Here is a 144,179-nt window from a genome sequence, read left to right as displayed (position 1 = left end):
CTGTATATTCTACATGTAAAAAAAAAAACTAAACGTGACATCCTGTTCACTCGGTTCCATCAGCCTTGTACAAAGCCACAAACACTTAAGAAGCAACAGGGATTCTAACTCCTTCCAGAAGTGCACAGAAAACGCCAAAGATGTCAACCAGCTGCAAAGACATACCATTAATGCTGTCTTAATAAAAGCCATTTTTCTGCTTACTGTATGTAACAAAGTACCTAATGAACCTCAAGCAAATGATGCATTCATGTTGCTCTTGCACAGAGCAACAATACTTACCGAGAGCATCAGCACAGCTAGAGTAACTGTGGCAAGCCACAGTGACCACTCAAAGCCAATCGGTGCTCACAGAGGCCACAGAAAAGGCACACACTGCACACAAAACCAAGACACGTTGTGTATCCCCATATTAATTCCTCACCTTTCCAGTACAGCCAATTCTCCACTGAACAAGCATACACCCATGGTCAAGCACCTACAGATCATGGTCTCGAACAAAAAGAAGCACTAGCAGGTTCATGCGACCCCTTATTGAGACCATACTAAAGACGTGTCAGTCATGTAGTGTGGCGGCCCATTTTGCAGCAACCTTCTTGGCATGGAGTTACTCTATTATGACTTTCTGTACTGTAGTCATTTTGGAAACCTTCACTGCTATGCACAGCCCACCTTGCAGCAATACTACTGTCACACCTACTTTGCACGCCCACCGAGTAAGGCAAGCGAATAAGCGGAAACGTGACATCAAGCCAGGCAATTAAACTCTCAACATGTACTCCGCAGAAAGCTGCCTGCTTCCTCACAACACTAATCCATACTTGTCATTTACAAAATTAAATCCCTTTTAACTGACCCATAGACTTTTCACAGCTACCATATATAGAGGGCCTACCTGTGCTCTGCAACGTTTCAGGTCTGTAGCTTTTTATCTTGCTCTTGTATTGATCATTTACAAGTCAATGAAGCTTGTTATGCACTCCTAGCGAATGCGATATACGAACTGTTTGCTTTGCAGCATGCCACCCTTTTTACGACTCTCCCCAGTACCTTCTCGATCCTGTGCAATTTCCACCTCGATATCCCCTTTTCTTTCATAGCAATCATTTACAGCCATCGTACCACCTTGGACCAGAGTAACAGAAATGCCCGAGAGGAACAGCTGACATGGTACAAAACCAATTTCATAGCTGGTAGAAGAGAAACTATTTCAGCATGAATCCTGAATCCTAATTGGAGTCACCATGGTAAGTCCAGCTGGGTCCCCAGTCTTGGTGCTGAGTCCATTCATCTGGATCCCTTGCTGTGCTTTTTGTGGACCAGCCACATTGATTACAGTGTACACCGTAGTACACTCATTGGAGTGTCCAGCTCTTCTAGGTGTGGAGAAGGGAGGTGCAAGATTTTGAGCGACTTAAAAAGTGTGGACAAGAAGCGCTCCGACGGTATTATACAGTAAGTATAGAGCGCATTGGGGTATTTGCCACATCCTGGGCATAATATTTTACCCGGCCTGTTCTCAGCGTGGCATTGGATGGCATCGTTAATAATGCAAGTGTTTGTGCCTGGCACATATGGGCAGCATCCTCTCTGGTGTTTGATAGGGATGGCAAAAAGAATTACTGGATTCCTTAACCAATTAAGGCATTGTTTTATGTGTTTTGCTCTGGCAACTCTAGAAGAGCTTGAATTAATGAAGGTAGCAAGGCGTTTCAGATATTGCACACCCAAATGGAGCTTTGCACACCCGAAGTGCCATGCCGTGCTTGCTTTATTTTGCACCTTTCTTACTTTCCTTTGCACACCTTTCCATTTCTTTTGTGAACATGGTGGTCTGCATCCCAAAACTATGGGTGTGCAAAATCTAACACTTCCTAGTTTAAAAGCACTATGCCAACCAAGAAATACTTGCCTGTGTCTGGGCATTCTGTGATCCTCACAACTCCTGATGAAGTATTTGATCAAAAATCGCAAAGAAACTTTAGCAGGAACATTGCTTCTTTAAGAACATTGCTATTGAGCTATACTATGACAGAGTTGCACTGGATGCAGCCAACAAAAAACAAGAAAAAAAAATGAAAGAAAACCTGCGGTCCTGGCACAAGCGCACAGCTAGCAAAGTGTAGTACATTGTTCATACAATCAAATACCGGCTCGGCTGCATTACCAAAGTGCAATTCTTCTATTGTACCATGGTCCGTAGACTTTTTGGTCGTGGGTGTAGCAAGTGAACTTTGAACAGCAATCTAACAAGCAACACGAGCATGAGGTAACACTTTGGTTGATGAATGCACAGCACATGTGCATGGAGATGTAAAAAAAGAACGTCAATGACAAGTGTACAGCTTTTGGAAAACCTCGTTTGTTTCGCAATGCAAATCCGTCACGACTTCACACTCTGTCAAAAGCGTTGTCAACTTTTGTACAGGTTAAGCAAAACACTTATGTATGAAAACTTCGAACGAAAAAGAATGGAAAGTTGTATTTACAATTGGTGCTATGTACAAATACGCTCTATGTGCACTGCTTCCATGCAAGCAGGATCACTACAATGTTCAGAGCTTAAGCTCGTGCAACAGGTGCATTCACTTTTCAAAAGAATTTTTTTTTTTTTTTCGAGGACATACCTGCTGCTTAATGACGGCCGAGATTACCAAAAGGCAAAACAAAACTCGAGTATACTGCTTATTTGGTGCGACACTCTAAAATGTGTGCAAGACGACCTCATGATGGGTCACAATACCAATTGGCACTGAAAGTGGCAAGAGTACATGGCGATATTTAGAAAGAATTGGTGGCAAGAAAGAAGGGCTGCTATACCCACCTGTGGCATGCGAGAAAACTGGAAGCTTCTTGCACTGGTTCAAGAACTGAATGAGCACAGCAGAAGTGGCCGCTTTAACAACTTTTCGAGAATTTTGCCTCTCCCGCAACACCAAACTAAAGCGCTACATAATATCTGCACCAGTGCGATGGTACAATGCTGCAGCTTGTCTATCATGCCGAATCACTAAGCGATAAATTTAGTTCTCTAAGGTATTTAACCATTCTCACCATTTTCACGCGACATAATTTGTGTAGGAAACTGCTACTGTTGCACATAGAGGCAGTCAGCTTTTGTAAACACTGCCCAGTGACTGCCCATAATATGTCCACTACACAAGGCAGGAGCAGAAAGCATGATTGACTTGTGTGCAGTTCAAGGCCAGTGTCCAAACGAAACGTTCGAGGTGGCTGTGAGAACGGCCATGCCTGATGACATGTTCCACACCATGCTGCAGCAAGGGGCAGGAAGACCGCACACACGCACACCGGGAAGGCATCGGTTCCACTTTAGACCGTAGGCTTCAGTGAGAAGGAGAGCTTGGGTCGCACGCGTCCCTTGTTCAGGATGACCTGCTGGTCCAGGCGCATTTTCTTTTCCTGCTCCAGCTCCAACTGCCTGCGGGCCTCATCAATTTGCCGGCGCTCATCGACCATTGCCAGCCGCTCTTCCGCCTGCACATGCACACACACATCAGTCACCTAGTACCATAAACAGTTCACGATCACTACAGTGATCAATTTCATCACCAGTTTATGTCTGCTGTAGGATGAACACCTTTCCCCTAGCAACCACATCTTGCATAGGTCAACTCTAGACTATAGTTATCCCTGTTATTCTACTGACCACCAGTTACCTACTCTGCACAATATGCAAACTGCCGAACTCCGCTTACTCCTCCTAATCTCGACCACTACATCAGCTACAGTAAAATGTTATTAAAAGGGCCCTCAAGCACTATCGAAGTTGAGAAATGCACTTGAATTTAAAATATACTATTTCAGAAATACTTTGCAGCAAGAAGTATTGCAAACACATTCAGCAGAAGCAGAGTTATTGACAAAGGTCGCCTGTGATCCTCTTCGCAGTACTCAGGCTCCTTCTTCAACGCCTTGCACTGCAAAGGCTACAGGGGAGCAGGGCATGCCCACAACGCTCCACTTACTCAATGTCACCATGGCATGCAGTTCAAATTTGATTTCGTATGTTCATGTAGGCACCACTACTGGGGCTTTTGGCCCCTACAACAGGCCAAACTCAAAGGCTATCCCACAACATTTGGTTGTGTTCATGGTGTGTCCTGACGTGTCTGATCCCATTAGCCCAGAGAACGTACTACAGGGGCGCTGCGAGCGCTGCGAGCATGACGTCAGGGCAACGACTCGAGCCTGTTGTCTGCTACAGTTCGGGCATTGTCCGGGCGCTTTCTGCAGTGTTTTCGTTTGTTCGCCATCGTTCTCTCTGCTTGTATACTTATGGTGGTCGTCTCAAATATATTTTTACGACGTCTTCCTTTGCGAACATTTATTCAAAGAGCTAATTTCTTAGACAACAATGTAGCTCTCAAAGAAAACGCTTCAGTATCAGCCGAAGGAGCGCAGACCAGCTCATTGCGGGTTTTTCATGCGCGGATGGACAACCGCAAAAACATAGCATATAGGAATCCAGTTATGATACCATACCTGCAGCGGTGCAACAAGTATGTCACAAACGCTGGCTATATACGAATTCTACAACAGTTACGTTGATTTTAATCCGCTAAAACAGGTTTGCTCACGATGAGTAGTTCATGGTATAATATCGAATTTTTGCATTTCTACACAGAAACGCTCGGCAGTAACACGGGTGATGTGGACAAAGGACCGTCGTTGCTTTCCTCATAGTGCCCCCTTTCACTTGTGCTCGGCACGATGTCGGCAATGTAGTCTTTGTTTGTAGTCTTAACTAATATGTAGTCTTAACTAATACAGGAGTTTAAATTCTACAAGCACCCCTTGCTTCTTTAACTGCTTGTCAACATTAGGCGGTGCTTCACGTGTTTATTTTAAGCGGCGGAAATTTGAAGTAAAGTTAATGAAGGCTTACAGCTATTTACACAATACAAATATATATTGCCTTTTCCATGCTACACGTTCAGCTAGCTTGAGAAATTTACTGGTGCTTGTTGCTTGAGGAATATACATGACGAATCTGTTTGGTGAACAGACACAGGCTGCTCGGCCCAATTTTTTTTAGTGAGGTATGCCTGTTGGACCCCATGGCTACATCCACAAAGAAGTCGAAGCGTCAATCATTAGTAGTTTGAGACATATTGAAGATATCGAAATTCCCCGGTGGAGGGTCAGAAATCAAGTGAAAGTATATGCAAGGCTTGTGGTGCTTTCTTTATGAATGTTTGCAATTGGATTGGAGCAAACTGTATTTAGCCTACTGTTGGGTAACGTTCTCTTTTATGTACTGACGAAGCGAATAGCTATCCGTTTGTATAATTAAAGAACGCTGGATCGAGACATGGCGAGACAAAAGGCGCTTGAATTTTCCTTTTCTAGGCAATCTAAGCTGCGCTGTAGTAGCTCGAGAATACTTTAGCCATTCCAGTTGGCGCTGTAAAAAATGCTTTATGGTTTCAATTCGAAGTTGTAGGGCACTGATGGGTTTCGCGAACATAGCGTGCCTCGCCATACAGACAGCCGATTGCTACCGTTACGTGATCAGGGGTGTGCCATATTGTCGATAAAGGCTACTGAGGGCCACTATGAAACATTTCATCACTTTTTTTTTTTTTAATGCGAGGATAAATGCCTCAGGGCATACAAGGGTATGGGATGGGGGTGAATAAGGATGATTAAATGAATGAAAAATGATTTGCTGACTTAATGAAGTCCAAGAGGGGTCGATAATGCGGTCCCTGCGTCCAAGCAGTGTAATGGCTCAGATTATGCGACAAGAGTCCCACTGCTGCGAGGTGCCGGAGCCTCGTCGGTTTCAGTGCAGGACAAACCCACAGCAGGTGGTGGATGTCGGCTTCAACATTTCGCGACTTGCAGAGTGGACACTCAGGACGAGGATATAGCGGGCGAAAGTGCGGCCACTTCCTAGTCACGGTAGGGGTGAGGGCTACCCCGACCCGAATCCTCCGAAGCGCAACCTCTGCACGGGTAAGACCGCGGGGGAGGTTTACCGCACACGGAGGTATGAGAGCACGTGTGCGGCGCCGGAGGTGCTCCTTTCGTGTTAAAAGGAGGGTGGCATCATCTAGGTGAAAGAGTTGAGGCAGTGATGATAGCGAGGTCGCTAGAGGGGTCGCAGAATCCGCACGGCTTTGGAAGCTTAGAAGGTCGCGTGGGATCCACTCGACAGATATTGGCTGCGGGATGCGTGCCGCCAGAAGATGGATCTGTTGGCATATGTCAGGGCTGCGACTGACGCGTCGCAGAAGCCGCGTCGCCTGGAGGGCATCAGTGCGAATGACGATGTGGGCCGTGGGGACCATGGGAAAGGCGGCCACAGAGCACAACGCTTCTCGGACAGCAAGGAGCTCAGCACAAAAGGAGGAAGGAGGTTCTTAGACTTGAAACCGGGTCATCTTATTAAGGGCAGGTGCGCATGGGCAATAAATTGCAGTGGTTGTTTCACAGCCCTTAACTCTTTCAGTACAGCGCCATAGGCCATTGGACACAGAGTTCCGATGACTTTGAATCTCCCGCAAAATTTTAAACCGCCGTGCTACAGACAACTAGCTCCACCTGGCGGATTCATTTAGAACTCCTCTTTCAGTTTTTTTTTGTTTTTTTTGTTGTTGTTGTTGTTGTTGCCTGAGGGCAGAGGCGCCGCCGCAAGTGAAATTTGAACCGAAGGTGGATTCGAGTTCCGCGAGAATGGCATCCCGGCGACAACTGACTCCTGTTCCAAGCACTTTCCACTCATCTGCTGCTGATTTTTGTGATTCAAGCAGCAGTGATAGCTCAAGCAACGATGCGGGATCGTCAGATTTTAGCAGTGATGAAGACGCTCCAGCTCAAGTGCCCCGAACATCAACAGGTGCTCGCAGGTAGGTTTCGTTTCTGACTTCGCGCTGTAATTATACAAAAACGTGGTTCAGATTTGACGAATGCAGTTTTATTTTTGTGTTTAGGGTTTCAACAACCTACGGCGGGGATATTTTGCTAAGTACACCGTGCCGTATCGAGTTTCAACCCACGAGACAGCCCGGTGCCCATGTCGGAGCAGTGCGGCGGAGCGATGCGCGTCGCTTCTCAAGACCGCTGGATTTTTTCCTCTTGTTTTTTACTACTGAGGTCATCAAGACTTTGTGTGAGAACACAAATAAATATGCCTGGATGCATATTTTGGACCGACCGACATACGCTCGACGTGACGGCTCTTGGGAGGAAGTCACTCCACTGGAGATGCTCAGACTTATTGGGATAATCATCTATACGGGAGTTGTTGAAGTGCCACGACTGCACTTATACTGGCGCTCAACAGGAATATTCAGCAATCTTCTCCCGCGAAATATTATGCCAAGGGACCGTTTTTTTTTCGCGTTGCTGTCATTCCTAAGTGTAGGGGACCCGGAGGACTTGGCAGCTGCAGCATCTGTTGGAAAGACTTGGAGGGTGTCCTGGCTTCTGGATCACATCAATCAAGAATCTGCAAATTTGTTTCAACCACAGCGCGACCTCGCCGTTGACGAACGCATGGTGAAATCGAAGGCTCGATCAGGTATAAGGCAATACATTCGAGACAAGGTGACCAAATTTGGATACAAACTGTGGGTGCTGGCAGATTCAAGAACTAAATACACCCTTCAATTTTCGGTGTATAGTGGCAAGCGTGAGGCACCAGGACCGCATGGCTTAGCCTTTGATGTCGTGAGCAAGCTTTGTACAAAGTACCTTGATCAAGGCTACAGAGTTTATATGGACAACTTCTACACTTCAAACAAACTTTTTTAACACCTCCTCGAGCAGAAAACTCTTGCATGCGGAACAACACGCAAAGATCGTCACTGTTTTCCAGTTGAATTGAAAGACTCATCATGGGAAAAAAGCGCAGAGCGTGGAGATGTCCGATGGATTCGTGACGGCAACATCCTTTACATGCAGTGGAAAGACCGGCGTGCTGTAAACTTGATGAGCACGATACACACAGCAAATGAGCATGTGCCTGCCAAGAGAAGAGAGAAAAGGGGGCGCCAATGGGCTCTGAGAGTCATCCGAAAGCCACTCCTTGCCCACGACTACAATGCCGGGATGTTAGGCGTGGACAAATCAGACCCGATAATTGCCACATACAACGTTCTCAGAAAATGCGTACGTTGGTGGAAGACGCTGTTTTTTCACTGTGTGGATATTGCGTGCGTGAACAGTTTCATACTGTTCCAGCAGCACCGAAAAGACAACCCAACAGTTGGAGAACTTTCTCTAAGCACCTACTTTGACCAGCTTGCATTTAGGGAAGAACTGATTCAGCAAATATTTGACTATGATGAAGTCGCAGAAGGTCATGCTCCTTTCTCACCTCCCTTCTCGCCCTTGGACCCATTCGGCACCAACCAAAAAGAATGAAGAGGAGAAATTGCAAAATCTGCTATCAAAAAACAAAGACACAGAACACAACAAACGTCATGTGCTCCACTTGTGAAATATACCTTTGCTTCTTGCCCTAACGGGACTGCTTTGCCGAGTGGCACAGCCGTCAAGGCCGCTAGATTGATGGGCCCCGATAAATGCAATACGTGGTGTACAGGATTGATATATATTGAAAGCATAGCTAAGGGGCCTAGTAACAGTTTGTATATTTCAGCATTCTCAAAATAATTTTCTGGCTAAGCACAGTCACTGATTCCTCTTTGTTTATACTTTTATGTGCACATTCTTTAGTTTATTTGACAAATAAAATGTGAGCAATTCTAAATCTCACAGCACAGTCCTTGTTATATAAAAATCCACACCAATAAGCTACGATTTGCTGCATAGCAATGTTAAATGCGTTTCGTTGTTCAAGAGAAAAATTTTTTTTTCTGGAAGCACTCTAAATTAGCCACTTTTCTGCCGTAACGAAAGAGTTAATGCTTGCATCAACGTAAAGGACGATGGAGCCAAGCGGCAGGTGGGCATCTTGAGCTACAATTCGGTCACGAAGCGACGCCGCCGCGTGAGTTGATGTCGGGCGATGTATATCAGTTGGCTTGCTATCACTCAGATGTACAAAACTCCAGGGAGGAAGAACTGGCGATGGTGGTGGTAGAAGCGAGTTTGAGAAAGCGTAAGCCCTGAGAGCACACGGTGCGTGTGAGAGGCTGGTCTTAAGCTTGCGAGCATCACGTCGCTGCTGCACCACCTCATCTAGTGTGTTGAGCTGTGCATTTTCTTGGTCATCACTTTCGATTGACTGGCTCTCGATCTTAACAACAAAACTTTTCTCTCAGGTGATTGCAACTATGGTGTTTGTAAATTAACTATGTAAATACTCTACATAACGCGCCTTCGTGTTAGCAGCCATGAGCAATTCGTTTTTTGGAGGCCTGTTTCAGAGGGGGATGAAAGTAGCAGCAAACTTTCTCATGAGAAATGCGCGCCTAACTATTTTTTTACGCATTAATGAATGGCCATATTTGAATAGAACAACACACCAGAGTAATATGAATCATGATGAAGGCTTCGCTGGGCAATGTCTTTCTAACATCATATAACATGCTGACAGCAATGACCAAGATTTTTCTTCCATGTAAAATGCCATGTCTTTCATAGCTAAATACTAAGGGAATGTTAAGTGTTTAGCGAGGCATCATACACAACTTCACGTGTTGAATTTGCATAGATTATTTTTACGCAAAATTTACCGATAGACACGGCGCATATATGCATTGCAAAACCAGTAGACCCCTTCAACGCTACATAGCTTGCGATATCCAAGCTGCAAGGTTCCTCGACTCAAGCACTTTTTAAGAAGAAACTGTGGTGAAGGCATGGCAGCTGAAAGAAGCCCAACGTATCCTTCAATACGTACGGCTCGACCAACCCACACCCCAAGCATACACGAAGGGAACGAGCGCGCGCGGCAGCAGAGCAAGCCGGAGTGACGAGCGAGCCGGAGTGACGTGCGAGCCGGAGTGACGTCACGTCCTGGCTGTGACGTCACTCGCGAGAGGGCACCACTCCTAATTCTCGCCGCTAATAGCTGTGCTATTGTGTACTGATAGCTCAAGGTTCTTACAGAACATATGATACAATATCCAAGGCCAATTCAAGGATTTCAAGGAGGGGAAAACAAACCTTACTCGTATACTTACTATGAAAAATAGTAACATCTACTTCTCAGCTGCAATTTCTGCTCTTTATGAAGCTTTTCAAGGTTGCCTTTTTCATTCTTATGATGTCATCGCCATCCAGCACGATGATTAGTAGTGTCCAGCTTCAGCCAATGATGCTGAATGCGTTAAAATCATATGGCTGAAACTCATTTTCTGCCAGGACTTTCTAGAAAGCTAGGGTTCGAAAATGTAGCCATGATGGCTGTCGTGTGAACTAACTAACAAAACAAAAACAGTGCTACAGCTTGGTCGATTCACCTGGCTTCATCCAGCTCCACCATGGCTATTGCAATTTAAACGAGCCTGCCATTGGACATGAACACGCCACATTGCATAGCTTAGCAACACCAAAAAGACATATCTAGGATCGTTTCCAGATAGGTAGTGTCCATGGCGCAGCCTTGATGCCGATGTGGTCACATTAAAGGTTCAAAAACCACCCACCACCCTAGTCTTCAAGCAATTCATGAAACACATCTTCTTTCAAAAAGATTTAAGGACCCTTGGGTCTCTCCAAATTCAAGAGTGTTCCGGGAATTCAAGGAGGAGTACAAACCCTGCAGCTACACGCAGCTGTGTTTCTTCGCACAAGTGGCACAAGTAGCACATTTTCTTATTCACATATATTATCTCTACAGCGATTGCAGAATTTCCGAGGGTCAAACGAAACATTGTCTCCATGTTCACTTGTGCAAAGTTGTCAAAGTGCGCAAAATGACTTCATCAACATCAACAGATGTAGTCCAGCGTGAAGCTGACGTGCGAGGCACGCTGCACCTCTGAAAATTCAACCCTTTACAGCCTAGTGCCCGGTGTAGGTGTGACCAACAGCACTCGGCGCACTTCGGCACGGGAATACTATGTGTCCAATCTCACACCAGAGCAGCTAGACCAGAGTATATTATGAACTAGCTCGGCTGGCAGGCAGCATGTTAGCTTACAGTTCGGGTGCAGTGAAATGAGTGTGCCGAGCTTTTCCCTTTACCAAACATAAAAGTGCTCGCCCGTTGTGCACATGTGTGCTTGCGTTGTAGCTGGTCACTGCTCTGCCACATACAATGCACCGAACTACAGTCGAACCCCACTATATCGAACCCGTTTACATCGAATTATTCTATATATCGAACAATTTCTGGACGCAGTATACTTACAATGAGTATATATAGCAAAAATTACGCTTACATCAAACAAAAATAACAGCGACTCCCGATATACCAAACGTCAAGCGGCGGAAAAGTGCCCCCAGAATTTGGCTTGCCCTTGCACGGCGAGAAAACCTGGCGGCGCGGCTCTATCCAACCACTCTCCCTACTGTGACCGTGCTGCCTCGGACGACCCTTCGACATCCCACAGCAAAAAATTATCCTGGCCCGCCCGCAGTGCTTGCTCAGACAGCCAATCAGAGGCTCTTGTGCGCTCGTCATGCAAGATGGCAAAAGTACCAGTTGTCTAGCTGCACTTCTGGTTCATTCTGTGCGTGCCTTGTGAGCCTTCTCCCGCAGTGTTGCTGTGATGAAGTGGCAGAATTTGCCTTTCGTCGTGAAGCTCAAAATCATAAATCTGGGCAAGCGCGGTGAGAAGTCGGATGTCTCCGCAGCATGCAAGATTCCGAGGAGCACTCTCAGCACGATGTTGAATAATAAGGGGGAGATTAGGGCTAAAGCGGCCATACTCGCGAACTGGTGCCCGTGGCGCCCGACGCGTACGTACGCGCATGGCCGTGTACGAGTGGTTAATCTGAAATTGCTTCAGCCGTGCGGGCTTCCGCCTGCTCGGTGACGACTGTAAATTCTGATGAATGTGACGCAGCCATTGCCGGTGTTGCCGAAGTTTGGAGCGAGCTGTCAGAATTTCCGGAAGCTGTTGACGAATCACCGGTGGATGAGTTTGTGAGTGCAAATGATGGTGTCGCGACCACAAGAGAGCCCGAAAACGAAGACTACATTGTCGACATCGTACCGAGCGCAAGTGAAAGGGGGTACAATGAGGAAAGCAACGACGGTCCTTTGTCCACATCCTCCGAAGTGATTGGTGCGCTTGCACTGGTCCGGTGCTTCTGCACAAATGCGGAAGGTTGCGGCCTCAGCTGCTCGACTCTCCGACTCCTTAGACAATGTGGGGAAGTGCGTGCGTCGCAAGCAGCGAAATTGCCCAAGCAGAGGAAAATGCTGGAATATTTCCTGCAAAACTAAGCTAGTTTCATCAATAAAGTGATTTTATAAATGGTAAGTGCTTTTATGACATGTAATTATTTAGCAAGCTTATATTGAATTATGTTCTATAGTGAACTGATAGGCATTTTCTTGCGAGTTCGATATAGCCAGGTTCGACTGTATACAGGGGGCAAACTTTAGGCAATCCTAGTGTCGCCGGTGAGATGAATCAGACTTCGCCAGCTGCTGCCTCGTACGCTGGAAACCACAACTATATCCACAACTTCAGCAACAGATGCCAGCCTCCAAACTCACGCTGAAAGGATTCCGAAGGTTACACAAGCTTCGGCCATGTTGACAACACACCTCAAAGGTGTTCCGAGAAGCAGGCGACCGGTTCCATCAGATGATAGTGCTTGGACCCGCTCACCACATGCCTGAAGTGATGTCGCCCACAGAGACTAATCAGAACCCACGGTTGTCCTCAGCAAGCCCCAGCAAGCATACACTCCGCAGCGGCCGCAGTATCTGCGCTACGTAGTAGATGCAGCTACAGGCCAACCGCAGTGCCTATGACAAGGCTGTAGTGTGCCTTCGCACTTATCTGCTCCAGTCTGGCTGTGCTAAATCATGAAAACCAGCTTTACCCTGCACCAGCTTGATGGATGGATAGTAGCCACAACCAAACTGCGCATTTTGAAGTGCTACGAATAGCTCACTCCAAAGTGATGTTTGCCAAGCCGTCTAGCCAGGAGCGAGCACATGCTGGCAAGCGTGCGTACGGGTGGTTTGACCTTCAGTTTGACGAGGTTAGAGGCAGTTGAGTGTTCGAAACTAATAGAAATTAGTGAGACACAACGGCTACTCTACCAATAAGCACTGTGGCTAAAGTTTAAATAATTCCTACATGGGCGGGCGTGGCTGAGTAGGTGAGTCAGTGTCTTCCCAAAGTATGCCAATTCTTGCTGAAATCTGAAACCCAGATTTACACTTACTTCACAGTATGCAGTCTGTTTAGTAAACTGCGCAAATACACACACTAACCAACTACAGTTACACCGCGACATAACGAACTTCAATATAACAAAATGCTCAATATAGCGAAGTATTAACCTATTCATAACCTCTTGTCCATAGGACATTATGCATTTAGAAAACCTCAATATAATGAAGCGTGTTTGTATGAGATTTCAATATAACGAAATTTAACTGCTGCAGCAAAGGAATGCAGAAACAGTGAATATAAGCTTCTTCCGATGCAGATAGTCAGATTATTTAGTTAAAAGAAGCGTGTTTGTATGAGATTTCAATATAACGAAATTTAACTGCTGCAGCAAAGGAATGCAGAAACAGTGAATATAAGCTTCTTCCGATGCAGATAGTCAGATTATTTAGTTAAAAGCGGCTGCTTGCAAACGCACCTCTCAAATTGCATGCCGCGCAAGAGGAGCGATGGCTGAAGTAACGCTGCTTCGTGTTCCATATAAAGTCCAACTGCAATAAGGTCATATCGTGGCCCCCGCACGGTGTGCCTTAGGTGCGAGTGAAAGGGTACAATGGGTGAGATGAAAAATACGGTGGCTTCACAACTTCCGCACGAGCAGAGGGAAAGAGCGGGCAGAGTGGGGTCAAGTTGGTGCGCATCTCGATTTTTGGCGCACATCTTGGCAGTGACTGCGCAGGGCTGTAGGCATGGCAGAGCATGTACGCAGCTGTGCACCCTGCTTTAGAGGCAATCTGCCACGTGTGCAAAGAGTGGGCATGCCGAGACAGCGTGGCACAATGTACACTGTCTTTAGTACTAGAGGTTGTGTAATCTCGAGTTTCAGTAAACCATTGGAGTGAGGCAGACGAAGCATTCACTCCGTGCTGCCGGCGCTTTCCTGATAGCATCGTCCTAGTGCGGGCCACACTATCAGCAACGAGGGCAGAGTGAATGCGAAAGCATGGCTGGCTTTGCATAATTTGTACCGCCGAGATGTCGACAACGTGGCATGAAACCATATCATTTGTCGCTGACTCCCAAATTTATCAAAATGAATCGTTTTCCAATTGAAATTTGCTTTTCTTGATTGCTCGATAATTTGGAAAATTTTGCGGCCCCTTTCTGTATGAGAAAAATCGATCGGTGACTTTACTTATTTGCATAAACAAAGCAAATTGTCGATTTTACCGACTTCATTATATCAAGGTTTAACTGTATTTACTTTCCACATGCAAACTGAATAGCCGAAGAACGACAACGCACGCATGTTCGATGGGGAGGGTCCACTGCTGACAAGCAGCCAGAGTAGAGGCAAAGGCTTCTCTGTTACCTAGGTTGTTGCCCCCTGTGTGTCTGAGGAGCTCATGTCGCATGACACACAGCATGCTTTTTATTCATTGTACATTGGCGTTTCCTCCTCCTCTGCATTGCCCTCATCAGTCTCTCTTCGATCAGTGCACCTCATTGAGCAGCTTGCTAGCAGCCTCTTTTGTCCGAGGGATTTCCCGGCCCCAGCTGCCTTTTAATAGATATTTCATCTTGCAAGGCTATACTATAACAGGGTGTCTACCAAGTTGACATTTCCAAATTCCCTGAGTTTTCCAGGTTTTCCCTGAGCACCTTTGCGAAATTCCCTGAATGAGCCAGAACTTTGTTTTATGTCAAGACAGGCTGACACCACGTTGCCCGATGCTGTCACTCTCTAGTAAGCATGCTGAAACAAAAAAAAAAAGACTTAATTCAGTTTAAATAGTAGGGAGTAATATAAATTTTATTTAAAAAGAAAACAGAAGGAAGGTGTTAGTAAAATGCACAGAGAAAGAAATGGTAAAGCCCATTCCAAATTGAGTCGAACATTTTCAAATACGAATGAAAAGGAGATGCATACATAAGTAAATATTTTTTTAATGTCAGCTATTTCCATCAAGTGATAGCAAGCTCATCTGTATGAGGTCCTGAACTTTGTCACAACTAAGGTTCTCTCTCAGCAGCTGGGAAGTCAACCTCAACTGTTCTGACATACTCTCAGCCCGTACACAACATCTCAGTGTTGGATTTCACTGCTTAAACAATTTATTTTGGTTTGGATGAGGGACACCTGTGTCTCAGCGTCAGCCAACACTTTGTTTTTTTAGCTCAAGCTCCTTCAAAAAGGCGCCGGCAATTCCTTTCCCGTTAATTCCTCAGTGCGTCGGTCCTTTCTGTTCTCATCCTCCTTTTACCACGCTTTCACCACATGGATCATCTGAAGCATCCTCTTGGTCAGTTGTACAGTCAACATTTGATTTTTCGGATTTCCGAGGGGCCGCAAAAAAAAAGAAACGAAAAAAAAAACGGGCAGTCTGAAAAAAATTAATGCATGTCTTTAACTGCCTTTAAGGGCTAAAATTACCACAGGCAAGTCTGAAAAAGCTCTGAAGGCCTGACAGTAAGCTTATTAGGCATATCAGGGCTTGTACTGTGACAGGAGACGTGGTGCACGCATGTGTAATTAAGGAATACATACTATGTCCCGTGACAATTGCCCCCTTCCCACGCTTGTTATGCTTCACCGCCTAACACTAGTGCACTGAGGCGAAGCTAACTTTCGGAGACTGGCATTACGCAACGCGCTGTGCTCTGCGAGTTTCAAAGCCAATCGCGAGGATTACAAAGGCGGAGTCGGTGCCATTGGTGATAGCGCCGAATTCTTTCAATGAAAAACACGGCACCGCATGGCAAGAAGCTTAATAGCGAACATAGAAGCAGCTAGGCCTAACGTTGCCGCGGTGGTGGTTACGGCTGCCAGCGGATCTGCCTGCGAGAGTGCCGGTTCGAGGCGGCGAGATAATCAAAATAGCGGCGGTGGCGGCTTTGATTAATGCCATTTCAGACCTGCAGTCAGGGCAATATACATTGACTATATGGAGTACGTGTGGTGCCGCAAAACCGTGCAAATTATCGGGCATGTCCGAAAAATCGGGCGTCTAGAAAATCGGTCGTTAACTACTCTGGCAATACATCGTGCCGATGACACGGCGTCAATGACGATTCGTTGCGATTCCTCTGTTACTGGAGCCAGCATTAACACGACTTTCGTTCCCTTTCAATAAAGTTACAGCTAATTTTCCCTGATGGAAGCACAAATTCCCTGAGTTTTCCCTGAGTTTTTCCAGACTGTTCAAATTCCCTGAGAATTCCCGGTTTTCCCGGTTGGTAGACACCCTGTATAAGTGTTACACATATACACCGAGTTCCATGGCAGGGTAAACGGGAGTTAGAAAAACCATTATATCCAGTCATGCACTATAAGTGGTTTACGTTATAACTGGTCTGAACTGTACATCAGTTAGCTGGCACTGTATAAAAGAAGCAATAATCCCATGTTTGTATGTTCACACTGCTCTCTTGTCATGCCCATTGTAACCGAAAGTATTTCAATCCCGTAAGACGTGTTCTGAAAAACTGCCTTAAGGCTTCTTGATGTTTGCCCAGATGCACTGAACATTTGTTGTAACAAAAACTAGTCTCACTAGCAAACACCATCAGCTACTGTGGTTGTAACCTGCTTGAGCGTTTGCTGATTATTATCAAATGGCTTTTTACTAGGCATGTGCAGATACCAAATAGTGGACTTCAAATCGAATATCGTACTGTTGAAAAAGAAAGTTGAAAATTGAATCTAATATCGCATCACAAGATTTATCACAACAGTTAATGCTTACAAATTTTGGAAAGAAAACAATTCAAACAAGAATGTAGGCGGCTATCAGTAACCTAGTACGTAGAAATTAAGATACACAGTATAGTCTACTTTTATTAAAGCAAACACCAAATTGGTATGCCAGCACTCATTACAGTTTAGTTCCAGTGTATAAAGGTGGGGAAAATATTTTCTTTTTTTTTATCAATAGGATGTCTGTTAAATAGAATGAAGTGGTTCTTTCCCTCTAAAGCTGAAGAAATAATAGTATGTTTGTAGTAATGAATACCAATGAGCTTCTCAGTCAATTAGTGCACCCAAGTTTACTTGCACTCGTTCACTGCATAGAAAGTTTTGCTTTCCAGTTCATCTCCAAACTACAGTACAGCTTTCCCATATTTACAGCAGATGGGCTATTGTAAGGTCAATCTACGCAACAGACGAAATCACAAACTGCACATCATGTGGCTCGATCACCACTCCACATTTAGCCATCGCTGGTGCTGTGCGGTAAAGAGCAGGCACCTTTTCATTTTCAGGTTCGAAGCAATTTGTCACCTGTCGGACTCTGAAATCAAGAAGGTTGCGCCATGTTCGCCCGGTGCTCTCGTACAGCTGCCGAACACTGGTCACGCAAGGCCACACATAGAGGCTATGTTCGCGGCCGTTCATTGAAGAAGCGTTAAGTTCGTCGCCGCATATCCAGCACAATCTGCGTCCCAGCAGCTAATCTGCCCGGTCTATGCACTTGTGTTCGCACTTCTCGAAATACCCACTGCTTTTCTTGCCAGTCCCTCTGTCCGCATTGCATTATTGCTTCAATCAGACCTGTTGACCTGGATGAACCTTGTATTGGCAGAGGCGGCCCTGGCCGATACGGTGCCATTCTGCTAATTGCGACGTTTGGGCACTGCGTGCAATATCTGCATCGGGCCGACGTTGGGGAGCGCATGTAATAGGGCAGAAACGCTCATAGAGACAAGGTCCACAACCACAAAAGCCAGGGGTGGCTCATCCTCAGCACGCTTGGTGCACCTTTTGCACCAAAAACAACGAAATGTCACCCGCATGGCATCAAACACGAGGGGCTCCATATCGAATATTTGAAAAAATCTAATTGTAGACATTCGAACGGTCACTATTCGATTCAGTGATATTTGAGTATTCCCACAGCCCTACTTTTAACAGTACTACTGCAATAAGAATCATTCATGGCCAATGATACTACTGGTGAATTTTGTAAAAGTACACGTACCAAGCTTCGCTGCGCTTCCTCCAACTGCTTGCTTTTTTCTGCGAGAGTTTGCTCAAGTTCTTGAAGTCGTCTTCTCTCCTCCTCCTACAGAAACCACAAGTAAATACGATTAATGACAGTACTTAAACCAACCAATATGCTCATAGAACTGCAGTCACTCATAAAAGTTCTATGTAACCTAATGTTCTGAAGCTTACTTACAACAAAAGGATATTTACATAAGTTATAATTACACTTGGGTCAATTCCATCAATGCCAGCACTGCATAGCAATCACACAACTTGCACACAAGCAGTTCTTTACAAAAGCCTTCATGCAATAATAGCGATTAAGGGAAGTTCAAATGCGACCAGCAATGGTCACATAAACATAACTATCAATTGCTAGTATACAAATCAATCAAGGGCTCCTTCACTGAACTCTGCAAACCTGCTCTGGAAGTGCTACCGCTCATTTTTCTTTGCTATATGTCTCCTAAACTGAGAGCAGTATAGGAGAGTGACAGAAGCATGATTGCTATGCGGGCTGACGCAGCCCCAATGCTGAATGGTACCGCTTCATGCTAAGAGTAGTAAAAGAAAGCTTAACATATAAGATTAGACTAAAATAGAAAGGCTCGCCCAACCCTTATGCTAAGCCAAATTATGCGACAGCGTTAACACTCCCAAGAAGTTTTAAGTCTAGAAAAGCATAACCCTACAACTCACCCAAGGACTACCACCTGAGGGGAAAGCAGCCCAGGTAATTCGCCTCTGCTCTCGGTCCCCGCAAGCACACCGCCGAACGTACTCTTGCACCACAAGGCTTTATGAAGCCTCGTGGGGCAGACAAGAGAAACGCACAGTTGACCACAGCTTCCTTAGCATTTGTTGTTTTGTCAGGCTTAACGTCAGTGAAAAAAAAAAAAAAAGCTTCCCTAGGCCCTCTATTTCATCTCCCAAAAAGTTTGCCGAAGCCCTCCCTCCCTCCCCCACCACTGCGAGAAGTGCCAAGTGAAAGACGCATTCATTCTCTTGCCTGTGGTTGAGTCAGCTTCCCTGCATGACAAACTGATTCCAGACACTCACGCTTGGTTTCCGGTGAGACGGCTGTGCCTAGAGAGAACTTGGAAGAGGCACTTGGCGTGCGAGGGGGAAACAAGTCTCGAATTAAACATAACACTCCACCTTGCTGCTTGTGCAGTGGCGTCCCCAAATGCTGGACCATGTACAATCTCCAAACGCACTCCAGACCATATTTTTTTCTTTGTCCCTATCTTTCCAAAAGCACACCTTCTTTCACGGAGTGCACTTTTGAGCAAGCAACAGCTCGGTGCCACCACTGTCCACGCTGCAATTACAAGTGGCACAGCATGTGATTTTCTGCACACGAAAGGCTTTGAAGACAAGAAAAAAACTTATCCAATTGTTTCCTTAATCCTTTCACATCTTTATACATGCCTTCGACTTAATGATTTTACAGCCTCTACATTTTGCTGGCAATGTCTGCATAACCTTTTCCTTTCAATACGAGACCACTTACACAAACCTGCATCGAAAGGAACACAAGATGACTCCTATACACTGCTATAAAAATTCAGTGCTCATACCAAAAATTTTTATGTTACTGTGTCAAGTTTCTCGTACAAACTACCAACCGAAGCACCAGCGCTGTAAAACACCAATATCCTATTTATTAAGATTCACTCTTCAACGTCTACACACATTAGTATACCTCTCTGCTGCGACCTCAAATCTTCCTTTCATAATTTTGATCAACCTTTGAGTAGCAATGACAGCAATAACAGAGGCTGTAAAACCATTACTGTCATAACTTCACTTAGGAATTTGCAGATACCTATGTAATGTGTCTGGCTTTAAAATATAAAACTTTTGGAACAGCTGCACGAACACTAAAGTTTGGCGACATAAAAATTTCATAAATAAAAGCTCAACCTATAAGTTATATTCACTACGGTTGTGGTAAAACCAAAAAAAAACTACCAAATCTGCATGCACCTAGTTGATTACAAATGACAAATCTTTTAGTGACGAAATGAGTGCTATATAAATCTAATGCTTGAAATGGATTACCAAACAAGCTAAAATTGCCACCTTAGTGAAAACAAAACTAAGCTCACTGCTTCATCTGGATAATCCCATTCTGCCTTTACATATCACTCAGTACGGAACTGTAGTGTACAACACCACTGATGCACTCCCTGTAATATATTCCTAGCTACAATGTTTCATTTACAGGGTTGCATAACAAATTCCATTAACTCGTGTGCACTGTATTCCTACTAGCAGTTACAATGTTTCGTGCCATTCCCAATTGTATGCTTCACTTTGGACAAGACAGCGACGTAGTCTGCACTCCTGTACAAGTGCCGTCACATGCAAGCTTATTCTCATCAGATCAGGGGCGCAGGAAGGTTATCAGCGGGAACATTCGTACCAGTCAGATAAAGGCACACATGCCACCATGTGTCCAGAGAAATGTCGCTGCCAAAGACCAATCGGAGCATGCAGCAGCGGAAGCTTCAGAGAGGGCAAACTGGTTTGTCCCTCCACCGGCTTGGCTAGGCTTGACCATCGGATAACAGCAAAATGCAGATTGCATCTGCTGCTTTTGGCACTCTGCTGTCTAGACAAGCAAGAGACAGTTTTTGCCGATAGTAATTACAGCTCACCGGAAATGCAAAACATTATAAATATAACTTCAGTGAAGGCAGTATTGCACAGAAAAATTTCATACTGTAGCAGGAAAATATTGAGAAATGTGGCCTGGTGACACTGGATCTGGTGCAAGGGAGTGTACAGTGGCATACGAGATGGCGTGGAAATGTTTGATGTGCTCGCTCATGGGACACAGCAGCCACATAGGCCTGCAGGAGCAAGCTCATACACACCAGCAAGCATAAAAGGAATGCGTGCCTTAATTTTATGGTGTGCCCAAATAAAAAATGTTAACTAATGAAGCATTATTGTATTCGTGGCTGACCGGCTTTGTACGAGAGTGCAAGTGCTATTGCCATCCGCAAGAAGGTATTGCAGTTATTGAGAGCAATATTCCGAAGTATGTAAACATTAGTTATGACAACACAGATTACCCCCGAGATGACATTTTGACAACATTAATCCAGTTTCCTACAGCTTAATGCCAACCTCGAATAAACAAGCCATATTTAAGTTACAACTACACTGCCTTTCTTCTTGTCGGTGTTGACCTGGGCATGAGTTTTCTTGGTCTCTGCATTCTTTTTTCTTGCAATCCTATGAGACGTATCAGCAGGCTTCTACTGTACCGCACATGGTAACCTACCCAAGAACGAAACCTCACCGCGGTGCAGAATAAACTATACCCTTAACATACTTCTTCAATGACAGCACATCTTTGGTTCCACGTTTAAATGTCTGCAAACATGATGTAAAGTGGCACAAAAAATTAGGAAAAAAAAAAGAAGGGCTTAAGGACAGAGGATTGTCTCTTCAACCCTTCTTTTTACACCCTTCTTCCTAATTTATTGTGCTATTTTCCATCATGGCTACACTCGAACTAGTCTAGCAAAGCATCTTACTCATCTGCTAGACATCCTCAATATGATGCACTAAAATGCATGTTCATCCATAACCTGGAGCTACCACTGGAAAAAATGACAATGCACAACTATGAAACAATAATAGTGACAGCGTTTTACATACATTAAAGGTCACCACATAATTAAAACTTGTTTGTGTCCAATTACCACAAGACATGTGCACAATGATTATATAAATCTGCATAACAATAGGAAAATTCTAATGCACGATTGTCCACTAGAAACAGTGAAGCAATGATGAAACACTATACATGGAAAGCAAACACAAGCCAGATGAATTATCAGAGCCTAGTATGCAAATCAGTAAGAGAAACTAAAATAAGCTATCCACAGAGAAACTGCTCTCACAGATGACATCACTAGGCATGCTTGTTGAATGAAACGCACTATTTTACAGTCTTCATAAAAAGGAAAAAAACTACCATAGAGAGCTTGAAATCTTGAAAAACTGATGCCTCTCTCTGATGACCATGAATGAAATATGCGATTAATCAATTGCACTAGAAAAGCACCAAATTAGCACAAAGGATTTATCTTTGCCTCCTTACATAATCAGACTTCTAAATTACATTCCAAGTAACCCAAGAAAGGAAACTGCCTGAAAAGCATCCAAAACCCAGCCGCCTATCAAAGCAACATAATGCAAGGCATAAACAAGAAAATTTATATCACCAGGAAGACCATAGTTAGCTTGTGATGCACATACCGTACATACAAAAAAGCTTATTTTCCAATGTTACTTAGAACAATGTACTTAATCATCAGCCAAAAGCAGCAGTCCAATACGCAAATGAGTACCTCAGATAGAACACACCTACCAAAATACGGAAATGCTAGCTGTACCAATCACTAGCTTGCCAGTCTAAGCAATGAAGCACCACAATTTCCAAAGCCAAGCTTGTAGCGAGCAACAAAATGCACTAGACTCACTGCAACAGATGAAGCCCAAAACACTGCCCCCACAACCACCACTTTCATATGGAAAACTGACGAGTATAACATAGTCCAGCAGATTGCGTTCAAAGCATGAAGGCCATGACATGTCCCCGACACCTGGAGTGGATTCGCAAAAGCAATACTTTTGAGGTTAGGTCCCATTACTCTGAGGGAACTCAATAGCGCTGAAGCATGCAACGTGTACATTGACTATACGGAGAAGCTGGCCGGTATATATATTTCAATGCAGAGGAAAAAAAAACATTGCAGTGCGCAGCACAATATGGAAAAGCTTTAAAGCATGCAGCATCAAGGGGCAAAAAGCACTGAAGAGCTCTGGCTCTCGATTGAGCAAGCGGCCAAGAGCACATCGTCTGGAAGTTAACAGTTTGTCAGAATGGCTACTGCAAGTGTGCGCCACGATCTATTGGCTACTGCCCATGGACAACAGGGCCAGCAGCAGAGTCACAAAGCAAGGAGAAGAGGGTGGTGTGCAAGAGACAGAAGGATGGGGGGCCGGCGGTGGCCTACCTCCCGCTTCTGCTGGTCGGCGACCATCTGAGCTCGGCGTTGCTCCACCTCTTGGAGCAGCTGCTTCTCCATGTTGTGTCGGGCCTCTTCGACACGACGTCGCACCTCCGTCTCCATGGCCTCTCGGCGCCGCTCCATTTCTTCAGCCACGCGAACGGTCACTGCCTCTTCGATCCGGCGTTGCATTTCTTCCTCAGATCTCTTGGAATGGTCTGCATCACGCTGTCGCCTGCGCAAAAGATCCCGTAATGATTGATTATGTATGGTAGCAAACAAAAAGATAGCATGTTTCGATTTTTCAGACATACTAACTGAACCACTCAGAAAGTTGGTACTGTGTCAATCCCAGATCTCTAACTTCGGACCATATGTTATTGAACCACCACTACTTCACTATTCGCTCAACATAGCCTATCCCCTGTCAGCAAAGCTTGCATAGTCCCAAGGTCTCCCAACAAAACCATTGACTGACCAGTACGTCATAAAATTAAAGAAAAAAAGGTTATGACAACTGAAGAGGTTGACCTAGTTACGCTTCCATGCTGCTCCAAGTCCTCCTGCCCTTCTCTGACTTATGGCTCCCTTCCATCCCTTTTTTTTTTCTTTCTCACTGGCCTTCTTGCCCTATATACATGGTACGCCACCTTCCTCTTGCCTTGCATTGTTGTCAATAAGGCTGCTGTAAATCTGTCAAAGCACCCCGAAAGAATCAATCACTGCCACCCCTGTCCTTTTCGGTTTGATGTATGTGAGAACAGCCAGGCTCGCAGTCTGCCGTCTTCACTATCAGTGCCGAAGCGTCTTTCTTTTTGTAAGCCCTGATGAAGAACAGTCTACTAGTCAAAACAGTTATAATTAAATACTTGTTCTGTTTACCGTGCAGCATCGCTCAAATTCCATATACATATATAGACAACGGTTAGGCCACAGATCTTCATTTTATTTCAGCGAGCGAGCCACCCACTATTACAGCCCCAAGTGGTGAGGATGAGTATGTACAGAAGAGGAAGATGAAGTGCACACGCAGCACGCGCACTAATTTACCCCATGCACTGATGCGGGCAGCCTGGCCACAACTTATACCCCTGTCACACTGGGTGTTTTAATGTCATTCGAACCGAATGGCATTAGCATCGAATGACATTATTCGGTTGCTACACAGTGATATTTAATGTCATTAGCACCGAATGACTTCCGCAATCGAATGAGTTCGAGAAACTCATTCGGCTTCGCACGCGGAGCGAATGTGTACTCTCAACCCCAGAAACAAAGCAAAGCAGGACACAGTAATTGCAAATTGAAAACCATACTCGTACAGAAATAGTAACGTTTGCGTGTTTTAATGGTTTTGCTACTTTAAAGAGACAAAATATGTACGGTAGGCTGTCGAAAAATGTTGTTACTCTCCAGCTCAGCAGCGTCTGGCCGCCACCCATGCCGCCGCCACTCTGCTCGTCGGCCATAGAACGTCTAATCGCTTCCTCCGATTATTACGCCTTGCTCGTAATGCAAAGTACGCAGCAACTAATCGCTTCACCTGCTGCAACTTAGCGTCGTCATGTCAGCCATTTTGTTTGTTTTCAATTTATCGGCTACTCAGGTGGCTAAGCCTTGTTTTGGCTTATAGCGGCCACATAGTCTGAAATAGAATAACTTTTTTTATAGGCATTACTAAAATATTTTTTTTTTTCAGTGAAGTGACGTCCCACAAATATGTTTAAATATACGGATTGCTTATGCAAGCACTTTATACCTACCATGTTCTACTTTAGTTGCTACATTTTTTTTCGGAATGATCGCCATTGATATCGCCACCGAATGACATTAATTTTTCGAGTGTAGAACCTCCGCGGGCAAATGACATTCGTTGCACCGAATGCCATTCGATTCGAATGACATTAAAACTCCCAGTGTGACAGGGGTATTAGACTGGCAAGAAATGCTGAACGAATGGTTCGAGACGTGAAATGTGAACACACTCTGAACCACAGCAACGACAGTCAGAAGGCACTTAAATGGAAGTGACACAGCAGTTCTCAGGGGAGGTTTGTTCTGCAATGATCTGCATACTAGAAAACGCGAGAGGAACTTCTCACACCAGCCCGGGGTACGAAAGGTGTCCAGAGCAACACCTCATCTCCGGGACGCAAGGAAAGGTCACAGTGACAACTCTCGTAATGCTGCTTGAGGTCTTGTTAGCTGGCTTCCGTATCGAGTCAAGCACGTTGTCGACATTTATCAAGTCTGGAGATGAAATGTTAGTACACAGAGGCCAAGGAGCTAGTAGGGACATTAAAGAAAGAGGCACCGAGCATAAATGTAGGTAGAAAAGGGAGTACTCAGTAGTTCATTGAACAGCAGCGTTATGAGCAAATGTTACAGATTTATGAATTGTGTCCCAGTCGTCGTCTGGTCCGATATACATGGACATCATATCAGCTAATGTACGGTGAAATTGCTCTGTCAAGCCATTTATTTGTGGGTGGTAAGCTGACATCCTCTTATGAACTGTACGACAGGTTTCGAGTACTTCGAGGATAGTCGACAAAAACGTTTTGGCTCACTCAACAGGACACGAGGTGCTCCATGGCTTAACATGATGGCTTCCAGAAAGAAGGTGATGACGTCTGACGCAGAGCCAGAGCATAGAGGAGTGTCTCTGCGTAGCACGTAAGGTGATCAAAAGCAGTCACAATCCATCAATGTACTGTCGGCGCGATAGGAAGAGGTCCGAAAAGGTCTATTTCCGCGATGTCAAATGGTGTCTCTGGACACGTAATGGGTTGCAGCAGGCCAGTAGGAGGCGTTGTTGGTCAGTTCCACAGTTGGAAAAGTGCACAAGAAGCAACATATTTAGCCACAAATGTAGAAAGGCAAGGCAAGATGAAACAGCTCTTGATCCGGTTTAAGTTTTGTGAAAACCTAAGTGGCCAGCAGGGGGGTCATTGTGAAAGGCTTCGAAAACCTGTGTACGCATCGAACAAGAAAAAGCCGGAACCCAACGGTGTCCATCTGAAGGGTAAATGTAACAGTGCAGCACATGGTTCTCGAGCTTAAACAGTTTCAGTTGGTGGACACACACAGACACACAGATGTGCCTTTCTGTTGTCCTTGTTCAGCTTGCGCTACAACCAAATAAGATATGCCATACCAACAAGCCCCTATAGCTACCATCATCGACTTCAGTTGGTGGCAAAACCTGGCATTAGGCGGATGTGAAGTTCCGCATAGACATTATATAACTCAGCAGCAGTATGGATCAGCACGTTGATAAGAGGCGAACTCAATGTAGCGGTTGGAGGGCAGCGTGCTGATAGGCATTAGTAGTGACAACACCAGTGAAGATGTAGTCTTATGGCCCCGTGAAGTGTAATGCAGACATGCTCACGGATGATAGGAGCAGGGGGCAGTGAGAGAGAGCCTCGGCATCTTGATGTTTCTTGCCGGGCTTGTAGGTCACATCAAAATCAAATTCTTGCAACTGCAGAAGCCAGTGCCCAAGGTGACCAGACAAATTTTTCAGCGACGACAACCAGCATAGCATACGATGGTTAACTATGGTGAAGTGGCATCTATAAATGTATAGCCGGAATTTTTGTAAGGCCCAAACTACAGCAAGATATTTCTGCTCTGTTATCAAGCAGTTCTGTTCTACAGCAATTAGTGCGCAACTGGCATATGGAACAACTCTCCCTCGTGAAGAGTTGTCACACTGAAGGAGGGCAGCACCGATACCGTGACCACTAGCATCAATGAGTAAAAGGGTAAGCATGCTGTCATCAAAATGGCAGAGAACTGGGGTGCTATTTTGTAGGAATGCCTTTCTTTATGCCAATGCCTTCTCGCCCGGCGTCACCGATTTTGGAAATGGTGGCCGCGTATGCACGACGCTTTTTGGATAGTCAAACAGGATTGGATGTTAAGGCATGCTTCAGGGCTTGGAAAGCAGACTCAGTTATCAGTACAAGTGAAAGGAGTGCCCAAGGCCAACAGCTAGTGCAGTGGCAACACTGTGCTTGCAAAGTGCCAAATAAAGCGCCAGAAATAGGACGCAAGGCGAAGAAAACTCTGTGGTTCTGACGTTCTTGGCGAGGAAACCAAAGCACAGCAGCAATCTCATCTGGGTCTGGTCGGATGCCATCCTTGCCGACCAAGTGGCCCAGTACTTTGATTTCTTGCTGGCAAATCGGCACTCTTTAGTGCTCGGCTGAAGACCAGCGTTAGAAATGCAGGTCAAAGCATCGTCCAAATGCTGATGGTGCTGGCGAGAAGTGGAAAAAAAATTATGCGGATCCCACGCACAGTGGGAATCAATGTAAGCGAAGCTTTATGTGCTGGTTGCTTTGATTGAGGATAATTAGCGGTGATGTTGACCGCGAAAGCTTTATTTCTTCAATGTTTAGTGTGACACGAGAGCGGTGAGTTGACGTTAAATGTTACCTTGCGTGCGCCACTGCTGTTTGCCTGCACAGTACACAGAACACACAGGGAGGGATGTTTCTTGAGGCGTTGTTGTGCGTCATATTTCATAATCTCCGAGAGGTTTGAACATTATCATTGCCTCACATGGCACATCACCTCGTGGCAGGAGTGTTACACTTGAATTTGGTCAGGGGGCTGTATGTGCCAAACACTATCAAATTATGAGGCATGCCGTAGTGCCAGACTCCGGATATATTTTGATGCCTTGAAGCTTTTTAACATGCACCTAAGTATACTAGCGTGTTATCTATTCTGTTCCTCAATATGTGGATGCCGCAATTAGGATTGAACCCGCAACCTTGAGCAATGCCATAGTCACAAAGCTACCGCAGCAGGTACAAAAGTGTTGATATGACGTGGGACCACTTCCGTAGTGTCGCCTGGACGCTGCACTGCGGTTAAATTACTGTGGCTCTGCTTCTGCATGCCCTGCGTAAGTTGTCCGCTTCACATATTTGCATGGTGCCCGTTTTTTAGAAATAGTGGACACGTACTGTACCGTACCTTGAGCTTAAGCTTATCCAAGTTTCCCTGCAACTGCTGTTGTATAGCAGTAGGGTTTCCTAGCCTTCTCACGTCACCTTCCTCCCCGTCCCCATCTCCTGTATGGGAACTGCCTCTTCTCCCTTCTCTCTACAGTTCTACGTACCTTCTAGACTCGCACGTTAGTAGAAAGGTAAGTGCTGCAATTTCTTCAATGCTTTTGACGGGGGTCACAGATAATGACAGCTGTCAAAAGGCTAATGGGCGACGCCCAGGGAGCTCCAGAGGGCAATGTGCACTTTCGACGCGGTGGGGTCCAAACAGGTTTCTCACGTTGCCTTTCCTCTCTGCCTCGCTCCTGTCATGTGGACACATGCTCTGAACCCCCTGACACAGTGTGCCAGACAACAGCGCAAACAGCACCAGTAGCAGCAGTGGGAAAGTCAGAGGCAAAAAAATCTTCGATTTAAAATAATGACATTGTCATGATGAGACCAATAGGTTTTTCCCTTCAGGCCATGCAGAACTGTGTCTATCACACCTTCAAAGGTTGCAGGAGCATTACACAACCCAAAGTCATGACGTTGAATTCGTACAGTCCGTCTGGTACAGCAAAGGTGGTTTTCTTGTATGCTTCATGCATAGGTATTTGCAAATAACCCGATAGGAGATCGAGACTTAAGAAATAGAGGGAGTCAAGCGCATCGTCGATGCTTGGCATCGGGTACCCGTCTTTACGTGTGATCTTATCAAGTGCTCTAAATCAACACAAAATCATACAGAACTGTCCGTCTTCTGGACTAGCACAATAGGCGACAACTGATAGCTTGATGACAGCCAGATAATGTCGCATTAAAGCATGTCGGTGACGTTTCCCTCCATTATTATCTGTCCCGTGGACGAAACGCGGTATGGGCGGTGGTCTACAATGAAGCTGCCATCAGTTTCGATGCTATGCACTACAACGGAAGTGCAGCAGAGAAGCTTTGAGTGGACGTCAAATAAAGATCTGGGTTTTTTAAGCAGCACTAAAGGTCTTTCTGTGCAACAGTAAAATCAACATTTTATCATGGCTGTTAAAGCAGCAGTAGCATCATCAGGAGGTGAACGCAAAGGTCATCGTGTTGCCATATGAAGGGGAATAAGTGCAATAGGTTCGGTGTTTATTTAGCAAGTATGAGCGGTGCCTTGGAGCATCGCGATTGGCGAAAAGTTGGATTAAATCGCATGACTATCGCACTTCTGTTGTGAAATCTCGCCAGGCTAGGAGCGATGGTGAGCACACTAGAGATGTGGTGACCAAGTGGTACAGGGAACAGATCACCATTAATGATAACAGATGTCTATGCTAGAATATCTTCATGGCCAGGGAGTCAGACAATCGGCAGCTGTGACTAAATGCAGGGTGTGTGCATCAAGTTCAGATGAACATTCAGTGCTTGCTGTAGAAACTCCCGCACCTCCACCACTTTTGAAACGATGGTTGGGCTGCAAGTCTCCCTTTTATTTCAGCAAGTGAGCCACCCACTATTATGGCCTCGAGTGGTGATGATGAGTATGTACAGATGAGGAAGATGAAATGAACACGCAGCACTCGCAATTTATTGTAATGTTCCTAACAGCGCAACACAAGACATGGACAAACGGAAGGAAAAAAAACAACACGGCACTACGATCGGCTTAAACTTGTGTTGCGCTGTTACAAACCTTACAATGAATCCTAACCAACTGGTCCAACTTACAGTCTTGATGCTCACAATCTATACACGGTGTTTTAGCTAACGTTTTCAAAAATTTCTAGAAATTGTCAGTGGCAGATAGCACAGTTCTAGTCCATGGGCTGGTCTACTCGAAGAGGCGGACATTAATTGAACAAGAAATTGAAATGCATAATCGACTAAATAATGAAAATTCACTCATTAAGTTTTTGCTGATTGCCTTATGGCACATATTGAAATTTACAAATTCTAGCGGTTGAGACTGCAAGGCACATCCACTTGAAAACAATTGTGTGGATGACACCATTTTACAAGATATGTGCCGTCAAACTGGCGGTAAAAATGCAATGTTGTTCCAGTTACTTCCTTAACAAAACATCGTTTTATACATTTGAGCACAAAGGTAACAGGAATGCCAAGGTATTTCTCTGCAAAGTTCTGGAGTAAATATCTCAAAACTGGTGTCATCCTGACCATTCATTCCAAGTGGACCTGCCTTGCAAACCCCCCAGCTACAACTTGTAAATTGCTATATGTGCCATAAGGTAATGAGTTTTATTTATTTATTTAAAATACCTTACAGGCCCTACGGCAGCATTGTGTAAGGAGGGTTACAAAATCAAGGCATAAAATTGAAAAAAGAACTTAATTAGTAATTTTTTTTTTATCAATTATACATTTCAATTTTTTGTGCAAGCAATGTCCACCTCTTCAAGTAGGACAGCTGATGGACTAGAATTGTGCTATCTGCTACAGGCAATTTTGAAAAAATTCAAAAGTGTTCGCTGAAACACCCAGTATATATAGTTATATCATAAGAAGCCAACAAACAAGGTCACTAAGGACAATATATGGGAAATTACTTGTTCTTACAAACGGAATTAGAGAAATGACGAATCGATGGAAATCAAAATGGATAAAAGAAATACAATTGGCCACAGGATCCCACGTCATCCCATTACATTTGTGATACTTATGTTCTCTCTACCACATAGAACCTAATAAGAGGACGAAATTCTGTAGTATTGCCACAAAATTATGTAAGCAGCACCAGATTTGTCCTTCAGCCAGTACTGAGCAGTATCAATATGTATATCTCCAGATACCATCTTCGAAAATACTCTTTGAGCATGTCGTATCTGTATCGTAACACATTCGGCAAGACAGGTACCAGTAACTGTACTTTCAACACATCTCGCTGCAAACTGTCGTGTATCTTAAGATACTTAAGGTACAAGACACTCGCAGCAAAATCCACAAAGACAGCTAGAGTCACTTAAGAAAGCAATTGACAGAAGCTAAAGCTTATTCTATGAGACAACACAACACTTCAATGCTAACTATACTTTTTACATAACCAAGCATGAATGAGGAGGTCGGATGCTGAGTGGCACTAGCATAAACAATCAAATAAATACAACTTGTTAATGGCAGGTGTTGCTGGTAGTATCTAATGTTCCGGTAACTTTACTTGCAACTCATCTGAGCTAGCGCTTCAAAACTCCTTTGACGTGTTGGCTACCTCGCAGTGCCCCGAACAGACCACACAGCTGAGTCAGCAGTTTCACATGCACACTACCACTGCTGCCCCTTGTCGCACTCTGATAATGCAGCCAGCTCTTGATTAGGAGCTGGTTGCACCAGATTTGTCCTGGAGCCGGGGCTGGGCAGTATCAAAGATGCATGTACTTCCAGATACCATCTTAAGATACTCTTTGGGTGTCTTGTATCTGTATCATGGTACATTCGGCAGGACAGATGCCAGTATCTGTATTTTCAATGTCTTACAAACTATTGTGTATCTTATGATATATAAGATACAAGATACAGTTATCCAGGTAAAACACAGGGAAGGTGGGGAGTGGAAATTCAAGACGATCAGCAAAACGAAAACAAGGTAAAAGCGGGAGCCAACGTTTCGACAAGTGGACTTGTCTTTTTCAAGGCAACAGTCACAGTGATAGCACTTATAGTCATTATAACACTTATAGTTGTTAGGTAGAATGTTGCAACTGCAGAAGGGAAGTCAAGCCAGTGCTCATACCATACCCTTTCGCCAGAAAGTTCGCGCTTCATACCATATTCAAGAAATACGCTTTGAACATGTGTCATGAAATGCAATGTCTGTTCCAACAGTTCCACACACATTTTGCAGAGTGCAGAAACATCCTAATCTAGAACTGCAATGCACATAACTTCAGATTTAGAACACTTTACACTTTAGAAGTGTTGACCCACTCGCTACTATGTATACCTGCACAGATGTTCCATAATGGAATTCAAAGCTGCAAAAGTGTGCACCAAGCAAGAAAGCAACGTTTTGGTGTACTTATTCTGCTAGCCACTGTCCCATATCTGCCTTTGTGCTGGCTTGCTGTTCGAAGTCAGTTGACCTAAAAAACACTATGTGCCAGTTTATTCTACAACAGCTCGACAAAACTTGGTTAGCAGTTGTTCATCAGGAATGAATTGGATAACAAGACAGAACAATGTCGCTGCTATCACAATTAGCAAGCAGCATGAGAAGGTGTTTACAAAGGAACTCGGACCCTATCATTTTGCTCTACTGTATTAGTCCAGCTGTTTTGCACCACTTCAAATGCAGGTTCATTTACTCTTTTCCATCTGTCTTTCAAACTCGCAGCCTTCAACAGGGTAACTACCTCCTTATTAACTTCTATATGTGTACTTTCACAGAATAAAACATTCTGAATAGTCTGCGCGATATTTCCGCAAGCAGCAGACAAATAGTCCTTGGCAAATTCTTCCTTATAATGCTGCGTTCAAATGCCATTAAATGGGTTCCGACAGTATTGCTCAGGGCTTTGAAGTGTCCCGACTTCTCTCTTTTTGATTTCATTCTATGCTGTTCGTTATAGTCCCGCAGCTGGTTTCCCCTCCATCACCCCTATCTATTATGCTTTTCCCCAACCTCGGTTTAACACCCTTCCCTTTGCTGCTGTCCACACGTCCGTGAGCTTAATGTTTACTGGTTAGTCCTGCGATGCATTTTCACATTTTCTGCTCTGCAAGTTTCTCAAAATTTGTGAACATTATCACAATGCCCTCTCACGAGAATGCGAAAGACAGGTTTGTTGTACCATGCAACTGACTTCCGACACGTACCGCATCGTTCGCAAGCATATTTTCTGGAAGTTTCTACCAAAGAATTGATTGCGGCTAATGACAGTTTGCATGCTCTCTGAAATGGAACATTATCTGCTGTTACATGATCTACCACTTCACATAATGGTTACAAAATGAAATCAAGGTGCGCATTTTGCCAGGCCACCCACAGCAGCGCGTACGTGCTCAAGTCGAGCCTTAACATTCACTTAAAGTTACACGCACTTAATCACTGGTACAAACTCACCATGTGTCATGATGACAAAATAATGATGATATGGGCACTTCATCTGACATGGGATTGTCCATTCCTTTTTATTTTCTGGTGTTTCTATGTCTCAAGTACCTAGACACCTTACGATACATTTGCTGTTTACTCTCACATAGAAACGAAACATACATGGCATGGCATATTGTTTATATGTACGCAGAATGTGCGTAACCAAGATTACACACTGAAGCTTAGTGCAGGAGAATTAAGGACATGTACAAATGCACATGTAGCAAAATAACACTAACTTTATGATTGGAACACAAAGCAGCACGTCATACTGAGTGTAAAGACAAAATAGAAAAATCGCTGAGTGCACAGCATATCAGTGATGATTTCATGCAAGTTTGGCCAGCCCCATGAACTTTTGCAAAATATCAATACATGTACTTGATTAGAATGCTTTAAAAAATTCTTGCATGTTACTAGTGGAAATTTGAAATCAATGAGGTCTGCAGGCAGAAGATATGAAATTTGCAAGCAAACACCTGAAAACTTGCAACGGCTCCTTAGTGGAGCTATAATCAGGAATTAACTAATGTATCGAAGTGTCTCAAGGTACAAATGGCAAATACCATATCGGGTACAATTAAACTACTAGTATCTGTATCATTATATACTTGCAAAGTATCTTTGCCTAGCCCTGCCAATATAGAACCATGGCCTGTGTGTATTTAAATGTACACTGGCTGCAGGCTATAGCTATCCGACAAGCTGGTAACCAATCTCAATTACAGCTCAAGTCAAGAAATCAACATACAGTAAAACCTCGTTAAACCGTACCCGCTTAAGCAGTAGTTTCGTTTTAAACGTAGTAAAGTCAAATCCCCGACTCAGCGGCCATTGAACATAATGTGTTTTGTATCCGCATAAACCGTACCAGCTTATTGCGTACGCATCGGTTAAAACGTAGCGTTTCAACTTTTCGTCGCACAAACACCGCGGTGAGCCGTCTCCATCGGGCAGCCCGGCAGAACAACAAGCCTCAGAGATCGGAACGGCCTCCAAGCGCCCTGTGCGTTTGTGCAAAGCCACATCAACATCATTTTGACGCCGTGCTTTTTCTATGGCCGTGCCAGAGAGCGTTATGGTGTCACGCAAGCAAGGACTCGTGTCGTTTTGAAGCTTGGATAAAAAAGACGCCGAGTGCTCAGCATAGAAGAAAAATTTGACATCGCCCGTGCTGTCAAACGTGACACAAAGAAGTCTGCGCTGGCACGCAACAGGGATCTGCTGCTGGCTACAGTGTGTGGCATTTGGAATGCTAAGAAGTTGCGGCAGCGCTGCTGCGACCGCGAAGACATGCCGGCTACGAGGTTCGACTTTTCGCCATCGTTGCCTGTGTTGTTGCCGAAGTGTCGACTAGCAACAGTGATGAGGACGACACGGAAAGCGGCAGCACGGGCGATTCAAGCCCGACAGTGGCACAAGTTGCGCGTTACGTCAGCCTCATGAATGCAATCGTTGCGACGAGAACAGGGGCGCGATAACATAATTCTATTCCAAATGAAAAGTATTCTAAACTACGGCATCCAGCAATGAAAAAGGCGCCCCCAGGACTTCTGCAGCACTACTGCACACATGGAATATGTTAACGCCAACGAGGAATCTGCCATGCGAGTGTTTGCCGAGAAGAGGGGGCTGGCTGAAAAGTTGGCAAGCAGCTTCAGTAAGTTTGAGGCCGCTGTCGTCGTCGTGCTAGGCCGCCGCAGCATCAAACGAAAATAACACTTTTGTCGCGCGAAGTGAAGAAATACTGCATGTTGTTTTCCCCTTTCATCGCACTCTCTCCGAGTTACGAATTCGACAGGTAAGTGGGTGACCTCATGCTATTCGGTTAAACAGTACTACCATTTAGTACGTACTTTTTCCGAGCTCTGGCAAACTACGGTTTAACGAGGTTTCACTGTACAGGATTAACACACAGGAAGGTGCACAATGACACGCTGCTAAAGTGAATGAAATCATGCCTACATAGAGCTAATGCATGTGTACAACGAAGCACGGGACTATTTTCTTGAATTCATATTTGTTATTTCTCAGAGTACTCTTGCTTTCTTGGTTAAATTGGTTACCAAATACAATGTGGTGCTGTTACGCTCTATTATTCTTCTAACTACCTAGTGCCTACCACTCTTTCTTGCATAAAATTTAAGTATTTCAGCTGAAAACATGTCAAAAGGTTTGTTTTTTTACTCTGTGTTGTTTCAAATCCATGCACAGCATAATCAACAGATGCAGACAGTCCCCTTGACCAAACGTTGGGGCCCAGGTTGAGCTGAGGCTTCCCTTGTTAGTCCACTGCCTAAAAACCTTTTGTCTTGTTCGGAAGTACGGAGAAAATTGTCACTGCGCTTGTACCATAGTACAAGCACACACGCAGCAATTTCTTTTCTTCTCTATGTGTTCATTGCAAATAACCTCAAGCAGCACGCGACTTTCAGCAAGATTTAAATGCAGTTGCTGCTGACTATTGAAACTGTCTTCCCCCCCCCCCCCCCTCTTTTCTTTTTTTTTTTCAGGGAAGCAGTTGGAGCAACTATAGAAACACCCAGAAACATTATAGGCATGTTTTGACAGTGTCCTGCAAAACTACATTTACCTAACTAATATTACGACGAAATGGGAGTGAGGGACTTTAGGGGTAATGTGCAGGCAAGCTTTGAAATGTGTGGGTTAATCAGGAGCTAAATGAACTTGTTAAACCCCCACTTTCTGCCTGTTTTGGGCATTTCATGAAATACAAAGCTTCCCCAATGAGGGTTGTTGTTGCCACCCATGAAAGATAGTAGCAATTTAATATTTAGAGCGTACGGGGGCCACATTGTGGGCAACCCTTTGCAAAAAAATTCCTTAAAGGTCCCCTGGCATCAGGCCCCGTTGCAAATTTCGGTTATAAGCTGGAACTTGTAAAAAGCCGCATGAGGTGTGTCCAACTGAAATAATTCTTTCAATCGCTTCATTATTGGAGAGAGAGAACAAATTAACTGTCCTGTTACCATGCTGCCAGGAGGCAAGCTCACTGCCAATATAGACACTCCATTTACCTTGACTAGCATCTGCAAGTGGCACCCCTTGCTTGCCTTCTCCCATATTGGAGCTGAGGGTATGGTCAAGTGTCGAGCACCACCTCTTTTCTTTGTCTCCTTTTTTTTTCTCCTTTCTTTCTTCCTGCGCGGTTCATTTACAGAGGCAGTGTTGCGCCTTACGCATTGGATTATTAACTAAAGCCATTTGACATAGTGAGCGATTTAGCTAGCCCCACGTTTTACATGGCCGTTTTATTTGTGCATATTACCTTGACTCGCTGGCAGGGAGCAGAGCTTCTTCGAGAGGGCGGGTGCACACAGTTTGGTTTGAATTTCAGCTATTCTCGCAACGCACCAGCACTGTAATACTTTGCAGATACAAGTGCAAATTACTGTTACTGTCCAATGTTTCCCACAGTCCTACGAGCAGCGATGTGTGGGGAAGTTAAATGTCCCTGGAATAATTATGAGCTTTGGAAACAATTATTGAACACTTGTTTTTTTGCTTATTTTTGCGCATTACACAAGGTTCTTAGCAGGTTTTCAGTTCAAATGAAGTACCTTGTTTGTATTAGGTGAAAATAAGGGGCAGGTTACAGGTGATGTGTAAGTGAATTGTGTGGCGACTTTTGTACTACAATGCGTATGCAAGCACTCTGGAGCGTTAAGCGGGTGCTTTCAGAATGACACAGAATCTAGCCCTCTGTATGGTCAAGAACTGTAGCTGCTACCAAGATTAAATTGAGCAAAAATGGGCCAAACATAAGGCTAATATGCGTACGAAGATAAATCCGTGTGGATAAATTGCAGCCTTTCTAAAAAATTCCATCAGAAAGTGCTAAAATGTATTATATGATCCCTGTCCTCTATTTTTCCAGTGGCCCGAGAGGACTCTGCATGACACAGATCAAATATGAAACGAATAGTGCCAGAAGCCAATTGAATTAAATATTGAATGCTCCTCAAATAATAAACACCCATTTTCATCATTATTGAAAACAATGTTGACATCCCAGAATTCTTAACGTTAGGAAGCATGTGTCATTACATTGCATGTTATGAAGTGTTACTTATTAACAACCCTATGGAGCACTATGAATGAATAAGCACTTTGTTCGCATAGGCAGAACTCTCCACAATTGCGGGCGATTGCTGTATAACTGGTTAAAACTGGCTCCCTAAGCGACATAGCCTACTCCACTTCGTAAGTTTTCAGGTTTTAGGCCTGTATTGTCCACACAGGGATTAAATTTATTATACTTTTGCTACAGGTTTATATTTTATTGTGCATAGTTGATGCTTTTAAACATAAAAGAATATCCATATCTATGAATAGTGGTTATTCAGTTCGAATACCAATTTGAATAGGACTTTATTCAATTTGTTATTTCAAATATTTGTAGACCCCAAATAATTGCCAAGCCCTCACAATCTGACAATTTTCATGCTTTACACAAATTTTGGAATAGGCTCCCTAGCATCCTCAGGAAACTAAACGAGTGCATTGTTTATATTTGGTGAAAGTAAAGGAGCAGGGTCTGGGTGATATGTTGAGAAAGTTTAAAATAGGTGGTGTTAGACACAGACCATTCACTAGCGTTGATCAAGGTCTCTGAATGTAGCCACTTGGTGTCACATTTTAATTGTGGTGCGCAAGTGTGCGTCGACCATGCTATCGGACCTATCAGACAGGTTGACTATCCCGGCCTCTTGCGCCACACGTGGAGCTTTTGACTCCCCCCTGCACGACGCTTCCCGAAAGTGCAACTGGAATCCGGAACGGTTTGAGGTAGTTTACCCTAGTGCCGGGAAATGCTGCTTGCAGCACTGGAATGTAATTCAAGATGACCAGTCCCCTCTAGCAGAGCGCCTTCTAGGCGAGGAGGCAACGCCACAAAGAGGCAGCCATCAGAGAAAAGAGCTCATGGAGCCAAACATGATGCCACTTGCATGTTTCCTATGACTGGATGAACGTGACACCTGTATGGGCTCGACGATTGGTGGAAATGATACCTGCACGAGCTAAACAAATGGCTGAAAATGATGCGACTCTGTCGGACTGAAGGGGTTATAAGCCAGAGAACCAGCAGGAAGAGAGAGATGTTGTTCCTGCCACGGGCCGCAGTGTGGATTTGCTGCCAGCCGTCAAGGACGTTTTGCTGTCATTTTGCTTTGTTCCATTCTTGTACATATTGTAATTAAAACTTCATTTCTCGAAGTCCCCCTTTACGTCAGCCAACTCCCGAACTCAACAGCAAGATCAAATAGCGGGTAAATTACGATCATTGCAGTAATGCATAAACAAGATTTCTGGAAAATTATGCGCAATTGTTACGAACAGCACAGAATTCAGCCCGCTGTCCTGGGAGGATACTGCCACCGCAATCACACTTAGTGAGATCTTTAAAAATATTATAGTTACACATTAAAAAAAATGTTCTTTCCATAAGCACTTGAAAGCACTACCAATGTCCTGAGAGAACTCTATGCAACACCAAGTTAACATTTGGTGAAAATTGGCGGAATGTCAAAGGGACACTAAAGGCAAATATTAAGTCAAGCTAGTGTGATATACGAGTGCTCGGAAATCTCTAAGGCATTAATATTATCACAAACAGAACCTTAGTAATCGAGAAATTGAGGTAAATGCAGGACATGACAAGATATTCTTCGGGAACATTCAAAAACTTGCCAGATTCAAGAACTTGTCCAACGAAGGCACTCATCTAAATTTTCACTAGTACTCAACCACTAGTTATAAAAACATCATTGTATTACATTATAGGCCGAAAGATGCCACTTGACGAGTTCTATTTCATTTTTAGAAAAAAGAAATCATTGTCCTTGCCCTTGACAATGACGCGGGCGCTCAACCGGTTTCGTTTTTGTTCGACTCTGCAATGCCCACACTTTCAAACTTCAGTAATTTTGTTATCATGTAGTGATGCACTAGTTTTGCTGGCTCGTGAAACTCGCACTAACTGCAAGTAGCAGAGAACTCCCCTTCCATGTGATGTCGCGGGATGCCCAAACGGTCCACAACACTTGACCAAAAGCAGCTAATGCATGTGTACATAGAGCTAATGCATGTGTACAACGAAGCACGGGACTATTTTCTTGAATTCATATTTGTTATTTCTCAGAGTACTCTTGCTTTCTTGGTTAAATTGGTTACCAAATACAATGTGGTGCTGTTACGCTCTATTATTCTTCTAACTACCTAGTGCCTACCACTCTTTCTTGCATAAAATTTAAGTATTTCAGCTGAAAACATGTCAAAAGGTTTGTTTTTTTACTCTGTGTTGTTTCAAATCCATGCACAGCATAATCAACAGATGCAGACAGTCCCCTTGACCAAACGTTGGGGCCCAGGTTGAGCTGAGGCTTCCCTTGTTAGTCCACTGCCTAAAAACCTTTTGTCTTGTTCGGAAGTACGGAGAAAATTGTCACTGCGCTTGTACCATAGTACAAGCACACACGCAGCAATTTCTTTTCTTCTCTATGTGTTCATTGCAAATAACCTCAAGCAGCACGCGACTTTCAGCAAGATTTAAATGCAGTTGCTGCTGACTATTGAAACTGTCTTCCCCCCCCCCTTCTTTTCTTTTTTTTTTTCAGGGAAGCAGTTGGAGCAACTATAGAAACACCCAGAAACATTATAGGCATGTTTTGACAGTGTCCTGCAAAACTACATTTACCTAACTAATATTACGACGAAATGGGAGTGTCCTTGCCCTTGACTCATTGTCCTTGCCCTTGACAATGACGCGGGCGCTCAACCGGTTTCGTTTTTGTTCGACTCTGCAATGCCCACACTTTCAAACTTCAGTAATTTTGTCATCATGTAGTGATGCACTAGTTTTGCTGGCTCGTGAAACTCGCACTAACTGCAAGTAGCAGAGAACTCCCCTTCCATGTGATGTCGCGGGATGCCCAAACGGTCCACAACACTTGACCAAAAATTGGAGGACGCTTAAGCTTCGCCTTCAAGAGTGGGACGCGACAGCGTTCCCGTCGACCCGCCAAGGGGTGTAAGACAATGCGCTACGGCGCAGGGATCACTTACGAGGCGCCCCGCATCGGACTTAGCGCCCACCTATCACGCGGTGAGCGTCGAGCAACGCAGCGTTCGCCGCGGCAACGAAACGTGCGCCTGAGCGAAAGAAACGAACCAAAGAGCTCGGTGTCTCGGAGGGGAAACGATCTACGCCATCAAACGTCGTGATCCGCACGGGCAGAGAGATAGATAGTAATCTAAACCGGGAGCACGCGAAGCGTCGTCAGGGGAGAGGGAGTCCCGCGACGCGCCTGGCAGCGGTCCCAATGCGCGCGCGGCGCGCCTCCTGTCGGGGCAGCACCGTACATTGAGAGGAGGGGGTCTTCTGTGTTTGCCGCAAGATGGCTCTGCGTGTGCGGAAAGCGCAGAAGAAATGCAGCGGAAACGCACTTCGCAACTCGTGTAATTGTGACTTCTGTACGTTACATGTTCATAATTACCGATATACACCGCAGTATAACTTTCCACGGCTCGTTTCGAAGGCAACACCGCATTCACTAGAGGCGCGTTTGCACCGCTTGGAAGCATCGAACTCGTGGCGGAGTGGTAGCGTCTCCGTCTCACACTCCGGAGACCTGGGTTCGATTCCCACCGGGCCAATCTTGGAAGTTGCTTTTTATTTATGAAGTGCCTGCCGTGATTTATCGCTCACGGTCAACGCCGCGGACGCCGACACCCGACGCCGACGACACCGGCTTTTCTGCGACACGAGCTCCTTAACGCTATCGCGTTAAAAGCAGCTGCAGCAGCGGATGCACCACTTTGTCTCAGATCTATTTCTCTATGGCTGCATGTTTGAGTTTTGTGAAAAAAACATATTTATATAGTTGTCTGTCATGCACCGTTTTACTCCCCAACGGCAGTGAATGGCGGTGATGGCATATGCAACCAGATGGGCAGCGGGAGAACTGAATTGCGGTACTCTTCAGATGCAATTTTCGCGTAAGCTAAGTATTTCCTTGGCACGAAACAAGCATTGCGAGGTTTCTGCAATGGTATTTAAGCAGTCCACGTTGACCTAGTATTTTGCTTTAGTTCCCTTTAAGTACAATGTTTAGCTTAATTTAATGTATGTGGCCTAATTATGAGCTTTACAAATAATTACTGAACCCTAATTTTATCCCTACTTTCATGTGTCATACAGAAGCCAGCAGTGTCCTGGGTGAACTAAAGTCATCTTGTTTACATTTCGTTGAAATAGAGTGCAAGTTATCAATGACATGTAGGCAGAGTTCAAAGTATGTGGGTTAATCACGGCCTTCACAGTAAACTGTTCATGTTCTGCAGAGCATTATAGGCGTTTTTTAAGAAACGGCGTAGAAATTAACTAGGTGTACTGGAGGAACTATGTGGAGCTACGGAGATACAATTTGGTAACAATGGTGAAACATTACGAGTGATTTAGCAGAATGCGTTGTTGGGCAAGTTGGTTCACTGTAATTGGAAAGATTGGATGCGCTTTTTAGGCGATCACAAGGAAGAAGACAGGACAGGCGCAAGACAGGGGTTGCGCCTGTCCTGTCTTCTTCCTTGTGATCGTCTACAAAGTGCATCCAATCTTTCCAAATTACAAATGATGTGCACATGAAGTTAAAAGATGTGCGTGGGTAAAGTACAGCCTTTGCTAAAGATTTCTTAAGTTCTTGAAATCATTATATACCGGCAACATTTTAAAGTGTGTGGCTTAGTTACAGGCAACTGAAATTGTTAATGCAACTGTTTGAAAGAAATAGCTTCACTGGAAATTGGGCTGCAAATCTCCAAAGTCGCACAAGCTTGTTCGACTCTTTTTTTTACTTTTTCTAGAAAGGATTACTTGCCAAAGAAGTATGACACTCTGCTGGTTGCCGTGTCCCTAAAGGAACACCCACTAAGGAGAAATATTACATTAAGTTCAAATTGAATATTTTTTAAACATTAAGCTTTCCGATGTTTAATCTACTTAAACCTGTGATTTCTCAATTTTCCTCGATTCTGCTCTCCAGTCTGGATCTGCTGAGTACTGCCCCTCAAGCCCTCGTTTGGCATTGGCAGACCCACATTTTTATACAAATATTGTATCTATTAATTATCATTATTACTATTATTATTACATACATGTACACTCTGGAAAAAGCACCATCCACATGCTCTGCTGATACAAAAATTGCACCATACAAGTGCCACCTGAAGTGCCACAATCTGCTGCAGGACAGGGTGCTGCTCATGAAGGGATAATACCCACTCAGGGACGTTTGTAGGCACTTATCCTACTCTGAATACCAAAACCTTGTATGCCACTGACAAATTCACTTAACAATAATAAACTTAACAGCAACTGAAGTGGCAAAACTATTTCCGTTGGCGAGAAGTCGCTACTGACAAAGGCACTTAAAAATAATAAGCATAACAGCAACTGAAGTGGCGAAACTATTTCCGTTGGTGAGAAGTCGGGCACTGCCAGGCCCTACAGCATGTGCTGGAAGCAGCACTACAACTGCTCTTCGTACGCGAGTACTGCTTTTGTTAGTGCTCCCAGCTGGTGCTCTTTGGAGTGCAAGCCACATATTTGCATGTTTCTTTCAGCAGCAGATTACTCTGTACCTTCATCCATAATATGGCTTCCAAATTTTTCTCTCACTGTGAAAGGGCCTATCGCAGCAGTCATAAGCTCTCATTTGTAGCTGTCATTGTGTGTTCATTACACTAGGTACAAGTTGAGAAACCAGTAGCAAATGGAATGAAATGGCAAGGAATGTAAAAAAATATAGTGACAAGAGGCTTTCTGCCAAGGAAATGCCCGTTCCCTTTGAGAGCACAGGGATTCACGTGTGCAAGTACTACTGATCACTGCATGTTTGTCCACTTGCAGCATACGCATAAGTCTTCACATTTGTCACAGTCCAGCCTTTTTTCCATTACTTCTTCCTTTATTTTGTCCTTGTTACGCTTTCTTCTACAGTTTTCTCTGTTACTGCTACTGGTTTAAGCACGTTGTAATCAGAACAAAATATGTAGCAGGCTGTTTATAACAATGGAGGGGGCAGATAAAGTGCATGGCAATGGGTCAGGCTCAGCGGGCTGTATGGGTGAAGATGGAGAGCTGTCTATAGACTGCAGGTCACATCTAGCCTAGGTCTGGTCTGGTGATCCAACAGTGCATTTTTGTGTAGAATTAAGTGGGCAACTGCTTTCTCACGTCCTTTTGCTTTTCCATAACATACAAGCACAAAGGGGACTTTGACATGAAGCAACACTGTAAGGCTTGCTTCTTTCCAGAGAGAATAAGCAAATGTTTGCTTAACAAAGATGTAAGTTAGTAAAATTTTTATTTGTCTAATTTGGTTATTCCTCTCTACTGACTACTGCATCTATATATGTCTCGTACTGTGCCATTATTACCATATTTGTGGTTAAATTTCTTTATTTCTGTGAGCTGATCATAGTTTTATCTATATACACATGTTCAATAGTGTGGAGTTCCCAAGCGCTTCTTTTAGGGGCTGCATGACTCATCAATCCATCCTGAGGCAGCTTTCTGGAGCCCTGCAGATTTCCTGCAGTCCTAATGCTCCTCAATGTTTCGTCACTGCCTTACGAGGGTTATGGGCAGTCAAGCCGTTAAATCGACTTTTAGCTCATATTCCTATATAGGAAATTTTCTGGAAATAAACTTGAATTGCACTGAATTAAACTTTTTTTTTCTCTCTCCTGACTTGATACTTCAGACAGTGTTCAAAATGCAATAAGTTTAGCAACCTGGCAACTCAGCTTCATGGCAAAGCCAGCCTCTGGAGGGAATAAAGTATGCGATTCTGTAAATTGGGAGAAAGCTGCTCCAGATAGCAAGGAGTGGCTCAATGGCACAGAGGTGCAACTACAGTGAGAAATTACATCTAGGAACTTCACATACTATATGCCGATCTTTTACAGTGATACATTCCATACCTGCCTGCCTGTGAAATTTCAAGTTAGTAATATTGCATGAACACCCCACCACAGGGAACACGCAAAAATTTTTAAAAGCTTGCTTTGAGCACATGTGTTTTCAGGGATACAGATGCACTTCATTAATGATGATTTACCTTTAGGTGCAGCATATGAGTAGGCACAAACTTAGCTCAGCAAATAACGACAAGTAACACGTCGTTTTTAGATCACAGTGACTTTTTCAGCGACTCTACTGTTGCTGATTTCTCCCGTTTCAGGAATATGTATGAACTCGCACGAAGCAGATGCTTGTCTCGCGTTCTTTCATCATGAGACGGGAAGGTCCGGAGGCCGACGAGGTGGCTTTATTTGCGAACCGCATTTATTTTTCGTAAAACTTCATGCAAGGTTCGTAAATTGTAAATGGAGCCTGATTTCGTATAAACTTTAAAAAAAACACTCAGGACAGTTGACAGGTATGCACTGACGTGCAGCCCAACTACACAAACACAGTTGCAGCGACACGCGCACATTTTGAATATGAATACAGATTGCCACGCACTTGTTTGAACGTTTTAACAGACAGCAGCAGGTGATCCTCTGTACACACACAAATGTGTGTAGTCCCACACAGGTGCATATTGAGGCAATGGATTAAACACTGAGGTACACTCGAGGTTGCTTATCTACTAAGCCCATGGATAGGGCTGCATTATTTTCAATAAGTTTAAGCTTCAAGATTCCATTCCATTTTTGTTCAGCACAGTGGTTTTAACTTTGTCACTTGATTTTAAGTGGAGGGAACCAAATTCCTGTTCGCACTGTGGCAGTCAAAACAAATAAAACTGAATGCTACACAAAACATTAGGCTGTTGCCATAAAATTGTAAGTCTTATTCTAAGTCTACAGACATGGTTGCACCATTTCGTTACGTTGAATTATAATCAAAACAACATGTCACTTCTCGCACTTTCAGAGCCATGCAAAATCCTTGTCCCATTAAACTTGCATCACGTTAGACTCACTTATTTACATTTTAAGATACACTGCATATTATTTTGAACTAACATTATGTTTCTTAGACCTCTCTGAAACAGCTGCAATGTAGCTTTTTTGGGAGAGGAGAAAAAGAAAGTTATCTTGTACATTCAAACTTTTCTGACAGTGACTCTTGAATGACGTAGTAGTTCTTGTCTGTGACGTAGTGTTCTTGTGTGTGTCCCGGACCAGGACGAATTTTTCTTCAACTCTGAGGCTTTTCTTTCGAGGAACCCGTAAGGGTTACCTTTTGTTGCAATTGCTACGATCGGGTGGATGTCTGACTTTCCCTTTATCACTCTTGAGTGCAAAGCTGGCATGGAGAAACTTGTAGGGTCTGTTCTGAAAGTAGTAGGACTGTTTTTTTCCTGGGCTAACGGGTGGACGAGAGGCGGTTTGCGCGCGCAGGATTGGTGAAGAGGGATATTGGGAACGCTGAAAAAAATCGGCAGCCAGCTCTCGGCTGTTGAAGAGAGCAGGTCGTTTGTACTGTGAACCCCTGTCGGAGTGCCTCGCCACGGAGAATCATGGAGCGTTGACTGGATCAGCGATACGCGATCAAATTTTGTGAAAAGCATGCTAAAATGGGCAAAGAGACTCACGACATGATTAAGGAGGCCTACGGTGATGCTGCCATGGGTAGATCAGGTGTTATTAAGTGGCACAAGCTGTTCCGAGAAGATAGGGAAAAAGTAGAAGACAATGACCGCTCCGGACACTCTTCGACCAGTAAGACCAACAAAAATGTGTCGCGAGTGAAAAATTTACTGAACAGTGATCGTAGGAATGAGTATCAGAATGATTGCTGATGACTTGAGCATTCCTCAAACCCAAGTTTTTGAGATCGTGAAATAAACTTAGCCACGAGGAAAGCGTGCACAAAGTTCGTGCCGCGAATGTTGTCAGAGGAGCAAAAGGCAAACTGGAAAGTGGTCTGCCAGGATCTTCATCATGTGAATGAGGACTTTCAACATTTTGGACAATGTAATGACCGGTGACGAGACGTGGGTGTTTGATTACGGCCCAGAGAGCGAGCGGCAGAGGTCAGAATGGCACACCCCTTCTCCAAGTCCCAAGAAAGCACGAATGAGCAAATCTAAGCAAAAGTCCATGCCCATTTGCTTTTTTTATCAATATGGAGTCATCCACGAAGAGTTCGTACCACTCGGACAAACAGATAATGCAGTTTTTTATGTGGAAGTCCTCAAAACACTGCAAAACGCATTGTTCGTGTCCACCCAGCCATCGCCAACAACTGGAGGCTGCACCATGACAACACACCGAGCCCCACAGCGTTCCGCGTAGTGGAGTATCTTGCCCAGCACAAGGTGGAAATGCTGCCTCAGCCCCTCTACAGCTTCGACTTGGCCCCGCCAGGCTTTTTTTCTATTCCCAAGAATAAAACAGGCGCTCAAGGGGAAGCATCGGGGATCGGTAGAGGTGGTTCAACAGGCCGTGACAAGGGAGCTAAAACAGCATTCCGGTCCAGGCATTCCTGGAGGCGTACGAAAACAGGAAAACTCGTTGGCAGCTGCGTGTAGATGCGGAAGGGTGCTACTTTAAAACATTGTAATCGTTAGTACTATTCTCATGAATAAAAAAATTGTTTTTAAAAAATGAGACCTACTACTTTCAGAACAGACCTGTCTACAGAACATGCTACATATTTTTAAGCATACAAAGAAAGAGTTATCGTAACAAAAGTCCAACCAAATCCAAAAATGCATGCTGTCAAACTATCCCACAGTGCTGTTGAAAATTGTCTTTGATGATTGCCTGCAAACACTGCAACAGCGTACCAGCTCTAGGGAATCTCAATTTTGTAACTGAACACACGCAATGAAGTTTCCACAGAGATCTGCAGAAAGACAAGGCATATAAGGGCACACATAAATAACATTACAAATTCACTGTGCAAGCGCTTTATAAATGGGCAGGATGTTTTCATTTCATGACATAAAAAGCCCTTTTATGCCAAGCCCCTGTAACCAAACTACCTTGACTAAATATCACTTTTAATATTAGGACAGCTTTTTGCTATTTTCAACAGCTTTGTCAGCTAATTGTCAAATTATCCTGTTCGGGCCAGTGATTGCAATCTTCTTCTGAAAAAAATGCAACTGTAAAATGGATGGATAGATACAACTTTCTTGTATGTCCGGCAAGGTTTAACGCAACCCGTGCTCAGGTCTAGGTTGAAATTTTATCACTCTAAGTACGAGGACTCATAAGGAAATGCACAAAGGGTCATTCGACCACCTTGACTTTCCACACGGTCTGGAACACCTTCATATAAGCCTTTGCTGGCAGTGAATTATCATCTGTGACTGCAGGGGTTAGCACTGCATATATTGAAGATTCTGCACCAAATTTCAAAGCTCAGTTAACACAGGTGCACCCACTAAGGCACTGACCAAGAATTATTGGAGCTACTGCACGACACCTACGTTTATTTAACCTCCTCTTAACTGCATTCATTCATGCATCTAAGTGGACATTCAAAGGAAGTTCTACTTTCATTCCCCAATGTTGTGAGTACAGTCAAGCTCGTTACTTCTGAAGCTGCCAGGACCATGGTACACTTCCTATAAACGAGAAACAAACTTCCTTTCTAGTCCTTCCCTTTTCTTCTATTCGTGTTGAACTGACCTGTAATCAGTCTCGATATGCTAGTTTGGTGTTTTCCTTAATAGTGTCCATTCTATACACCAGTCACCTGCCATTTCACAAGAGAAATGGCAAATTGACTGAGCACGGCGACGCGACGTGAGAGAACGAGTGTGGTTTCACTTCAGTTACCGGCAGGCTAAGGATTCAAATGTGTTGGTCAAGACCAGCGGTCACTTACCTTTGGCGCTCGAAGTCTGATGATGCCCTGTCGCCTTCCGACGACCTTTTCACTTTGCGCCTTGCAGAGTCCAAAAGGCCGTCGATGTCGTCGCTGCTGCTGCTGGAGATCGACGATGACCGCTTCCTTCGCCGCATGAACAGAGGGGAGACATGCCGTCAGAACGGTTGCACCGTGCAGACGCGTTAAGAAGTGAACAGTGTCGAGCTCCTACTCACAGAAAACCGTGCTGGCTTCTTACGTCCGTATGGGATACGCAACCTCTGGGCGCTTACGTTGCCATTAGCAGTTGCTCGTGTCAAATAGGAGAAAACTCGCACATTTCGACCGCGAACAATTATTATGACAACAAACGAAAGGCAAAGATGATTAGATAGCCAACATGTCCGGCGACCTTTCACTAGGCAGTCTCGCGGGTGAATCGCCCGCCGAGATAAAAAGAAAAAAAACTAATTATCCGCATTCCCAAACTAAGAAACCGCGTCAATAGGTGAAGGGCACGAAAAAGTAGTAGCAGACATAAAGAAAGGTTCTACCTTGGTTTGCGGTCGTTGAATTTAGGCACTGCTTTGCTGACGCTGTCGCGGCTCCGTCCTCTAGAGTGCGAGCGCCTTCGCGGGCGCTTGTTTTTATGCCTCGCGAGCTTTGGAGAACGACTCCTGCTTCTGCTGCGTGATCTTCCCATCATGTAAGGCACCGAACTTGCACCGCGCGATATGCGCGACAGGACTAAGGAGACTGAACAGTTACGACGTTTTCCGACGATTACCGACAACCATCCGCCTACGGGCGACGTTAAACAAATTGACAAAATGGAGAATGCCCATGGTTGGTAGCCTAGCGAACTAGCGAACGAACTAGCCGCGTGACAAAGCAGACTCAGCAGGTTGTCTTAGGATCAATATGTCATCACTGAACGCTCGTATAAGGCAATATTAGTTATATATTTTTAAAATAGTGCAGGTTTAAAAAATCTTTTAAATTTATTCACATTGCACTCAAGCCGCGAGGCGCAGCAAAAAGGCACTTAGCAAAAATGTGGCGCCAAATTTGAACAACCAATTCAGTTGCATAGTGTTGTTATGCCCTCCAAATGACACAAAGATAACATGTAAACTAAGTACAGTACAATACAAAGTACACAGTATTAAAATACTTCCATCCTCTAGTCATATGCAGGGTGGGTAGGCTCTAGTCACAGTAGAAGTAAGAATTAAAAGAGGAAGTCGGGGAAGCCGCGGTTGCTTGCATCATGTCGCCTTCGCTGATTGCTCAAGTATTAATATCTTTTGAAAACTGCAAAATTATACTTATATAAAGAGTCTAAACGATCACTAATTCATAGAGGGTAATTTCATTGATTTAGACCGTAATATCTGTGCATGCACTCTGTTCTTTGGCATCCAGGGCTCCAGGGCAGCCTCTAAATTTCGGGTGTTCACGGTGTTGCTAGTGATGGGCGATTTTAGCGAGAAGCGCCATCGGTTCCTGAAAAAAATGGGTATGCAGTGAACGGTGATTCGACCAAGAGGTAAAAAGCACACTGGTGCACAGTGCAAAAATCAATAAACGCGGTAATACTTACTGTTAATCTTCTAAAGCTCGCTTCGCTGTGTCAGGGTTAACCACTGAATCGCACGCGATCAGCAGATGGTCCGTCAGGAGATTAAATGTCTGGCTTCTTTATTTCGCAGCTTTACGTGTATGATGACATTCACTCGTTGTTAAGCGGCCCAGTTTCCAGAAAGAATGGGTGAAGGCCGAAGGCCTTCATCAAAGCTGTGTTCCGGGATTTCTATAAGGGTTAGGCGGAGCTCAGGCTGCCGAAGTTCGCGATCACCACGTTTTCCAGAAAGAACAAACAAAAAAACAAGAAATAGATCCAGCTGCGCTTTTTAATGAAACGTAATTAGATGCTTTTTGTGTCTCACTGGGTCCAAGTGAACATTGAGGAAAAATATTTCGAATTGGGCACTGTTATTCCGACTTAACATCACTGTGGGCGCAATTGATGTTAAAAGGCTCCTCACCAGGCCCCATAGCAAGTTTTGGTTATACGCTGGAAGTTATTGCGAGTCCTCTAGAGAGCGTTCTGCCACAAAAAAAAAACAACAAATCGGCTCATTAATAGCCGAGATAGAAATATTTCAGGGCCGCGATCCCATTATTTCAGCAGGCGGGCTCCACTTGAAGTAGTAAATGCAAGGCGCAGAAGACCAGGACTCAAGAAGAAGAACACAAACGGCAGGACCGGTGCGTTTGTGTTCTTCTTCTTGAGTCCTCGTCTTCTGTGCCTTGCCTTTACTACTTCAAGCATGAACCAACTAGCCCAAGCAAGAGTTTTACTTGGACTCCACTGCAAAGCGAGACACTCTCTCCACTCGCACCGTCTAGCTTCCGCAAGCGAAATTCCTTCCCTGCATTCGCCCACACCGGACCTCGAGGATCGCGTGACGCATACGTCACGGGCCCCGCCTCCATTTTTTTCTCCTCGCTTTCTTTCTTTTCGAGAATTATTCAAGGCAATATCTATTATTTGTCTAATATGCGGCTTAAATAGACGAATTAAAGCTTAGAGAAATAATGAAGCATACAAACCGAATGTCTGCATGCTTTTGCTTTACTTCGCGCCGCAGCAAGAGAGATGTACTTCCGCTTCGTCCGCTTTTTTTAATTTAATTAATTATGGGGTTTTACGTGCCAAAACCATTTTCTGATTATGAGGCACGCCGTAGTGGAGGACTCCGGAAATTTCGACCACCTGGGGTTCTTTAACGTGCACCTAAATCTAAGTACACGGGTGTTTTCGCATTTCGCCCCCATCGAAATGCGGCCGCCGTGGCCGGGATTCGATCCCGCGACCTCGTGCTCAGCAGCCCAACACCATAGCCACTGAGCAACCACGGCGGGTTCGTCCGCTTTTTCCCACGTCGTGCAGTCGCGCGCGCTGACATCGAAACTATGTCACCTTCTACCGTGTTCCAGCGCGGGATCATGCTCTGTGGCCCGCTTGTGTCTGCCTCAGTATTCGCGTAGCACAGACTTATACCGCTAGTCAGATGTCCTCGTGCACAGCGCGCAAAAGCATGTGCTGCGCGAAACGAGACGATCGCAGCAGCTCGCCCGCGATGCCGTCAGCGGAAGTGCGCCACGCCGCAAAAAAGCGAGGAGCAAAAAAAAATTGGCTGAAGGCTTAGCTTGGTTGAGCCTGGAAGATTGCGAAAGCAATACCCGTGCCTGCGTCTTGGTTCGGCTGATGGTGTGGACATGGTTGCCCTTTGTTAAACTTATGGCTATACATCATCCGACATAGCGCAAGGCAGCGCGCCGACCACTGCGCGGAGCCGAGCTGTAGCCCCATTTATCCTCCTAGTGTGACGTCACACCAGCGAGCGCCCTATCTCGGTAGCGCCGCAGCAGCGGCGCGCAAGGCTTCACCTCCACCTTCGATGCCGCGAGGGGCCCCGTCTCTCGGTCTGGCGTGACGTCACCTGGTCACGTGACGCGCAGCTGTGTAAGGAGGCGCCACGACCACCGATGGGCCGAAAGTGCGAGCAGTATTGCTTTCGCAATAAAAAATGAAGGCGGCGCCCGAGACGTATGCGTCACGCGATCCTCTAGGTCCGGTATGGGAGAACGCAAGGAAATAATTTCGCTTGCGGAGGCTAGACGGGCCGAGTGGAGAGAGTGTCTAGCTTGGCAATGGAGCTCGTCTCCTGAAGTCATGGGTTCGCGGCACTGAAATATTTCTATCTCGGCTATTAATGAACCGATTTGAAATTTTTTTTCAGCGGAACGCTCCATAGAGGACGCGTAACAACATCCAGCATATAACCAAAATTTGCTGTGGGACCTGGTGAGCGTCCCTTTAAGGCAGTTGCGATTGGGCCTCGTTGCCTATCTGATATGGCAGACAGTCGCAATTTGTGCCTTGTTGGAACATATTTGAGGGGTCATGTTGCTCAAGTTGTTATTCGGCAGTTTCCAGAGGCACCAGTGGGAATCTGCAATTATCAGCAGGTCTCAATGGTACCCTAAATGCCAGACGGTTTTAATGGTACTTGATATCAGCCAGAAGTCTACCTTTAAAAGATATCCCTCGGACTCGTCCTCAAGCTATCAGCCGAGTATGGCGCAGTAAGTGCGAGTAAGAGAAAGAGGATCTAGGCATGCAGGTTAACAATGGGTAGTTCCCGTTGACTATTCCCTGCACGGGGAAAGGGCTACAAAGGGATAAAAAAACAGGGCGTACAGGGAGAGAAAGAGAAACTAGCACAAGCTAAGTAAACTGCGTACGCCATACAGCAATATACGTCATTTTTTCAAAGGCTATCACGTGAGACTAGCAAGTGAGATGATTGCTAATAAATCCGGGTTTATCGACTATTTATCTTTAAAGCCTTCTTTGCGCCATGTTTTCGCCTCGATGAACCCACAGAGTTTCCTACAAAAGAATTTTAGTATAGGTAACGCCTCTTTTTACTAACCTATATATGCCTGTGGCGTCCTTTCTTTGTGCACTACGGAGTGGAGGAGCATCGTCAGTACCCTATTCTTACCGTCGCTCGCGCCAGGCCATTTTCAGACAGCGAAGGTGTTCGCGTGAAACAACACCTATTCACCACCGTGCCTGACACGCGAGTTTTCTATATAATCTTGCGCCAGATCTGGTTCTTTTGTTGTGCTCTTTTTCTCCCCTTCTTTTATAACCCCACATACAAGCGCGACGTCCCTAGCACACTTTTACCACAAACGCGATTCGCACAACAATTCAAGCATGCAGCTGTTTTCTCCGTAGATTCTCCCTGGCCGCCCGTCGCGCCTGTCATTTACGCGTGCGTTTGAGAACCCGACACGCCGCAAGCATCGCTTGAAGGGCGTGCAGATTTTCCGAAGGGCTGTCAAGCTCCTGAATGTAGTTCGTACAACGCATGTCCATAAAGAGCCGTATATAACTGTGTGTGGGTAAGAAATTATTTCAGCGTCGGTTCCGCGCGAGAAGAATTAGCGTAAACTGGCGCAGTCACGAGAAAACAGTTTTGCGTCAGGCCACAGCGAGCCGTCAACATCGAGACAACAATTCTTGTCCAAAACCTTCGACAAAGGAAAGAAAAGAGCATTCAGTGCGTGGGTATACATACGAAGCGCCATGCAGTTGATGCACACAATTCCTTGCACGGGCGAAAGCTGGAAAGCCAGACCTATTCAAAAATGTTTTGCTGCTTAAGTTCTGCACACAGAATGGCCGCGACCACTATCGAATGTTCGAGGCAGCAGTAAGAAACGTTACACAAGGCGGCAGTTTATTGGAATATATATATCCGCATGGCAGGGTCAAAATTTGGTGGAAATGTTGCGGCCAAGGGCAACATTTTTTTGGTTAATTCCATACTTTGCAGACTATTTCTGAATTTCTACCTCTTTCCATCTGTTATACGGAGCGCGTAGCATGCTTCGCGTGTCCTCGGTGAAGTGTATGCGACATCAGTTGTGCGTTTGACGACAATACGAGTCACGTTATGGGTGATCTGCAAGTGTAAAGTACGTGCGCCAATAACGATACTTGCTGCAAGTTGGTTATGTAAGCGCTCGAAAGCGCTATATGTGCTTTACGAAATACTTAGAATGGTCATCCGCTGCGCTAGAACTTACAGTAACCTGGCACCGCGTTCACATTTGGTAGATATTATAGCTGTGCGAAGAGCGATTTTCTGAAACCGAATCGAATGCGAACCGAATAGCGCCAGATGGGAATATAATCCAATGTTTAATGTTTTCCGAATATCTTTAAAGCGAAGCTTTATATGGCTAGGCGAAAGCAAAATGCGTCTTTCCGCGCCTGTGTACAGAAAACTATCATCATCATCAGCATGGGCTCGAGCGTCGTCGTCTTCTTCCACAGCTAGCTCGTTGGCTGCTCCTCGGCGCTATCGCTCAAATGCGCTCGTGCCACTGCTCCCGCGCAAGTCGTCGACGTCTTCTTCCCCAGCTGGCTGCATGCGTTGCCGATCGTCATTCCAGCGTCGAATTTACCTTCGGTCGTCGTAACGGGGAGCCCGCGTTTACGGGTGTATGGGCAATCGCTTAAGGGGATATGAGCCATTCATTATCTTAGGTGAAGGAGAGATTTCATTTTGAAGCAGTATAATTTTGAAGAATCGCAAGCGGCAGTGGCCGGCGGATGCTGCTAACCACGCCACCGAGCAAACTCGGGACATCGAACGCAAGCGACAAAGGCGGACTGCGGGCACACCGTCACTGACGTCGCTCTCTCTATACGTCGCAGCCGAACGTGCGTGTAACCCCATTAAGAAACACAAATACGTAAACAATAATTGAGAAAGACTTTAATGCACCGTCGGGATTCACCCAGTGATAAACGTCGGGGCCGCACGTTTCAGCTTCGCTGGTTAACCATCTGTACGGAGTGCATGGATGGTGATTTTTCCAATGATGAACAGCCACGTTACCACAAATAATATAGAACATTGTTCACGTCCCAGTATTCTTAAGGGTAGCAAGTTTGTAAGTCAGCGTCATTAAGTTTGGTCTGCTTGCAGACGTTCAATGATCCCTTTCTAACGTGCCTTCTTGGTGAAATTTCTGGAATAGAAGTTCTGGAAGGTGCCTTGTCGTCGTGACCTCGGGGGAAACTCCATCAACAGACCGATCTCCATTCATTCACAAAACTTTATTAGTGTCCTGAAGCCCGGTCTTTTCCGACCGAGGCGGGCCGCGTCCACGTCGGCACCGCCAGGCCGAGCCTTATGGCGTCATCGTGGACCCTCTGGACAGCCTGTAGCTGATCTTGATATGAAGATCTTGTTATCAACTTGTGCCAGTAAAGCCATTTTTCTTCGGGGTCGGCGAGAGTCGCGGGACAGCCCGTCAGCATGTGTCTGATGTCAATGATGCCATCGCACACGTTACATTCTTTCCTAATTTCTCTTTCTGGGTGAATTTTATTTATGAAATACGGAGTGGGGTACGTCCCGGTTTGCAGTAAACGTAGCGTCACTGCCTGAGCCCTGTTCAATTTTACGTGTGGCAGAGGGAATTGCCTACACCCCAAGTAGTAATATTTAGTGATGTCGTTGTAAGTTAGTAACTGATCTTTCTGTTCCCCGGAATGGTAGTGGGCGTCAGTTCAGTTCTGACCGGCACGGCAAGCAAGTCCTCGTGCCAGGTCGTTCGTCACCTCGTTGAGGTTGGGCCGAGTCTCGTCCACTCATCGGGAGATGTTACGCCACCAATGCCGCGGTGCACACTGGTAGCATGTGCATGTGGTAGCATGTGCGCCAAAGTACTGCGACTACTTTGGCGCACGGAGAGCAGTACGGCGCGCGACATGCACAGAACCGTTTTGATCGTTCGCAAAGTGTTTTTATTCGTGCATCCTGACGGTATAAACAGCTGGCCGCAGGAATGCATGGTTGAAGACGGTGCATCGACCGTATATGGAAATGCAGGCAAGTAATTGTAGTTTTCTAGGTTTGCATGACTTTTTGAAACACTGCTGAAGCTCTTCCGGAATATTTTTTTTATATCTTGAAGCAATAGTATGCATAAATAATTAACAAAACTGGTACATGAAGCACGGAACACATTGTTCTCTGTGAATCACATATATCCCGCGCTAGCACATTCGAATAGAATTTATCTTGAAACTGTAAAATTGCACAAAGACGAGAACGAAGACAGTGAACAGGACGAGGCGCTTCGTTCTCTTCGCTGTCGTCTTTGTGCGCTTGTTCAGTTTCAAGATGCAAGTAAACCAACCAGCCCAGTTAGCCATTCTGTGCGAATATAATGTGACATAATGTACACTAGAGAAGTACACAGTGCTTTTTCCTACGCTCATTGCAGAGAACGGTTACATTTTCCTACTTTGGTTGATGTTATATCAGATCTCATTGGCAATGCTAGCATATAAATCATTAAATATTTTTCTTGAATATAATGCTTTCTGGACGTCTGCACAACATGGATTTCGTAAAACACACTCATGTGAAACTGAACTCTTGTAATTCACTCAGACTGCACCATATTCTTGATGAATCATCCTGCGCCGACTGCATATTGGACTTCTCGAAAGCCTTCGACAAAGTTACCTGTCACCAGCTGCTGCTTCACAAGCTGAGTTTTCTTAACCTTGACCCTAACCTTTTTAAGTGCACTGAATCCTTCCTTCTTCACCGACTACAGTTTGTTCATGCTAATGGTTATAACTCATCCTTTACTAACGTACATTCCGGCGTTCCACTACTGTGAGTTTGCTCCGCTACTTCGAAGATGTATATTTTACAATATGGCATTGAAAATGCGGTAGTCTAGTTACATCATGTCATGTACCAAGAAATTGTCGGGTGGCATCTCGTCTAGGGTCCGTCCTTGGACCCCTTCTATTCATATTTTTTTAATCACTGCCTTGGAACTTGTTCAAGATAACTCGGCTCGCTTCATTGCCTCTAACTACAATCGCACTGCTTGCATAACAGCAATGAAAGTCAGCCTTTCTCTCAGTCCGTCTCTAGCAGCGCGTCGAAAGCTACCATGCCGTTTCTCACGACAAACTTATTCTATCACCGCAGTATGCGTTCCATCGCATTGATCATCGCCATAAGGCATACGTATTCCATTTTACAAAACGAGAACATTTTCTCAATCTGTCTTTTTCTGCCACGCACAGCAATCGAGTGGAACCACCTTCCTGCTGACATCGCATCCATAATTCATAACAAACGTTCTCGCGAGGTACTAACCACCATTGCTCAAGTGCATGCCTGTTTCTTGCTGTTCTCTTTATGATTGTAGCTCTTTCCCACACCCCTCTGTAATGTTTTTGGCCTTGACGGTAAATAAATAAAGATAAATACATAATACGTAAAAAAATTTCATGGAAGTCGATTGGCTTCGGGTCGTCGGGCTCTCGAAGAATCCCCCGCAACGCAGCGGCGCGTGGCGCCACCTACACGCTCGCGATGTCTTCGCTGGCATCGGGCGACGCCTGCGGGCTGAGCCGCACACTGCGCTCGGTCAGGATCTCGTCCACGATGGCGTGCACGTCCGGGTGGCGCGCCAGCACCTCGTTGAAGTCGGCGCGCGTCAACGAGAAGAAGTGGCAGTAGCGATCGGCGATCACCGTCCGCAGCCGCAGCGTGTCGTGCAGGAGGCACACCTCTGCGCGGGAGATGCACGCGTGCATGCACACACACACACCGTCCACGCGTCGACGTCATCGCCAAAGCCGGAAAGAGTTTTTACCAAGGCTTTTACCAATCATGCTGAGTGGAACTTATACAGGCAGCAGGTGACAGGTCGAGGGAGCAGACGCAGAGGTTTACATACATGGTGGGCTCCAATTCTAGCCAGCAATGAAGAGAGTTTTACGTTGACTGCTATAAGAACACACACACACACACACACACACATACACTCACACACACACACACACACACACACACACACACACACACACACACACACACACACACACACACACACGCACACACACACACACACACGCACACACACACACTGTGAAACGACGACGACGATACAGCTAGTGTTATACCACAATCAAATATAGCAATATAACATGGGATGAAGTGCTCATCTAGGCCTTCTTGCTCGTTTTAACGCTCGGACTAAGCAATAACAAGTTTAACGCACCAAGAAGCTAAAATCGCAGTGCGTGAACTTCGCAATTAATTTATTTAAGTAATGTCCCAAATGCGGAATTTAGGCCAAGCGGTAATGACTATAATGAAGTAATGTGCTTATTAGTTAATGTTCCAGTTAGTAATATTAAGCACTGCAGAAGATGGAACGTTGATTTGTATATTTCTTTATATTAATTACTCAGATAACCCCTTGTCTTGCAATTAATGTCTGGTATAACAGAATCGCGATATCTGCCACAGGACATATATAATAAGCCTGTTCCCACAAACGTAGGAACGTTCATTGTGCGTTACTTTGCAGGAATACGCTAATGATATCAGGAAATTAAGAGAGAGAAGAATGTAAGACAAAACTAGAGAGTAGGCTCGTGAAGAACTCGAGCTCTGTCTCCCAAACAATTAACTTTACACAGCTGGCAGCGACACACGCGGGCTCTCAGTTCAGTTTTGAACATTGCCTCACGCCCCGCTTTTTAAATTGTAGCGAGCTATGCACGGAGTGCAGTAAGAGTGCAGTACGTGTTGCCCACGTAAACATTCTCCGTCTACCTTCTGTAGCTCCGACCTCCAAACCACCGTTCCAGACATGGAGGAGGGGAACAATTCCACGGGAGGTAGCATTACGTAACAAAAACTGAAGCCAAGAAAAGTCAGCACAAGACGTGATCGTGTCGCGGTAAGCTTTATAGTGCCTCTTCCCCCCCCCCCTCCCCTACAGCCACGCTCAGCGCACGCCCTTCCGAAAAAAAGACAGCAGGCGCGACAGCAACGAGCTGCTACAGCACTCGTTCGTTACAGCGATCATAAATGAATGCGTCGCAAACAAGCGACTAAGGTTGCGCAAGCATGTCGGGATAAAATCTGCACCCAGCAGTTGACAAAGCACAAGTGCACGTCGATTAAAATCTACAGGGAACAATGGCATTCAGGGCTGAGTCCGCAGAGCGCAGGGTCACATGTTGGGTCCACCTATGGGAGGTTAATGAGGAAGGGGTGGGCGTCACGGAAAGACGAGGGTGGCTGCCTGACATAAGTATCCCTCCTAGTTTACTTATTTCGTCTATGGTCCCCGAGATACGTCGATATATGGAAAGGAGTTAATGTCCGCCGTGACGTCAGAAAAATGAACGAATGTTACTGGCTGGCGCATGAATACATATTCGCTTTTAGTTGGACAGCGGTGCACCGCATGTCCCAGCTAACGCTATAGCCAAGTTGTTCAAAGAAAAAAAGATACAAAAACGTTGTGCAAGATACGATTTTAAGACCTACGATAATCGGCGGTCTGGCCTCTGACGACCGAGCACCGAAGGATTCGAAATTTCATCTTGCATCGTGCTTTCTAAATCATTTAGTTTTGCTTACAGAGCTCGGTTAACGTTAGCTGGGGCACCCTGTATACGTGTCACTGCATTCTCTCTCCTACAGCGTTAGCAAACGAATTCACACACAATTGTGTCTGAAGTTGTTTCCAGAACCACAATGGACTGGCTCGTAAAGTGAGATAGTTGCTGAATGGTTATGTCAAACAAACGCTCCTTTCCAGAACACTCATACCGGTGGACAACGCATGGCCTGGAGTGGAGAAAGTAGTGAAACTCCCATCTCCTTCGTGGCATATTGTACGAATATCGTCACTGGTTCTCGTAGATCTTGGGCAAGGAGAAAACGATCACGCTTGCAATGGAGTTAACTCCAGGAAACCGAAGAGTTCCACCGTGAATTATGTTTGCATGGAACTAAAGTTTACCGCTACGGTGTATTCAGTTTTAAGGCGTATAGAGCACTTTTTCGCTAGTAGCGAGCTGTTGCAAGCAGCGAAAATAAAGCACGGTATTTTACCCATTCATCTGCTCATGAGAGCGGCTTGTTCGGCTAGTTGGTACATGGTTACACTGTGCGAATGTCAGCATACTTGAAAAAGGAAAAAAAAGTTGAAAGGCAGACATAGACGAAGCGGCAGGAAGCTGACTGGAGGAGAATGCCATCAAAACTGAAAAAGGAAAAAAAAATTGACAGGCAGACACAGACAAAGGGGCAGGAAGGTGGCAGCAAACTTCAAGGGGAAAAAGAATCGAGAGGCAAACATAGACAAAGAACCCGCTCAAGCCACCTTCCTGTCACTTTGTCTATTTCTGCCCCTCGACTTCTTTTTTTTTAACTTTGCTGGCATTCTCCTAGTACCACAGTAAGTGCACAAGACACATAAGTCGCGACTCTCACTTTAGAAAACGTACTGATTACGCTATATGCATGGAAAGTAACAAACGGCTGAACACACAACCTCAAATTCAACCAGCCCGTTGTCTTAATTACTCAAGAGGTACTGAAATCGCTAATTAATCCCTCAGGTGTTTCGTCCATATAGTAGCTGAAAAGGAAATACCATTCGGTATTCCCGGCAGGCGGTGCAGGTGCACGAGAACAAGTTTGCACGACGGACAGTGCCTGGCTTGGCGAACACGTTGAACACGTTAGTTCTCGTGATGCGTCTTCGGCGAAGTATACGCCCAAACATTAAAACGGGGCTCTCCGGCTGCGCTATAAGCCCGCGGTTCAAACTGTTAAAAGTATCCGTCTAAATTTTATTTCTTCGCGATATTAAAGTAATGATTCAACCCGAGCGCGCGCACAAAGCAATAGATGCAGAAGTGATTGCTGCGGTGTAAAATAAGAAGTTCGAGGGTTTTGTTGTGCACGGTACTTGTCATTTCCTCAATAAGCAGTTGCTCACGCCAGTCTGAATGGGTAGGGCAATTTTTTCTTTCAATAATATCAAGCGTCATTTGCCCTCCTGTTCACCTTCAACATTAAACCTATACTATACTTGAGGCAGGTCAGGTGTCATATATGACCTGTAATACGTAATAACTAGGACCAACACACCGCATTATTTTTCTTGCTTTATGTACTAGAAATGGTCTGCCATCTTACATACTTTAAATGTCATTCACCACTTAATACACTAAAAACGTTGTCTTCCTGCTTAAGGATTTTTTTTATTTTTCCACGTTTCTCTCTTTAGCATATTTTCATGGCTTCTGGTTCTTGTACTTTTTGACTATTTCTGCGTTAATTCTTTGTTGTAATATATGTAAGTTTACGGCCGCTTCATTGCTGTTTAACAAACACTCTATAAGCAACCTTTGACAGGAAGTCAGATTTCTTATAGCCTTGTGCTCTCGTACCTCCTTCTGTATATCGATTTGTATGCTGTTTTCTGCTGTAACATAACAAACTTGATACTGACTCTGAAAGCATGCGGTGTACTCTGGCCTACGCTGCACTGGGAAACCCTTTGTATTTTGCTATCATTCATTTTCATGAATGCCAAGGATCGAAGCGTTCGCTATGCTTCACTAGACGATTGAAGTGCACGAGTCACATTAACCTGGCGCCATATTTAAATAAATATGTCGTATTTTAAATTTTTTTTATTTCTTTCGTCCTTTGGCATGACAAACGAATAGGCTCAAAGGTAAAAAAAGAAGAAATCTCGTATTATACGGTCTCTGATGCCACAGACAAGAATAACCGGGAAATTATTCTGACCGCGGAGGTACACGACGTGCCCTTTTCACGAATACTGTGGGGCGTCACCACTGGCCTTGAAGTACTGTTTCCTCATTTTCTTCCCCCCGATTGCTGGGTGGTTGACCTAATTTTTTCTCCCCCAGGCATTAGCAGACCACTGAATCTTTTCGCGCACGTAATTGACACGCCGAAAGCAACTTTCCATACGAGGACACTTTCTTCCCTTTTTCTCTCGCCTAGCCTTACTATCGCGAGACGACGCACAGTCCCCTCGTATACGTACCGCCGAACCGGTCGCCGGGCATGACCGCGGCCACGGTGATGCCCGCCGAGTCGACGACGTGCGCGCTGCCGGACTGCAGCAGGTAGAGCCGGTCGCCCATGGTCCCCGCGGCGGCCACCACTTCGTTGGGGATGAAGAACTCGATCTTCATGCTCGCCACCAGGTCGCGCAGGAAGTCCGGCTCGGCCCGCGCGAAGAACGGCACGTTGCGCAGGATCCGCCGGCAGTTGTGCCACATCACGCGCTGAACACGTGCGGGAGGACGAGGGCGCTTTTGACCGACCGACCGACCGACCGACCGACCGACCGACCGACCGACCGACCGACCGACCGACCGACCGACCGACCGACCGACCGACCGACCGACCGACCGACCGACCGACCGACCGGCCGACCGACCGGCCGACCGACCGACCGACCGACCGACCGACCGACCGACCGACCGACCGACCGACCGACCGATCATTTTTCTTGAACGTTCAAGGGAAAGCGAGGACTAAAGCCGCGCATGGCCTAACAAAGGTCCCCGCTCACGCACGCAGTTCGGACAACGGTTATCATGTAATACTAACTATAAATACGTGTATACAAAATACGAGCGGAAATGCATTTGGAAATAGAGTGCGAAGTGTTGAATGCCCGGAGCACCTCCTCTTACAGCATGAATACAATCAACAACGCACGCTTAGCAGGAGACGTTTAAGACAACGCAATGAGTACGTGTGGGTATATTGGAAGTTAATAAGTAACTAGATAAACAGATTGACTAACCAAACACAAAAGGGTCACTAGTATGGAGTATGGCTTTGTGAAAGGGCAGTAGACAGAAGCTGCCTTACTTACTCAAAAAGAAATATTTAATCGTTTCAACATCAATTATCTTCTCTGGCTAACTTTGTCGATTATTCAAATGTGTTCGAATGCATAAATCTAGCTACACTCCTCAACAAAGAAAATTACAGTTTTCGTGGCGCCTTTGATGAATTTAATACAGTCATATCTTCATCACCGTAGGCAACGAGTAATTATGGACAGATACATGACAAACTTAAAGCCTGTTCACGTTGAAGTGCCACAAGGATGCAACCTGGAAGCCCCTGCTTTCTTATGTTTATATTAACGACAATATTACGTTGATAATAACGGAAAATTTGTTACAGCGAAGCTGTCAGCCTCTTGTTGGTCAGAATTTTTCGCGGCATCGTCCTCACGAAAGAAAAAAAATACCTTGAAAGACTGAAGCGAGAAGCACGTACATTTTCTGGAATCACGCCTACAACATATAGCGCAGCATTCGTTTCAACAAAGAACAAACACAAAACAGGCATCTAAACCACGTAATTTATGATAAGGCGCTCCTGATAACAATGTGAAACCGGTGGCGTTCCTCGCATACGTTTCCCGGTAAATCTTACAGCTTGCGACGTGGGGAGTGACGTCACTTGCCTTTCATATATAAAATACCAGTCTAGCAACTGTTTTTCTTGTTATAGCAGCACCGTTATGGGCAAGCAACGAATAGTTAGGACTCCCGAGGAGCAGCATGAATACGAGGAGCGGCAAAGTAAAAAAAAAAAAACGGCAATACGACCAGCGGCGACGTGTTGCCGCTCGTCGCATTTCCGTGGAATTCCAGCCCAGGGGAGCCACACGTCCACATTCTCTGGTGGCTGAATAATGTGCAGGAGGAGGAATCGAGCGATACAGTATTGCACACCCCACTCAGAACTTGTGGTAGTGGTTTTCAACAGCTTCGCTGGACATCCACTCTCTCAGGGCCGGGATGGCGAGTCAACTTTTTTTTTTTATGAACGCGGACGACACAGCTATTCTGGTTACTGCATCGAGTTTCACTGAGGCAATCGGCATCGCAAATGAGGCACTAATAAAACCATCATCTTGGCCTACAGCAAGTTCACCTGGTATATATATACTAAGAAAACGACAGACGTTCTCCTCGCACCGAAAAATCGTAATGTCACTACCGACTTAACATTATAACTTAATAATTCTATTATTCCGATTGTGCCTGCCGTTAAATATATTGGGGTTGCAGTCGAACAACATATGTCGTGGAACACGTATGTGAATTTAGTAGCCGCTAGAATATCCTGTGTGAGTGGAATTTCGAGCAGGTTAAGATGTTTTTCTATCTAAAAGCATCAAGCCATCTTGTTAAGGGTACTACGACTCCTACTAATATCGCCACACTAAACAGAATACAAAAAAACATAGTCCGTAGTGTTCTGGATGCCCACCACGACACCTATACGAGCCCTCTCTATGAGAACTGAATTTACTTTTATGGCTGATATTTACGACAAAACACTTATTCACCGGTATAATACAGGTATTAACCGAAATAATAATACCTTAAATACTATCTTGAACTGGAGACGCAGAGATAGCAAGCTAAATATGCTTTGTAGCGAACCCTGGGAGATGCCACGGGCAAGGACTAATAACACCTACCAAATGTTGCGCTTCAGGTTATCGTCTTGTCTAAACAAAATCTAAATTGTCTAACATTCGTTCTTGTGCTTTTTAATTTCTTCTGTTTGTGTCCGCAAAAAGGGGAAAATTTGCGCTTCTTGCTACTGTGTATTGGCTGAATTGTGCATTGCAGTATGTTTCGGGTGGCACATTTGTTGATTTCACTTATGTATAATGTACATTTGTAATAGCATTCTTTCTTTTTTCTTTCTGCTTATACATACGTGCTGTTTACATGTGCTATATATGCATTCTGTTTCACTTGTGTTCATTCTGTATATGTGCATTATGTTTGTCACTCATCATGTTGGTACTAAGAAGACTCCTACTGAATATGTAACACGTCATCTTATGCTCTGCCACGGCCTTTTAAAAAGGCTCCGGACCTCGTCAAGTCATAAAAAGGGGTTTTGTTCGCGACCATCAGCATTTCGGTGTTAAAATAAAGTGAACTGAACTGAAAAAAAGATAGCTAAGGATTACACGAGAAGGAGCAAAAGTAATTTCTCTCGTTCATTTGACGCTTAGAAGAACTTAACAACAGTGAAAGTTTTGTAACATGAAGGCCATAAAATAAAGCAAGGATACAGATGCAACGCAATGCCGTCATAACAAGCGTTATATGCTAATAATAATTCACAAACACCAACTGCATAAAACAATGAAGCAGAGTCACACATTACTTAAAAAAACTGCAGTGTAAGTCGTCAGCAATAAAAAAAAAGGAAAGAAAGAATCTGTTCGTTTTTTATCAGTCTTCTCCTAAAATGACTTGGCGTTTGCTTTTGTGCCTTCCCTTACAAGTGCATTTGTGCGACCAGTCTTGGAAGTTCAAATGTGATTTATGTAAATGGCGTAGTCTCGTTTCATGTGATTTTCATTCCCGCGGTCTATTTCATTTCAAAGTCGCCTTGTTGGCTTAGTTTTAGGACGCATCCCGATTCTATGTTTAAAGAAAGGAGTAGCCTACACAGCTTCTTTACCTGCAAACGAGCTCCATATATGATACATTAAAATACTAAAACCATGGGGTTTAACGTCCTGCAGCCACACAGTTAAATGGGAGGGCGGGGGGGGGGGGGGGTCGCCGCAGCGCAGTGCGGGGCCCCGGATGAACGTGGATCGGGGATCAAACACGCGACGTCGTATGTGTTGAAAGGCTCCGAGACCCACTGAGTTCGCCAGCGGCGATTCGGCGTGCAACCGCCGCCAACGAGACACCTTCAGATCGCCTGTGTAGGGCCGGTATATAAGAGCGAGATGCCCAGAAGACGTCCCGTACCTCGCGAAGGGGATCCGACAGCGACTGGATGATCTGGCCTTCGTCGAAGACGCGCCCCTTGAAGCGGTTCTCGGCGTAGTCACGAATACGGCGCCGCAGGTTCAGCGGCAGCATCTTGTACTGCATGTAGTCGTCCAGGTCGCGTATCTGCAAAAAAAGAAAAGAAAAGCACGAAACATGTAACGCCCATTTCCTTTCTTGAGTCGTGTACTGTGCAAGCAGTTAACCATATGAAGGTACGTACATCATTGTTTTCTCTCGTTTCATTCAGACACAGGCAAAGAAACGTCCAACGAGCCCGCACGTATGAAGAGACAGAATAATCTTTTTTTGTTGTTTTTCGTGACGCGATTTCTATCTTAATCCTTATACTCTTCCGATTCTCCTGCCACCCCCCCTCCCATCTCTCCCCACGCCTCAGCTTCCTTTCTGTAATTTTTTCTTTCTTTCTTCAGGATATCTTTGCAGTGAGTAAAATTTCGGCAAATATTGTAAGCGCTGGAAAAATATCCTAACCTTTCTTAGTAATAACGAATGAAAGTAGAAATAGCCATAGAAAAGTGTGCATACAGAGAAGTGTCTGTAAATGTTTTGTCACAATATGTACATTCTACGAGGTGATCATTTTTAGGCCTTACCGAATTTTTTAAAAATCGCCTGTTGCAGATAACATCATTCTAGTCCTTGGGCAGGATTATCCAGACAGGTGGACTTTGTTTTCGCGAAAAATCGAAATACGTATTCAGCCAATTACCAAAAAATATCTAATTAAATTCTTAAATAATTTTTCGACACACATGACAACAGTTGGTGAGATTGCAAGGCGTATCCTCTTGAAATAAATTTCTAGAATGACGCTGGTCTGGAGACATGCGCCATCAAGCTCGCCGTAAAAGCGCACTGTTCCACTTAACTTTTTAACGAAACGCTCTTTAATGCATTGAAGCACAAACGTAACCAGAACGCCCATATATTTAGTCTCGCACTTTTGGAAATAATATTCGAAACTGCAAACCTGGCAATTCCAGTGAGGGCACTTTGGTTCTGTAATCGAATACGCTGACATCTCTCTTATATTCTGTGAGCACTGCCACCACTATACAGGGTGTTTCCGCGAACACTTTCAAAAAGCTTTAAAAGGTGCCTGGAGAAATGCATTGGTGTTCCTGTTAATTTGTTAACAAAACGTCGTTTCATGCACTGGAGCAGACCATGCAGTAACTGGAACGCCCGTGCATTTCTCCGCAAAGTTCGGGAATTTATATATCGAAACTGGTGTCGTCCTGAGAATTTGTTTTAAGTGTATCCGCCTTGCGAAGTCCACTGCTGGGATTTACAAATTGCAATATGGGTCATAAGATAATTAGCTAAAAGTTAATTAGTGAATTCTTGTTAATTTGTCGATTTTGCATTTGAATTTTTTGTGCTTGGATAGTGTCCTCCGCTTCGAGTAGACCAGCTCACGAACTAGAATTGTGATATATGCCACAGGCAACTTTTAAAGATTTTTGAAAGTGTTCACTGAAACACCCTGTATACGCTTAGACGTCTCGGACAGGCAGACATGGATTGCGGACCAGCAGAATCAATAACAGACGTTCGAGTAATCACTAAAATGCGAGATTTCCTTAAGAACACATTTTAGAGAGCATTTATGTTTGAGTTGTCTCTGTGCTGGTCACGGGGGCCGAGGCTGCAACCCCACCTCATTCTGCAACATCTTCGTTCACAAGTACACTTATCGCCAAAGTTACCAAAGTAACTAGTCACGTTATGCCGTACTGCATACGTTTTCTCCCAGGCCTTTTCTGCTATAGCTCTGCTCTTCAACTCGCAAGTCGGATGAATATTGCGCTCAGAGTATAAGAAAGGTGCCAGCATATTCGATTACAGAACCAAAGTATACCTCATCATGCAGAGCTCCCATCACCCTCATCCCTTACAGGGAACCAGGCTCAACGAGAGGAGGTCCCGAAAGGAACCGTGAATACGCGCCCTGTGATGTCCTTAGCAGTTAAGTGAAGAGACACGAACCGGAAAGGAAATGGCTGGAGTCAGTAAATGGCTCCCGAGTAAAGAAAGCCAGAGTACGAGCATGTTGCGATGATGAGATGTGGAGGCCGCGCAGCACTGCACACAGGTGTATAGTTCAGCTTTTATTATAGTTCACCGGCAAGCACGGGCGAGCGCGACTTGCAAGTCGCAATCCCGGATATTATCGTTCTCAGCGAGAACTATAGGGATCTATATACGCAGTTCACGCGCACTTCGTTGCTTTCGCGTAGTCATGGATTTTGTTGTTGCCTCAAAACATGGCTCGTTTCGAGCGAAGAACATCAGCACACGTCACTGTGCTGATGTGCTCTGCCGTGCATGGTGTCAGCTGCGGCAGCACGGAAGCCTCCGAAGAAAAAGCGACGCTCTAACGGGCGTGCTGCCCTTCGCGATAAGTGGCCGGCCACGCAAGCCGTCTCCAGTCGAACTCCGCGCGCACGACAAGGAGTGAGATCGAGAGTAAGTTGTAATTTCGAATTCGCGTTGTGTGGGAATCGGTGGACAATTTCTGTTTTCTTTTGCTGCTCTTTAGCTTCCTGCGAATGCTACCGCGTACACTGTAAAATAACTTACACCCTTAAGAGTGAAAAAGGGTCTAAATTTGTCTATAACTCGCACCCTTAGGGTGTCAGATAAACCACACCCTGAGGGTGTTAGTTATAGACACATGTACACCCCCTTTCACTTTTAAGGGTGTAAATTATTTTACAGTGTACGTTCGACACACGACACAGGAGGACGCCGGATGGAAACACATGCTAACATAACTGCCGGCGCGCCGCTGATTGGTTTAGCAGTTTTGCGACCACGGTCGCACGGCTGAAAAATCGAGCAGCGAGCGACTGGCCCAGAATAGTAGCTTTTCGAGAAAAGCGACCACTCGCGAGTAGTCGCTTTGCGATCATCTTGGTCGCGCGACCACTGTCAGTCGCCGGTGTGAATGAGCCTTTAAGTCGCGAAAACAGCGGGCGACTAGACTCTGTCCGCGTCGCAGAAGGCTTTCAAGACACAGCGGCCCTTGCGGGCGCGCGCGTCCGCCCGGAGTAGAACCACAGAACACCCACATGTAGAACGCTCCCCAATCCCCGTCAATGCTTTCCCCCCGGATCGTTAATTCCGCGCGACGGAAGACGGCGCCCTTACTCCCCGCTTCCCTGGCTTGCGTGCGCGAGATTGAGCCGCGTTTGCCGGCTCACCTTCGCACAATTTCACTCGCACATGCAGTACATGGCGAACGGCGACAATTTTATCGCCCTTGGAGTTTTATACGGACCCTCACGGTGACGGCAGAAATGCGCCTTGACTGTCCGTATAATTGCTATCGCAATAAAACTGAGGAGGGGTTGTTTCTGAGGCCTCCGTGGCGCCGGAAGCTAACTTTAATCTGCCATTTTGTAGAGGCAGATTCTCGTCTCCAACATTTCTTGCCTCCGGCGTGCAACCAGGCCGGCTGCGTGCGCGCCGTAGCAATCTGATCAACTGATCCAATCGCGATGTACCATCGCAATACCGTTGCAAAGTCATGTCGTGTGAGTATTGTGATATATAGTGTTGAAAGAAGTTCATAGTGAACTCCGCAAATTAGACAATGAGGCAGGTCCCCTTTACTTTTGTCGGCTTTTAGGAAAACAAATCTGCGCATTCTCACTGTGCTGCAAGAATACACATGACGATGGCTGTCATCACAGTTTACGTACATCACGACACGTACATCGACTTATGGCTAGCCCATCTGCAGTTTACCAGAACAAACACGTATGCCAGTCGTAGTTTGAGGCATCGTTTTGCTTTTGTGAACAGTTTCAGGCGGCCGCGCACCGCCGTGGTGTGAAGAGACACAGCGAGCGACAGACGGCAATACACCCAGAGACGGCAACAATTCTCCCATAGCATCATTTGACCATGGTGATGTACGTGCTGTACAGCGTTTTGTGCGTGCTCGTTTCATCCTTTTGCTTCGAGTTTCACCTGGCCACAACGTCAACCGGGAGAATGCGGTCTAGCTGACACGGCGGCACAAAGCACGGATACTAATGCAAACCTGCACATACGATGCCTTTACCACGATACGAGACCTGCGGAGCAACACACACATGAGCACACACCACCATAACATAGCCTCCATTGTATACCGGCAACATGACCGCAACACTGAAAAATACAATGTGACTTCCTCCACACTTTTCTCATATAGTGGGCGGACTGGGGTGCTCTCCACAGTTTTTTCCGTCCTTCCTCCATGGCTGGCGGCTTGGTGTATGGTGTGAGGTTACGTGATTCAGTCCGCAATGCCCGCGCGGCCAAGCTAATACACGGCCGGCGCGCAGTGCTTGTAGGTCACGTGATCTGCTGCGGGTGCCAGGACGAGAGGCGAGTATGCAAGGGAGTGTATAGAAGGCTGATGGCTTCGTGCGCGCCTTCTTCCCGCGCGCCCAGTGTTGGAGGTCACGAGATCTGCTGAGTTTTGGAAATGCAGCGCAGCTCAAATTTCGAAGGCAGCGGCGGCAGGAAACATGCGCTTTGGGGCCCATATACCTGAACGCGTGCTCTCCGCTGCGCCCCTCATCAAGCCAAAGTTGTGGCGGCGAGTGCTCACGGTCACCGAGTGAACTCTAGCCATGAGTGTCTTTGGGCGTGGGACACCACGATTGTTTAAAACGAATGTTTACTGCAATTTATATTACTCATGAAACTACAAACCTAACTTTGAGTAAAATTATGCAGATCCCACGCGCTTTGGGAACTGATGTAGGCGAGGCTTTCTGTGCAGGTTTCTTTGATTGACGATAATTAGCGGTGATGATGACGGCACGCTTAGTGTCTAACAGGAAAAGGGTGAGTTGATGTCAAACGTTACCTTACGTGCACCACTGCTGTTTGTCTGCGTACTAGACAGAACATACAGGGAGAGGTGTTTACTTGAGGCGCTCTTGTGCGCCATATTTCATAACCACTGAGAGGGTTGAGCATCGTCACTGTCTCACATGGCACATCGCATCGTGGCAGAAGTATTAAACTTGAATTGGATTATGGGGCTGTACGTTCCTAAACCACAATCAGATTATGAAGCGCGCCGTAGTGGCGAACTTCGTATTAATTTTGACACCGTGGTATTCTTTAACGTGTCCCAAGATCTAAGTGCGCGTGCGTTTTCTATTTTGTCCCCGTCTAAATGCGGCTGCCGCGGTAGGGATCAAATCTGCGACCTCTAACAATGCCATAGCCGCAAAGCTACCGCAGCTGCCTCAGAAATGTTGATTTGACGATCGACCACTTCCGTTGTGTCGTCTGGACCCTGCGATGCGCTTTAATTAATGCGGCTCTGTTTCTGGACGCCCTGCGTAATTTGTCCGCTTGGCATATTAGCATGCTGTTTATTTTCCCGAAACAGCAGAAGCGCACTGTACCGTACCTTGAACTTAAGTTCATCCAGTTTCCTAGTAACCGCTGTCGCATAACAGTAGGGTTTTAATGCCTTTTCACATCACCTACCCCACCCCCCACCCCCTTTTATGGGAACTGCCACTTCTCCTCCCTCCTCTCTACAGTTAGAGCTACGTCTCCTCTGGACTCGCGCGTTAGTAGAAAGGGAACTGCTGCAGTGTCTGCAATGCCTTTCAAGGGGGTCACGGATAATTACAGCTGTCAAGAGGCTGATATGGAGACGCCCAGGGAGCTCCAGAGGAGATTGTGCACATTCGACGTGGTGGAGTCCAAACTAGTTTCTTGCGTTGACTTTCCTCTCTGACTCGCTCCTGTCATGTATACATACGCTCTGAACTACCTCCCGACGCGGTGTGCTAGATAGCAGCAGCCACAGCAGCAGCATCGGGAGTGGGAAAGTCGAAGGAAGAGGTAAAGAAAGCTTCGCTTTATTAACCTGGTAATTTGTTGTCGTTATCTATTCTTTGCATTTCAGAAGATAGTGAGAGATTTTTTTTTACTTGCCAGCATCCTCATCAAGTGTGTAAGAAGCCAACGCGTCTTAGTGCAAAAAGCCAACAAATCCTTGGATTTGCTTTGGCATTGCAGCGCGCATGCGTGTGCTATGTGGGCGTGTGCATGCGTCATTGGGAGCGGATGGCATTGGAAGGTAAACCTTGTGCGATCTCAAGTGCTTGTAAAGAAACGACAACAAGCGGCAGTGGAGACACGCAAAAAAAAGGCCTTTGTTGCTCCTTTTACACAACGATGCCAGCTAAGCGAACCAAACAAGAAATGGAACAAGCTGAGGAATCGAGAGGGTTTGATTCACCACGAAAAGATACGACGCCGAAGTCGGTCACGGGCACAGTCTCGCGAACGGCTCACTCGAGTGATCGGGAAGCCTTCCTGGGTTTCGGTCCCGGGAGAGGAGCCGATGAGCGCGCGGTTAGTCTGTGCGCAGCACCGTCCACCAGCCGAATACAAGGAAGATACTTCGTGTTTTGCACATATATCCACGCCGTCAGATGGCGCTAGCATCAGAACACTAGCACCATCTCTCGTACTACTGTGTGACTAGACTGACTTCCTCCACAGCGTCTGTACTATGCGGGGAAGCCGGACTCATAGAGACGAGAAAGCCATGCAGTGAAAACAACTTCAGGGGGTGCAAGTGAGGCGAGCGTTCCCACATCCTACAGTGCCTAAATACGGGAGATAGGCCATATTGCACCGTACACGAGCTTTTTGACAAAAAGTTACGCCAACGCATTAAAACATCTGCTTTTGAATTAAAAAATGCAGCTCATAAAATTGGGTATTTAGTTTTTCACGCGAAACTAGAATAAAATAGCAATGCGAAGCACCTTTTGCCTGTTCCTGAGACCTGTGAAGTTCATGGAGGTGATCATGTCAATGCACGCGCCGACCAGCAGGGCCTGCAGGGCGTGGCCCGTCGCCATGCAGCCGCAGCGCAGCCATGAGTCCATGGTGATGTCCGCCTCGATGGCGCCCATGCCGACGCCCAGCATCATGGAACTCGAGCCGTACACCGACCACGAGTAGAGGACCGGCCACGACGCATTCTGCGAGCATCCGGACGAACAATTCGGCATCCGAACATGAGCCAGAAAGCTCATGGAAACAGTTTATTGGAACCGCTCGCGCCTACGGAAGCGAGAGCAAGGAGCGAGGTTTAGTGCTGCTTGCACCATGGCGCGCACTGGCATCAGGACTGGTTACTGAAGTTTCGCACTGCTTACCCTTAGCCAGATAGCCGTTGTGTGCGGTGTTCTTATGACATATAGCACAAGGTGCACTACAGACGAGCCCATCAGTTAATGAGCCAATCAGCCCCGCTATTGTCAAAGTTGGGGTTGCTCTGCAGCGCTGGGCTAAACCAAGACTTTCTTTAAGCATGTTCTTTAAACTCGAACGTGAAATCATCGAGGCGTTTTTCATTGAAGACAACAAAAACACGTGTGTGAGTCAACCTCCTGTGTCGTTGCGTCATAGTAAGATGGATTCATAGGCGTATCTACCGGGGGGAGGGCAGTAGATTATTTGCCCCCCCCCCCCCAACACACACACATTATTGAAAACGGGGAATATGGCGCCTGGAGTCCCAACTAAGATCCCTCGAGGCTACAGAAAGGCGCTTGAAGCCCTGATAATGGGGCTCTGGCCTCTCCACCAGCTGCACACGGATTCGAGTGAGATTACACACGCACGCACGCACGCGCGCACACACACACAAACACGCACACACGCGCACACGCGCACACGCACACACACACACACAATCCCTTGCATCACCATGTGTTTGTTGGGGCCATCCAACCTAACCATCTTTGAAACCACAAAATGAGATTTGCTTTTTACAGTGTACCGATATTATTCAGTGTTGAGATTCAAGAGTTTTCCCTTGGTTTAGTGATTTCTTTTTGTCTGTTTACTGCAAAGTTTTTGTATTTATCAATCAGCAACTCTCTTTAGTTATTTGAATGAACAATTGGCGATATTTCAACAATTTGTAAGTTAGAAAGATTCCTTGAAAAATGACATTCTAGAACACAGTTTAATATTCAAAAGGTAAATGTAAGCGGCCGAAACTCGGTCTACGATGCATAGGCTTCGTGACCATGATACGCCAACGGTTGCCTTCACATTGTGATTGTGCTTCGGAGCGCAGTGGCCATCATAGCCATCACAGTGTTCACAAAAATACAAAAACAATTCGAGTGTATTTAAACAATGCGCGTTCAGTGGTGTCACCAAATCCATTCAATTGGTAGACGCCTGCGCAAGAGTGTCAGAGAGCTAACTTACCAAAACAAAATGGAATAAATCTTATGTTCAGATTTAGAACGAAGCAGGTGAATAAGGCATATCGACCACGTAAAAAAAGTCGTAAATATCGAAACGACTGGGCTCATTCACGTGTGTCTGAACAAATCGCTTCCGAACTGTCACGGCTTTCGCATCAATCAGTAATCCACGGCGGCTTTCAAGTAGATCAAGGGTGAAAATGTCGTATTTAACCTCTACAAAGCTCGGGTAATTGTCATCGCCGTGTTAAAAACACGCGGCGAAGCGCGTTCCGCAGGACCTAGTTCTGCTACCACGAGCGTAGCTCAATTGGTAGAGCATCGCACGCGTAATGCGAAGACGTGGGATCGTTCCCCACCTGCGGCAAGTTTTTCATCCACTTTAAACACAATTACTCTATAATTTCTTTATTTGAATGTTTCTCCGGATAATCCATTTCCTTTAAAAGCACACAAAATGAATGAAAGAACATACGAAACGCCCGGGTCCCGTTTCGTCATTAAAATCTCATTAAATCAAAGAGAGAGAGAGAGAGATTACTTGCGCCCCTCCCCCCACCCTTCACTCGAAAAATGGTTGGTACGCCACTGGATAAATTTCCTGATACCTGGTCTGAGCAGTGGCAGATAAATTGGAAAGGTAATCTCAGCTTCATCCCTGCCGTTGAGAAGCTAGTCTTTTGGCATGCGCACGCAATGTGGTTTATATACATATACGTATATATGTCTCCATAAAAATAATTTTAGTGGTTAGTAAGCGCTCATCCTGTGTTGTTCTTTCCTCTCTGTCCCTTCTTACTTTCCTAATGTTGAATGAAAAGGCAGATTTGTTACGCTTTAGCGCAAGACTGAAAAAAAAATATTTTCACTACTGGACCTCCAGTATTGCAGGTTATCCTCTGTATACGGGAGACCTGATTATGTGAAGCACCTTACTGCTGTCTCTGCGAACGCAGTGTCGTCTACACGGCGCTAGCTTGCGTGAAGCGTTTATTTCTGACTTCGGATATGACAACATCTTGACGGGTCATACTAATGAGAGGGGGAAGGAGGTAGGGTGTAAGTATTTTTACTATGAGAGTTTGTAAGGCAGATACGTCATGCACATGCAGGAGCAAGCACCCCAAATTTTTCTGGATGTTCGTTGCAATAACCCACGTGTCGCACTGTAGCTTTTTCGTCCGAGTAAACACCCACGAGAAAACTCACGCACGAAAAAACTACTATGTAATTGATCAAAACCATGAAAAGAATTGTTCCCCTCCAATGACTTTCTTGGACCGCTCGCTTATTCTTTTAGCCTAAAAGGGACAGCACATCATAATAATAATCTAGATTGGCATTTCGCCCTGGCTTCATGGAATTGCGAACCGAACAGTGTTAAGGCTAACAGAGGCTTATTAGTTAACCACCGAAAAAAAAAAGGGGGCATAACTAAATTCCGGTGGCGACGGCGCTTCGGTGATGCCGCACCAGTTGCTCGTGATGTCATAGAATGTACAATTACAAATAAAAAAAATGCACCAACGAGTACGACACTCCGCAATGTGAAATTTGAGCACAGCTCTATGTGTGTTTTCATGTCGCGATATATTTGCTGGCGCAGATAATCTGCCTCGTGCGGCATGTTGCAGAAAGAGCGAAGTCGAAGTGTGGTGCGACTGCCTCGCTAATGGGGAGAGCGCGAGAGGCAGCGCGTGGGTGACGCGTGGGCGCGATTCACAGGAGCCGCCGTACACAGACCTCCGCTCATCCATCACTTTGTTTCCATATACGGTAACGGTGGCGTCATCGGTGAACAGACGACGCGCGCTGCTCTGGCGCCATCTCGTAGCCATCGTCGCCGCAGAGCCCGTTAGGCTGGCTTTTTTTCTCTCATGCTTTCCCCATACCCTCCTCCTCCGCTTTCAGCCTCATGGCTTCACTGCGCCCTCCTCCTCCACTTTCCTCCTCACACTCCCTTCGCTATCGCCGTCTTTCATTCCCCGCTGCACTCCGGCTTCGCTCTCTGATCTTTCGCTGTGCTGGTTCGCTCGGTTACGCCGAGGACGCCGCAGGAACGGGCCCCTACGATCTGCACTCTAAAGCATACCAGTCAAATGTAAGCAAGGATTCATCATTGCGAATTTCATGGTATCTATACCCGCACAGAAAGGAAGGTGGTTAAGAGGAAGCTTTAGCTCGAGTGCTCCTATCTAAATACATGTAAAAAGAGAATTCGTGTTTCTCGGCAACCGCTGCACTGATTTTGACAAGCTTTGCTGCATTTAAAAGAAAAGCGTAAAATCTAGTGACTGTTGGTTTCGAGTTTTTGAGTTAGGTCGTCAATTTTTTATTAAAAATCGGCAAAAATCTAAAATTTTCAAAAAACGACACTATCAAGTTTACAACTCTGTAACTCAACAACGAAAAAGGATAATACAATTCTTGCGTCTAGTAGTACATCTAAAGCGAACAAAATTGATATGTCACACATGAATATAAAAAAATAGTGTTATAGAAATACAGATTTTGCAGAACCCTTGTAACCAACATAACCGATTGACGTAAGATGTAAAGTGACATATCGAATTTGTCCGCTTTGAATGATCTAATGGATGCCGTTTACAGAACCGCGATATCTGTTCTTGATGCAGAGCTATGTAATTGTAAATTTCGCGCTTCCATTTTTTTCAAACGGTGAAACATTTTGAAATCTTTTTAACAAAATTCAGGCCCTAAATCAAAATTCCGCTTCCAACAGTCACTATAATTTTACTTTCTGTCTCAAATGCAACAAATTTCTTTACAATCGGTCTAGGGGTTATCTCAGAAAACGTTTCTGCGTTTTACATGTATTTGAATAGGCCGTGTCGGAGTTGGGCCAGAGCTAAAGCAAGCCAAACCCGATGTGAGAGATTCTGTGCACGAAAGAGACGAGCGAAGACTTCAAGCGACGAAAGGGGCCCGTCGTGCAAACAGATCAGTCGATCGTTCTCCTCGCTCGATTGCTCGGTTCTGTAAATAACATTTGACGCTCGTCGCCCGGAAGTGCTATGAGCGACTACCAATAGCGTACCATGCGTACATGTACATGTAGGGTACATGTACGAAAGGTTGTCGCACAGGACGAGCATACGACCGGATTTTTATACGTCCAAGGATAACAAAAAAACGCTGCAAGATCTTCGGAAATTATTTACGCTGCTCTGTATCGCAAAACAAATCAACTTACTTTATTAGCTAGAGCATGCGTCACGCCAGTTTTGGTGCGTGTTTGCTGCCCTCATACCGGCCACACCGAGAAGACCTTGAAGTCGTCGCGCGCGTGGGGTCTCTCTTAAATGCAATCAATTTCATTTAAATCTGTTCGGCGGTTATCTAATGAGAGCAATTCTAGGCAGTGTAAATCTAATTTAATGACTGCGTAGCGAATGGGAAATGGTTTCCTCGAAAATTGGAGTTGACCCCGAAGTAAAGGCGTCATCTCACGGGACCCTCGGACACCCGTCATATTTGGGCATTGAAAATGAGCAAGCACGGTGCCCCGACCATGCGATGATGATCCTGTGTGCAAAGCATGAAACCGCTACATGGCGCGAAAACAGCCGAAATTTCTCACCAAAGCCTGTGCGAGCTCCCTCTGGAGGCCGCCTCGATCCCTGCCGAAGGATCAAGATTATTCGCACAAAAATCGCTACATCAGACGCACTGCCTGTAACATCGTCAACTATATGGCACGTGAATTTGATAAACTATAAAATACAGAACGTGCCGAGCCGCCGCTGGAAGTGCGCCGTGTAGCAAGAAAGAAAAATGGAAAAGAAAAAAAATGAGTCGGGTCTCATGACGTAGACCTGACGTGGTCCCTCGGCTTTACTATTGGAGAATTAAGGCAGGGAAGGAACGTCGCTTGCTGACGTTAGCCGAAGCAAAAGGAGTGGGTGTCCATGCAGGGTGCGAAGCTTGGGACTCTAGCGAAGCTCGCCTCCTTCCAGCACGGCGACGTGACATTTCAATGTCTTTCATCTCCTCTAATGAGCAACGAAAAAAAATTCTTACAGTAAAATGCTACCTAGATAGATCTTCACAACTTCCTGTTATAACCAAGATTTCTGATAGGGCCTGGTGAGGAGACTTTTAAGGGAGCATTTCATGTGCGTTACACTCGGCGTTTATTCAAAGTCACCTTACGATGAATGAGTTATCTTGTTTAGCGTAAAGTCGGTTGAAAAGAGAATTGTCCGTGTCCTTCCGTACGGACAAAGCATATTCCAAATGTGGCCGGATATTGCTGGCGTAAACTGTTTCTTTTTCTTCGATGCTACAGTAGCATCGCAAAAAAATTCTGCGGATGTAGCCAAAACGACGATAACTTTTTGCAATGGCTGAATGAACATGTGACTTATATGTTAAATCAGAGATGGTATGGACAGGTATGCGATTATATTGTTGCGGGAAGAAAGCAGGCCCACGAGTGTAAAATAACTTATATTTACAAATGATGGATATGGCGTTCAGGCAACCGCCAGACTTCGTCTTTCTCTAGTCCAACTCAACGTCTTCCTTCACTTCACCGTAACATCACCCTCCCGGTGGGGGAGCTCCGTCCCGGTGCAAGTTAAACAGCCTCACTTATTGGGGGGACATAGGGCTTGAGCCTGGTGACGTGAACAACATCACTGGTTAAGTTGGGAGGCACGGAAGGCTGACCGAGTGGGGCGATCTCGTAGGTCACGTCGGACAGTTGGCGTAAGATCTGGTACGGACCAGAAAAACGGGACAGTAATTTTTCCGACAAGCCGACACGACGTGAAGGCGTCCAGAGAAGGACAAGGGAACCAGGTGAAAAATGATGGTCTCGGTGCCGAAGGTCGTAGCGTCGCTTTTGAGAAGCTTGCGAGACTGTGAGGCGATGACGGGCGACATCTCGGGCCTGGGCGGCTAAGTCAATAGCCTCGCGAGCGTAAGCAGTGCTGGGTGACTGTACTGCGGAAGGTAGCAACGTGTCAAAAGGCAAGGTGGGGTCGCGGCCGTACAAAAGGAAAAATGGTGAAAATCCGGCAGTGTCGTGACGGGACGAGTTGTATGCGAAAGTGACGTATGGTAAAGCGACGTCCCAGTCGCGGTGATCGTTGGAGACGTACATGGCGAGCATTTCAGTGAGTGTGCGGTTGAGTCGCTCGGTGAGGCCGTTCGTTTGAGGGTGGTACGCGGTAGCAATCCGATGTTCTGTAGAACAGGAGCGGAGCAGATCATCAACGACCTTCGATAGAAAGTAGCGGCCGCGATCCGTCAGCAACTGGCGAGGGGCGCCGTGGTGCAGGATGACGTCTTTTAGTAAGAAGTCGGCGACATCTGTAGCGCAGCTGGTTGGCAGGGCTCGTGCGATGGCATATCTAGTGGCATAATCGGTTGCTACAGCAATCCATTTGTTTCCTTTGATGGAAATTGGAAACGGACCAAGGAGGTCGAGGCCCACACGGAAGAAGGGCTCTGTAGGTATATCAATGGGTTGAAGCAAACCAGCGGGAGGCATAGCAGGCGTCTTCCGGCGCTGACACAGGTCGCAAGAAGCGACATAACGGCGCACAGAGCGATAAATGCCAGGCCAGAAGAAGCGGCGCCGCAGGTGGTCGTAAGTACGAGTGACGCCCAGATGTCCAGCAGTAGGAGCGTCATGAAGTTGCTGGAGCACGGTGAGTCGAAGGTGCTTGGGGACGACTAGGAGGAGCTCCGGGCCGTCAGGACGAACGCTACGACGGTATAAAGTTCCATCGCGCAAGGTGAACATCCGAAGGGACGGGTCATTGGGCGAGGAGCTTAGGCGGTCCATAAGTGTTCGAAGAACAGGATCCGTGCGCTGCTCGTCGCCAATGTGGAGGAAGCCGGAGAGGGACAGAATACTGATGTCCGAGTCTGCATCGGTATCGTCCGGTTGATCCACGGGATTGCGGGACAGGCAGTCAGCGTCTTTATGCAGGCGTCCTGACTTATATATAATAGAAAATGTATATTCTTGTAGGCGCAATGCCCAACGTGCAAGTCGTCCAGTTGGGTCCTTCAAAGAGGAGAGCCAGCAGAGGGCGTGATGGTCGGTGACAACGCAGAAGCTCCGACCGAAAAGGTACGGGCGAAATTTCGCGACCGCCCATACGAGCGCGAGACATTCTCTCTCAGTAATGGAGTAATTTCGCTCGGGCGTGGAAAGGCGGCGGCTAGCGTAAGCGATGACACGGTCTTGGCCCTGTTGACGCTGAGCGAGGACAGCGCCGATGCCATGACCACTCGCGTCAGTTCGTACTTCAGTGGGCGCAGAAGGATCAAAGTGGGAGAGAATCGGGGAAGTGGTAAGCCGCTCAATCAGGGTAGAGAAGGCTTTCTCCTGTAGCGGTCCCCAAGAGAAAGAGGCGTCTTTCTTAAGAAGGTCAGTGAGAGGGTGAGCGATGTCCGCAAAATTTTTCACAAATCGCCGAAAATAAGAGCATAAGCCCAGAAAACTACGGACATCGTTCGTTGAACAAGGTACAGGAAAATTTCGCACGGCGTGAACTTTCTGTGGATCAGGTTGGATTCCGGCGGCGTTGACGAGATGACCAAGCATGTTAATTTCACGGCGACCGAAATGGCACTTGGAGGAGTTTAGCTGAAGGCCAGCCCTGCGAAACACGGAGAGTATGGTTGTGAGGCGCCGCAGGTGGCTCTCAAAGTTCGGCGAAAACACAATCACATCGTCGAGGTAACACAGGCATGTAGACCACTTCAAGCCGCGCAAGAGAGAATCCATCATGCGCTCGAATGTAGCTGGCGCATTGCATAATCCAAAGGGCATGACTTTAAATTGGTACAGACCGTCCGGTGTGACAAAGGCGGTTTTCTCGCGGTCCATCTCATCGACGCTAATCTGCCAATAGCCGGAGCGGAGGTCAATTGATGAAAAGTATTGGGATCCGTGAAGGCAGTCAAGAGCGTCATCAATGCGAGGCAAGGGATAAACATCCTTCTTTGTTATCCGGTTGAGGTGACGGTAGTCAACGCAGAAGCGCCACGAGTTATCTTTTTTCTTTACTAAGACAACCGGTGATGCCCACGGGCTACTGGAGGGTTCAATGATGTCCTTGTCCATCATCCTGTCTACTTCTTTCTGTATGATGGCCCTTTCTGTTGCCGAGACACGATATGGCCGCCTATGAATGGGGCTGGCGTCACCGGTGTTGATGCGATGCGTGACAACAGATGTCTGGCCAAGTGGACGGTCGTCCAAATCAAAGATGTCCCGATAAGATGACAGGAGGTGACGAAGAGCTGCTGTTTGCTCGGAAGGAAGGTCGGGGGCGATCATCTTAGAAACATCGTCCGCAGGCGTCGAGTACGAAGGAGTGGATGACAAAGGTCCGTTCGTACTGAGGAAGGATTCAGAGGTCAAAAAAGAAATCTGAAATTCTTCCAAAGGAGTGATATGCGCTATGGCGATACCGTGTGGCAAAACATGTGACGAGAACCCAAAATTGAGGATGGGCACGCGAGCGCAGTTTTCGCGGATCCGAATTAAGGTGCTCGGTAGGGCAATATTACGCGACAAAACCACGTCAGTAAGCGGCGACAGGACGTACTCGCCATCAGGTACGGGAGGACAGGGCGTCAGCAGGACATTTGTAGCAGCCTGTGGAGACAGCCTTGCAAATTCAGCAGCACATAAGCGGTGTGGAGCACAAGTGGTTGCGTCGGCAGGAAGCGGCAGGTCCAACTGTACAACACCTGCGGAGCAGTCAATTTGGGCAGAGTGTTTCGAAAGGAAGTCGAGGCCGAGAATTAGGTCGTGTGGGCAGTGTTCAAGGACGATAAATAGAACAACGGTATAATGGCCCCCAATGGTCACACGTGCTGTGCACATTCCAAGGACAGGTGACGTACTCCCATCGGCGACTCGCACGGTGCACGGTACGGCGGGGGTCAGAACCTTTTTGAGCCGGCGGCGGAGAGCAGCGCTCATAACTGAAAGCTGCGCTCCTGTATCAACGAGAGATCTAACAGGAACGCCATCGACTTCAATGTCCAGTAGGTTTCCACATGTAGGCAGGGTCAATAGAGGATTTGTGGGCCGGGTCGGAGTTGCAGCTTCACCTCCGGGAGCTGCACCGCCTAGTTTCCCGAAGCGAAGCGACCGGTTGCAGAAGGGGACGAAGAGCGGTGAACGAGAGGCGAACGGGACCTACGACCTTGCGGAGACGGGGATCGGCTGGATCTTGGTGGAGCACTGTCGGCGTTGATGTTCCTAGTCGGCGTATAGGGCGAGAAAGTGCGATTGTCGGGTACTTGGCTGTAGTGACTCGGAGACGACCACCGAGGAGGCGACGACCAGTGGTTGCGGCAATGACGGGCGATGTGTCCAATACCGGAACAATTAAAACAGATGGGTTTATCATCCGCTGTGCGCCATTCAGCCGGGTTGCGACGGAGTGGTGGAAAGCTTTGCGTCCGGGAGCGAGCGGTCGGAGAAATTTGGTAGGTGTTGGTATGGCGGACTGAGCAGAGAGATGGAATGCCCAAACTTGCTATTTCCTCCCGAACGACCGCTTGTATAAGGGAGATAGCGGGTACGCTTTCCCGACAGTCTGAACGAACGAGAGCCGGGGCCATGGCCTCAAGCTCACGGCGAACGATGCGCGTTATTTCTTCCGGTCCTGCGGGCTGAACGAACCGCGGCGGGTCTTCGCAAGAAGATGTCGCGGCGGTATTGGGCAACCGGTCGAAAGTTTGAGTGACGCGGCGGCCCTTCGCTTGTTCGAAGCGCCGGCACTCCTTAATAATTGCATCCACAGTGGCACAATCCTTACACATCAAGAGATTGAAGGCATCGTCTGCAATACCTTTTAATATATGGCCAATCTTGTCTGCCTCGGTCATGTTGTCATCAGCCTTGCGACAGAGGGCCAGCACATCCTGTATGTACACGACATAGGATTCTGTGGACGTCTGAGCGCGGCACGCAAGTTCTTTTTTAGCTGCCAGCTGACGACCGACAGGTCTGCCGAACAGGTCTCGCATTTTTTCTTTGCAAACATCCCAGCTCGTTAGGTCAGCTTCATGTGTGTCATACCATTGCTTCGCAGTTCCCTTCAGATAAAATATTACGTTTGCAAGCATCATTGTAGGATCCCACCTGTTGTTGTCGCACACTCGCTCGTACATCGTAAGCCAGTCCTCGACGTCGACGTTGTCCGTGCCACAAAATGTTCCCGGGTCCCGTGGGTGAGTGAGGATGACCGTGGGCACGGGCTGCCGAGGCGTTGTCGCTTGTGTCGGTTGATTTGCCATTGTGGCAGCAGGTAGATGACGTCCGCTGCGAAGTTCCGTGGTGGTACCCCGCACCTTCCACCAAAATGTTGCGGGAAGAAAGCAGGCCCACGAGTGTAAAATAACTTATATTTACAAATGATGGATATGGCGTTCAGGCAACCGCCAGACTTCGTCTTTCTCTAGTCCAACTCAACGTCTTCCTGCACTTCACCGTAACAATATAAAGACTCCCGTCAAGCACCGTGTTATCAATTCTCCCGTCACTTGTAAGCGCGCGACGGGAGACTAGCATCGATTTACGCTTGGGCGCACTTAGCCCCGTTTGTCACCTCCGACACCAATTAAAAATGTAATCGAGATCAATCTGGAGCCCTGGCGAATCAAAAGGGGCGCCCTGGGAACCCGAGCTCTGAATCATCAAAGTGAGTTAAAACCTATTCATATGGCGAGGATCGGCAACATCATCAACGAAACTGTCGGCAGCCGTTACTTTTCCCGAACAGACCCATGCAGGGACTTTTGGGCCATCCCCTAAGTGAAAAAACGAGGAAATACACAACTTCTTTTGACTTGGTTGAATATAACCGCCTATCACTCTGTTAAAAAAAAAAGACTGCCTTGTTTGGCTTTAGAAGATTACACCTGACATCTTGAGAACACACTTGGGCATATTTCGCAGCCTGTAGACATCGTCTATTCAAAGACAAAGAAGTAGCACCACAGCCACCTTTCAAACGTTCCTCACGCTTTCTGCCTTGCGCAACTCGTACTAAGATTATTATTAAGACTATCACCTCTCATTACGATTATGTTTCTTATGTAACAGTTCTTGTAAAGAATTCTGCATTACAAAAGTGTCGCGGGTCCTCTTTAAGCCTGCCTCGATATACGCACTCACCACGAGCTCGAGTCGCGCAACCCAGGAGTTAGTGGGGAACCCCTCCAGGCGGTCCACGTAGTACTGCAGGCAACCGTGCCAGTGGATGAGCAGGAAGACCAGGCCCAAGTGGAACAGCAGGCGCACGTAGACCCCCTTGGAGTACACGAACTGCGCGAACAATTCGCGAAGTCCAGAGCACCGCACAAAGGCGCTGGAGCGCACACTCCGCAGCCGCACACAATAACACCACATTTGGCAACAGAGTTAGATGTGCGTTCGTTTTCTTTGAGCGTGCCAATAATGACTGGAATTGCATGACGCATTCCTTTGATCAACTCAGTGAGTCTCCTTCTTATTGTTCATCCATGTGCGAATTTAATGCGCATCTACCCTGTTTGAGCCTACACAATGTTCGCAGCAGCCTATATATTGATTACACAAAAAATATATTTACACCTTCGATGCTCTAGTGGCTCCTGTCGAGCTCCTTCACAGACGTTATCCCTGACGTACAGCTGGAGTTCACAAACAAAAGAAAAGAAGAGACGCCTGTCAAAAAGATATCAAGCCGAGTTCCAATTGATGTGCCGTTACAACGGTGCCTAATAACTAGATTCCGCTAACCGTTCTTTGAGTGAGTGAGTGAGTGAGTGAGTGAGTGAGTGAGTGAGTGAGTGAGTGAGTGAGTGAGTGAGTGAGTGAGTGAGTGAGTGAGTGAGTGAGTGAGTGAGTGAGTGAGTGAGTGAGTGAGGGAGGGAGGGAGGGAGGGAGGGAGGGAGGGAGGGAGCGAACGAGTCACGGTGCTCACGAAGTTTTCCTCAACGTCGGCTATGTTCCTGATTATGGTGGTCAGCCGCCCGATCTTGGGCAGTGCCAGCAGCTTGTTGATACGCAGGATGCTGGGGTACGCTGACGTAGTGGACGGGTCGTTGGCCGCGTCGCCCGTGCGCAGCACAACCATGGCGGTGTAGTCCAGCGGCAGGCAGCAGAACGAGTCCACATAGAACCAGCCCCGCCGGTACTGTACTGCGACGTATTCCGGATCCATGTTGATGCGGCCGTGATCTTCCTTCATGTGCACGCCTGCGCATTCAATGCAGTTAGGAGTAAAGCATTGACACAGCAGATGTGCATCAAACTTCGCAAGGTTCTACAAGTGATGTATGTCTGTGTGCGCATGCTTGAGTGTGTGTCTGCGTAAAACGCGTGTGCGTGTACGCGTGTGTGCGTGTATGCTTGTGTGCGCGTATGAGGTGGGTGCTTGTGTGCGTGCGTGTGTGTCAAGCATCTCAAGACTCAAATGGCATATTAAAGAAGGTGCGTAGAATAAGGTACATGTGCCTATATCACGATTAGTTCATCTCATTGAATTTATTCAAATTTTGACGCGTTCATGCTTTTGCGTACGTTATTGAGGGTTCAAATAGTTTCAAGGCGCGAACAGCCATGAATAAAAAAAGCGTACACTGGTGTGTGCTTTCTGAAGCCACAGCAAACAAAGCCAGCGACATGTCGAGCCAGATGTGTGCTGCTATAGGCTAGGCGTCCTTACCTCGATATCTAGAGCAAATCTCAACAAGACCACCGAGGCAACGTCCGAGCTTTGCTGCTGAGTTGAGATGCAAGGTAGCGAAAGTCTACAACACCATTCCTTTAACGTGAAGGGGCCAAACAAGTCACAAATGCCTATCCGTTTGGCCTGAAACGGGCAAGCAGGGCGCCGCCGTGTTATATCACGACGTAGTTTCCGTTCTATTCTGATGCCGGAACCTTACGTGGAACTTTGATATAAATTGTTTCTGCGGTAAAATTTGGCAGGAATCATCGGTGAATGATTATCTAAGTCGAACAACCACCTGCGTAGTGCAAGTCCGCTGATATATCCAATCATGTACGCAGGGTACGCCATAAATATTATCACAAGGCTTATGTCTAATATTTTGCTTGAGAATAAAGAAACCTTAGGCAATCTTTTGTAGGGCATTTACCCGATATTTTAGAAATGCAACATAATACATTTCATTCCATGCATCCGCTCTTGGCCTTGATTGCAACCTTTAAACGTTCTGGGTACGCTTCCATTATGGTCCCCATTGTATTCCCAGGAAAATGTTTCTCCATGCTCGCTGCAGCGATGCTTTCAGGACTACCATGCTAGTGTACTGAAGGGCAGAGCCCTCCTTTTTAAGAATAGCCCACACACAGAAGTCAATAGGGTCTATTTCGAGGTAGCTCGCCACCCATTTTTCAGCTGGAATGAAGTCGGGCATGAGAGCGCGACACTAATGCTGGGGTGGTGATATGCTCTTCGATTGTTTTTGCTAAGGCGCCGTCCTGCATGTTGCAAAGCCCAACACTACTTGCCGAACTGGGACAGGGATAAGAGCAGCAAGTGAAGCTTTAGAATATCTTTGAGGTATGAGTAAGAGTCGATCTTTGCCCCTGTTGTCAAAAAAAGAAAAAAAACAAGATAAATGCGGCCAGTGGTGGTTACCCCAGCTCAACCATGACAGACATCGCATGGGCGTTTCGAAAAACTGTCCAATTGGCTTTGTTAGCGAACTCTGACGTTGAAACAAGCACACGAGAGTTGCGACTGCTGTGGCGGGTTTCCAGCCTGAAAATTTTCTCATCGCTGAAGACATTTGCCAAGTGTTCCTCATTCGCGGTCCGTACCAACAGCAGCCGGCATTTTTCCCATCTTCATTTACCCTACACCTCCATCAGCCCTCTGGAACGTGTAAGGAAACACCTTAAGGTCCCTTCGAACGGCTCTTCTCGTTGTTGTCAACACATTCAGCTTCGAGACCGCATTTATGATACTGCTCCGTGGCTGTCATTAGATTGTCTTTCTCAGAATGTTATTAAGGTGTTATTAAGGACGACTATTGCGGGTTGCGTCCTTAAGAGTGCCACGTTTGAGAACCCGGTGGGCAATCTAGCGCTGAATTTTTAGAATTTTGGCGACCTCGGAAGGAAAGTGTCCGGCCTCGATCAATGACGAGGTTGCGGGTCGATGTTATCCAGGATGAATCATTTTCCGAAAAAACAAGCAAACCAGCATCAAATACAGTAGAATTACAGAAGCAAGATTTAAGAAATGTTTGATGAAAGTATGTGGCAAACTGTTAAAAAAAATGAGAGGCACAATTTCTGATAAAAGTGTGTGACATTATTTACGGCGCTCCTTGTAATGCGAGTATGCATGAAGGAGACGACGACTGTATATGGCGGGAACCACAGCATGACGGCGTTGTGATCACGGCGCGAAAACGACGGCGGTATGATTTAGTTTACTTAATTCTCTCATTTCTTCACGCCTCAATTCCCGGTGCTGCCATACCGCTTTAAGATCTAAGATTGGGATAGTTGGTTCTGCACAATTCAAAGTATAACATCGCCACTTTTTCAACGAGGGCAGAACCGAAGAACAGAGACCGACAAGCGCTGACTCTCGACTAGAATCTTTATTGCAAACATGCGATAAAGTGCTGTAATTCTAGCTTATTTCTTCATTGTTTCTTTGCATTCCGCAACATCTGTATATATTTCGTTCGCAATAAAGGTTCTCGGTTGAAAATCGGCGCTTGTCTTTCTTGGTTGTTCTTCGGTTTTGCCTCGTTTAAGAAGTGGCGGCGCTGCTGTACTTTGCATTGCTTCGAAAATCTGCAGACTTCAGGAGTTCCTCCAGCTATAAACTCATTTAATACGGCAGCAGCAGGTTCTCATTTTTTTGCGCTGTCACCTTCTCAAGAACACTTTTTTTTTGTTTTCGATGTGCAATGCGTTGTCTCTGTCCGCTATGTATGTATGTTAATTCGATTCGCCATGCAGTTCAGGGACTTAGTTACTGCCAACTCAGTGCCATTCTTGTTTGTGCACAACCGGCGTAGCACAACCTGCGCGAGCCCTGCTTTATAGCTCTCCGATAAATGCAGAGAATGCTCTCAACTCGTCCTGCACGGAGCCTGCACTGTGTAAAATGTATGGCGACGTCCACATGCCGCCATGTTGAACTGGCATGTGGACTACTACTACTACTAATACTACTACTAGTGCAGGAACTGCAGCAGTTCCTGCACTAGTAGTTCGGAAAGTGCAGGCGAATAAAATGGGCCTAGACTTGTTTGCAGTGGCCCCCGAATTAGGTACACGCAGCGCTTTCACAGCGCTCGTGTTGCATAAATCCCTGCATAAATTGCCTAGCGTCAAAGTAGTGCGATAGCTACACAGTTAGCACGTCCGACGTCTAACTGCACGTTGCCGCAGGCTTCGTGAACTCGATCCCCAAATGATGAGCAGGCCGCCTCAAGCCGACATTGAACGCGAAAGATCGGTGAACGGGTGCAGCTAACCCAGCTTTGGCTCTCACTCAGCTGCTGTCGCAGTGAAAAAGCCGCCACTAGAAGGTGTGTGCCAATACTTAGTAGGAGACATACGCGAAGAACGACGTCAGTTTGCAGCGAAGCCAAGGCCCGCAAGGACCTCCAGTTGAAATATGTAACCGGTGGTGTGCCTGCATATAAAAAGCGCTCTGCGCCTTTCGCCAGAGCAGCGCCTTGATGGCGAGTTCCCGAGTGAATTCGTGCAATAGCCAGGACACGAGTAAGCACCCGAGCAGCGTTCGACGTCCGCGTTACCTGTTCTGAAGTTGAAGATAACGTCAGCGAAGAAGAGCAGGTCGGAGGCGATGTTGAAGATGCGCCATTCGACTCGCTCCTCCTGCACGGGCTCAAAGTAGGCCACGTTCAGAGGCACGAGGATAAGGCTGGCGAAGCTCATCACCAGCATGCACAAGTCCCACGCGTTCCTGCGCCCAACGGACGTTCGTTAATGAGCTTGATCAGCGGGATTTGAGCACCAGCGAATTCTGCGTTTAACGAATGCTGCAAGTGCGAGTCTTGTTGCGGCAACAGGATTAATGTAGAACGCTTCAATCAAGAAACACTACGAGAGTCTGCGTTTTTGACAAAGAACGAGATGTAATGGCGACAGCCAATAGGAACGTACTTTTTAAACGTTTGAAAAATACATCAATGGCGTCATCGTGAATACTTACGGTGACACCAGTTTCGATACCCTAATTTCCAAAGTTTGCGCAGAAATGCATTGGTGATCCAGTTACTTTTGCGCTTTAATGCACAAAGCGGCGTTTTTGTTAAGAAAGTAAGTTGAACGACAGTGCACTTTTACCGCAAGTATGGCGGCGCATATCTCGTAAATGGTGCCATCCACACAGTTCTTCCCAAGTCCCTTCCAGTCTCACCCGCCAGAATTTGTAAATTGCAATATGTGCCTAAGGTGACTGTCTAAAAACTTAATGAGGAATTTTTTTTTAATTAGTTGACGACGCATTTCAATTTTTCGTGCAGGTAATGTCCGTCTCTTCGAGTAGACCAGCTTATGGCCTAGAATTGTGCTATCTGCGGCAGACAATTTCAAAAAAAAATTTGACAGTGTTCGCTGGAACACCCTGTATAGCTCACAGTCTGGAGGCTCATTGCGTCGCATAAAGTTAGCGTATGCAGAAGACTCGCATTGCGCTGCATTGCAACTCGATGGCGTTGTGGTCACCGAGCGACCGAACAAACATATACTAAGCGAAACTCGCTATTAACCTGCGTAATGGTTGTCGCCATCAGAAAAGAACATGAACATTTTTTCACGTAGTTTTTTGTTAATATGGAACCACACCAATTTGCCCAGCTCTCTCTTTTGATTAACACTAGGACGATTTTCTTATGCGACTATATGCTACGCAGGACTGTCGAAGAAGCTGCAATTCGTGCGAAGGACCAAGATATCTGATTCGATGAGATGTTTGACTGTGATGAGATCCTTGACGATGAGATGTTTAAACGGTAGAGCCACCCAAAAGTGCGCACAAGAGAGTTTCGGATGTGCGCTTGTCACGCATGTATTGAAGCGCATAAGCCGTGTTTGCAAGCCTTATAATTGCCATGGCGAACAACTGGACTCTCTCGCGTGCAACAATAAACGTCTGCCGTCGATTCTGTTACAAAACGAGGGCTTCACAAACCTCTCCTAAATTCACAACTGATTCTCACGAAATAAAACATGATGTGCCTAAGGCTAAACAAACTGACGTAAGCGATGCAATCTTCATTAAATTTACACCTATTATTATCCTTTTTAAGGGCGACAACACCACATACCTTCAAACTCGGCCACTCTCACGGCGCAAACCCGATCTGCGGCGCTATGCCCTGTTTGCATGACAGCACCATATTTCCGAATACTGAAGTCGATGGGCGCGTCCTCTGTTACACGGCAATGCACCGCATTGGCTCAGTGGTTATGACGTTCGGCTGCCGAGCTCGAAGACTCAGGTTAGACTCCCGGCTTCGGAAGAAAGTTGCAAAACGCTCGTGTTGCGGATGGTTGAAATTACTGCGCAGCCCCTCAGGGGCTTAACCCGTCTGTTGCTTTAGGTCGATAAACTCCATAATTTGATTAACACTGCTCGCACTCTACCAGTAGGGTGAGGGTTACCTCATTTAGAGAAATTCAGAAATTTGTGAAAGGCCTAAATACACTGTTCAGTGCAATATTATCATAATCTCATAAATTAGCGTGGGGTCCACTGTATACGGAGTGTGTAAAGAAGCGTCACAGGCTTCATGCACCTTGTTTTGAATTGGCAACACTGAGCATCAGGATTCGTCCAGCAGCGCTGAAAGTTGGAGTAGTTGGTATGGGTTCATTTCTCGTGTAATGGTGCAAAGGAAAGCAAACGAGGGTGGAGAAAGCAGGCACAGGGTACACAATCAGCGCCAACTGATTACATCATATAATCGTGACATCCCTTCGTGCTACCTCCTGTTATTATAGTTTCGGATTAATGCTTGAGATGAGAGCCGGTGATTGTGTCCATCGTGTCTACTTAATTTTACGGCCCCGATTGTTCACTTTCTGTGGCACCATTAGACAAGAAATGAGAATTGATAACGCGTAGCTTTGCGAGATTCTTTTGAGATTCTTTTGAAACACCCTTCACGCCCTACAAAAGTAATATATCGCCTGGCGTACAGAATTACGGAACCAAGAACAGCGTGCCAACCTGAAAGTGGTCTTGGGGTGTATCATCCACGGGAAGTGGCGCTCCTCTCGAATGGACCGACCGTCGAGAATGCTTTTGTCGTCGTGGTCTAGGGGGAATACGAAGCCCTGTCGTCTCATCGGCGGGAACAGGAACGTCTTGAGCTGCCGCTTGAACATCGCCACGAGTCGACGCTCCACGTCTTTGTCCTGCGTCGACAGAAGAACGCGTCACTACACTCGGGCATAGTATATGGCGAACTGTTACGCAAAGACGCTACCTACACAAGTTCGAGTCCCAGCGGTGGTTTGAGGCAAAGTTTCGTTTCTTATCTTCCCATCGCGAGCCCGAAGCTGACGAGGAAGTGATCCGACGATGACGAAGCGATGACGTCGACGACTTGGCAATTGAGACGGCACGACGGGCGGACGGAAACGGCAAATCCACTTTTATGCGCTTTCGAATTTTTAATTTATTTACTTTCAAGGTCGTTCATGCACTACAGGAAGACGTGGATGACAGCGAAAAATAAGAAAGTGGAGAAAAAAATACCACCAAATTGTCAAGTATAGGTGATGACAATGTGCAAACATTGTGACATCTTAGATAGATGGAGTCGGCGGGAGACGACGGGAATAAACTATACAGATTAGTTCTTGAAGCTGGGATACCAACTTTGTGTCTGCGTTCAATGCGCGGTGACACGTAGTTCTGAGCCATTAGCAATGCTGGTGTCCTGTTTCCATTGGTGATCAGGGTGATTCTTAAGAATCGTCTGCGGCAGGTAGCATAATTCTTGTCCTTAAACTCGATTATTCGAAGTGGTGTAATTACCAGAACGAGAAATCTAAACACATATTCAACTAACTAACAAAAGTTCACTAATCAACTTCTTAATTAGTTACTTTACGGTATATATTGCAATTTACGGATTATTACGAATTATTTTCCAAGGATGACACCGCTTTCAAGATATTATCCAAAGTGTGGAACTAAATACACGGGAGTTCCAATTATTCTTGTGCTTCAATGCATAAAATAGTGCTTTGGTAAAAAAGTAAGTGGAGGAACGATGAACTTTTACTGCCGAGTTTGCTGTAACATATCTCCAAACTGGCGTCATTCTGGAAATCCATCCCAAGTGGATATGTTTTGCAAGCTCATCGGGTATAATTCGTAAATTGCAATGTGTGCAGCTAAGTAATGAATCTAAATGATAATCAGTTATTTTTGCTAATTTGTTGAATATGTGTTCCGATTTCTGGTGCAAGTAATGTCTGCCTCTCTGGATAATCCGGCTTAAGGACTAGGATTAACTGCAACATGCTATTCTGAAAAATTCCATAAAACTTACAATTATCACCCTCTATTTTGTGAAATACACTGTCACAGTAGCACCATTTAGAGCTCACTTAGAGCTCACTGCTTTTACTGAAATCTCGGGTGACCTCGAAAATAGGCCGACTCCCGAAATTCGGAAGGTCAGAAAAGGCAAGCTGAAAAAAAAGGGGGGCCTCCGTCTGCCAAAATAACGTGCAACAACGTTGAAGTGCTGGAGCTTTCGATGTGCTCGCATCCTTAGGTCGGCCGGAATTTCATCCCATGCCACCGCGACCCAGTTCAGTATAATGTACTAAGCGAAGTAGACTTGTCGAAGTACATAGACAGGCTTCCTGAGCTTCTTACGTGTGATTCCTCGAACTATTGTGACTTTCGTTGTTTTCATCTGTATGACTTACGCCGATACGGACACTCCCGCTTTTCGTTGAGTTCACCTAGATCTTCGTCTAGCTCGTGGCACAGACCTTTCTGGGGTCAGCAGTGTCCGGAGAATTCCACCCAAACCGTATCCTCGAATATAAACCGACCCTCGAGGTCCGTACGATATTATTTTAAGAAAAAGTATAGGCGTACGTTAGAGTAAATACGTTATGCCCTTCTAGTCGCGCGAGTGCGCTTTGAAACTTTCGTTCGATTTTTTATTATTATTGTAGGGCTTAACATCCTAGAACTGCACAGTTGGTAGTAGAGAGTTCGGGATTAATTTTGACAACTAGCGTACTTCTAACGTGCACCTGAATCTAAGTACACGAGCTTTCCTTTTTTTTTAAATACTTTTTTTTCATTGGCCCTTTGCGAAATGTTTCCATCTATGGTGATTCTATATACTAGCACCGATAACAAGCTGTACCAGCGACGAATAGGCATATGGTGCACATAGTGCCGCTGACGGGACAAGATCAGCAGGTGGCTTTGCTGACAATGGCGTGATATTTCGGTACGAGTCCATTAGGCGGTATTTATAGCGTTGGATTTTCTTTCGGTTTTCCTTTTGCTGGTCACGGCCAGAGGAGAATTTTACCTGCTTTCAACGCCTGCCGCTCGAGTTGGTGTGCTCGCATGTCGAATTCACGTGGTCAATCTCGTATGTAGCACACTTGAAATATTTGTAAGGCACTGGAAATTACGCTAGCTGTTTCAGTAATGAACTTCGTTGAAATACGTTGGCAGGCTAGTTGGTTAGAATCCATGGTAGTGTGTATAAGCGCGACTGGACGAGGACGAAGAAAGAAACCCATACACAGACACAGCGCTTCACTTTCAACTATAGATTTTATTTTCGCACGCAATCGATAAATATATACCGTGTGAGCGGAAACAAACGTAACAGCAAAAAAAAAGAACATTGAGTGGTGCATTTCGTTGAACCGAACACGTGTGCAAGGCAAGGGAAAAAACATGTACTACAATGGTCACAAAGATAAACCAAGAAATCGTATCTCCTTTTCCGATAGTGATACCGAAGGCTTGCTTACGCACTTTTGCTCTAATTTTGCAAACTCCTAGGCCTCTACAATCTCCCTCGTCATCCTGCTATGAGCCTTATACTGAATGGAAGTGCTTTCAAACATGGGCTTGCAGGAACAATTTCGGCAGTGAATACCCAAATGACCCTAGATTACCTCAGTGACGTTATATTGATGCTCTTTTAATCTCTCGTTGATGCATCTGCCGGTTTGACTAATATGCGTTCTTCCGCATGAAAGTGGGATGGCATAGACAACGTTATGAGTACAGGTTACAAATTGTTTGCGATGTTGGGTAGAACATGCGTGCCTTTTGTTATTCTCTGTGTTAACCTGTTTGCATAGCTTCTGTAGACGCTCAGGGGCAGAGAAAACCACGTCTACTCCCGATTTCGCCGCTATTCTTCTGAGATTACGTGAAATGCAATGAATGTATGGTACCACAGCAACTTTCTTCGCTCTGGCATTGGCACTGCTTGCATTCGACGCGTTTTTGCACTTCGTGCTTAAGTCCTCCGCGACAGAAGTTAGCATACGCATCGGGTAACCAGAATCTGCCAGGCGCTTGGCCTGCTTTTTGAAACTGGCTTCCATTCTGGTTTATCTTTGTGACTATTGTAGTGCATGTTTTTTCCCTTGCCTTGCACACGTGTTCCGTTCAACGAAATGCACCACTCAATGCTCTTTTTTTTTGCTGTTACGTTTGTTTCCGCTCGCACGGTATATATTTATCGATTGCGTGCGAAAATAAAATCTATAGTTGAAAGTGAAGCGCTGTGTCTGTGTATGTGTTTCTTTCTTCGTCCTCGTCCAGTCGCGCTTATACACACTACAATGTTTCAGTAAATTACTCTTCTACAGCGCCAATAAAGTTACTCTTACCGTGAGACGATGAGAAAAATGAGAACAAGGTAAAAGCGGGAGCCAACGTTTTGACTAGTGGACTTGTCTTTTTCAAGGTGACATGAGAGGAGTGTGAGGCCACAAAACACACGAAAACGAAACACGGGTGGTGACGACGCCTGGAAGTTCCTGCACCAGATCACTGTTACGTCATAGATTTTTACGACATCTGCTTCAACCCAGTTGACTTGTTATCGGTAAAGACTGATCACATTGTACTCTAAAGAAGTAAATACTGAACTCGCTATTTTTAAAGAACTTATATTTTATATACTGAGCCGGGGCCGTGGAAATAGTACGAATAGATGCTTTTAAATGCATGACGTCAATATGACGTACCAGTGCCGAGACTTCGGCATGAAATTCGAAAACTTGAGTTTAGACCTACATTTACCATTCTAAAAATTAGCATATTACCTTGGCAGTGAAAGCAAAAGAACAATGTTTTAGAATACTGGTTCATCCGCCTGGACTGATTCAGTCGTTCTATTTAGTGTGCCTTCTCCCCTGTAACGTGAAACACCAAATTAGTTCTTCCAGGACACTATACACGAGTTTCATTGGCAAAAACAGGTTGCCTACTACTGGCTTAAGAAATGACGGCTACTTTACTCTTTAATGTCGCGCATAAGTCATGGCACTATCGAAGTCATTGTGATTTTCTGGAGTCGACAATATTTGCGTAGGTTTTGGCTGCTTTCGCGAAACAAAAGTTGCCAGCCAGTTGCAAAGTTAAGTTCTTGCAAGCTTTCTAATGCAATATAACCCCTCTTTATTGATAGATGTACCAAACCAGACACGAAAAGACACTGTCGAGATTTATGACGTCAGGGGAAGCCGGTGCGGAAACTCGAAAGCGGCGACGTCACTTTCCAGATTGGATTGATATTCATTGGATCACGCAAGGAAACTGAACATTCAATTCCAGATGAATCTTTCAAATTCGACACGATATTCAATATTTAAAAAAATAGGGCTGCACTAAAATATGACTGCCTCCGAATTTGCCCCATAAACAACTGCCTCCAAGCTCTAGTAAAAAGTTAATGAACATTATTTGTTGATTAGTCTTTTTATACTAACACTATTAGCGGCGAAGTATGTCCACGTGCGTGCGGGTGGGTGCGCGCCCACGCCCGATTACGTACGATCTCTTTGGTGGGACGCTCCGAATCGGTCTCTCCGGGCGCGGCGCTGTCCCACAACGGACGTGATGTTGCGGGATCCGGCGATACGTCTGCGTCTTCCGATTGCACGTCGGTTTCGCGCGCTTCACCCCAGGAGACGCCGTGAGATGCCCTGGATGCCTTGGAAGCTTTGGAAGACTTGGAACACTTGCTATCTCTGTTCGGCTGCTCCACGGACGACAGGGCTTGCGATTGGTCCGGCGACGACGGCACGTGCACCGGTTCGCGCGCCCACTTCACCTGCGTTTCGTCAGCGGCGGGCGCCTCCTGTAACTGGTCCGGCGGCGACGGCACTCGCGTCTGGTTCGAAGACGACAGAGCCTGCGTATCTTGGGACGGCAGACCCGGCAATGGCTCCTGGGACGCCGCTGAGCGTCTCGTGCGGCGAGAGCCGGACTTGCTCCGGCGCCTGGAACGCTTCCTCTTTCGTCCCATGACGCTTTGCACGAGTCGCACTTCGTTGATGTCAGCTAGCGATCGAGTCGTATCCGACAGCAGGCCACTCTGGATACTACCTGGAAAAGTTAAAAACGGATTTCTTCGTGAAAACTTGACACGCTCGCGTCGGCGTTTATTTATTTATTTATTTATTTATTTATTTATTTATTTGTTTATTTATTTATTTCCTAATGCGCACAAAGGATAGGACAAGAGAGCAGCAGGCACCGTTGGCAGCGTCTCAACCAGAGCAGCCCAGGCAAACTCGAGCTCCCAGCTCCCGGACGACTTGCAATTTGGTTGCAGCGCCAGGCATTCCTCTTCATTACATCTTCCATCGCAAAAGGAGCTATCCTGGTGCCTCATGGTGAACATAGTATGAGTGGGTCGTAATACGACTTAACGCTCTGTACGTGGACGGTTTCGCGAACACGACAGCGTTGGTCCGTAGATAGTGTAACAGGCTCGACGATATAGTTCACAGGCAATGTCTGCGTTACAACACTAGGGTCTTTGTTTGAAGACAAGCATGGAGGAGATTCCAGCAGGAGCAGCTGGAACCCATAGCCACACAAAGTAGTCGGGAAGAAAGTGACAATGCGGGTGGGGTCATAGTGACGTCGAGATTTTTGTTGTCACTGGTCGACGGCTGTGGCGTAGCGGACGAGCTGACAGCATTCCTCGGATTCGGATGACTCCAATGGGTACGGAAAAATAGTATCGAGTGTGGTTGAAGGTTCGCAGTCACACAAGAGGAATAATGGGGAAGAACCTGTGGTCGCCTGTGGTGCAGTGTTGTAGGCGTATGTCATGAACTGCAAAATAAGGTCTCAATCAGTGTGGTCAGAGGCAACGTATTTGGAGAGCATGTCGCCAAGAGTGCGGTTGAATATTTCCATCAAACCACCAGTTTGAGGATGGAAGGTGGTAGAGGTGCGATGAACGATGCTACATTAAGCAAGGAGCGCGTTTACGACTTCGGATAGGAACACACGTCCTCTATTGATCATAAGTTCGAGAGGTGCGCAGTACAGGAGAATGAAGTTTCGCAGAAGGAAGGTTGCTATATCATGGTCTGTGGCAACTGGCAGAGCGGCTGTTTCTGCGTATCGCGTCAAATGATCGATGACGACGACTATCCAGCGGTTTGCGGATGCCATGCGCGGAAGGGGTCCGTGCATGTCGATGCCCACGCGATCGAAGGGCCTGACAGGGCACAAAATCAGCTGGAGTGGGCCCGAGACAACATGACCAGGAACCTTGCAGTATTGGCACTGAGGGCACGATCGAGTGTATTTGCACGCAAAGGCGCACATGCGACGCCAATAAAACCCGGAGTGAAATCGGGCGTACCTTTTGAAGACATCCGCATACGCACAATGTGGATCAGCGTGGAAGGCAGAAGATATTTCACCACAAAGATTCCGAGGTATGACCAGCAGCCACTTGCAGTCATCATACAGGTATATTCGGCGATAGAGAAGGCCGTCCTGCATCTCGATGGGAGAAGCTGCAGACGGTGCAAAGCTCGAGAAGGTGGAGGAAGAGTCGATGGGCTTGAAAGGAAGCGCAAAAGAGCGCTAATCCAGGCGCCTTTGCGTTGTTGCGAAGCCATGCCGCAGCCTGCTGGGAACGAAAGTACTCCGACAGGGGCAGACAGGCAGGCTGCGGCATCGGTAGACGCGGGCGAACGTGAAAGCGCGTTGGCATCTGTGTGGCAGCGGCCAGATCTGTAGAGAACACGCGTGTCGAAACCTTGCAACCGCAAAGCCCAGCGAGCTTATCGATCTGAGGGGTCCTTTAACGTGTACAGCCAACAAAGAGCATGGTGGTGCGTAATTACATTGAATGGGCAGACATAGAGGTAGCTAGGGCCGAAATTTACGAAGTGCCCAGATGATGGCCAAAGATTCCTTTTCCGTAACGGAATAATTAATCTCTGGTTTGGTGAGGGTGCGGCTTGACTCTGCAATGACGTACTCGTGAAAGCCAGATTTGCTGTGCGGGCACAGCGCTGAGTTTAACACCGCTGGCGTAGGAGTGTACTTCGGTCGGAGCTGTAGGATCGCAGTGACGCAGTATCGGCAGCGAGGTTAGTAGACGACGCAACTCTTGAAAGGCATCGTCACAGGCGGGCGACTAGGCGTAATTGTTATAGTCGCTCCATGGAAGCTGAGTCAAGAGATCGTTGATGGACGCAAAAGTCCGAATGAAGCGGCGCAAGTGTAAGAACGGAAGCCAAGGAAGCTGCGAAGTTCTTTTATGGCGGAAGGTTTGTGAAAATCAGCAACTTCACGGAGTTTGGCGGCGTCAAGAAGAATAATGTCTTTAGATACCACATGGCCAAGGAGAGTGAGCTGACTTGCGCAACAACGGCATTTCTTCAGGTTGAGCTAGAGGCCCACGCCAGTTAGGCACCGCATCACTTCCTCTAGCCTACATAGGTGGGTGGAAAAATCGAGTGAAAAAATGACGCCATCTAAGTCGCACAGGTTCGTTTTCCACTTGAGACCACGCAATAGGTTCAAATGTTCCGGGGGCGTTGCAAAGCCCGAAAGGCATGGCACGAAATTCATATAGGCCATCTGGCGTGACAAAGGCCGTTTTAGGTTAGTCGCTTGGCACATGGGAACTTGCCAATAGGCGCTGCGTAAGTCGAGAGAAGAGAACAACTCCGCGCCTTGAAGGCAGTCAATTCTCGGCAAAGGGTAAACGTTCTTGCGAGTGATTTTTGAAGTCGACGGTTATCGACAGTCAGCTTGAGAGTTGTAGAAGTTGGGGTATTTGCTACGGTTTGCCGTGCTTTTCTTAGCTGTCTTCTCCATACTGGATGCAGCTGTAGTGCCGCCGAGGTTATTCATCAGTGCACACGCAGGTCGTTAGGGAAGTGGTTGAGAGTTGTGACGGTGTCGCAAGACCTGGGTGACACGACAGATGACAAAGCATGTGTAGAAAGTGCGTTTCGTGAAATTGGGCCGTGCCGGTGGGTCCTTAATCGAGGGAGGTAATTCCGCTGGATGTCGCTTTTTCAACTCATGTTGCTACAGAGGGCCATCAACCGGTAGCTGTTTGGTCAAGCTGGTATAACGTGGGGAAATTGACCGACAGGGAGTGACTAAAAATGCTTGCGAGGTTTGTCGAGATGAGTGCTGCTCTCGTAGGAGTGGGGAAAGCAAACACAGTCAGATGTACGCGCTTTTGTTGCGGTAGTTTGACCGAGCGAGACCGAGCCTTTAAAAACGAGCGCTCACGATGAGAGAGAGCTTGTCTGAGGAATCCCGAGCGCCCAGCCGGACGCTTTGCTGTGGAAATAAACGTGGTCCTCCACCAGGCCCTGGCTGTTCTTTCGCAGCGCCAGCATGCACTCGGGCCATCGAAGGGGGGGGGGGTAATTTTCCGCCACCACCACCAAAACAAACCACGAACCAACATCCGTCCCTAACTTCGACATAAAAACAAATCGATCCATCCTTCTTAACTAGAAGAACTGAGGATGACCAGGGGCTATTCGAAGGCTGCATGACTGCCGCGCTTGAGCATATTGGCTACTCGTCCAACGATAACATGGTGCTCTGTCGCACACACACGGCACGGTGTTTGTCACAGGGGCGCATTGGTACCCGTGTCGACGCACTGACAAACAGATGGCGTGCGGCCCATGGAAACACGCTGGCAGTCAAAAGAATGACAGAGCTTGCCGAGAACGCGTAGCAGCTGGGCGCGTTGGGAAACAGTAAACGCGTCCGTGATGGAGCTACTTAGAACATCGGTCGAAGTAGTCTCTTGCGCGGCCTTACAGGTCTCTCTGGCGGCCTCATGAGTGATGATGAAACCAGATAGCATGTCGATGATGGCGGCTGGGTCGGCACACTGAACGAGACCAAGGCATTCCCCGCGAAACGCAGTGACGGAATATGACAATTGGTTGGATACGAGCAGTCTGCTGACGCCGTCACAAATTTCTAAAAGAGCAAAATGCAGCGGGGAACATTTGCGACGAACGATGACAGATGGGGTAAAAAGTGCTGTTGCGTTAGCAGCGATGTTGCAGGACACGGTGCCAAGGCCAGAGGAGTACGGAGGTATTGCAACGCCACCTGCAACAAGTACTTCATCTTCATGAGCGTCAAGAAACGGAGCGTTGTAAAGCGTTTTAAAGTCCACTTCAGTACGACTACAGCCGATGGCGGCCTTATTAGCGGAAAGAAAGTCCCAGCCCAAAGTAAGATCGTGGGCTCCAAAAATTGGACGCTGTAGAGGAGGCCGTTAATCACAACGCGAGCAATACATGCAGCCACCGGCGTGATGCGGTCTGCGCTGGCAGTACGAAGTACACGCTTTCTCCACATCCTCCTCCGCTTTCCACCTCATGGTTCCGCTGCACCCTCCTCTCCGCTTGCGTCGTTGCGTCTTTCATCCCCCGCTGCGCTCTGCGTTCGATTTCATCTTGCGCTATGCTCAGTAAGAGGTGCGCTCTAAAATGCCCAGCGAGCTTCTCGACTGCAGAATCGAGACCTTCTCAAGGCATTGCGCGAGAAGAAACAGGGGAACCGATTGGCTCAATCTTTGTTGGTAGCAAATGAAGCCAACGTACATGTTGCAACCAAAGAAGAAAACCTTTGTGATATATGAGGATATGACGTCACGCGTACGGCGTGACGACTGGGGCTTTAAATCATAGAGTTTCATGTAATAATTACTAGAGAATACTCTGGCGCTAGTGTTCATGGGAGCTGCAAGCGGGGACGTTTAGTCAGCATGAGAATAATGGGTACTACATGAATTTGCCTTACCTTCATCCTTCTGGCTTCAAACGGCTTCGTGGCATTGTAAAGTCGTCATTTTCAACAAAGTACTGTGTAACAAATAAACATTAAAGCAATTGTCCGACGGTAGGATTCGAGCACAGGACCTCTAAGCACAGAAGCCCGATATTGAAACCATCAAGCCGCGGAAGCATGCATCGACAAGTGGCATAAAAGGCCCTTATGAATTTCTTGCGTGCAAGCCAGCAGATCCAGACGCTTGGCGCGTATCTATTTGGTCATCTCGACAGACTGAACCAGCGCAATTAGTAGCAGAGCCTTTAACACATCGGAAAAGTACTCTGAAATTTAGGACAATTCAGGCAGATAGGGCGTAATAAGGAAAACCACCAGAACATCTGAATTCACATGCATGAACATCAGACAAATCCATGTACTACCCATCATTCCCATGGTGACTGAAGAATTGCAGCGCCATTGTTCCTTCTATGAATTATTGTAGGAAACTTTGTGATTGAAATGGTGTTGGACAGCCACTCACAGAAATATGGGCCTTAAGTTTAGCACGGAGAACTTGGGAATTATGATCTTTAATGAAGAGGCGAGCAATTACGTGTTGTAAATTCAGCAGCAAGTCATACCCATAGTGAAGCAATATAAGTACCTCAATGCATACATAAACGAAGGAAAGATTTACTCAAGCACCCACCAAAATAATCTGAAAATTAAGGGGAAGTGGAATACAGCAATAATTAAACATAGAGCACTTTCGGGCCACAATATATTTAAGGTGGTTCGTGGAATCTGTAAAGGAGTAATGGTGCTAGCGCTAAAGTTCGCGAATGCCATTCTGTGCTTAAAATCGTATATCTTGTCCGACCTGCCAGTAAACCAAAGATCGGCAGGCCGGTTGGCTTTGGCAACCCACGGCAAAACCACTAATGAGGCAGTGCAGAGCTACATGGGTTAGGCCTCGTTTGAAGCCAGAGAGACGGAAAGCAAAATTAGCTTTGAAGAAAGACTCAGAAACATGGATCAGAATAAAAGGGCGTCCGAAGTGCACAAAAGCTGCGCCTCAAAAGCGTGGACACATAATGAAGCAAGAACTCAAGAAAGTTGGCAACCAAGTACAGAGTAATTGAAAGTCTAAATAGACAACTACCAGGAGTCCTCAGAAAGAAAGTGGGAGAAATATAGACGGGGAATTAGACGCAAAGAAAGGAAACAAAAAATGAACTTGGAGATTTACAATAACACGAAGAAACAAATTAAAAGGGTAAATGTGCACGATAACACGAAGGGACATGCCCTGCTATTTGAGGCTCGAGCTGGTTGCCTAAGGACAAAAACATCATCATCATCATCATCATCATAATCATCATCATCAGCCTGGTTACGCCCACTGCAGGGCAAAGGCCTCTCCCATACTTCTCCAACCACACCGGTCATGTACTAATTGTGGCCATGCCGCCCCTGCAAACTTCTTAATCTCATACGCCCACCTAACTTTCTGCCGCCCCCTGCTACGTTTCCCTTCCCTTGGGATCCACTCCATAACCCTTAATGACCATCGGTTATCTTCCCTCCTCATTACATGTCCTGCTCATGCCCATTTCTTTTTCTTAATTTCAACTAAGATGTCATTAACTCGCGTTTGTTCCCTCACCCAATCTGCTCTTTTCTTATCCTTAACGTTACACCTATCATTCTTCTTTCCATAGCTCGTTGCGTCGTCCTCAATTTGAGTAGAACCCTTTTCGTAAGCCTCCAGGTTTCTGCCCCGTAGGTGAGCACTGTCAAGACACAGCTATTATATACTTTTCTCTTGAGGGATAACGGCAACCTGCTGTTCATGATCTGAGAATGCCTGCCAAACGCACCCCAGCCCATTCTTATTCTTCTGATTATTTCCGTCTCATGATCCGGATCCGCCGTCACTACCTGCCCTGAGTAGATGTATTCCCTTACGACTTCCAGTGCCTCACTGCCTATTGGAAATTGCTGCTCTCTTCCGAGGCTGTTAAACATTACTTTAGTTTTCTGCAGATTAATTTTTAGACCCACTCTTCTGCTTTGCCTCTCTAGGTCAGTGAGCATGCATTGCAATTGGTCCCCTGAGTTACTAAGCAAGGCGATATCATCAGCGAATCGCAAGTTGCTAAGGTATTCTCCAGCAACTTTTATCCCCAATTCTTCCCACTCCAGGTCTCTGAATACCTCCTGTAAACATGCTGCGAATAGCATTGGAGAGATCGTACCTCCCTGCCTGACGCCTTTCTTTATTGGGATTTTGTTGCTTTCTTTGTGGAGGACTACGGTGGCTGTGGAGCCGCTATAGATATCTTCCAGTATTTTTACATATGGCTCACCTACACACTGATTCCGTAATGCCTTCATGACTGCTGACGTTTCGACAGAATCAAAAGCTATCTCGTAATCAATGAAAGCTATATATAAGGGTTGGTTATATTCCGCACTTTTCTCTATCACCTGATTGATAGTGTTGATAACTGATTATAACTGATAACTGATATCACCTGATTGATAAGATCATCAATATGATCTATTGTTGAGTAGCCTTTACGGAATCCTGCCTGGTCCTTTGCTTGACAGAAGTCTAAGGTGTTCCTGATTCTATTTGCGATTACCTTAGTAAATAGTTTGTAGGCAACGGACAGTAAGTTGATCGGTCTATAATTTTTCAAGTCTTTGGCATCCCCTTTCTTATGGATTAGAATTATGTTAGCGTTCTTCCAAGATTCCGGTACGCTCGAGGTCATGAGGCATTGCGCATACAGGGTGGCTAGTTTCTCTAGAACAATCTGTCCACCATCCTTCAACAAATCTGCTGTTACCTGATCCTCCCCAGCTGCCTTCCCCCTTTGCATATCTCCCAAGGCTTTCTTTACTTTTTCCGGCGTTACCTTTGGGATTTCGAATTCCTCTAGACTATTTTCTCTTCCATTATCGTCGTGGGTGCCACTGGTACTGTATAAATCTCTATAGAACTCCTCAGCCACTTGAACTATCTCATCAATATTAGTAATGATATTGCCGGCTTTGTCTCTTAACGCATACATCTGATTCTTGCCAATTCCTAGTTTTTTCTTCACTGTTTTTAGGCTTCCTCCGTTCCTGAGAGCATGTTCAATTCTATCTATATTATACTTCCTTATTTCAGCTGTCTTACGCTTGTTGATTAACATCGAAAGTTCTGCCAGTTCTATTCTAGCTGTAGGGTTAGATGCTTTCATACATTGGCGTTTCTTGATCAGATCTTTCGTCTCCTGCGATAGTGTGCTGGTATCCTGCCTAACGGAGTTACCACCCACTTCCTTTGCACAATCCTTAATGATGCCCACAAGATTGTCGTTCATTGCTTCAACACTAAGGTCCTCTTCCTGAGTTAAAGCCGAATACCTGTTCTGTAGCTTGATCTGGAATTCCTCTATTTTCCCTCTTACCGCTAACTCATCAATCGGCTTCTTATGTACCAGTTTCTTCCGTTCCCTCCTCACGTCTAGGCTAATTCGAGTTCTTACCATCCTGTGGTCACTGCAGCGCACCTTGCCGAGCACGTCCACATCTTGTATGATGCCGGGGTTAGCACAGAGTATGAAGTCTATTTCATTTCTAGTCTCGCTGTTCGGGCTCCTCCACGTCCACTTTCAAAAACACACCAGAGCCAATATTCGCAACTAGATGAGGCATGTGTACGCTGCAGCAAAAATCCAGGGAACACTCAGCACATCCTAATGAAATGCGAAGGGATTCACCCAGTGAGACCCGTAATGAACGTACACCTTCCAGAAGCGCTTAGAATTGGAGTGGACGGAAGCATCAACCGGTCAGAAGTCGAGATAAGCAGGAGACCTTCGGACTATTGGTGGAAAAAAGCAGGGAAAGAATTGATAAGACCGGATGCGTTACGGGCATAGGTAGAGGCACAGGGTAGATAAAATCTGAAGAAGAGAAAAAAGATTAAAAGGACGTATGCAATATTGCTAGAATGAAAAGCATATACAGCATACACGAGTAACTCAAGCAGGCTAAGTGACTATTTGTCACCACCCCGCTTCGAAGGGTATGCCAATAAGTCATAATCAGAGCCAGCTTTTGAGCGACTGGCACTTCTGGAAGTGTAATCTGTAAATCTAGAATAACCTAACATTTATCTTTAGTGTTACTTTGATGGTAAATTTGGGTGTCCATCTCTTCCACCAAGCAGGACTGCAAGAAGCTCTAGATCCAGGTCACAGAAAGCCCGCGCCACCCGAATGGCGGATCACATTCCGGAGCAGTGAGAGAGTAGGAAGCGAGGTCCGAGGGGTACGTACTTTCGATCACGCCCGGATGAACGGCCGCCGTATCACACGACGTTATAGCATCCCGGCTAATGAAGAGCGCGAGGCAGACAAGAAAATGGTGGGCTACGAAAGCGACCGCTGCAGTGACCGTCGCTTGCAAGACAGTAGTCCTACGCCAGCGCAGCAAGTTTTCAGCACTGTGATAAGATGCTGCCACTGCTTTCCTCTGGACTCAAAAGAACGAAGGCATACGTTGCCACGTCACTATCGCCAACGTGAGGCACACAAAGACCCACACAATTACGAAACCGCCTTGACGGCTGAGCCGACACCGGCAAAAGCGCGCTGACAGAGTTTCATACCGCTCGCGCGACCGGAAACCGGCCGGACGTAGCAATTGCTCCGACTTAGTCGGTGGGGACGCTTCTGGGCGCTGCAAGTAGGATTTCAGTGATCTGAAACAAGCAACCGAATGTAGTTGGAGCACACTTTCTCAATCACCCCGAACCAGGTTACTCTATCTGTGGAGCGCTGTAAGAAGACCACCTGAATATGCCACAAATCGACCAAGCTCGAGAAACCACAGGGCCCTAACTTCTTGAAGCTCGAAATGCTCGGCCCCTATTCTGTTGATAACACCCTGAGACGGATTGAGGCTATCAGTCGTCGGTAAGCTAAGCCGCTTGATTCACCGCTTAAAAACTAAAGTACATTCTGGGTTACTGACTGCGTCTAGAAGAAAGTAAAGATAAGGCAGAAGGAAATACTCACTTGATTTTGTGACAGGTTAAACACGTGCACAAGGTTGAACGCTTCAAACGCGGGTCGTTCGGGACAATAATAAGCGACGATTGACCACTGCGAGCTTTCTTCTTCCTCTTCCTTGCCTTTGGTCTGCAAAGCATGAATCCGCGCCAATAATTTTAATTGTTAGGGACAACAAGGATTTTAAGAGAGACAAATTGATCTTCGAAGTCAACTTGTTTGCACGTTGTGATAGTTAACAGGTAGTAGTATAGTGGAAGAGGCAAGAGCATCGGTTACATATTTCGCTAGGTTTTGGAGATCATCATCTTCCTCCTCCTGCTTCACGTTTTTGTTGTTTTTTATATGTATAAACATTTGAAGGCAGGCTACGCCAGAGCCGGCTATCTCAACATCCCAAGGCCTTCCTAAAATACCCAGCGTCTCCCCATCCCAATGGGAAGCCACTCTTTCCAGCACAGCCTCGCACGACCAGCGATACCTGATTGACTGGTCGAGGTGAATAGCAGCAGCAAATGGGGCTCTATAATGAGAGATACACCCCCTAGGACTTCATTATAAGATAACAAAAAGTTTTCTGCTACTACTACTGCTGCTCGTTACACAAGCAACAATAACAAAGGCAAAAAAGAAAATATATAAAAGCAGGATACACACCCAAACGCAAGCGTAAAAGGAGCGTCTAATCTGCAGGCATCAGCACCGAAAGCATAAAGGACTCCCCTCATTGCTTTGTCGCAATAAAAATGTTTACACTGTCTCTGTCTCCAGTAACTACAGGATTGTCACGATAGAATTTTCGTTGTTGTCTTCTAACGTTTCCATAGGCTTCCATGGGTGAATCTCTAACCGTTTCCACAGCGTGATCACGTCTCGTGTCGATTGTCTTCTAGAAGATGCATATTTCCCCTGCCTTCTTCAATAATCGACTTGCAGCTTTAATTATTCTCGAAAAACCAGCTGGTTCCATTGAAAAACGCTCTAACTTCATCCTGCGGCTGCTTGGGGCGCTAGTTGGTACTCGTCCAGAAATGCTGGGTAGCAGCTTGAGCATGTCTCCAAAAATAGCCTGTGTTGCATGACGCAGTATGATCCTCAAAACGGAGTTGAATGGAAAGGCAGCATATCTTCTGCGACAAATTAGTCATCAGCACTTAATTTACACCCGCCGTGGTTGCTTAGTGGATATTGTGTTGGGCTGCTTAGCACGAGGTCGCGGGATCAAATCCCGGCCATGGTGGTCGCATTTCGATGAGGGAAATGCGAAAGCACCCGCGTACTTAGACTTATGTGTACGTTAAAGAGCCACAGGCTGTCCAAATTTCCGGAGTCACCCTATGACGTGCCTCGTAATTATATCATGGTTTTGGTGCGTAAAAACCCCATTTCTATTAGCCTGTTCGCTACAGCTGTGTTCAGAATATCATTATCGCATATCCTGACAACTGGAAACGAGCAAACGTCACTCCCTCCTATAAGAATAGTGACAAAGCGAGTACTTCGAATCACCGGCATATTTATTTAATATGTGTGTCTGGTAAAACTCTTGAGCATATCCCTTATACAAATTCAATAAACCACCTTCAGGCATATAATTTTTTTCTGTCCGACCTAGCTTAATTGGTTTTAGAAAAGAATTATCCTGAGACACTCAACTAATAGAAATTACCCATGACGTTAAATTCTGGTAGACAAATGGGTTGCATTTTCTTCTATATCAGCAAGGCTTTTGACACTGTAGCACACTCGCTCCTTTTGCTCAAATTATCGTGTCTTAACATATCCCCTAACACACTAGAGCATGGTTACAAACCTATCTTTCATGCCGAAAACAATGCACTGTCTTTGATGGCGCGTCATCATCACGTGTATTCGTCTTGTCGGGCGTGCCACAAGGCTCGGTTCTGGGGCCACTTATTTATTTTTTTTATTTATATCAATAATCTTTCTGAATGTGCAGCCAGTCATATCAGGTTGTACGCAGATGACTGCTGCATATATCGCGAAATTAAGTGCGCGAAGGTTTCCGAACAACTGCAAAAGACCTCGACTCAATAATAAAGTGGTTTGGCAAATGAAAAATGAAGATCAACGTGTTAATGTACAGTGTCGTTAGGTTTACACAAAAAATGCAGCCTCTGCTTGCAGATTACTGCATGGAACAGATACCGCTACGAGTTATTACTGAATATTCGTACTTAGGGTTTAGTTAATTCATTCGGGTTTAATGGCGCAAAAGCGACTAAGGCCATGCTGCGCCAGCCAGAAGATATTAAGAAATCAAATGGTAAAGCAGCGAGAGCTGCGTTACTTTATAGTCTGTGCGAAAAACCTGTCTCGTCTAAAAAGCTCAACAAATCAGCGGATCATCTCCCAGTATTGATGCGGGATGTAAAGGTATGTGTACGTTACAGATATTCTGTAAAAGCGTCTGTCTCCGTGTTTCAGTATGTGGACATGTCCTAATAATGTGCATTACTGTAAGTGGTTCATGGCACTTTTCGCAAGTTGGCGGGTTTTCGTTCTGAAGTAGAAAATTGTGTGCCAGGTGTGTATGCCCGACTCGAAGTCGACATAGGATCCCCTCATAGAAGCATTGGTGGTGACTACACGACTTCCATTCGCCAAGCAGGGGTTTTATTGTGTGTAAGTTGTTATTTATGCAAGAGTCCCATTCTAGTTGCCACTTTGATGCCAGGGCCTTATGAATCGATCGGATACTGCCTTTGTATATGGAAGTGTTGTTTGCGTTATGCCTTTGTGTGCTACCATAAACGCGCATCTGCTGCTTCATTCCCTGGTATCCCAACAAGGCTTGGCACTCAGCAAAATCGTATGGTTCTTCCGCATTTATTCTAGGCCAACATGTTTAGGATATCGCCAAGCAGGGGTTTAGACGCAGAGTTAAGGTTTAGAGCTCTGAGTGCGCTTAACGAATCGGTATGTATGATAGCATTCATCTGCTTGTCGGTGGTAATTTCTTGTACTGCCGTCCATATCGCATAAATTTTGGCGGTAAAGACTGAAAAAAAAAATTATTTATCCGAATGCTATTTTCCCCATTTTTCGTTATGATTCCGACACCTATGTATTCTTGTGTTTTAGGGCTGTCGGTGTAAAGTTTCGTGTAATTTTAATATTTTTCTCGAATAGCTCGGAACTCTTGTATTATGTGTTCTTGCGGAATGTCTTTTTCTTTAGATGTGCTAGTGTCCAGTCACATAGCTGTGTAAGATTGCACCACGGGGGCAATCTTGGTGGTCTTTCAGCAACCTGCAGGACCTCATGAGGAACATCATAAGTCTGACAGTATTCTCCGTGTCGTAAGATAAGTGGCCGAAGAATGTTCGGTTTATTTGTGTTGTGTACCCGTGATTTGCACTATGTTACGATGTTGTAGCATATACGTTGTGGTGATGACCGAATTCTCAGTACGTAGGAAAATGTAAGTAGTACTCTGCGGTGCTTTAAGAAAGGCTCATTGCAATCAACGTGTATGCTTTGGACAGGTGATGTTCTTTAGGCACCGCTCGCCAGTCGTAGGCCGCAATTTTGAACTGGATCAAGTCACTAAATGTAGGACTGCCTAGCTGCACCATAAACTACACTACCGTAGTCGAGGATGCTACGTACAAGGGACCGATGTATGCGTAATAGACATGTTCGGTCAGATCCCCAGTGCTTGTGCGATAAAACCTTGAAAATATTTGGTGTTTTATTTGCTTTAATTTAAGTTGTGTTAATGTGGGCCAGAAAATTCAGTTTCGTGTCAAAAGTTACGCCTAAAAAATTGTAGTCTTCTTTGACCGGAAGCATTGTACCATCCAATATGAGAACTGGAGTGCGGTGTAACCCTCGCTTCTAAGAAAAGAGAACTGTAACAGTTTTGTCGGTTGAAAAACTGAAACCATTTTTGCCCGCCCATTGTGTGAGATTATTTATCGTTATTTGTAGTTGTCTTTCGCAGGTTGGTCGATTTGAAGTACGGCAAGCCACTCGCAAATCGACATATATTGAGTGCATAACAGTTGATGGGATGATCTTATTAATAGAGTTCATTTTGACTATGAAGAGTGCCATGCTCAGAATGAAACCTTGTGGAAAGCCATTTTCTTATGAAAATTTGCATGAAAGTATTTTGCCGAGAAGTACTTGAAATGTTCTATTTGACATGAAAACACATAGACAATTTAGCATTCTGCCGCGAATTCCCAGGTCAGCAAGGTCTCTCAAAATTCCATATCGCCACGTGGTATCGTATGCCTTTTCTAAATCGAAGAAAACCGCGAGACAGTTTTGTTTGTGTAGAAACGCGTCACGTATTTCATGTTCTAGTCGCACGAGATGGCCAGTGGTGGAGCAGCCCTTTTTGTATCCGCACTGGCGCATGTCTATTAGGCTTCTTGTTTCAAGGATGAATGTAAGTCTTATGTTTATGATGCTCTCATAGGATTGGGCTAGACAACTTGTTAGTACAATGGGTCTATAGCTGCTAAGGGGGATGTCGCGGGTTTAGCAGATTTTAGAAAAGGCACTATAGTATACTACCACATTTTCCAATCTGTAGGCATTACCCCCGACTCCTATATTTTGTCGAAAAATTTAAGTAGTGCCTCTACCGGTGCTTGAGATAGGTGTGCAAGCATTGTGTAGTGGACACGGTCAAGACCTGTTCCCGTTTTTTTACATTCAGAAAGAATTCTGTTTAATTCATGTATTGTGAGGGAGTTATTATACGTTTCAGCTGAAGCACCACTGGTGGGCCCTCTCTGTTTCTCTTTCGACTCTTTATATTTTAAGAATTTATTTCAGTAGTTTGCTGAGCTGGAGATGTAAAAGTGTTCGCCTAATAAGTTGGCCTGGTCCTCTAGTGTTGTTCGTGTGCCTCGACATGTAAGTAGTGGCATTGTGTATGATGAGTACTCTCCTCTTAATTTCCTCACCTGGTCCCCCATTCATTTTGAAGTGACCGTACGATTAATTTGAAGACATGTATTTTTGCCATTATGATTTCTCCACCTGTCGTCGAATAAGTCGTGATTCGGCTTTGGCCTGTGTGAAGTTTAAAAGGTTGCTATAGGTGGGGTACTTCAGTAGGATTCCCCAGGTCTTATTTTGTTCTTTTTTAGCGTCGGTACACTGCTTTGTCCACCAGGGGTTTAGCTTTCTGCACACAATACCCGATGACTGTGGTATCCGCTTTTCTGCCGCTGAGATTATGACCTCAGAGAATTTTTCGTTAAGTTCTTGAACGCTTAGGTCTGGCGAAAAGACATCTTCCAGTTTCGCGTTCTCCGTAAAAAACGGCCAGTTAGCGAACTGTAATTTCCATTGGCGTGGCTTAGTGCTTAAGGTCTGTGGCGATGATAAGAGTTTAATGACTGCGGGTAAGTGATCACTACCATATGACGTGTCGAGGGCTTCCCATTTAAGATCAGTAAAAAGAGACGGTGAGCAAAAGGCTAAATCTAAACAACTAAAAGTGCAGGAAGTTGGTGAAAAGTAGGTCGGGGCACCTGAATTTAAAAGGCAGATATCATTGGATAGAATAAAATCTTCAACCAGCTGTCCTCTTTGGTGAATTTTGACACTGCCCCAAAGAGTACAATGAGCATTAAAATCTCCTACTAAAACAAATGGTTCCGCTAATTGATCTGTTTATTTTTCTAAGTGTTTAGAACTGAAATGGGTGTGGGTGGAATATATAGTGAGCAAATGGTGATGGTATTGTAAGACAGAATGGTGACATCTACGGCCTCGAAAGATGTATTCAATTGGACATGTCGGGTGTGAGTGCCGCCCGGCACGACTATAGCCACTCCACCTGACAAATGGCTGGAACATTCGCGGTCTCTTCGCACAACGGTGAAACCTTTGAGAATTTGACTTGGGCCGAGATTTGTTTCCTGAAGACACACTGTAACTGGTGAAAAGATGTTCATGATGTCTTTGATGTCACCTAGATTGTGTGTGAGACCTCTACAATTCCAATGGATAACAAAAGCCATCTTGAAATCTAAAGGTAAGAAATGGCGCTACGATAGAATAAGAGATAAAATGTTAGGTGACATGTTAGGTGACATAGATTTAAAGAAGGCTAATACAAAGAAGTAATAACGTTTAGGTTATAGCTTCCCTATTTAACATGGTTGTTAGAGCTTTGTACCTCTTTCCGCGCTCGAACGAGCGCTTGTCCTTCGGTGTCGATGACACCGGGGTTTTTTCGTCGACCCCCATCGCTCTCTCTGAAGTGCTGGGGAACTGAGAGTTGGGCGCCGAGACACGTGTCTTGGGCCTTGGAGTTCGCTTGAATTTAGAGCTCTGCGGGACTGGTGTAAGCGGGGTCTTTGAAGAGGATGGAGCTACGCTGGCTGCTTCCACCACGGAGGTGGGATGGGTCACTGCGGGACCACTATGCGTGGGCTCGGAGGGCTCCTGAGACCTCTGTGACACTGCCCCGCCTGCGTCACATCGGCAAAACTTCTTCGCGAAAGGTATGACAATCGCTTTCTTGCTTCAAAGAACGAGATTTTTTCCTTAACAGTTAGTACAATTAGTTCTTTTTCTTTTTCCCAGCAAGGGTAAGACCGCGAGCAAGCTGGATGATCTGGAGTAGTTAACACAATGTGGAGAAGAGGTGCAATTGTCCGACTGGTGATTGTTGGAACTGCATTTAGCACAAGTTGTTTCTCCTCGGCATGCATGTGAGGCATGTCCAAACCTCTGGCATTTGAAACATCATCTGGGGTTTGGGATATATGGTCTGACATTTACTTTTACATAACCTGCATCCAGCGAGGTAGGCATTACGCTTCTTCCAAAGGTGAGTATAACATGTTTGGTCAGGATTTCTTGGTCGTTTCTGCGGATGATAATTCTTTGTACTTTGGTAACATTTTGTTCCTGGAAACCTTCCAGCAGTTCCTCATCGCTCAATCTTTTTCCATGCATTCACTCTTACTTGGGGTGTTTTCCAATTCTGGCCAGCATCGAAGACAGCTCTATTCAGACTGCTAAGGAGCAGTGCCCTAATGTCCTAGGGGGGCCTGGTCCCCTTGGATTTTTAGGGGCTCAGTCCACCCTCGGTAGGTCAACTGTAGCAATGAGGCACCCGTTCGACAAGTGCTAGAGGTGACACACACAACAAGTGTCATTAAAGCGAAGCTTTATGTGGCTATGGGCGAAACGAAAATGCGCCTGTCCGTGCATGAGTACCGAAAACTATCATCAGCACCAATGGCTCGAGCAACGTCGTCTTCTTCCACCGCAAGCTCGTTGGCCTCCCTCGGCGCAACCGCGCGAACGCGCTCGTGCCCCTGCTCCCGTGTTCGTCGTCGCCGTCTTCTTCCGCAGCTGGCTCCGTTGTCCCTCACCATTCCAGCGTGGAATTTCACTTCTGTCGTCGTATTGGGTAGGCCGCGTTTACAGAGGCCCGATCCATTGCTTAAAGGGGTACGAAGGAAGAAAGGAAGGAAATCAACTTTATTCAGGTCCTGCAGGCCACGAGAGTTTTGGGCTCTCGTGGAGTGGGCGTCTCCCACGACGGAACCGAGAGGTTGAGTTTCCGGGCGGCGTCGTGGACCTGCTGGACGACCCAGAGTTGGGGAGCGAGTTCTTCGCTCCGGATTGGTTTTCAAACTTGCGCTTGTCCGGCTCGGAGTTTATGTGAGCGTGCGAGCATGGCCAGAGTAAATGATATACGTTAAGGGATGTTTGCAACTCGTGCAATAAGAGTTGTCGTAGAGTTCAGGTATGTAATGGTGTAGTCTGTTCGTTGTAGGTAGTAGTGTTTAGTGATTTCATTATATGTAGTGGGGGCGTCCTTATTCTCCGAGTGGTCGGGTGAAGCCGCGCGGTCTGTAAGCGCACGCGCATCCTCGTGTGCCGCCTCGTTAAGGTTGTGGACGTCGCCGATCTTTGATCCTAAGTGTGCCGAAAACCAGTATATGACGTGGTTCTTAATCTCTTTCTTTGAAACAATTCTGAGAGCCTGTGCGCAGACCGTGCCCTTTTTGGAAAGCTCTGATAGCGGCTATGGAGTCGCTGTAGATATGGGAAAGATTGTCGTCGGTGAGCGCAACAGCGATCGCGACCTGTTCGGCCTGTTCAGGCTTCCTTGCAATTACTGTGGCTGCATATCTTGGGGATCTGCGGCCGTCCACAACCACCACTGCGAAAGCTTTGTTACCCGCGTATGCCGCCGCGTCCACAAAAGCTGAGCGTTCACGGTTCGCCAAGGCTTGGTTAAGAAGGAATTGTCCTCTCGCTTGTCGTCTGCCCCTGTTGTTATCGGGGTGTACGTTTCTGGGTATATGTCGGACCGTTATATTGGCGCGGATGTCCCGTGGGAGGTGCGCAAAGTCTTTTTCTATGTTTCCTTGAGCAAAGCCTAGCTTCTCTAGGATTGTGCGCCCCGGAGGCATTGTCGAAAGTTTGGCAAGCTGGGCGCGCTGCTGGGCTTCGGCAATTTCTTCCAGGGTGTTGTGCATGCCCAGGTGCTCCAGCTTCTCGTTGCTGGTGCTGGTTGGAATGCCGAGGGCTTGCTTTGTGACCTTTCTGATTTGGGCATTAAGTGTCTCTTTCGGATCGTGTCCAATTGATCATTGCCGCAACGTATGCGAAGTGACAGGTGACGCTATCGGGCTCATCAGAAGAATTGCCAATAGACAGAGGGGCCTCAGTCAGTCAAGAACTTTATTGAAATCCTGAGGAGTTTCAATCCGTTCGAGATCCCACGCGGGGAACTCCTCCGGCAGAAACCGTAGGCGACACCCAAGTCGGGACGGGAACGTGGTGACGCTCCGCCAGTTCTTGGGCCCTCTGGACGGCCTTGAATTGGAGTTTGAGGTCCGGGCTTTTGAGGGCTTCTTCCCATTCGGGCTCACTGGAGAGAGGGCCCTTTGGTAACGCGGTACATTGCCATAGCATGTGCGAGAGTGAGCAATAAAGTTCTGGGCCGTCTGGGCAATTTGCCGGGATTTCTGAGTTATAGTGACTTAGTAGGCCTCGTGACGGATACGAGTCCGTTTGTAGCATTCGAAACGCGGCCGCCTGCGCGCGTTCGAGTTTGGCGTGTGGGAGCGGGAATTTGGTTCTGCCTTTCCGATAGTGGGAGGTGATCTCTTGGTAAGTGAGCAGCGGGTCATTAAACTGAATGTCCAGCCCCTCGTAGGCCGTGGGACCGTCGCGGCGGGCAAGTTCTCGCGCACGGTCGTGGGCCGTTTCATTGAGGTTAGCTTTTTGCGGGTGAATGTCTTTCCCCATGTGAGCGGGGAACCAGGAGAGGCACCGTTTGCTCTCTTTTGAGCTCGCTAGTAGTATACGCGCTGCTTCTTTAGATACGTTGCCGCATTCGTAGGCCCTAATTGCGGCACGCGAGTCCGTGAAGACATAAGTAAATGTGGGGTCTGCCATGGCGATGGCTACGGCTATTTGTTCCGCTTTAGCGCTGGTGCTCGTTTTAACCGATGCGGATGATCGTCGCGTTCCGTTGCCGTCCACGACCGCTATTGCGAAAGTGGATGTGCGGCCGTACTGGGCCGCGTCCACAAATGCGGTGGCTTCACGATCCGCGTCGATGCGGTCGAGAATCGCGCGGGCGCGGGCCCGGCGCCTACCCACGTTGTGTTGTGGGTGGACGTTTCTGGGAAACGGTGAGACTTTGTATTTGTCTCTAATTTCGCTCGGTAGGGTAACCGCGTCCTCGAGATAGGGAGACGGGGAGACATTGGCGTCATTTAGGATTAGCCTACCGGCTTTGGACGAGGATAGGCGTAGTATTTGCGCCATAGTCTGAGCATCGATCACTTCGTCGATGTTGTTGTGCATACCTAGCTGGTCAACCTTTGCTGTACTTGCTCTTTGTGGAATTCCCAAGACCTGTTTGATGCTCTTGCGCATGAGTGTGTTTAGCTTCGTCTTTTCTAGTTTCGTCCAGTTGTGGGCAGAGGCGACGTAATTAATGTGACTCATAAGGAACGCGTGGTATACGCGCAGAAGGTTATCTTCGCGGAGACCCTTCCTGCGCCCCGAGACTCTGTGGACGAGTCTGATCATGTTTTCGGTTTCGGCGGTTAAGTGTTTGATCGTGTGTCCGTGGCATCCGGTGGATTCGATTAGGAGCCCAAGAATGCGTATGTGGTTGACTCGCGGAATCTGTTGTCCGTCTCTTGTGTGTAGTGCGAGCGGAAGTTCGTCTAGAGGTGTTAGGTGGCGGACTCCTTGGCAAGACTTGCGAAATAGTAATAGTTCCGATTTCTTTGAGGATAGTTTCATTCCTGTGTTTAGAAGGTACTCTTCCGTGGCATCAAGGGCAGAGTGTAATGCCTGCTCCATGTCTCCCAGGGAGCCTCCCGGGCTCCAGATGGTAATGTCATCTGCGTATAGTGCGCAGTTTACGTTTGGGATGTGTCGTAGTTCGTCGGCAAGTCCCTTCATCACTATATTAAATAGTAATGGAGAGATGACTGAGCCTTGTGGTGTTCCGACGGAGCCCAGCGTGTAGGGGTCCGACTTAAGGTGCGAGACTCGCAGTCGGGCTTCTCTGTCTTTTAGGAAGGAGCGTACGTACTCCTTAAATCTCTGGCCGAGGCCGAGGCCTGCCACAGACTCCAGTACGAAGCGGTGCGAGATGGTATCGAATGCTTTCGTGAGATCGAGGGCGAGGATGCCTCGAACGTCTCTTGTTTTAACGTCGAAGATCTGTCTCTTTAGGAGTAACATCACGTCTTGGGTGGATAGGTGGGGTCGAAACCCTACCATGTTGTGTGGGAGGAGTTCGTGTTCTTCAATGTAGCGTGACACTCGGTTTTGAATTACGTGCTCGGCTACTTTACCCACGCATGACGTAAGAGAGATGGGTCGTAAGTTGTCGAGGTTAAGTGGTTTGCCGGGTTTTGGTATGAGGACCACCGTGGCAGTGCGCCATTGCGTTGGTACCTCTCCTGTTTCCCACACGTGGTTGATGTCTTTCGTCAGTAATGTAACGGCTTGGTCGTCTAAGTTACGCAACAGTCGGTTGGTTACACCGTCGGGTCCTGAAGCAGACCTGCTGTTTAGATTGTGTAGCGCCTCTCGGACTTCTGCTTCCGTGAAGGCAGCGTCTAGTTCGGGAGTGGTTTCGCACTTTATGATCGGGTAATCATTGGGGTGAGCGACGCCTAGCGGAAGATACCGTTTGGCGATTTCTTCCAAGAAGGACTCTTCCGTTCCCCCTTTCCCTTTATGTGAGTGTAGAAGTCGGTCTAGCGCGTGACTTTGATTATCCTTCGTTTGGCTGTCGTCTAACATGCGTTTCAGGAGGTTCCACTTACCTCCTGTCCGCATGCGGCCGTCTACTGCCGAATAGAGTTCGTGCCATTGGAGTCTTGCGAGCTCCGTACAGTATTCGTCTATATCTCGGTTGAGGATCGCGATGCGTTTGCGCAGGCGTCTGTTGAGACGCTGCTTCCTCCATCGCGCAAGTATCGAAGCCTTGGCCTCGAGTAAGTGTGCGAGGTGAGGGTCAACCCTTGGGACTTCCAGTTCCGTCTGTATGGTTTTCGTGGCTCTGGTTACGTCACCCTTTATCGCAGAGAGGAGTTCCGCGAAGGAGTCATACGTATTCGTATCTTCCTTCCGTAACTTACGGAAGGTATCCCAGTCTGTGAGGGTGAAAGATCGGGGTGGGGCCGTCGTGTTCGGTATTTGTGTGCGTATGACGAAGTGATCGCTGCCCAGGTTCTCTTGCGTGTTCGTCCATGTGTAGTTTGCCACATTTGGGAGTAACGTGAGGTCTGGCGTAGTATCGCGCTGCGTCGACGTACCCAATCTGGTGGGGAACCTGTGGTCCGTCACCAGGGTGAGGGACAGGTCGTCTATTCAAGGAACATAATCTCATCAAGGGGGTGCGAGCCATTCATTGTCTTACGTAGCGGACAGATCCAGGGAAAACAGGGGGAAGGCGGTAGATGTAAATTCAAGATGATGAGCGAAACGAGAACAAGGTGAAGGCTGGAGAGAAAACTGCACAATTGCACGTGAGCAAGAATGAAAGCCAGATGACGCGAGACATTATCTAAGTAGCGCGTCATTTAGGCTTTCATTCTTGCTCACGTGCAGTTGTGCAGTTTTCTCTCCTGCTTTCACCTTGTTCTCCTTTTGCTTATTGTGACACGCAGACGTAATTTTGAAGCAATCTTATTTTGAAAAATCGCAAGCATCTATGGCAGGTGCATGCTGCTAGCCATGCCGCCGAGCAAACTCGAGACATCGAACGTGTGTGTAACCTCATTAAGAATTACAAAGACGTAACAAAAATTTGAAAAAGGCTTTAATGCACCGTCGGAATTAGCCCAGTAATTAACACCGGGGCCGCACTTTCAAGCTTCGCTGGTTGACTATCTGTACGGAGTGCTTGGGCGGTGAATTTTTTCACAAGTGGTTCCTTGTGTGGGGCAATTCTTACTCTCCAATTTTTCGATTAGCAATTTAATTACGACAAATCGGTTGAGGTGGCATGAGCAAGCAAAAATAGGAAAGCCTATATTGCCGTACTACTGCACACGTTTCCCCTAGGCACTGCACATGATGGTCACCACCCTTCTTCGACTAAGATTCTCGGCACAGCATACTGCTTCATGAGCCACCAGAGCGTGAAGCTACCTGCTTGTGAATTAGTAAATGTTCACTTAGGTTTCTTTAGGTTACCTGCTCGTTTTCATTCGTTAACTGCGCATTATGAGTGCTGTGTTATACCAAAGACGCATGCGTTTTCTCCACTTGGAACGTAATGGAGTTACGTATCTCTATCCGTCTGGAAGACGCATGGAAGACACTCTCTGCGGCGTGACACCACCTGACGGCGACAACAAAAAGTTGGAAAAGCGCACATTATCTCTTTATTTTAACTCTTTGCGTCTGCGAAACTATGCAACGCACGATGTGACTTACATTAAGCCCATAGGAAAGCATGACTACGTTTTCTTGCGCGCAGAGCACCTTTCCGTCGAGTTTCCAAGCGTCCTGCTCAGTTATCTTGTTTGGACAGGAAAGGAGCCTGCAGCGTTTTTGTCTTCGAAACTCTCTTCGCGAAGCCCTCGCTTTTAAAGTCTTTGTCAGATCTGGAACGAGACTTAAGATGGCCGTTATCCACTTATCCGTCTACTTAGCCTTCTGCGTTAGAACACAGTTTTTATTTTAAATGTACCACCCGCTTCTTGACCAATGCCCCATTGTAGGTGTTGTGGGTATGTGTCATCATCTGGAAGCAAGGATCATCATCATCATTCCACGCGAATGTGCGTGCTCTGACCCTCGCGAATCAGAAGCCTCGGTGAATTCGAATCGGCTGGACGCCTCGAAGGACATCGGTAGCCCTGTGAGTATATCGAAAGCCGCGTGTCTTCGTTATTTCACTAGACACGATGCTAACTGCCTGACCCAGCTGGTCAGAATATCTTACCCGCTAGTAATGGGGTCGAACTTCTCCCTGTGAAGCTCGCTGGAGGCTTGGCTTCCGGGCAGCTTCGTTTTATTTCCCTTAGGTTATTTGCTTAAGTGCACAGCTCCACCCTGCGAAATTAGGGTCGTATTTTGTAACGATTCCCTTCATTTTTCTATTTTTTATTTTTGCTTACATGTCGATTCTCTTTCCTTCATTCTCTTTTTTTTTTTTGACGTGATCAGATGTGCTTTGGGCTGCGGTCTTGCCAACATCTTCATCCCGTCAGAGTGGAGCAGTGACTGAAGGGCCATAATGTCACGAAGTCATTTAAGCTTTCCAGCTTCCCAAAGCCACACTAGGGCTGAGACATTTTAGCGGAGCGCTCCGGAACAAGTTTGGCTGCTTGCACGTCGTTATTTACGCTCACTTCGAAATGACATAACTGAATTCCGTCTGGATCGAGTCTAAAACTATGACGAGCACGAAGAGAAATTCTTGTCTTAGCTCTTGGAGGTAGCTGGTAAGCGCTATAATGGCGAATACATAACGCATTTCATCTCGCTTTCTACCAAACAGCGTTTTTCCTGTACATTTTAGTGTGCAAGAGGATGACTTACCCGACGGCGCCAGGCAACCAGACATACGACACAGCTGCCGAAGGGCAAAGCTATCCTTTTCGCAACCAGGGCTACCAAGTATCGGGTATGCAGTGGCAGGTACCGCAGCAGGGCCACGCGGCCGTCCATAACGCCCCACAGGCGGCCACCATCCGACATCAACAGCAGCAGCGAGTACCGGGCACGCAGCGGCAGACACCGCAGCAGGCATATGCGGCTGTCCAGAACGCCTCGCAGCCGGTTGACATCCAAGAGCAACAACAGGAGCAAGTACCGGGAATGCAGCGGCAGATACCGCAGCAGGGCGACGCGGCTGTCCAGAACGCCTCGCAGGCGGCTGTCATCCAGCAGAAACAGCAGCAAGTACCGCAGCAGGGCCACGCGGCCATTCAGAATGCACCGCAGGTGGCTGCCATCCAACAGCAACAGCAGCAGCGAGTACCGGGCACCCGGCGCCACACACCGCAGAAGGGCTACGCGGCTGTACAGAACGCCCCGCAGGCGGCTGCCATCCAGCAGAAACAGCAGCAGCAAGTACCGGACACGCAGCGACAGATACCGCAACAGGGCTACGCGGCCGTTCAGAATGCACCGCAGGTGGCTGCCATTCAACAGCAACAGCACCAGCAAGTACCGGGCACGCAGCGGCAGGCATCGCAGCAGAGCTACATGGCCGTCCAGAACACCCTGCAGGCGGCTGACATCCAACAGAAAGATCCGCAGCAAGTACTGGGCACGCAGCGGCAGATACCGCAGCAGGGCTACGCGGCCGTCCAGAATTCCCCGCAGGCGGTTGATATCCAACCGCAACAGCTGCAGCAAGTATGGGGCACGCATGCGCAGATACCGCAGCAGGGCTACGCGTCCATCCAGAATGTCCTGCAGGCCGCTGCTTTCCCACAGCAACAGCTGTACGTAATGACGAACCAGGGATACTACCCGAGCGCGATGGCTGCCGCCTACCAGGCGGCCGCGGCGCTTCAGCCGCAGCAACAGCAGAAACAACAGCAACAGAAGCAGGAGCAACAGGTGCAGCCACAGCAGTATGCGCGACAGGCCCAGCCCTGTCAGAACTACCCGGCGCAGGCCTACGCCTTGCCGCAGACCAACCAGGCGGCTTACCTGCAGTCGCCGGCCTACCTGGGTTCCAAAAGCTACACAGGAGCACAGATTAGTTCGGTTTCCCCACTGATCGGAGCGGCGAGCTACTCGGCTGGCTGGCCCAGCACAGCTGCTTCTGCCGGTGCGCATACAAAACGCCAAATTACCAGGCCAGACCGCGGGAAGCAGTAGTTCGCGGTACTGCACATTGACAGTGACTACTGGCGGTCACGCAGCTGTAATATAGGCTAGAACTTCGTCATTGTTAGCCATAGAGTTTCATATTAGTATACGTAGAGGCAAATCTGGCGCTGCGATCGCTCAACCCTCATGGGAATGATGGGAAGTACAGGCTTCGGATTGGCACTCTATTGCCTAGCGAACTAGTATACAAGTATTTTTTTGGCAGTTTTGGTTTCGCTCCAAGCGCAATTGCTATAACCTGCAGTGGGACAGTGCAACTCAGAGTTCTCTGCCTTTGTTATGTTGCTCGAAGTGGCGATAGCGCGCTGGGCCAGTGACTGGGACGATGTTTGTGTCGTGGTGTGGCGTCGAAGCCCTGACGACAAAGCGATGGCATCGTAAACGTTGAAAGAACATGTTTTGATCGTTTGGACCTTTGTTTGTTAAGTGTGTTAGGTTGGCACTGTACCGTTACGTGCTTTATGAAGCTTCAGAATAGGAAAAAGAAGGCACTACTGATACAAGACATATACAGTTGTACTTCTAGTGGCTTGACAATCAAATTTTGTTGAGGACTTCATTATGCATTGCTCGTTTATGGGCTCATTGAAATACATGTTTTAGGTCTTTGAGAACACAAACTTACTTGTGGTAGGAAAGGTTGGTGCTTCCTGGCTGTAGTCTAGTGTCGCAAAATAGGTAAGTGCAAAGCCACGCCATAACGCTTCGCAAGCGGTACGTCAATATAAAATATGATGAAGCATACTCGTAGGAGGCCACAAGCGTCCTAGCTAGCACTGCAGCAGATGTGCTTAAAAGTATGTGAAGGCGTTCAGCAATCGTGACAGCCGACGTAGCCTTTCGAAAGAGCGAGATAGAGTTAGCAAGTGCCTGTCGTCTGCGAGAAAAAACTCGCATTTGCAGCGAGCAGGCGTCGTAGCAGACGACACTTGTAGCATTCCACTCAAGGCCGCAACATTTTCTCACAATACAACATTTTTATTTCCATAAATACTTGATGAGCATTTTTGTATAAGTACATGTACGGTTGTTATTGCTGTTGCAAAAATAAATAAATAATTATTTTCTGGGGTTAAATCGGGAACAATCGCACAAGTATGCATACCCTGGTGTGTCCTGGTGACAAACCATAGTAAACCATGCTTCCATCTCAAAGTCATACAAAGTTTATGTAGCGTCTTGTACATTATATAATATACTACAGATATAAAATTAGATTTCACGCGATAATATTTGAGTATAGCTTTGTTTACTGCGCCGCAAGCAAACGCCACTAGTCTAAAGTTCGAAGTCAATCCGAAGCCTGTACTTCCCATCATTCCCATGTAGGTTGAGGCAGCGCTCATGAGAACCCCCGTAGACACCAGCGCCACATTTCCCTCTAGGCATTTATTTAGAAACTCTATGTTCTTAGCCAAATGTTAACGCCATCGTAAATGTCATGTTCATCCACTGCTTTATCAAGTTTTCAGGCTTTGTAACGCAAGAGTAATATCCATTGACACCGTTAATATTAGACACGTTGACTCTCGAGTTTAAACCAGTCGTTGAAAGCTAACCAGTAAGTCATTTGTTTTGAATAAGTGAAATATAAGCAGTTTCGCTCGAAGGGCAGTGCATTCACGGTGATAGCAGTATTTAGCGCCGGGCTTGAGCTCCTTCGTCGGTTCTTGTATAACAATACACCGGGACATGTCAGCGCAACGCAGCACGCGAGAAATGTCAGCACCTCCTATAGAGTGTGTGGTAATTGTGCTGCTGCGAACCAGAAACAGCGCCCTGGCAACTACGACGCGTCTCACAACGATGGCGTTATGAAGAGGGCCGCCAGCGGCGTACCAGGCGTCGCACCTCGATGATGCACGATACAAGACCGACGGAAAGCCGCCGGCGTTTCTCAGCGCCCGATCGCAGGATTAGATAGTTTTATAGCTTGATGTTATGGGGTTCTCCTCCCGTGCTCTTGGGACAAAGGAACGACAACACAGTAGTGCAAACAATCACAAGGGCATTTATTGCACCTTTCATAGATCAATGCCTGCTAGCCGAGTTGCTATCCACAAAACATGCCGATGGGCGCACGACAAATCTAGAAGTCCGACTCACCGCGACCGGATAGCGAGCGAATATGTTCGCCCCATGCTGGATCCCAACGCCTGGTCATTCGCGTGTACGGCCATGCGAACGGTGGCGCGTTCAAAGGCGGCCACGCGAGACGGTCTCGCAAAAGCATGGATCGGCGCACGCGCGGCACGGCACGTCCGCACTGCTCGCTGTGCCGAACCAAAGAGGGAGCGCCTTGTCTCTGCCGCACCCAAGTAACCCCGCAGCAGCGCGACACTCGCGCCATCTCTCGTACTGCGCTTGTACCATTCCGCGGGCGCCAGGCCACGCGGTGAAGCCGCACTGCAGAAGCTATGCGGGAAAACAAGATATCAGGGGATGCGTGAGAGTCGCGCATCCCCACAATGTTCACTGCCTGTTCCGCTCTGATTAGTATATGGACACAGCTGAGGCCCTATGACGTAAAACTATTCCAATATGTTTTTATTCCACTCTCCTGACGTCAAATTTGCGTAACCGCCGACGCAAGCATCGGGTGGTCACCCACAGGGTTGCCTAAACAGACCAATCAAACGCTTTCCTCGTTCATATAGGAGGTCACTTTTGTTTGCTTGAAAAAACGAACAACATTGCCTACACTGAGCGGCTTGTCTTATCTAATTGGCTCACAAGAGGCGAGGAGGCGCTCAAGTGGAGAGGGATTCGACGGGGCCGAGACACTGCACTGAAAATCGATAACCTGATGAAGAGGGTGGTGCCAGCGTCTGCGATTGGTCCGCTTTCCCTTACTTAGCTTGCGGTGGCTCGTTGACAATCGCGGTGGTATGCAACTGAAGCTTAAAGATGACGCTAAAACGGATCCGCAGCAAAGAAAAGTTGGCAGAACGAGGTCGTAAACGTACCGAAAGTGCTCGAAAACGTTACACGGCCAGGCAAAAGGTTTTATTACACGCAAATAAACCCATGCTCTCCGGCAGGTGCGAGTAGCCACTGCCTGAGCCATCGGTGGCAGTCATCTTTTATTACCCGCCGTGGTTGCTCAGTGGCTATGGTGTTGGGCTGCTGAGCACGAGGTCGCGGGATCGAATCCCGGCCACGGCGGCCGCATTTCGATGGGGGCGAAATGCGAAAACACCCGTGTGCTTAGATTTAGGCGCACGTTAAAGAACCCCAGGTGGTCAAAATTTCCGGAGTCCTCCACTACGGCGTGCCTCATAATCAGAAAGTGGTTTTGGCACGTAAAACCCCAAATATTATTATTATTATTCATCTTTTATTGAACATGGCAGCATGCGGCTATTCAGGAGAAAATTCAGTTTTGTTCGGCGTATTAATGCATCTTTAACGCGTACACGTCATTTTGACGCGGTGAGTTTTTGCGGTTTTGTGACGTCACGGTTTTGTGACGTCACAGGCAAGTGAAGTGGGTGCCGCCAGAAAACTCTTGACCGATAGCCGAGGGCTAATGGCGAAAAGGCGTCGAATCAGAAATAACTTTTTTTTTGCGGTCAAATCATGCGTAATCAGTGCGTACACGTCATCTCACATGTGGAGCTATCGCGCTTTTCGTGACGTCGCCTGAAAGACAGGTGAAGTGGAGGTGGTCCAAAAAGTTTATGACCAATCGCGGAGGGCTGCTTGCAGAAATAGAATAGAAATGTTTGGAATAGTTTTACGTTATAGCGCCCCTGTTCAGCAGGAATGCTAGGGCACTATAGCGTAAAACTATTCCAAACTTTTCTATACCAATGTGTGGCTACTTTCCAGAGTGTGGCTACTTTTCAGAATAGAGAGGGTGTTCCAGTTACGTTTGCGCTTGAATGCGTAAAACAGCGGCTTCTTAAAAAAGTAACTTAAACGCCAATGCATTTCGTCTGACACTTCGAAAGTTAATGCCTAGGAACTGGTGCTGTCCAACCAATTAGTTCCAAGTGGATACGCAGTGCGAAGTCAGCGGCTATAATTCGTAGATAGAAATATGTATCGTAATTTAATTAATATAAAGGTAATTAGCGTAATTACGCTTGCCATTCAATTGACCGTTTTGGTTTCTCGTAGGAGTAATGGTCGCCTCATCGAGTAATTTAAATCAAGGGTTATAATTGTGCCATCTGCCATAGGCAATCTTTTAAAAAATTTGGTGCAGCTAAACAAAGTATCTTGTATATAAAACAGCTTCGGACGCACGTCGATTACAGCTTGGCTAAACATAGCCAACCTGCCAACCATGACTCAAAGGAATCGAGTTTTAAGATTAACATTTTTATTTCAATTAATCGAGGAACATTGCAGCATAGACGTTTCCCAATTACTTTTTCGACAGGCTATGCTACAAAGACATACACTAATGGTCACCCCCTTCACCAGCCGTAATGACTCCTTTTTCCTCGGGACGATAACCGAATGGAACCAACTATCAAATGATGTAGTTTTGCAGCCTTCTTTGATGATGTTTTTGTCTCATATTACCTATTGATGTGTGGCGACGATTTCATTGTAGTTGCACTGGATGCGCACTTCTATTGCATGCTGCCCTGTATGTTATCTTACTTTATTTTTGCCTGAGTAGTCACGTCATCAAAATTGTATCCCCACCCAGCGAAAATCCTATTATGGGATTGCGGTACTTGTAGATAAATAAAATAAAATAACACAGCAAACTGCTTCGCAAAAAGGGTCAACAGCGGCAATCGCCAACCGTCAACCAAAGACGGTGAGCGCGCCTGTACGCTAGCCGATCCGACTCGGCCGATCATTGCGCTCTCGCTGTGATATGATCTTGGCACGAAAAGGCTCCTACAGCCAGGCCGACGCTTGCACTTTCCTTAGAGGATTGACATGCAACGTCGAGATGGTTTGTTCGGTATATGTGCAGACAAGCAGTCAAAAAGTCCATGGGCCACGTACCAGCAGGCGACGGGGGCATGGCCTTCTCGGTGTCCCTCTCCGCAGAAGGCCGACGCCGGTCACCAAAATTACTACTACGGTGAGTATAAACTTCTTCCATGTACACTTGCCCGCGCCCGCTTCTGCACGCGTCACCCTCCTGTTTGCTATACCGATTTCGCCCCCCCCTTCCCCCTGCCCCCCTTTTTTAGTCTTTTTTTTTTGAAACCCCCTCGACAACACATTCCGAAGTCAATATGCCTTTTTCGGCGCCTCAACCCAGAGTATCGCCTTCTGGATGCCGCCGTAACGACACCTACGTTAAGCGCGTGGGGCAGTGCCCCTTGAAAGACCATGCCGCTGCCTTTCAGTCACCCCACACATTGCACCGCAGACTCCTCGTCGCCACCTTAACTATTTCAAAATTACTCGACCTATTGCTTGACCGGCCGTTCTAATGCCTCAAAAACATGCCGCCAACGACTCCCCCTGAATACCTCCTAACCTTTCGCATCCCCAACACGCTCCCAAGCCCCCGTATTTCTTAAAGATTTCATTTTTCTCTTTCTTTTTCTTTCACCCCCCCCCCTTTGTTGTGTCTTGGTACGGCCCTGGCTCCCCCCTGCTTTTTTTTCCTTTTTTTTCCTTTTTTCTGCTTCTATTTCTTTTCTTTCCTCCCCGCGTGCCCACTCTCACGCTCTTGTCCCTTCGTCTTGAGAATGAGGCTCACAGACGTCGGACGACAGCGCCTGTTCCCTCTTGTAATCTCTCTCTTTAAAACCAGCCGCCAGCGACAACACCCGCACGTGACGTCACTGCACTAACCCTTTAAAACTAACACGCCGAGGATGACGAGGCCGCCTTTGACGAAGATAGGTCCACCTATCGAAACGTTGGCCAGCCTGTCTGAGGTACTTCAACCCTGTTTAAAAAAGTTTATACCACAGTGTGCCATTCCATCTGCCAGCCCCTTTCTTGTTTTTGGACTACTACGGTGAGTGCCACGGGTGTCCTTGTCAGTGCTAAACAGAGCGATAGGCGAAGACAGCGGGCACGCATGCAGGCAGTAACTTGGAGAGCGATGCGCCAACTTTCCCAGATGAGAAGCTTGGGCCAAGTTTCACATATGCTGTAGATATGGCCAGTTTCTGCGTGCAGAGTAGCCCGTGCATAGTGTGCCCGCCTTGCGGCAGGATCTGCGTAAGACATTTCCGTGGAGTCTTATAGTTGGAGCTAATAAACCGTCGCAGACGCTACGAAGCTGCCACCCCCTTCTTGCCTAAACGCAGTCTGTTAACGCGATCCCAGAAAATCCGGCGTCGGCGTCACGCGTCCATTCCGAACTACACACATGGGCACTAAACTAGTTCTATCGCTAAGAGAGAGAGCAAATGATAAATGAAAGGCAGGGAGGTTAACGACAACTGAGCCCGGTTGGCTACCCTACACGGCGGGCTGACGCGCAGTTCTATCGCTAAAGTTGCTCATATGTTGTCTAACGTTCTTTACAAAGTTATTCAACGCAATTTTGAAAATGGCAGCACAATTTAATATTCTCAGACAAAAATATCAAAGGTTCGAAACAATAACAGAAGACCGGCCTACGCAAGAGGCCGCGTTTCTACCAGAAAGCTTGCCTTCTTCGTGCGTAGATTTCGCCGTCAGCGTTTCCCGATAAACATTACGGTTACATAAGCTACGATGCCCGGAAGCGTGAGAAGCAGTCAGATACCTTTAAATGCTATCGCGTTCAACTCTTAAAGGCGAAGCTTAAGCATCGTTCAAATTTTATGTAAAAGTGCCGATATTTAAGAGAGTTTCTCTTTCGTGCGGGATTTTAACATTCTTGTGTGCAATTGTGCGCAACCCTTGCAGCACACATCCGCACTACGCAGTCTACCCCGCTCGCTGCCATGTCGATGCTATAATGTTGTTTCAGGATAGCAATTTATCGAGTACGTCGATGAAATATACGCAAACACAAGCGCAATTTGCCGCACATTTTTTAATTTTTTCGGTGTTTCGGTGCCGTTTGGAGGTTTGCGCTGCTTTTGAGTCACAGTGCGGTTAGGGTGTTGGCCAGGTCTCTCCGGCTTGGAAAGTTTGCGTCAGGTCACTGGTAGCGCTGTCACCACTGTGATGTCCAATAGTAGCTTAATGTTTACGGACTGCAGGATCTTAGCGAAGTTTAATGTTTCCGCACTTCTGACACGCAGCGTGGTATTCAGATTTTATGCCTGTAATCGTATGTGCGAACAAGATATTGTTGTGTACAGTTTTACTCGATTTGGCCAAAAAGTGCTCATAACCTTGTTCTCTTCAATCCCGCGGTCCGTGAAATTTTGACGCCGACTGAACGCTACAGCAGCTGCACGACAACAGTAACCAGTAGCTCGTCGCTACAAGCACTGAGAAAATGCTTTTGAATAAGCGTTTGCAAACGGTGGCCTTTCAGTGGCCAAGGTTTGTGAATACATTCGCTGTAATATAGCTCGCGACGCCAAGCTGTTCAGCATCCACGGATAAATCGCTTACTAGCAGCTGCAGCATTATGGGCCTTAGTCAGAAAATAATTCTCTGACAGATTTGTGGCGTAATGTGGCGGTGCCCGAGCGCAAAGGTAAACTCATCCTTGAACGGGTCTTGCAGGCAACAGCTACCCAAGCGCAAGCGAATGTCCTTCAGTCTACGGGATTTACATGGTCTCCACTCCGGACGGCTACCAGAGGCCGAGCTACGGACAGGGATACGGACGACCACGTGTCTGCCAAGCGCAGTCCCGTTATCCCCAAGGTCGCCAGCCGGCGGCGCCACAGGGCGAATACGGCCACCAGCCGCCGCTGCTGCAGAGACGTGGGCAAACGGAACGACCCGAGCTTGGAAAGTCGTCAAGCTAAATTATTAAAGTAGTATTTCCGAGGCGCACAATGGCGCGGGTTTCCGTGGTAGAGAGGCGCCAAACAACAGGCACGTGTGACGTCATCGATTTTAATGCATCTCCTATTCGGGTCGTTTTGGAGCAGTAAACGTTTTTGAAGCTCCCCGTGTTCACTCCATCGCTCCTTCAGACTACAGCGGAGCTTATCTTTACCGTTAGAAAATTAACTAGGTGCAAGAACACGCCCTCAAAATCTATGACGTCGCAACAAACAGGTGCCGGAACCTCAAGGTAGCGTCGCCACCCGACTTTGGTTTTGGCCTCTTTACTGACTTGGCGAGCCTCCTCTGACGGCAGTTCTTCTACACTTCTTCTATAAAGCCTAACGCTCTAACACGACTGAACTTTTTCTCTTTTTGTAGTGTCCCTTTAAAACATCTGCGGCCGAATTCACGAAGGTTCGTAAGTGCCGTTCACCATTGGCCGGCCGCCTTCGCTAATGTGTTTGACATCACGATTTCCACGAATTTGCTCTTACGCACTATTCTAGCGTAAAAAAAAGGTTTCGCGAATATGGACCCTGCATGGCGTACGCCGAGAGGTCCTCGCTATGTTTACTTTGCTCACGTCTCGTGTCGCGATGCAAAAATAAACATTTCTGCCGGATAATCTGCGTTGCCGGCGACCATGCACGTCAATCCCTGCACTACAGCTCGCGGATACGCGAGTTCGACGGTGCGCCCACGCGCCCTCGCATATGTATATAGCCGGCGGCGGGAGATCCTCGTCGTCCCACGCGATTCCTTGGCGCAATAAGTCGCGCTCGCGAGCGTACCTACATGCGTCCCCCCGCCGCATAGTGTGTGTGTGCGTGTGTATTTGTGCTGTGTACATGCGTCCGAGTGCGTGCGCGCGCGTGTAGGCGTGTTTGCCTCTCTCCTTGCCCGCTGGTCCTTGCGCGAGCTTGCGTTCGTGGCACGGCGGGCGCTTAGCTTACGCGACGTATACGTCGCATATAGTAGTAGTCTTGGTGGACTGAGGGTTCGCGTTTGCTTTTTGTTCTTTTTTTTTCGTGCTCTCTTACTCTCCCTCTCTCTCTCTCTCTGCATACATGATCGCGGCACCCACGAAATGTTGTCTTCGTTTTTTGTTTGCTTCGGAGGTCTCGGTCCAAACATGAAGGGAGGAGAAATGCGTGCCACGCCTGTAGGAGGAAAGGTGATGCGCGACGGCTGAAAGCTGCGGGAGTAGGAAGTTCGATCAGTGGGCAACACCCGTCCCGTCGGGGCACGTCCGACGGGCTGCTTTTTTGATGGCTCGATCTTTCTTGAACAGCGGATACGACCGTGGTGTATAGTCCTGACGACGTTTCGGCTGTCTGCGCAATTTGGAGCGACGTTTCTTTGTCAATGTGCCCGCAGGGACTATGAAGTAGCGACTTCAAACATTTCGGCAAAAGCACCTCGTGCGACATAGTTTGTGAGTATTATTCAATTTTCTCTAGCTGTCTCTCTGATGTGTTAGTGCTGATTCGTAGTTCGGGTGCGACAGTATGATGTCGCATTCATCGTCGTCAGCTTAATCCCTCTCCACTGCAGGAAAAAGGTCTATTCCAAAGATCTTCAATTTCCCGTCTTGTTACACACCTCTGTGGGCGTCCGCCGTCCTCGACTGCTCTTCCCTTTCCGGGACACCAGTTCTTAACTCTTAAATTAAATTATGGGGCTTTATGTGCCAGAGAGAGAGAGAGAGAGAAGTTTAATGATACGAAATGCGGAGAGGTCGTGAAATCACTTTCTGATTATGAGGAACGCCGTAGTGGAGGACTCCGGAAATTTCGACCACCTGGGGTCTTTTAACGTGCACCTAAATCTAAGTACACAAGTGCTTTCGCATTTCGCCCCCATCTAAATGCGGCCGCCGTGGCCGGGATCCGATCCCGCGACCTTGTGCTCAGCAGCCTAACACCATAGCCACTGAGCAACCACGGCGAGTAATTCTTAACTCTATTATAGACTATAGTAGACCAGCAGTTATCTGCCCTACGCATTACGCTGATCTTGATGGTGAGTTAATGCATGGCCTGCTCAACTCCGTTCCTTCCTCCGAATCTCGGGTAGAAAATTATCTACCTCCTATTTGCTCTATAATCCACACCGTTTCCTTTCTCGCAAGGTTATGCCTGCCATCTTTCGTTTCATCGCTCGTTCGGTGCCTAACTTCTTCTCTGGCTTTTATGTCAACCACCAAGTTCCTGCCTAACATGCAAGTACCGTTATAATTTACTGAGCACGTAATTTTAGCTTAAAGGGTAGCAGTAAATCACCACACTGAAGAATTACAAATGAATACTGAAGCAGAATCGCGGTGCCGCTGTCAGCGCGACACATAGCTCTTGCGACCCCGGGCTTTTGCAGCGACTGGCGGTAAGACCCGTTGCTACGACTCGTATGGTAACCGCTATGGTAACCTAGCTCGAAACCCCTGGGATAGACAGTTTCCTCTGTTAGTACATGGTGAGGAGCTTCTTCTGCGTAAAGCGAAACGAAAACTCATCACTGGGTGCAAATGGGTGCTCTATTTCAACCTGAGTTCTGCTACTTGTTTTTGAGCTACTTTGCAAGTTCACCATGCGGCGTGAGCAGGAGAATGTCTTATACGTTACGCTGTACTTGGCTCATCTGGCCAACGTTCACATGCATAAACGTGCGTTATCGTTGGGGTTTCTCTGTGTACGCATACACGCAGAAATGTGGCCGCCTGAAATATGTAGCTGAGACACCAACACTGTCACGCTATTCAAGGGTTTCAAAATAATGTACCAATATAACTCGAGCGTTAGATGCTTTGGATGTGTTGGCAATACCGAGAAGATGTTTTTTTTTCTTTTCTCCTAGACAGTGATTCTGAGTTATGCTGCCCAGCCTTGTTATACAGTCTAGCAAGAACTAGCACAGAACAGTCAGCGACAGCACAGACCTGCATGTTCAGTCTTTCTTTATTTAATTTTTTTTATTTTATCTGTCTCATTCATTTACGGAGGTGCCGCACTAATCCCGTCAGACGCTTGGATAAGAATTAATTTTGCAAACAATTAATTCGTCACAATATTTAGGCAGTGTTTCTGAAACAACGTTCAGTGCGCATTAATGCTCTTAGATAATCTGGGGTGTTTAGATTCTGCCAGCGTACCGCGGCTCTTAAGCGTTCTTTTTCATTATTTATTACCGCGGAAGGAAAAATTCTGAATATTTGTTAGATTTCAGGCTCCAAAGGAACATCATAAGACGCACGTTTATATTTTCTATAATGGCGTTATAGCACTTCCACCCGCAGCTCCACCAAATATGTTACGTGCACATGGGAAGAAGGCAGACGACAAGCTATATACAAGTGTATCTCATCAAGGACATCATCATCATCATCATCGTATCTACTGATGAATGCGCTGCGCATGGCCAAATGGCAACAGCCCGCTCTGTAGCCTCCATTCGTAGTCGTCGTCTAAACACCCCTGGCCCATTCGTCATCGCAATTTCTGGTCCGTGTCAACAATTAGGACAATTTGCTTATTTACAGGACATCAATCGACAGATCTCAATTTTCCCCAAGGTATTCTGCAATTCTGTACCCCGTGACTACGTGGCTGCGCGAAGCGACGTTAGCGCCTTCAAACGCATTTATGACGAACTATCGATCTTTCCCGCAGGCCGCCGGTATACGGCATGAATGGGCCGTAATTGGCAGTGATGGATGCCGGACGGCGGCTCGGGCCGTCGCTTCTTCTCTCGGCAGAACGTGCACTAATGTTGCTCTTTGTGTGCGTTCTCGTTCATTTTTATGTTACACTAAAGTCCACGCAGCTTTCACCGTTCTTCTTCAAGACGCATCTAGATGCAACGGGAAAAATGTATCTCGTGAGCTCTCAATTCTCTGCTCGCATACTCTTTCACTTGACAAAACGTGCATCTGTGTGTTCTTACTGGGGCAGATATATTGCGCATGCAGAGGGATTCTAGAAAGCGTGATGGGTACTTCTTTCGAGCTCTTATTCAGCGCGTCAATAGCTTGCGCCCTTGTGATACAGCGGGACTCGTAAATATTTCCGTAGACGGGACATTCATGTCGAGAATCGGAAAGGTGGGAACCCTGTTTTGTTTTATTCCACCGCGCGTGTCTGTTTCATCGGAGCGAGCGTTCCTGTTTTTCCTAGATTTATGGTTATGGGCCGCCCTTTCTCGACAACCGAAATTCTCTTACGTGATGAAGGATTCGTAACACATTCTTCTTTGTGTATTTTTTTTAGCAAACCGAACTCATCTTTCCTGGACTTTCCCGTCTCATGGTCAAGTTTTTTTGCTTTCGTTGAGCCTGCTTGTGAGTGCACGCGCGCGCGCGAGTGCTCGTATGAGTATGTGTTCTTCAGTACAATCTCGTAATAACGCGGGTCTTAAGGTCTACGTCATCGTAACGTTAAGTAGAAAAGCGGGATATATACCTGTTAAACAGCTTTTCATACTTCCTAGTTGTTGGTTGGTTGATCCTCAAGGATATATGACACCTTCACACACACGACTCACCCCCTCGACCCCACGTTCCATATAGGCTATACATAAACACACCTGTATGCGAACTATGCGCACCTGCCAAGAATCGGAAGGTACGGCAGGTCAAGAATTTATTTTATTTACTTCGAGGTAAATAAAATGAGACCAAATATATCAGGGAGTATTCGATACATACGTAGTATTAACTAAACAAATCCCACTGTATGATGATGATGATGTCCTTGATGAGTTTGGAGCTTACCCACTCGTAGGGATTGGCTGTATGTGCGCACTGAGTTGTGGTGGCAACGTGATTTGTCTTCTTCTTTGCTCATTTTCTTGGACAGCTCGTAACGATGTGTAAAACACGCAAGCGCAAGTATGCCGTAATCAGGCGTTAGAAATTGCAAATTTCAACTTCGATCAGCTACCAATGCCAGGGCCATCGGTCCGTTTCGGCAAGCTTTGTCTGTCCCCGTGTCATATTCTTTGCAGCTCGTGCCCCTCAGTGCCCGCTCTTCCTACATTGGACAGCATCATCATCGTTTTTGCTGCACCACCAGCCATGGGCCGAAAGACCGCCGAATCTCGCTGCCTGTGAAGCCGCACCGCCCGACTGGGGTGGAGCCCACGTGGCCGCGCAGGGTCCAGTTGTGCCCACCGGCGCTCGCACAGCCACCGCCGACGTCATGATGTCGCGGAGGGGCAGCAACGGTGCGTGCTCACGAAACCGAATAAGCGCAAAAGGCTGGACATATATGAAAGGCGCGCAACGTATCACAGAAGGTGCCTAGCACACAGGTACCAGCTATACCCACGCAGTCCAGGAGGCAAACATTCGGACAGAGTTGTCTCTCTTGTTGACTTAATTGCGTGCGTGGAGACACTGTTCATTAAAGCGAAGTCTCTTTTTCTCCCTCTTCCTTCGACTTCTTCCCTGCTGCTGCTGTCACTGTTTTGCACGCCGCGTCGGGAGGTAGTTCACAGCATGCATATACATGGAAGGAGCGTAGCAGAGAGGAAAGGCGACGAGAGAAACTCATTTGTACGTTTCCATCGCGTGTGCCACAATGCCCCTCTGAAGCTATCTGGGCGTCGCTACAACAGTCTCTTGATGGCTATTGTCGTCACTAGCCGCCATATAGCCGTTGATAGCCTCTTTACGACTGTTGTACCAACGTGCAACAGTCCCGAGAGGACGTAGATAGAATGGTAGAGAGGAGGCTGGGAATATGCAGAACCGACGCCGTCACGAAACGAGTGAATAACAGCCTTGTTACTCTTCACTTGCACATTCCATGCATGGGGGAGGGTGAGAGGGCGAGGTAAGAAGGCAAAGAAACGTGGTTGCGGACTAACTATATAAAGTTGCGGTGCGGTACGTTTCAGCTATTCCTGAAAAATTAACCGTGCAAATTTGTCAAGCGGAGAACTGACGCAGTGCATGCAGAAGCAGAGTCACCTTAAAGCACTTGAGCAAAAGCCGTTTGAGGCATTGACAATGCTAACCTTCTCGGAGGTTATGAACATTGGCGCACAACAACGCCTCAAGCAAACAAGTTTCGCGATGTGTTCTGCGTACATCGCAGACAAACAGCAGTGGTGCACGCAAGGCAACGTTTAATATCAACTCACCACTTTCATATCACAACTAAACGCTGAAGAAATTAAGCTTTCTTTCGCCATTAGCGTCCCCCCTACTTAAAGTCAATCAAAGATCGAAACAGCACAGAAAGCTTCGCTTATATCAATTCCCACAATACGTGGGATCGGCGTGGTTCTTTTGTGTTACCTGGCCTCGTGAAAGAGTCGCGTATAATAAAACTATATATGAAGTCATTGACTCCCTTTATGGTAATAAGTAATGGACGCAGTACAGGCCATGCAAAACACGCCGCACATACTGCATGCGGGCATCGTATATCCAATACGTGGCACCTTTCTGTTTCGCGGATAACCACCAAGACCCGAATTCAAAAAGATTTTCGTTCGTAAGTGCTCTTTGCCATTGGCTGGCCGCCTTTGCTGATAATGTGTCCAGAATCAGGATAGGCTGGAATTTTCTCTTATGAACATATCTGGCGTCAGAGCTTTTTGTGAGTACGGGCCCAGATAAAAAAACAGAATAATTAACAGATGGTGTCGGCGCCAATTGCAAACAGAAGAAAGCGCGTGCGCCATAAAGTTCGACGTTAACCGAGTGTGTTCACTTAGTAGTGAGATGGTTCCGTTAACGTCGCTGCCTTCGAAGAAAGTAGCGTGTATCGAAAGAATCCATAGAACGAACTGTAGTCACTGACACGCTCACCTACAAGTGACTATAGACTGGCAGGTAAATTTGCGGCTGTGGAAGTCACGTGAGAAATCCTCGTACTCTGGACTAGCTTTCGGTTACGCTGGTTTGTACAGTGCTGAGCATCGCGCCGGCCGTCCAGAACAGTTAGGTGCCGAGAAGTCGTTATATTCGGCAAATTTTATGTCGCCTTGACATCGCGCGCCTCCATGCTGGGTAGCGATAGAATGTCTTTCCTCATGACCAAGCAAGACGGGTCCCCCGCAGCGAGTATAGCTTAGAAATGTTGCCAGTGGAGCACCCACATGCAGTATTCTTTACGCCATTTTTTAAATATTTTTCTTACTCTGGTCGAGGTTAGATGTACTGTATACGCCCGATAACCGGATTTCAAAACTGCTTTGGCTAAACATTATGGCGTGGCGGTGAGGTTAAGAGATGTCACCACCTGTATGCGGTGATGAATAGCCCTACTCAAATCACGCGTAAGTTCTAAACACATGAAGTATTTCTGCAGGTGCACCTTGACGTCCCAAAAACCGCGCTGTTGTACTAGTTCTCCACAATAGCGCGTGCCTTATCATATGTCGGCTTAATCTACCATGAGAACAATCCGCGCAAGGTGTTCGGGTTCATATACCAACGCGTGGTGCAAATCTGTCGCCGCGTGACTAATAACATTTCGTGCGGATGCCGTTTCGCAGGCACCCCCGTGGACGAGGTCGAGGAAGTGTTTCGGGTGCTGCGCGGCCAGGAGCGCGTGGTGGGCGTCATCGCCACCACGGCTGACGGGGCGCCGATCAAGTCGACGCTCGAGGACGCCGCCGAGACCAGCCGGTACGCGCAGCTCGCGGCGGGCCTCTGCGACCAGGCCAGGAGCGCCATGAGCGACGCGGGACCCGGGGAGGAGCCGACGTTCTTCAAGATGAAGACCCGCCACCACGAGGTCATCATCTCGCCAAGCAAGAGGTACACGCTCGTCGTGCTCACCGAAGTCCCACAGCCGCCACCCGCCGCGGCCGGACAATGAGGAAGTGGACAACGCTGCCTCGCAAGATCGTTACGGACTGTACCTGCGTGCGCCGTGTGGTTGCCGCGTGAAATTGAGTGATTCAGCAAAATTGCAGAGCCACGACAGATTCGTCACTCTCGCTGCGTGCACGAGTGAAGACGGTGCTTTTTGCAGTTGCATCTCGAAGCCGCAGTCGGGAGACGACACCGTCGAGAGAGAGAGAATAAACTTTATTCAAGAACCCCGGTCCGGGTTCGCCCGCTTTGTTCTAGTTGTCTGCCAAGCCGAGCGTCGTGATGAGCTCGATCATGGCACGTACGTAGTCGGAGGAGGAGGAGTCCGCCAGCCACTCCTCAGGCGTCGTAGGTCTACGGGTGGGTGACAGTTTGGCAAGGCTAGCCTGAATAGCGAGACGGCTCCCCGGACAATCCCACAGAATGTGAGCATTATCCGGGAAGCCGCCACATGCCATGCAAGCAGGTTTACCAGGCAAACCTTGTATGTAGTGTTGGAAGTGTGGGGACAAGAGAGAGTGCGTCTGTGCACGCCTCCATAGTACCGCCTCTCTTCGATTCATGTGTGTATCCGCTTGTGGATACTTCATGGAGTTGTTTAGTAAATCATCAAGTTTTTCGCGCCTTTCCGCCCGCGCGAAGGCATATTGCTCATTCAGACTCAGTGGGTCCGGCCACCACAGAGGAGGGCCCGGGAGATTTGCGCGGGATGTGGCATGTGCCACTTCGTTCCCTCTGATCCCTGTGTGACTCGGAATCCACTGAATCCGCACTCTAATGTTAGGGTGTGCGTTGAGGTGCGTTGTTAATGCTGAGTGTAGTGCCGCGGAAACGTTTCTGGCGGCGAGTGCCCTGCATGCAGCCTGGCTATCTGTTCGAATGAGCAGACTTTGTTCGTGTGGATTTGGCGTGGTCGCGGCTTCCACGATAGCTGTAAGTTCCGCTTGATGTTGTGACGTAATATTGCAGTGTAGGCCCCATGATAAAGGTGTAGAGTCGGTTGCCACCCCTGTGCAGAAGCCTCGATTATTTGGAGAGGCGTCCGTGTATAGGATCCAGTCGTCAGTGTCGTCCTTGAGGTGTAGTGCGCGACTTTGTCGTCTTTCTGGTTGTGTGTCTGCCCCCATATTTCGAGGTATTGGGTCGACGGTAATATGGTCTAGCGTGTCCCACGGGGGATACTGTTGTTCCCTGTCTGGGCATTGTGGTACATCGTAGCCTAGATCACGCATAAATGCCCGCCCCTGTCTAGATAGCTTCAGGCGACTAAATTGTGCCTCTTGGTGGAGTTGTTTCAGCTCATCCAGTTTAGGCAGCACTGCCGTCTCATCAACTCGGTTGGATGGCGAATATGCAGGGGTGCCTAGAATAACTCTCGTTATCTGCCGGAGCATGGTTTCAAGTTTGCCTTTTTGTGTTTTGGTGACTTGTAAGTATGGATATTGGTACATTATTCGAGGTATAGCCAGGGCCATGGTGAGTCTTCTGAGCTGGTGCTCTTTGATACCTCTCACCCTCTGTGTTGTTCTTGTAAGTAGCCTCTTGACTTCATGGAGCTGCCGAATTGTTTGCCGCACCCAAACGTCGGCCTTACCATTGTCCTGCAGCAAAAAGCCCAGGACCTTGATATACGTTTTTCTCGGGACAATATCTTGGTTCACTTGTAGTGTTATTAGTTTTCGTTCCTCTTCTGCCTGCGGTTCTCTTTGGTTGGTTACCACTATGTGCTCGCACTTGGCACTGGACAGGGCGAGGCCCCTTTCTTGAAGGTATAGCGCCGTGACATTAATACCTGTTTGCAGTGTCTCTTGAATTTCAGCTGGAGATCCTCTGCTGGCCCAGAGCGTAATGTCGTCCGCATAAATTGTAAAGTGAAGGTCTTCTACACGCCTCAAGAGAGTTGGCAGCTTGCTTAATGCTAGCGAGAATAGTGTGGGTGAAAGAATCGACCCTTGGGGTACACCTCTTGTCAGGTACCTTTTTTCGGACTCTTCTTCGTTTACCTTCACGGTAACTGTGCGGTTTCTAAGAAACCCTTTTACGTAGTTGTAAAGCTTTCGACCTGGTTGTATGGTTTGCAGTCCTTCGAGTACCGCTTCATGGGTAACGTTATCAAATGCTCCTTTGATATCCAACCCCACTACGGCTCTGAGTTGGCTGCTGCTCTGTGCTCTGTATATTTCTTGTATGGCAAGCATCGCATCCTGTGTGCACATGTGTTTTCGAAAACCAATGACTCGAGGATCGATAGAAGTGTAACTTTCCTGCTGCCATAGGAGTCGTATTAGGGCCATTCGTTCCATAATCTTTCCCGGACATGATGTTAAAGAAATGGGGCGCAGGTGGCTGATGGCGCTTGGGGTCTTATTGGGCTTTGGTATTGGGATCACAGTAGCCATTTTCCAGGTCTCCGGTATGTCACCGCTTTCTCAAGCTTGGTTTATGATAGCCAGAAGCTGTTCCAGTTGTGTGTCTGGCATATTGCGTAGCATCTTGTTTGTGATGCCATCCGCTCCAGGTGTCGTGTGTCTTTTACTTGCATTGATGGCTGCTTTAAGCTCCCCAATTGTAAATGGCTGGTCTGCAGGTACCTCGCCGCAATCTTGTGTGGATGGTAGTTGTCGCTGATCTTTCTGTAAGGTGGCCGAAGGGAAGAAATGGTTGGCTATTTGTTCTGCGAGATCGCGCGCTCCGATTTCCTCCCTAAGTTGGATTGCCTCAAGGTGGTTCTTTCTCCTGGGTTGCCCAAGAAGCACCCGAAAGAGCGACCAGGCTCGGCTTGTGTGCATGTTGTTTCCGGCTTGCTCGCATATCTGCATCCAGTTGTCAGTTGCGAGTTTGTCGGCGTATTCTTGCGCCTCCTTGGTGATGATATCTATACGGCATTTTAAGCGCTTGTTCAGCTTATTCTTTCGCCATTTTCTAAGTAGCTTGTGCCTATTGTCCCATAGATTGAGTAAGTGTCTGTCTATTTGCGGGTGGTCTTCAGTTCTTTGTACTGTCTTGGTTGTGCCCTTGTGCACGGTGCGCAGTGTTTTCGCCCATTCTTCCGGGTTATCAGAACGCGCTCCTTGGAGAAGACTCCTGAAAGCATCCCAGTCTGTGATATTTGTGGCTGTAATGCGATTTCCTTTAGTCGTGCATTGCTTCTGTGGTACGGGAATGATTATTTCTATGATGCTGTGATCACTACCCAACGTTTCCCCGGTGTTTTTCCACTCCACTTCCTTAGCTGTCCGGCCCCAGGTCAGGTCTGGGTTTGTGTCTCTTTCCACTGAATTTCCCATACGAGTGGGAGTTTCTATGTCATTCAGAAGCGATAGGTGGGCATCACTTGCATTTCGTAGGAGCTGCCTTCCATTTGGCGTACTATGATTGTAGCCCCACGCCTCATGGTGGCTGTTAAAGTCGCCTACCCATAGCAAGTCCTTCTTGCCATGCTCTTTGAGCAAGCTCGTCCATGCTTTGCGATACGCCCTTCCTTTAGGGGTACGGTAGGTGTTAATAATGGTTAAGTCGTATCGTTTGAAGAAGCGGCATTTAACCAATACGCTTTCCTCTTCCCCGTTGTTCATATGACTGAGGTCCTCGTGTAAGGCCGTATGTTGATTCGCCACCAGTGTCACCGTCACTGTTGGATAACTAATCGGATCATCATTGGTTCGCCTTCGGGACCGGTGTGTAATACTTGGATTGTGGTAGGCCGTGTAACCCGGTAGGGAGATCGGTGCATTGGTCTCCTGAAGAGTTATTACGTCCGGCTTATGCGCAGTGTGTGTGAGGTATTGTATTAGAGAGTTCTTTTTACGGCGTATTCCTCTACAATTCCATTGCCATACAGTAACAGCCATTTCGTGTAGTGAGTTACGTTTGCTGTCATTAATCGCCATAATTGCTAGAATGACCTTGTTTATAGGGGTGCGCTTCCTCCCTGGCGGGAAGTCGTTTTCTAAAGGTTCGTTGTAAAGTTTCCACGCTTTGCGCTAGCGTGGCAAGTTGTTGTGTAATATCAACGAGTTGTTTTTGCATTTCCGCTACTATTCTGTCGCGTTCTGCATCTTCTTTTTTGAAATCTACTTGTTCTTTTCGAATTTCTGCTATCTCATTGAGAATGTAGGCAAGCGTGCTGTCATTGGTTGTTTCGTGGGTTGCGTTTCGCTGTGTTCCTGTAGGCAGCTTTCCTGACCATGATTCTTGTCTTGCATGTGACTGAGTGGGGTTGTGGGGAGGATTAGTTTTGTTTTTGTCGTCAGTACGGCTCTGAGGAGTGGGAGCTGGCGGACTTACCTCTGCCCATGACCTCCATACTCCTTTGACTTCTGCACTGCCTTGTTGAGGTTTCTTGTTTGCCTTGTTCTTGGCGTTGTTCGTTGGTGGTGTAGTGCCCTTGTGTGGTTGTCGCCTACTGAGGTCAGGTAGGCTGCCGTAGTTTTCGGAGCGCCTCAGGACGTTCTCAGGTGATGGTTCTCTTAGGCAGTCGAAGCGATTCTGTGTCTTCAGCGGTGGGTAGTTGGTGTCGTTTTTAGGTGGTGGCTTATTGCGGTATGCTTTCGGGGGTCGATTGCTCGTGTTTTCTTTCCTTGATGTGTGTTGCTTGCGTTTTTCGGCCGCCAATCTGGCCATGCGGTCTGCTTGTTGTTTCTTTGGACCATCGGGATCTCTTGCCCCATGAGGCCCGCCACAGTTCACGCACTTCATTTCGCACTCGTGCAGTGTTCTGTCCGGTCTTTGGTCCGGTGGGAATTGAAGCCCGCATTGTTCACACCGCACAAAATTCCGCGCGTTGGGGCAGACGTCGGCTCGATGCCCAATGGTGAAGCATGTTGTACACTGGACCGCCTTGGGACGGAATGGTTGTATTGTGGTGACTGATCTTCCAAGAAGGGCTCTCATGGGTAGCTCTGGTCCCTTGACAGTGATGAGTATAGCTGTTGATCGGCCCAGTCTTCTCGCTGCTAGAAGTTCCCGATCTTCAAGAGTTATGACTTTTGTCAGTTCGTCGTCCGGGACGTCAAGTGGGAGCCCTTGAACTACACCCCTTGCGTTGTCCGGCTCATGCGCCACGTATGCTGTTATTTCGTGTTGTTCCCCTCCGAACTGCAACGTCTACTTCACACCGTCGCATCACACCGTCATCACATCGTCGAGGGTCTCGAAACAGGCGTGCGGCGATAAGCGATGCGAAAATAGAAAATTCAGCACATCGCACGAGCAGCTGAGTGAATGCGCTTAGTGGGTAACATGGCACTCAATACGTTACCAGCTCTTATAGCTGCCACAGTAAAATTGTTCTCATTGTGCGAGTATGTGTCCGCCTAGTTGAAGCCTCATATATGTTGTTACAAGCCTGTTAGAAGCGAGTGCCACATTACACGCACCGTGCGGCCCGTTATAGAGCTGTAAAGATTACAAGGTGGGCGATCGGCTCCGTTTTGTGCAGTGTTGTATACGAGAGTAAGTGTAGAGTGGAAGCGCAAATTGTTACAGGGGACAGGGAACCACAGACATAGACACAATTTTGCCTATACGACATGCTGTCTACATTAGAACTTACACAACACGGCCCCCAAGCCATGTAGTATACGTTTTCATATAGACAGCGTTGCTGGAATTGATGCCCTACCGACAGACTCCAAATATTAATAATTTGTCTTGCTTGCTGCGTTTGCGCTTCCCTTAGGCGGAGGAATTACACGGTCGGTGCTGCTAACCGGAGTCAGGCGGTCAAATTTAGCAACTGCGAGTGCACCTCGACACCGGAAGTGTCACTTTAGAGCCGCTGGGCCAAAAAATAAAGTGCCATTTGGAATTGATGGCATTTTCGATACGTAAATGAACCATGCAGCGCCTAATATACTTATATATTTGTTTTAGCCTATGTTTGCGAAATACCATTCGCACGATCAGTTGTCCCGAGTGAAGACCAGACGACGCTGCATCCAACACCAAAGCGACGCGCTGGGCGTTTGTGCGTTCCGACAGCGGCTAATCTCCAGCCCTACACAGAGCGACCCGGATGTCGTTGGCGAAAGAAGAACGGTTGTTTTTACGAGTAGGGGAGGGGCTCAAAACATTTTAAATCAAAAGAAAACCGGTTTCAGTATTAGTGCCGACCACCCACTGAGAATTATTTTTTTTTATTGAACCCTACAGGCCAAAGGGCATTGTGTAAGGGGGATTACAAGATCAAAAGGAACATCGGAGAACAGGGCGCAAACACTGTTCGTTTTGGCAAGCATTTTGTCAAGCAGATTTGCCAAATATAAACACAGACAATGCAGAATAGCAATACATGACGATGCATACAAAAATATCAGAATTACACGCAAAAAAGAAGGCTAGCATGGTCACAAAATACACATGCATTCTCCTAACGTGCTCACGGAAAGAAAAAAGGATTTGTTAATGATGCACTCGCACCAGGAAGATCATACCACAGTGATATGGCGCGCGGAAGTGCAGATGTCCTGAAATCTTTTGTACTTCCGAGAATGCGTAAAAAAACAACATGATTATGCAAATGTCTAGACGTGGGCAGTGGAATGCTAAGTGGCAGGGGCGAATACCGATCCGCACACACGTGCTTGTGTAACAAGCACAAAAGCGATACTAAGATGATTTCTAAAGGCGGGAGGACGTTTTCTTTTTCCCATTTGAGACACGCTAGATTGCCGGCTATAGTTGTTGAAGATGAGCCTGGCAGCTCTGTTTTGTATTGATTATAGTTTTGTGATCAGATAGATCTGGTGCGGTGACCATATCGGAGATGTAAATTCAGACTGGGGGCGTACATGCGCAGTGTTAATTCCAAGCTAATTTACGGACACGAGCAGGCGATTTATTCAAGTTCCGGCAGAGATAACCAAGTGAGCACAGACGGAAGTAGTATGGTGGGACAAGGAAAGGTTCGGCGTCAAATGAGTGCCGAGACATTTGTACGTC

General features: G+C 46.8%; 4 protein-coding genes and 1 pseudogene across 12 annotated transcripts; 3 read left to right on the top strand and 2 right to left on the bottom strand.

Moving 5' to 3' along the window:
* Window positions 1-2,342: 2,342 nt before the first annotated feature.
* Window positions 2,343-49,078, bottom strand: LOC135905118 (arginine and glutamate-rich protein 1-like). Of its 3 annotated transcripts, XR_010565326.2 has the most exons (7): window positions 48,762-49,078; window positions 48,226-48,351; window positions 23,265-23,493; window positions 20,654-20,842; window positions 18,925-19,032; window positions 18,218-18,301; window positions 3,443-3,498 (listed from the first exon to the last, which is right to left on the bottom strand). XR_010565326.2 is itself a non-coding variant. In XM_065436109.2 (5 exons), the coding sequence occupies exons 1-5, from the start codon at window positions 48,911-48,913 to the stop codon at window positions 3,334-3,336; spliced, it is 756 nt and encodes a 251-aa protein (XP_065292181.1). In that variant the 5' UTR covers window positions 48,914-49,069; the 3' UTR covers window positions 2,343-3,333. The 3 variants fall into 3 exon arrangements, 1 of the variants encoding a protein (XP_065292181.1); XR_010565327.2 differs by lacking the exon at window positions 18,925-19,032 and having other exon boundaries at window positions 3,466-3,498; XM_065436109.2 differs by lacking the exons at window positions 18,925-19,032; window positions 20,654-20,842 and having other exon boundaries at window positions 2,343-3,498; window positions 48,762-49,069.
* On the top strand, window positions 7,165-8,537 carry LOC139059132 (piggyBac transposable element-derived protein 4-like; annotated as a pseudogene).
* A 7,486-nt stretch (window positions 49,079-56,564) lies between the features above and the next one.
* Window positions 56,565-120,582, bottom strand: LOC135905119 (potassium/sodium hyperpolarization-activated cyclic nucleotide-gated channel 1-like). 7 transcript variants are annotated; one of them, XM_065436111.1, is made up of 13 exons: window positions 120,239-120,378; window positions 119,815-119,920; window positions 119,640-119,749; window positions 106,205-106,327; window positions 95,884-96,437; window positions 91,047-91,234; window positions 88,606-88,775; window positions 84,774-85,048; window positions 83,984-84,133; window positions 72,346-72,564; window positions 65,501-65,647; window positions 61,726-61,969; window positions 56,565-57,405 (listed from the first exon to the last, which is right to left on the bottom strand). In XM_065436111.1, exons 5-13 carry the CDS (start codon window positions 96,355-96,357, stop codon window positions 57,194-57,196), a joined length of 2,079 nt encoding a protein of 692 aa, XP_065292183.1. In that variant the 5' UTR covers window positions 96,358-96,437; window positions 106,205-106,327; window positions 119,640-119,749; window positions 119,815-119,920; window positions 120,239-120,378; the 3' UTR covers window positions 56,565-57,193. The 7 variants fall into 7 exon arrangements, with proteins under 7 accessions (XP_065292183.1, XP_065292186.1, XP_065292185.1 ...); XM_065436114.1 differs by lacking the exon at window positions 106,205-106,327; XM_065436113.2 differs by lacking the exon at window positions 119,815-119,920 and having other exon boundaries at window positions 120,239-120,362.
* Window positions 120,518-134,519, top strand: LOC135905138 (putative uncharacterized protein DDB_G0271606). The gene is made up of 4 exons (XM_065436160.1): window positions 120,518-121,481; window positions 126,483-126,593; window positions 129,143-129,346; window positions 134,428-134,519. Exons 1-4 carry the CDS (start codon window positions 120,518-120,520, stop codon window positions 134,517-134,519), a joined length of 1,371 nt encoding a protein of 456 aa, XP_065292232.1.
* LOC135905148 (dynein light chain roadblock-type 1-like) lies at window positions 130,497-137,472 on the top strand. Its single transcript, XM_065436166.2, has 3 exons — window positions 130,497-130,850; window positions 134,414-134,632; window positions 136,916-137,472. Exons 2-3 carry the CDS (start codon window positions 134,608-134,610, stop codon window positions 137,239-137,241), a joined length of 351 nt encoding a protein of 116 aa, XP_065292238.1. The 5' UTR covers window positions 130,497-130,850; window positions 134,414-134,607; the 3' UTR covers window positions 137,242-137,472.
* Window positions 137,473-144,179: the final 6,707 nt, after the last annotated feature.

This window comes from Dermacentor albipictus, chromosome 1 (assembly GCF_038994185.2).
Source record: "Dermacentor albipictus isolate Rhodes 1998 colony chromosome 1, USDA_Dalb.pri_finalv2, whole genome shotgun sequence".
Taxonomy (NCBI): Eukaryota; Metazoa; Arthropoda; class Arachnida; order Ixodida; family Ixodidae; genus Dermacentor; species Dermacentor albipictus.
This window is presented reverse-complemented; position numbering and strand designations above follow the sequence as displayed.

Coding starts and splice junctions, on each gene's coding strand:
- LOC135905118 (XM_065436109.2), bottom strand. CDS start 48,913: ATGATGGGAAGATCACGCAGCAGAAGCAGGAGTCGTTCTCCAAAGCTC. Junction 23,494..48,225: donor TCAGACTTCGAGCGCCAAAG/GTAAGTGACCGC, acceptor TCTTTTGCGCAG/GCGACAGCGTGATGCAGACC. Junction 18,302..23,264: donor CCGACCAGCAGAAGCGGGAG/GTAGGCCACCGC, acceptor TGGTTTCTGTAG/GAGGAGGAGAGAAGACGACT.
- LOC135905119 (XM_065436110.2), bottom strand. CDS start 120,449: ATGCCTGCTGCGGTGTCTGCCGCTGCGTGCCCGGTACTCGCTGCTGCT. Junction 72,565..83,983: donor TTGCGCGACTCGAGCTCGTG/GTGAGTGCGTAT, acceptor GGATGCTCGCAG/AATGCGTCGTGGCCGGTCCT. Junction 57,406..61,725: donor GCCCGGCGACCGGTTCGGCG/GTACGTATACGA, acceptor TCTCCCGCGCAG/AGGTGTGCCTCCTGCACGAC.
- LOC135905138 (XM_065436160.1), top strand. CDS start 120,518: ATGCAGCGGCAGATACCGCAGCAGGGCGACGCGGCTGTCCAGAACGCC. Junction 121,482..126,482: donor CAGCACAGCTGCTTCTGCCG/GTGCGCATACAA, acceptor GTATATGTGCAG/ACAAGCAGTCAAAAAGTCCA. Junction 126,594..129,142: donor TCACCAAAATTACTACTACG/GTGAGTATAAAC, acceptor CGGGTCTTGCAG/GCAACAGCTACCCAAGCGCA.
- LOC135905148 (XM_065436166.2), top strand. CDS start 134,608: ATGATGTCGCGGAGGGGCAGCAACG. Junction 134,633..136,915: donor GTCGCGGAGGGGCAGCAACG/GTGCGTGCTCAC, acceptor GCCGTTTCGCAG/GCACCCCCGTGGACGAGGTC.